The 144,179-nt window shown below is 45.5% G+C and overlaps 1 protein-coding gene across 1 annotated transcript; it reads left to right on the top strand.

Moving 5' to 3' along the window:
* The first annotated feature begins 32,891 nt into the window (after positions 1 to 32,891).
* LOC144797863 (vomeronasal type-2 receptor 26-like) lies at positions 32,892 to 89,483 on the top strand. The gene is made up of 6 exons (XM_078668664.1): positions 32,892 to 33,003; positions 63,822 to 64,077; positions 64,220 to 64,511; positions 82,355 to 82,582; positions 84,385 to 84,508; positions 88,195 to 89,483. Exons 2-6 carry the CDS (start codon positions 63,866 to 63,868, stop codon positions 89,106 to 89,108), a joined length of 1,770 nt encoding a protein of 589 aa, XP_078524790.1. The 5' UTR covers positions 32,892 to 33,003; positions 63,822 to 63,865; the 3' UTR covers positions 89,109 to 89,483.
* Positions 89,484 to 144,179: the final 54,696 nt, after the last annotated feature.

Genomic DNA, 144,179 nt, shown 5'->3' with positions numbered 1-144,179 from the left:
AGCGCAAATAAGGATGGAAAATTGTAATTATGTTTTTTGTGCCATTTATGGATCAAACAAAGATGAGCCACGTATTTTTGACTGGTTAAATATAGAATTACTATCTTGGGAGGGCAAGCTTATTTTGATGGGGGACTTTAATTGTGTTTTAAATTATGAACAAGATGTGACAAAGAGAGGGTTATTTCCATGCATGCGTAAAACCAGAGCTGCAATTTTGGAATTAGCAAAGATACATAATGTGAAAGACATATGGCGCAATCTCCATCCATCCATACCAGGGTATACTTACTATTCATCCCCCCATAAATCATGCTCTCGAATAGACTTGGCGTGGGCCTCAGATGAACTAATTGAATTAGGACATATGGAGATTATTCCAAGGATATCCTCTGATCACAACCCTATCTTATTTACATTTCGCTTAGCTCATAGGCCAACATTGCTACGACCTTTTACGATTCCGAGATACATACTAACAGATCTTGTTTTTGTAGGAATTCTTAAGGATCATATAAAAGAATTTATTGAAAACAACATCAATACGGCCACTCTTTTATCAGTATGGGATGCTTGTAAGGCTTCAATAAGGGGGCTAGCACAACAATATGTATTTAGGCAAAACGCATTGTGGAGGAAAGAAGTTAGGGCATTAACTGCTAATATCTCATTGGTTGAAAATCAATTAGCTGACAATCTCAGGGTTGGTGGGTTGAGTAGCTGTGATGAGGAGCAATTGGAAAAGGAACTTACGATTTTACGCTCAACGACTAAAACTTCACTTAGGGAGAGAAATAGCCGTAAAATACGTAAATATAAACTGTCCCAATACGAGTGTGGGGATAGAGTAGGGAAATTACTGGCCTATAAAGTTGCGGATGATAGAGCAACAACTCTAATCAAATCTATAAAAGGCCCTAATGATACCTTATACTCCCAACCTGCACAAATTATGGGACAGTTCGTTTCTTACTACGAAAAATTATACACTCCTGAGAGTAGGAGTACGGAAGATCAGATTCAAGCTTATATAAATGAGAAACTACCGCCAAAAGAATATTTAGATCGGGAAAGTGTTGATAAGTTGGAAGAAAAATTTACAATAGCTGAATTACGTTTAGCGGTCTTTTCTCTCCCATCTAATAAAGCAGCAGGTGAGGATACACTTCCAATAGAATTATATAAAAGTTGTGCAGATGAATTTCTCTCGTTTCTGTGTTTAGTGATTAATTCAATTGGCGATACAGGAAAGGCCCCGGACTCGTGGAAAACTGCCAAAATCATGTTTTTTTTAATAAAAAAAAAACCACCTACGGACTGTGGGTCTTATAGACCCATTTCTCTGATAAACGCCGACGCCAAGGCTTATTCCAAATTGTTAGCAATGTGAATGGCACCCCTTATGCCATATTTGGTAAATGATCAACAGCATGGCTTTGTAGTAGGAAGGGATACTACTACCCACGTCAATATGGCCATCACAGCTTTTGATGTGGCTGCTACTAATCTCACCCCACTTGGTATGATACTTTTAGACGCAGAAAAGGCGTTCGACCGAGTGGGGTGGGATTATCTGTGGACGGTTTTGAAGCAGTTTGGCATTAAGGGACAATACCTTAGAAGTATACAGGCTTTATATAGGGACCCTAACGCTAAAATTAGCTATGCCGGGTTACTTTCTTCAACTTTTGGGATCTTAAGGGGGACTCGGCAGGGGTGCCCGCTCTCACCCCTGCTCTTTGCTCTCTCCATGGAGCCGTTTATTAATGCCCTGCAAACTCAAGAAAAGATTGTTCCAATGCAGCATAAAGATAAAATCCTTCAAATAACAGCATACGCGGACGATTTAGCTATCTACACTACCAATGTGGTGGATGCATTACTTGGAATAACAGAGGAAGCTAAAAACTTTGGAGTTGTTTCAAGTTATAAATTAAACATTAATAAAACACAAGTCATCATGAACTACCAAGCTAATTCCGTAGTGTCAGGACTTTGCAAATCCGCAGTTTACCTAGGGGTTAAAATCTCTTCTAAGCCTAATGAAATAAATATACTAAACTATGAATCCTTACTAAAAGAGGTGGCCACGCTGCTCAAAAAATGGCATAAGATCCCACTTAATCTACTTGGTCGAATCAATCTGATTAGATGAACATTTTGCCGAAATTTTTATACTTCTTTCGCTCCATTCCTTTTCGGGTTAATAATCTATTCTTTAAAAAATTAGATGGAATTCTAAGTAGTTTTATTTGGGGCTATAAGAAGGCCAGAAGGTCTATGGCTATTTTCAAAACTACCACTTGAAAAAGGGGGTCTGGATTTTCCGGACTTTAAAGCTTATTTTTTTGCATCTTTCTTAGGCCGGCTTCGTAGTCTGTTTGTTAACAATCAATACTTTTTTTATCAGTTCATGCTTGGCACTAACTCAAAGCAGTTCTTGGCAAAAGTGCAAGATCCAAACTATTTTAAACGCGTAAAATTCAAGACGGCGAGAGATGCGGTACGTATCTGGAACTTGATCCTCAGTCAGTGCGATACTTCCTTTTTTCACACTGAGTTAGCACTCTGGGATAACCCGGGGCTTCCTGATATTTTTTGTGATAAAACTGGGCAGGACTGGGCCAAGTTTGAATTTTAGAAGCTAGGAGATTTGTATGGCACAGATGGATTCTTACCATTTACAACATTGCAAACTTTGTATAATTTGCCGGAGGTAATGATATTCAAGTACTTACAAATCAAGGACTATCTGATTCGTAAGATGAATCTGAAGCAAATAACTAGCTCAGCTATTTGGAGCTGTTTTTACTCTACGAAAAAGAAATCACTAATTAGTCTGGGATACAAATGCTTTCGCCTAAACAAATTAGACGACTGCCCTAGATTGGCGTCAAAATGGTCTGACGATTTGGGAACTAAAGTGACATCCCAGAATGTTTCAGATGCACTATATAATATTAATAAAGTAGTCCATTCTTCTAGTTTGAAATTACAACTTTATAGGACGGTTAGCCAACTTTATCATACTCCACAAAAAATATCCAAATGGAAACAAAATGCTACTAGTAGTGTTCGTACAAAATGCCCTAAATGTGGTCTGGTGGCAGCTGACCTCACACATATGATCTACTCATGCCCTTTGTTAACTAAATACTGGTTAGAAATTGAAAATGTCTTACTCCAAAAGCAATTAATCAATACCTCAATTACTGCATCTTTGGTACTACTTTCTATATACCCTACGGGTATCATAAATAGGAGTTGGTTAAGTATAGCTTTGTCTTGCGCCAGATTGGTGGTAGCTAGGGCTTGGATTTCACAGAACCCACCTCATACGATCGAGTGGTGGAATCTTCTACATGAAATTTATACTATGGAAAAGGCACTGGCTAAGGGTAGAAGCTTAAAAGCAACCATCAAATTTGAAAAAATATGGGATAACTTCTCGTAAATCTTACTTGGATTTGTTCAATGGAATTTCTGTGTTTTGGATGACATTTTTGATCTTGTTAAGAATTTAAATTTATATTTATGCTCGACTGCGATTAGTTTTCTTCTTTTTTAGGTACCTTTTTCTGCTGAACGTTGATCTGTCCCGCCAACGATTAAACATTATTATTTTGTGTATGTATATGAAAATTGCTATGCTCCTGGACTTGCTTGTCAAATAAAAATTATTAAAATAAAAAAAAAAAGGAACATGAATGTTTGGATGTTATGGAATACTGTACCAAGCCAAGGCAGGACATTAAAGATGTACCTTTGCCTGAATCAGATTATGTCTACTTTGTAGATGGCTCCTGTTTAAGATCAGAAGGTGGTGTTTTAAAGGCAGCATACTCAGTTTGCACAGTGGCAGATGTTGAAGAAATATCATGTCTTGAAGGAATTCGTTCAGCACAGGTGGCTGAATTAATTGCTTTAATTTGTGCTTGTGAATTGGCAAAAGATATGAGAGTCACTATAATTACTGATAGCCAGTATGGATACGGAGTTGTGCATGATTATGGACAGCACTGGTCTCAGAGAGGCTACATGACATCAGCAGGTTCACCAATTAAAAATGCAGTGTTCATCAAAAGACTAATTGATGGCATACAGTTGCCAAGGGAGATTGCTGTGGTAAAATGTGCAGCACATAGAAAGGGTGAAGATTTTATCACCAAAGGCAATGCTTATGCAGACGAAATTGCAAAGTATTGTGCAAGGAATAATTATTCACTTAATCGGGAGAAAAACAAAGAATTTGATTCAAGTTCACTGATGCTAACATCAATTGTTGAAACATGGCAGGAAATTAGAGACTTACAGAATGAAGCTGATGATGATGGGAAAAACACATGATTAAGAGCAGAATGTAGACAGAGAGATGAGGATGGAGTCTGGACATACAAAGATGGCAGGGTAGTTTTACCAAATTGTATGATTGCTGACATGGCCAGAATGTACCATGGTCCTGGTCATGTTGGAAGAGATTCAATGATTAGGCTTTTTAAAGAAACTTGGTTCAATACCAAATTCAGAACAATTGCAGAGTCTCTCTGTCAAAGGTGTTTGATTTGTCAACAAATGAACCCAAACAGGAAATCAGTCGTGGGAACAGGAATTATAGGTCGGGAGGGTGGTCCTTTCACCAGATTACAAATGGATTTCATTGAGATGCCCAAGCACAACAGACTACAATATGTTCTGGTGATTGTTTGTCTGTTTTCAAGATGGGTAGAAGCATTTCCCACACGACACAGTGATTCAATTACTGTAGCAAAGTTGCTTCTACGTGAGATTATTCCCAGGTACGGATTCCCTGTGACCATAGAGAGTGATAGAGGAGGACATTTTGATAACAAATTGATCTGTGAAGCTTTGCACATTGAGCAGAAGTTGCATTGTGCATATAGACCAGAGGCATCTGGAGTTGTAGAGCAAATTAATGGAACGATTAAAAATAGAATTGGAAAAATGTGTTTAGACACAGGCATAAAATGGACAGATGCTCTTCCACTTGTTTTGATGACTTTGAGAAGTACTCCAGATAAAAAGACAGGTCTGAGTCCTCACGATATTATCATGGGCAGAGTCATGAGACAAGCATTTATACCTGTGGGAAAACTGTTGAGCATTAATGACAGTGCAATTTTGGAGTATTGTAAAAAGCTGTCTGACGTAGTGACTTCTGTGTCTAATCAGGTGGGAACGGAAGTACAGTCAAAAGACGAAGTGCAAACTCATGATCTGAGACCTGGGGATTGGGTCAGAACAAAAGTTCACCGAAGAAGAAACTGTTTGGTTCCGAGGTGGCAGAAACCAAGGCAGGTAATACTTGTAACGACAAATGCAGTGAAGTGTAGGGGAATAAAAAGGTGGATTCATCCAAGTCATACTATTCCAATACCTACACCTGAAAACTCTGATGAAGAGAGTGATACAACAGCTGATTCAGATTCTGAAGAAGAAGCTGAAGAAAATCCAGATTCTGAAGATCGACAGAGACGTCGACATCTGGAAAAACCTTTGGTGAATGAGATCGGATTGAAAAAGATTTGGAAATTATTGAAATTGATTCTGAAAATGAAGAAGATCTGCTAGAAAAAGATTCAGCAGAAGATTTTGTTAAAGAAGTAAAAGAGAAAAACAGACCTAATCAAGATAAAGAAAAAGAAAAAGAAACCGGAAAGTCAGAAAAATTCAATCAAGTTCAAAAACAAGACCAGGAAAGTATCGAAAAGCAGAGAAAAAGGTCTGAATGCAGGAACAAGAAATCCGGAACTGGGAAGTTGAAGGTAATTGATGAAGTGGAGGAAGACGAATTGCCAAGTACCAGTGATGGAATAAAAAGTACAGTTCCTAACGGAGTGAAGCTGCCGATTAGAGAAGATCCTGAGTCAAGAATTGAGATTTCTGACAGTGATTCTGGAGAGAGTGATGAAGATTGTCAAAGGGAAAGTGTGAGGAAAAGATCTTGGAAAGCAGAAACTAACGTATCTGAACCAAAAAGGACATTTTTGAGAAAAGGTGAAACCTGGCCAAGTGAAAACGGAGGGTTGAGAGTCAGGTTATTAAAAATATCAAAGGAGCAGGTAAACGAAATAACTAGTCAAGAGGATCCTGAAAGGAAAGCAGAAAAAGGGAAGAAAATAGAGGTTGTAGCTAGAAAAACAAAGAGAGTTTTAAAACCAAATCAGAAGTATAAGTCTCCTGAATGGGCTTATATTATAATACCACCTGTAATTGAGATAAATAGTAGCAGTCAGGAAGAAGTTGAAGACAATAGTGACAACGATTGAAGTACTAATATGTTAGATTTTAGATTTCTGTTTTTGGCATAAGGCTGAAGAAATTGTGTTAGGTGACATAAGGTCGAAGAAATTGTGTTTAGTTGGAAAATAACTTGTGACGCAAGGTCGAAGAAAAGTTGTTAGAAGGTTAAAAAAAAAAATTAAAAAAGGGGGGTGTTTTAAAATTTTGTTTTTTTTATTAATCATATTTTACATTTTTTTTTTCTTTTTTCTAACTAAAATGCCTTTTGTTTTGAAGCGTAGTACTTCAAAATGTTCCATTCTTAAATATTGTTGTAAGATGACTCTGATATGTATGCTCATATTAATTCTGCTTTGGTTAGTATTGGCTGTCATCTTTCCTTTCGGAATCGATAAGGAGATGTACAAAGTCAATATGACAAGCAGAGCTTCAGTTAGTCAAGACAAACATAGTGCAACAAACAAAGCTAACAAAGTTATTGATCACAGACCAGAGGCTCATCAAGATAGGTCTGTTAGTGATTTTTCTAGCAATACATTTTCGAGGCTTTTTGGGAGAATATGTTAAGGTTATGAGTGTCAAAGATTGCTACATCTGTGTAAAGTTACCTGCTTCTGTTTCTGAGGGAGTAACATACAATATGCTTCCTCTTACTTATGGCATAACCTGCAGTGTGTTAGCTAGCTTATTGTACCAGACTGGTCGTTTGGAATATTATTATTCAAATTATGATGAGATTTTTGCTAACCTGAAAATTGAGAATGCTTTAAATAAACACAAACAAGCTAAACAGATGAGGGAATTCTTTTTAGTTACTAATGAACTCACTTATGAGTATGCTTACAGAAATAATCTAACTTGCGAATTGAGAACAGAGGAAAAGAATTTCCTGAATTTAGTTGAAGAGAGAAGGGCAATCTATAAAAGGAATGAAAAGGTCAAACAGACCAAATCCAAGTTTTGGCAGAAAGAGGATGAGAAGCTAAATGGCAAATCTTTTGACAATGTTGCAATTCACATAAATAAACCAATTAGTGGCAAGCTTTGCATTAGGAGATATAATACTCTTTTTGATAATTACTTTGTAGGTGCTAGCAATTGTGAAGACACATATCAAATCATGGGAGGTTGGGGATTCAAAGGTGGCAAAGATCCAATTTTTCCTGGGATTTATTTTATCTGTGGAGACAAAGCATATTATAATCTCCCGGACCATTGGTACGGAACATGTTATGTTGGTCTTGTTTTTCCTAAAATATTTCATGTTGACAGAAATGCTGAAGGTTCGTTTGAAATCAGTAATCATGTAAATAGGTTCAAAAGAGAAAGTTTCTCAGAACTTTTGGGAGACATTTTTGAGGCAGTGATACCTTTAGTAGGTATAACCTTGAATGCAGGAAGAATCAGAAAATTATCCACAATTGTTGACAGATTGTCTACGGACACAGCAGGTGGTTTCCAATTAGTGGATACCGAGGTCATTGCGGCTAGATCAATGGTGATGCAAAATCGCCTTGCCTTAGATATACTCCTAGCAAAAGAAGGAGGAGTCTGTGGCATTTTACATGTTCAGCACTGCTGTACATACATCCCTGACGAGAGCAAGAATATTGAGATGTACATTAAAAACATCACAGAGATGCATTCTGAAATAGTTCCCTTAGAAGAGGATGACTTTACAGAACGTCTTTCAAAAAGATTTTAAGCTATCAAAACCTGGTTTCAAGAAATTGGTGGTTCAGTTCTTGGCAAGATTCTAACACCTTTGTTTGTTATAATTTTTGTGATAGTTTTAACAAAGATTAGTTGCTTGTTACACAAAAGAAAGAAGCACATGAAGGAAAAGAAAAGAATTTACAAAATCAGAAAGGAACAGGAAAGAGAAATAGAGCTAGAGGAGTTACGCAGAGCTCAATATGATAGTTGCAAAGAATTTGCTGAGACAAGTCTTTAGAACACAGTGAAATCAAATCAAATTCTTTAGATAAAATTTTTTTCTAAATTTTGGGTGTAGTGTGGTGATTTGTAAATCACCAGCTGAGGGAGTTGATGGAGCGAGATTTAGAAATATTTTCATTTCAACTCGTGAAGTCACACATCCATAACAAAAATTAAAATAGGCTAACAATTTGTGCGGTGTATGAGTATTAATTCAATCTAGTTTAAAGTTACACTCACGAATATACACGAGGGTTACTAACATGTGTGCTCATAAATGTACTCTATGTTGCATTCTCATGTACGTGGAAAATAATGAATTAATTTTGTCTATTGTTATGTCATAACTAATAGCAGCTGTTTTTAATAATGGCATGTGCTTATTTTGCTTCCTTGTCTATGTGGTGTCACTTTACTCTTTACAGGTGCATTAAGAATCCTGTTGGTTTAAAAGAAGAATGGTAGATATAAATGCTGCTTTATTTGTGCGCTTCAGCTAGGCAATTTAGACTAATGGGTTAATAATTAGCTATGGTGGGTGGCAACAGAACGAATTTTATTTCTCACATTAATTATTTTCTTGTGTTTGTTTATATAATAGTTCACAAAAAGTGGTTCTGGGCCTAGTGCATTCGTGTTTGCTAAAATTCTGCTCGGAGCAAAAGAAAGTCCATGACAGTGAAATTCCTATGGCTGAAACAATTTATCGTGAAAGTGATGAGCTGACTCTTCCGTAGTCAAGCGAGGCCAAGGCCAGGAAACAGCAAAGGAACGTGAGACAATTTCATATCCGAGGAAGCAAATGACATTACTTCAGTTAAATGTTGCAAACTGGAGGAAGCCTCGTTGTTCGAAAACTAGAGACAATGGACTCTAAGAAAGTGACGGAACTGATGTTCTAAAATGTGGAATGACATGATGGTGTCACTTGTCAACCAATGGGACTCCTATTTCAGCAGAAAAATTATACTTTTGCTTAGATTAGCTAGTGTAGAAAGGTATAAAAACTCTTCCCCATGGAAGAGGAGGGTTGCTTCTCGTTGTCCTTTGAAGAGGGTGTCGTGCGGATGAACTTTCCTTGGAACACGTAAGAGCCCTCAAAGACTTTATTCTTTAAATCTTAAAATAGCTAGTATAGTTAGGAACTCAGGTTTGAAAATTACTAAACTGGTTATTTCTATTTTGCAAATAAATAGCTAATAAAAATCTTACTTTGGGAAACAAGCTGGTCTTGTTATTTCATGAGTTTAGGTTGCCATTAGCAAGATCTTATCGCCACAGTGGCTTAATTAATTAGTAGGGTTTGTAAAGTTTTATGAATTCATTTACAGCGGTTGTATATAAATGTACATAATTTATGAATAGATTAATTAGGTCACATGATTCAGATGGTCAAAATATGTCATGTTAGTTTACGGGCCTTATGACTGATTTATAGTTGTTTGTGTATAAAGTGAAATTGGGTAGCGTTGCTTATGACATATTTCCTATAGGCCGCTGGATCACTTCCACCGCAAGATCGCTGACATACACAACAGCTTCAATGCACAGACCACGCACCCAACCACCGAACCAACGCCCCCCACCACCACCCTCTGCAACTGGACCCCGGTCAACACCGAAGCCACCACCCGCACGATGAACACCATCCACTCCGGATCTCCTACCGACCCCTGCCCCCACCATGTCTTCAACAAGGCCGACTCCATCATCGCACCCCAACTCCGGGACATCATCAACATCTCCTTCACCACCTCCACCTTCCCGGAGAGCTGGAAGCATGCCGAGCTCAGCGCCCTCCTGAAGAAATCGGCAGCGGACCCCACCGACCTCAAGAACTTCCACCCCATCTCGTTCCTCCCTTTTCCTGCCAAAGTCATCGAGAAGACCGTCAGCAAACAGCTCGCCGCCTTCCTTGAGACGAATGGATCCCTCGAACCCTCACAGTCTGGTTTCCGAGCCAACCACAGCACCGAGACCGCCCTTATCGCAGCCACCGACGACATCAGGTCCCTGCTCGACAACGGGGAAACAGCTGCCCTCATCCTCCTGGATCTCTCGGCAGCGTTCGACACAGTTTGCCACCGCACACTAATACAGCGCCTCAGCAACACCGGAATCCAAGAGAAGGCACTGGAGTGGATCATCTCGTTCCTCGCCGGAAGAACCCAGAGAGTCCGCCTCCCCCCGTTCCGATCCGCAGCCACTGAAGTTATCCGCGGCGTACCTCAAGGATCCTCGCTCAGCCCCACCCTCTTCAACGTCTACATGAGCCCCCTCGCGGCCATCGCATGCCAACACAACCTTAACATAATTTCCTACGCCGACGACACCCAGCTGATCCTCTCCCTCACCAACGACCCCGCCACCGCCAGAGCCAGCCTACACGAAGGAATGAAAGACGTCGCCGAGTAGATGAAGAACAGCAGCCTGAAACTGAACTCAGACAAGACGGAAGTCCTCATCCTGGGATCATCCCCCTCCGCCTGGGACGACTCCTGGTGGCCCCCTGCCCTGGGCACCACCCCCAAGCCAACGGACCATGCACGAAACCTGGGCTTCATCCTGGACTCCTCCCTCTCGATGACCAAACAAATCAACGCTGTCTCGTCATCCTGTTTCAACACCCTGCGCATGTTCCGAAAGATCTTTCGATGGATCCCCACCAAAACCAGGAAGACAGTCACCCAGGCACTCGTCACCAGCCGACTGGACTACGGGAACACCCTCTACGCGGGAACCACAGCCAAACTGTTAGACCTGGCACCTTGCCGTGAGTTTCTCTTCCACATTTTGCTGATGTGCCTCAGATGTTTTGCTCGTGTTCGATGCTCAGGGCACTGCGCCACGGCCAATCCGTGCCGCAGTGCAAGTGCTCCCATTGAAAAGCGTATGTGTAATTGATTTCCACGATTGGCTTATTTGGTTTACTGTCAGTCCCCAGTAAAGTGCACGAGGAATGCAGGGGCTTGTGGATACAAATGATGCTAGTGGGCCTGCAGTGCTGGTTGCGCCACCCACAGAAGCGGCGTCGTAAGATGTGTCTCGGGTCCACCATTGCTGACCCCGCGTACAGTCTCGTACTGTCACGCTGACTGCGCAAGTCCCCACACTTGCCAGTCCTGGAACATTCCCTAACCTTCATGTCAGTCACCCCTATGCTAGGCCCACGGGCAGGGTGCATTGTAAGTGTAAGGTAGGACAAGCCTAGAGTGTGGCATGTCCTAGTAGTGAATTACCGCCCTTTTCATTCTTCACTATTGAAGGGCTACCTGTTCTCTTAGGCCAGACGAGCTGTCGGAGCTATCACACGCTATAGTCCCGGCAGGCTCCGGGAACACGGTAGCAGGTCGAGTTTAGTATGCCTGAACTCAGAATAATAAAATACTTCCTTTAGTAAGGTTTATTTTAATATCCTGTGTTTGCAAATGCTACTTTTAGAAAGTTAGCCTTTGCTCGCCTAACTGTTCAACCGCCTCTGCCAGGATGTGTATCTGCTGTCTGGGTTTGCGTGAGTGACAGGGCTGGGAGATTCCCGAAGATAGTCGGGTGTTCCAGGTGGTGAATGGGGTGCTTACACCAGGATGGGTGGGCGGAGTAGTCCTTGACTCTGAATAGGGTTGTGCTCCACCACCACAATGCTGGCTACACCTCCTGCGGAGCGTCTGATGTCCCTGCCCTGCACCCTGAAAGAAGACGGCAGCGTCCTGTCAACAGAGTACTCCAGAACTGGGTTGAACCAGACTCAGGCCCCCTGGCCTGCAAAGACAAAAGAAACGCAGTATAAATATAAGAGCTCCGCTCCTTACAAATCAGATCCAGTTTTGACCACGACGAACCTCTGCCTGACTATAAGGACCAAGAGAAGCTGAAGGACGGAAAGCAGTCTGTATCCTGTTAGACTGGCCTGCAGTGGTGCCTTGCTGAGAACGGAGAGGAAAGGACCAGAAAGGACTTTGTAGACTTGTGCCTGAAACGATCTCCAAGGGATTGATCGAGAGCTTGCCCCCTGAACGGAACCCCAGGACCACTGGATTCTATCTGCTTGTGCCCGTCTGCTGTTGGGCCTTAGTTCTTATTCCCTCGCCAGAGTTGTGACTCGGGTGCCTTCGCCCCCTCCCAGGTCGTGACAGCTTGGAGCCTGGTCGCCCCGCCGTAGAGAGCCCCGCTCATTCCTGAGTCGCTCTCCGCTTCAGTGCCGGGCCGCCCGCTCTCCTGTCACCTCGCCGCTAACCGAGCGCGTTGTGCGCCTCTCATCTTCTCCAGCCGTAATCTGCATGGAGAGCATTCCATAGCCTCGGACGGTCCGTACGTTGCCGCATACCCGACTGTCTCGCTTTGCCCTCCTGCATACCAAGGCTCGTGCCGCACCTCAAGAAAGGCCTCCCCTTACAGTGGAACCGCAAGCCTGGTGCTGCACCCGTCTGCCCGAGAACGCGACGCCCCTCACAGATCCACGAGTACGACCCGGCGTGCTAAGAAGTAGTCCGTCCCGCAGGCCTGAACGGCGCCTCACCCCGTGAGCTGCCTCGACCCCAGATCGCCGCAACCCTCCACAGTCTAGCTCCCCCGCCTCGCTCCTCGAGGGGGACCGAGCCGGAGAGATCCTCTGGAGAACCGTTGGCCTCGTCCAGGGTCCGCCCTCACCAGTAGCCGCGCCTGAAGCACCTCAGACTTCCACAAGCAAGGTACACTTGGACTCCGTCTCGAGTTCATATCGGATCCAGGGTCCGCAATGTTCTTATTTCCCTGTCATCGTACCTTGCCGAACCACGAACACTTAAAGACTAAGTTTGCCTATTGTAATCTGGTGGCCTTCATTCGCTAAACGTTATTTTGGTCTTGTGATAATCCTGCTTGAATATATCTTTTATATAAAGTATACGTATTTTTTATACAACCATTTGACTGGTGTCCATTTGTGGTGGGTCAGTGGGTTTACTGTGTGTGATCATAAATGCTTAACTTACTATCGCCCTGAAGATTAGCCTAGAGGATGAGCAGGGGTTATTCGAAGGAGTAGTTCCCTGGCCCTGACGTGGAGCTGAGGGTCCCTGCTTGTCACAAGTGTATACCTGTGCCAACCAGAGACTTCCGGTTTCAACATTGGTACCAGCGGTGAGGATTTCGAATTTACATTTATGATTCATATACAGTGAATTACTGATCACCACGTAGTGAGAGCAGACCAATAACGAAGCCACAGATTACGTTCTTGCCGAGAGATCTCCAATCTCCAAATCATGACTGGTTCACTTCCCGTAAGAGCACCCTCTGTTGCACTCTCTGTGATCTCTGGAATCAACGATGTTGACTGGGGAGATCTAGAAAATTGCCGAGCCGAGCAATTGAAAGCTCTGTGTGAAAAGTTTCGAGTTTCCCAAGCGGGCTGCAAAACCAGAGCCCAACGCATCACGGCACTGAGAGCCTGGAAAGAGTCGAGAGAGCCGGAAAATCAGGTGGTAGTGGATCCACCCGATAACCTTGTCGAGGTGCAGGGAGGCCCGTCGTCAGAAGAGCTGGCGGACAGGGTCGCAACCAGAGCGCATGAAGTGGAGATGGCCAGATTGAAAGGTCAGATGGCCATGGAGGAGAAAAGGCTCCAGCTGGAGCATGAGATACGCCTAAAAGAATTGGAGCTGAAAGCCAAGAGTTTGGACGCAGCTCCTGGTGGCAGCACAACGCCAGCCCAGGTAGAGTCAAGGGTCTACGTACCGAAAGATGTGGTGCAGGAGTACTTTAAGGGAGATGACATAGGGCAGTGGTCCCGGGCCTACGAGGTAGCCATGTCTTCCCACCGGGTCCCTGAGAAGGATTGGGGAGCGGGGTTGTGGGGACGGTTCCTGACCGAGGGGCGGGATACGCTGTTAGATCTCCCTGCCGAAGAAACCGTCTCCTACCTACACATGAAAGAGGCCCTGATGAATCGGTTTGGTTTAACTCCTAAAATGTACCGACAGCAGTTTAGGAAATGTGTGAAGATTCAAGGGAGTATGTGACCTTTTTCTGCAGAGCGCTGGATGGTTGGGTGAAGGGCAGTAAGGTAAATGATTTTCAAGTGCTGCTTGATTTGATGGCATGGGAGCACTTGTCGGATAATTGTTTTCCTGAGTTACGCCAGCACCTGATCGATAGCAAGCTGTCCAACCCGAGGAAGCTTGCTGAGGAAGCGGACCGCTGGCTCAGCACCAGGGTCCACAAGGGTCCAGTGGGAGACTCAGCCAAAGGTGGGCAGGGTCCCCAGCAGAAGAGTGGGGGGGACAGGGGAAAACAGAAAGGGTTCCACAAAGGCCTCCAAAGTAATCTCCAAGGGAACCAAGGGAAAGGTTCTCAGCCTCCTCCACCCCCGAAATCAACCGGGGCCCCAACAGGTAAACCTGTTCAAAGAGGGCCCATCACCTGCTTTAGGTGTGGCGATCTGGGTCACGTTGCCTCTGACCCTAAGTGTCGCTTGTTCGCAAAACCCGCACCCACTGGTGCTCCCCCCTGGCAACTAGCTAATGTTAACTTTGGGGAGGAAGTAGCCATCCACATGGGTGGGGATCCCGTTCAGATGACCCTGGTCTCGCTAGGAGACAGTGAGATGGTCCCCGAGAACTACCTACCCAGTAACACTAAGAAGTATGGGCAGGTGGTGACCATCAACGGTAAGAAGGCGGAGGCTCTTCGAGATACAGGAGCCAGTGTGACTGCAGTGAGGCAGCACCTGGTGTCTCAAGAGCAGGTAGTACTGCACGCCTACTGTAGGGTTGTCAATGCTGACAATTCTGAAAGCCAGTGTCCGATGGCTCAGGTTCCCTTTGAGTGGGGGGGGTCTCAGGTACTCTGCAAGCCGCTGTGAGGACCTCCATGCCTGTAGATTGTCTGCTAGGGAACGATTTGGAGAACTCCCCTTGGGAAAAGGTGGAGAAAATGACTCATATGCGGATGGTGGGTCTACCCGACTGGGCGTGCGTGACCACACGGTCCATGGCAGCCAGTAGGGGTGTTGAAGAGGTCTTGGAGCCTGAAGGAGAGGCCCAAGAACCGGCCTTAGAGAGAAGGCGAGGGGGCGCGGACAGCCAGCCCCCGATGTTCCCACGACCCAGGAGGAAGCAGACCTCGAGGGGGATGCCCTGGAGCCTACCGGGGAACAGATCGCTGAACTGGGAAACTTGCCTGATCTGACCCATTGGCAGCGAGAAGGAGGTCCCTCCAGGGAGGAATTCTGCGAGGAGCAGAAAACGTGCCCTTCTCTCGTGGGTATGCGGCAGCAGGCTGCAGACCAGGCCAATGGTGTTCGGTCCGGGAAACACTTGGTATACTGGGAGAACGATCATCTGTATTCAGAGCCTAAGGCTGCTGACCCTGGGTCAGCCTGTGTGCTGGTGGTACCCCAGAAGTTCAGAGCCTTCCTACTGGGTTTGGCTCACGATGTGCCGTTAGCAGGACATCTGGGGATGGACAAGACCTATGACAGGCTTGTCACCCACTTTTAGTGGCCCCAGATGCACCGGAGCTCAGACGCTCACTGCAGGACTTGCCAGACTTGCCAGGCAAGTGGTAAGTGCGGCGGGAAGAACAAGGCTCCCCTCCAACCATTCCCCGTCGTCAGTACCCCATTCCAGCGAGTGGGAATTGACATTGTGGGGCCTCTGGACCCCAAGACTGCCATGGGCAACAGGTTCATCCTGGTCTTGGTGGACCATGCCACCCGGTACCCTGAAGCCATCCCTCTGAGGACAGTGACGGCCCCCGTGGTGGGACGAGCACTGATGGGAATTTTCTCACAAGTAGGATTCCCTCTAGAGGTGGTGTCTGACAGGGGCACCAACTTCATATCGAAATATATGAAGTCCCTTTGGCAAGAGTGTGGTGTAACGTACAAGTTCACCACCCCTTACCACCCTCAAGGAAACGGGTTGGTTGAGAGATTCAACCGAACCCTGAAAGGCATGATTATGGGCCTAGAAGGACCAATGAGGCGTAAGTGGGACGTCCTCTTACCATGCCTACTGTTTGCGTACCGAGAGGTGCCACAGAAGTCGCTCGGGTTCAGTCCCTTCGAGCTTCTGTACGGTTACCCAGTCCGAGGACCTCTGAGTCTGGTTAGGGAAGGCTGGGAGCAATCTCCCAGGAAACCTCCCCAGAATGTATATAGCTACATACTGGCCTTCCGAAACCAGACCAGGCGATTCAGGCAACTTGCTGAGGCAAACCTGGAAGCCAGCCAGGAGGAGATGAAGCGGTGGTACGACCAGAATGCCACTCTGGTAGAGCTTCAGCCTGGACAAAAGGTGTGGGTCTTGGCCCCAGTGGAGCCCTGTGCACTTCAGGATAAGTGGACGGGCCCATTTGAGGTTGTGGAGCGCAAGAGTCCTGTCACCTACCTGGTGAACTTGGAAACTCCCAGGAACCCTTTACGGGTCCTACATGTTAACCGCCTTAAGCCCCACTTGGAGAGGTCCGAAGTGGGCATGCTGTTGGCAACCGATGACGGAATGGAGGAGGAGACCGAGCCTCTTCCGGACCTCTTGGTGGTCTCCGAGCGAGACGGGTCAGTGGATGGAGTTAACCTCTCACCCTCCCTGACCCCTGAACAGCAGAATGATTGCCGCCAGCTGCTGGGGCAAATTTCTGACTTGTTCTCCCTGGTCCTGGGTGTCACAGATTGGTGCGTACATGATGTGGACACGGGAGACAGTTTGCCGGTGAAGCACAAGGCTTACCGCATGACTGACAGGGTACGAGCCTGCATCAAGGAGGAAGTCTCGAAGATGTTCGCTCTTGGGGTGATTGAGTCCCCCAGCAGTCCTTGGGCCAGCCCAGTGGTCTTGGTCCCGAAGGCTGCGACGCCGGGAGCCACACCCGAACTCCGGTTCTGTGTGGACTATCGAGGACTCAATTCGGTCATGAAGACTGATGCGCACCCCATCCCCAGAGCTGATGAGCTCATCGATCGGTTGGGAGCTGCCCGGTACCTCAGTACGTTTGACTTAACGCCTGGGTACTGGCAGATCGCCTTAACTGACGGGGCCAAAGAGAGGTCCGCATTTTCTACCCCAGATGGGCACTACCAATTCCGGGTTATGCCCTTCGGGATGAAAAAGGCCCCTGCCACCTTTCAGAGGTTGGTCAACCAGGTGTTGGTTGGACTGGACGCGTTCAGTGCCGCCTACTTGGACGACATCGCAGTGTTCAGCGGAACATGGAAAGAACACTTGCGACACCTTTGGGAAGTGTTGGCGGCTCTGCGCAAGGCAGGCCTCACGATCAAGGCAAGCAAGTGCAAGATCGGGCAGGGTTTGGTGGTGTATTTGGGACACCAAGTCGGGAGCGGCCAGGTGGCGCACTTTCAACCCAAAATTCAGACCATCCTGGCTTGGGAAGCCCCCAAGACCCAAACGGAGGTGAGGGCCTTCCTCTGACTCACCGGGTACTACAGGAGGTTTGTCAAGGGATACGGCACCATCGTTGCCCCCTTGACAGAGCTGACTTCGAAGAAGCAGCCCCGGAAAGTGATCTGGACCGACGCTTGTCAGGTAGCCTTCGACACCCTGAAGAAAGCCCTGTGCACGGCGCCCGTGCTCCTGGCTCCTGATTTCTCCAAAGAGTTCTTAGTGCAGACAGACGCTTCAGAGCATGGGATCGGGGCTGTCCTTTCACAGACGACTGAGGAGGGCTGGGATCACCCTGTGGCCTTCATCAGTCGGAGGTTACTTCCACGGGAACAGAAGTGGAGTGCGATTGAGCAGGAAGCTTTTGCTGTGGTCTGGGCCCTGAAGAAGCTAAGACCCTACTTGTTTGGGTCTCACTTCCGAGTTCAGACAGACCACAGGCCCCTCAGATGGTTGATGCAAGTGAGGGGTGAGAACCCGAAACTGTTGAGGTGGTCCATTTCTCTACAGAGTATGGACTTTACGGTGGAACGCCACCCTGGCATAGCCCACGCCAATGCTGACGGTCTGTCAAGGTTTTTCCACCTTAGTGACGAGGAACTCCCTGGGGTAGGGTAGTTCTCCTCACCTTTCAGCTGGAGGGGACACGTGTTAGACCTGGCACCTTGGCGTGAGTTTCCCTTCCACTTTTTGCTGATGTGCCTCAGATGTTTTGCTGGTGTTCGATGCTCAGGGCACTGCGCCACAGCCAATCCGTGCCGTAGTGCAAGCGGCCTCGTAAGATGTGTCTCGGGTCCGCCATTGCTGACCCCGCGTACAGTCTCGTACTGTCACGCTGACTGCGCAAGTGCCCACACTTGCCAGTCCCGGAACCTTCCCTAACCTTCATGTCAGTCACCCCTATGGTAGGCCCACGGGCAGGGTGCATTGTAAGTGTAAGGTAGGACAAGTCTAGAGTGTGGCATGTCCTAGTAGTGAATTACCGCCCTTTTCGTTCTTCACTATTGAAGGGCTACCTGTTCTCTTAGGCCAGACGAGCTGTCGGAGCTATTACACGCTATAGTCCCGGCAGGCTCCGGGAACACGGTAGCAGGTCGAGTTTAGTATGCCTGAACTCAGAATAATAAAATACTTCCTTTAGTAAGGTTTATTTTAATATCCTGTGTTTGCAAATGCTACTTTTAGAAAGTTAGCCTTTGCTCGCCTAACTGTTCAACCGCCTCTGCCAGCATGTGTATCTGCTGTCTGGGTTTGCGTGAGTGACAGGGCTGGGAGATTCCCGGGGATAGTCGGGTGCTCAGGTGGTGAATGAGGTGCTTACACCAGGATGGGTGGGCGGAGTAGTCCTTGACTCTGAATAGGGTTGTGCTCCACCACCACAATGCTGGCTCCACCTCCTGCGGAGCGTCTGATGTCCCTGCCCTGCACCCTGAAAGAAGACGGCAGCGTCCTGTCAACAGAGTACTCCAGAACTGGGTTGAACCAGGCTCAGGCACCCTGGCCTGCAAAGACAAAAGAAACGCAGTATAAATATAGGAGCTCCGCTCCTTACAAATCAGATCCAGTTTTGACCACGACGAACCTCTGCCTGACTAGAAGGACCAAGAGAAGCTGAAGGACGGAAACCAGTCTGTATCCTGTTAGACTGGCCTGCAGTGGTGCCTTGCTGAGAATGGAGAGGAAAGGACCAGAAAGGACTTTGTAGACTTGTGCCTGAAATGATCTCCAAGGGCTTGATCGAGAGCTTGCCCCCTGAATGGAACCCCAGGACCACTGGGTTCTATCTGCTTGTGCCCATCTGCTGTTGCGCCTTAGTTCTTATTCCCTCGCCAGAGTTGTGACTCGGGTGCCTTCGCCCCCTCCCAGGTCGTGACAGCTCGGAGCCTGGTCGCCCCGCCGTAGAGAGCCTCGCTCATTCCTGAGTCGCTCTCCGCTTCAGTGCCAGGCTGCCCGCTCCCCTGTCACCTCGCTGCTAACGGAGCGCGTTGTGCGCCTCTCATCTTCTCCAGCCGGAATCTGCACGGAGAGCAGTCCATAGCCTCGGACGGTCCGTACGTTGCCGCGTACCCGACTGTCTCGCTTTGCCCTCCTGCATACCAAGGCTCGTGCAGCACCTCAAGAAAGGCCTCCCCGTACAGTGGTACTGGAAGCCTGGTGCTGCACCCGTCTGCCCGAGAACGCGACGCCCCTCACAGATCCACGAGTACGACCCGGCGTGCTAAGAAGTAGTACGTCCCGCAGGCCGGAACGGCGCCTCGCCCCGTGAGCTGCCTCAACCCCAGATCGCCGCAACCCTCCACAGTCTAGCTGCCCCGCCTCGCTCCTCGAGGGGGACCGAGCCGGAGAGATCCTCTGGAGAACCGTCGGCCTCTTCCAGGGTCTGCCCTCACCAGTAGCCGCGCCTGAAACGCCTCGGACTTCCACAAGCAAGGTACACTTGGACTCCGTCTCGAGTTCATATCGGATCCAGGGTCCGCAACGTACTTATTTCCCTGTCATCGTACCTTGCCGAACCACGAACACTTAAAGACTAAGTTTGCCTATTGTAATCTGGTGGCCTTCATTCGCTAAACGTTATTTTGGTCTTGTGATAATCCTGCTTGAATATATCTTTTATATAAAGTATACGTATTTTTGATACAACCATTTGACTGGTGTCCATTTGTGGTGGGTCAGTGGGTTTACTGTGTGTGATCATAAATGCTTAACTTACTATCGCCCTGAGGATTAGCCTTGTCTGCTCGCGCCACACTACCTAGAGGGTGAGCAGGGGTTATTCGAAGGAGTAGTTCCCTTGCCCTGACGTGGAGCTGAGGGTCCCTGCTTGTCACAAGTGTATACCTTTGCCAACCAGAGACTTCCGGTTCCAACACAAACTACAGAAAATACTCCAGCGCATAGAGAACGCCTCCGCACGACTCGTCCTGGACATCCCCTGCCACAACCACATCTCCGCCCACCTGAGAGACCTGCACTGGCTCCCCGTCAGCAAGAGGATCACGTTCAGACTCCTCACCCATGCATACAAGGCTCTCCACGACCTAAGCCCCAAGTACCTCAACAACCGCCTCACTTTCTACACGCCCACCCGCCAGCTGTGATCGACCAGCCTCGCCCTCGCCACCGTACCACGCATTCGCAGAGCCACCGCCGGAGGAAGATCCTTCTCCTACCTGGCGGCCAAGACATGGAACTCCCTCCCCATCCACCTACAGCTGACCCAGGACCATCCCTCCTTCAGGAAGCAACTCAAGACCTGGCTTTTTGAGTAATAACGGACCCCCCCCCCCCCATGCGCCTTCAGACCGTAGCGGGTGAGTAGCGCGCTATATAAATTGAATGATTGATTGATTGATTGAACTGGGCCCAAACTGCCATCTGTTCCTTAGGAAATGCCAATGCAAATCTGTCCTTTGAGAGGCTGACACTTTTACTGCTAAGAATAGACCCTAAGTTGGGTAATATGATGGAGACAGAGGATGGATGTTTGGTACATGGATCTCTGTTTGGGAATGATTACATACAGGAGATTGGTAAATATGTACAGGCTTTTCCTCTCTGAATAAAGCACGTACATCTCTGATAAAGGTGTTTGGATTGGGTTACTCCAAGGGTCAGCAGATTTAGCTGTTGTTTCACAGGCTGACTGACCTACGACAGACCCCTCTAAAAGGTCAGTTTGGGTTTTGCCAGCCTATGTTCTTCCTGCAGAAAAGGAGCAGGGGGTATTTTGGCTCACAAGGAGGACAAACAAGGGGAGGGGGAACCCAAGATAACAGCTCTTACCTTACCCATGGCGAAATTGGGGAAGTTCTCCCTTTTTGAGCAGGAGTGGCAGTCTATTTCTTAATATCCCTGGGTACTAGAGACAGTATGGAGATTTAAAAGAGACTTCTTTTCCACTCTTTTCAGCTCAGGGTTGCTTTCCCAGTTAAGTTCGTCCAAGGAAAAGAGTGGAGATGTTTACTATGGAATTAGGGGATCTCTTTTGCAAAGGGGGAATAGAGACAAGTTGCAGGCATCCAGAGCTGTTTGTCAGCAAAACGTTTTCTTGGTGCAAAAGAAGAACAAGAAATTCAGGCCAGTCATAAATTTAAGAGCACTCAATCAGTTTGTGCTCTATGCACACTTCAAGATGGAGACAATAGTTTGTCTATAGGCATTTTTTTTTTACCAGTGGACTGTGTGAGAAAGCTAGACCTGGAAGATGCATATATTACTAATCCCATTTATCAGATAGGTCAGAAATTATCTCCAGATCTAGTGGCAGGGTCAGATGTACAGGTTCAGGTCCCTGCCCTTTGGACTCTCCTCTGCACCTTGGTGTTTCAACAATGTGCTGAAGCCATTGGCAGCAAACCTCAGATCTCGGGCTATAAGGATGGTGATGTACTTAGACAATAGAATATTCCTGAGACAGGAGAAGCATCTTATGGTAAAACAGGTAGGAAGCAGTGGATTTAATTCAGAAGCTTGGCTTCATAATAAATGTTAAAAACTCTGATTTGTGACATCAACAAAGATTGGCTTCTTGCAGTTTTTGACACACTCAGAAAGGGGGATTTTGGGGCTCCTAGAATCAAAACTACAGGCTCTCAAGAGGGAGTTGAACGATACACTCGCTTGTCCTCAAATGTCCCTCAAACATCTAGCAAGGGTGGAAGAACTACTCTAATCCTCCACTCAGGTGATATAGCCAGGTATGCTCCAGTAGATATTAAATGAAAGATTGAAGATACAACATCTGCATAGGCATCTGACTTATTCTCCCCTGTTCCCTCTGGACGAAGAAGCAAAAGAAGAGATAGAATGGCGGTTTGGCTACATAGAGGTTTGGAACATTTGCCCTATCTTCCTTACATACCCAGATCAGGTATTATAGTAAGATGTCAGTCAATGCTAATGGGGTGCAAGGTGTGACACTGCCTGGACTGTGGCAATATGGTTAGAGAGGGACTCTTCATACTCTTAAATTGGTTGGAGCTTCTTGCATGCTCCTTCTAACAAAAGGAAGAGTGAAGTGTGCATTTCTACTTCCTACGGTCCATCAACAAGCTCGGTGAACAAGATCAGGACACCTAGTGGAGATATCCTAGGCACAATGGGAATGTTGTCTACAGCAAGGGATATTCTAAAGGGTAGAATCTCTTCCTGGGCAGATCTGTGTATTGGCAGATTTGTGTCAGTGTGTGTTTAAAACAGATTAGATTAACATATTTTCAGGGAGTTGCAACAGGTCCAGGGACTCTGCGGTTCACATCTCTTCGCCTCCACCCTGACAACAACACAGTGAGAGATTCCTTATCTGGAGGCCGGATCCGGAAGCACTGACTACAGATGTGTTTCTTCAAGACTGGTCTGGGTGACTTTGTTTTGTTTGCAATGATCTCCAGATGTCAGACACAGATTTGCAGACAGATGGCGAGGGTGGTGTTACACCGCTCTGGAGTAGTTAGCAATGGTATCCAATGTTACTGGAACTGTTAGCAGCTTATCTAATGAAGCCCCCAGCTTTCCCTCAGATTTCCAAGAATCCCCACGGACAGATTACCATGCTGGCCATTCAGGAGAGGCGGGATCTAGTTGCATGGAATCTTTCTGGGCATTTACAGATATACCAGGAATTTCAGAGACGGCTTCAGGATACATCAGGGTCTCTTGGGCCAAGGTTATGCTCAAGGCTTAGAAGTCAGCATGGAGTAACTGGTGTGTGAATAAGGGTGAAAATCCCATTTCTTTGGATGCAGCAGGGGTATTAAATATCCTGGCTTCATTGGCAGCTGCTCAGACATCCTACAGAACCATTAATGGGTACAGATCAGCCAAATCCTCAGGACATGAGAAAGTGAATGTAAGAGCGTAGGGAAGCATCACTTAGTATATAGACTGATGAAAGAGGTAAGGTACATGAATTCACCTAAGCCCAGGAACACAGCTATATTTGGAAGTGAACATGGTTTTGACTTTGTTCGAATTACAGGAATATTGGCAGGTTATCTTGTAAACTCCTATCTGCTAAATTGGCTAGGTTGTAATTTAGGAGAGTGTAGGAGGACAGTGCTTAGGATATCTCTGAGATGAGATATTGTACAGATGGCATACACTTTGATCTTACAAGACAAAAAAAGTGTTCCTGCCTAAGTACACTTTCCATACTTTCCTTTGCATCCAAAGTTGTGTGTGGTGAGATTCCTACATCAATATGTGACTGAAACTAAAGATTTGAGGACAGAAAACCCTTGGTTATTAATAGCTTTACGTCAGACATTTAGTCCTGTGTCTTCCACCACTGTGAGTAGATAGGTGATACGAATAATGGCACTGGTGGGGTGTGTAGCATCGCGCTACAAATAACCACAGACACAACTGGCTACTATTAAGGGAGCTTTATTCTCTACACCCGTCATCAACCCTGTCCCTACTCTAACTGACCCTCATCCTGTCCTGACCGCTCCTCTTCCCCTCAGCCCACCTAGCTCCGCCCCCCCAACTACTAGACTGTTAACTCCATTACATCTCCCCTTTTCTTAATAAACAACCGAACATGGTTTCAGTCCATCTCTTCAATGAGTCTTTTTGGTGGCTGGATATCACGATGTGGTCGCAGAGACATGGTTGCTGTGGACGCCGTCGGCGAAACTCCAGTCTGATGGTTACTGCTGTCTGTATCACAAGAATCACGTTCCTCAGATGCAGGTGGACCAATGGGGCACGTCAGTGGCTCATCCGTGTCTCGAGAATACCTCTTGAAGTGAGAGACATTCCTGGTGATTCGGCGTCAGTCAGCATGGTGCCCTTTTGTCGGGTGACCAGTAGTGGCTCATCATGAAATCGACAATCAGTCTTTTTCTGCTGTTCCTGTTTGACGAGGACATAGTCCCCTTCATGGACGGATGGAGACCTTGCCCTCCTTTTGGCATCGGCGTATGACTTCATTCTGTCTTTATTGTGTTTGTCAGTTGCAGCCATGTCATGATGGTCGTGACTTGGCGACACAGCTTGCAAGGCTCCTTCCCATGTTGGGATGCGATTTCTCATTGGTCGCCCCAGCATGAGGGTTTCAGGGCATTGTCCTGTAGTAGAGTGTGGGGTCGTCCGGTACGATCTGAGGACCTCATTCAAGGCAACCTGCAACTCCTTCTTCTCAGCTGTGGCATGCTGAAATGTCTTTTTGATTGTCGCCATAAATCTTTCGACGGTGCCATTTGCTTGTGGCCAGAGTGGGGTGACCTTCCTGTGCTTGAAGTCCATGTGCTTCGCAAAAGCACTGAATTCGTGCCCATTGAATGGGGGACCATTGTCTGTCTTAACCTCTTTGGGGACACCCCACGTTGCAAATACTTCATCCAGTACTTTGAGAGTGCAGGAAGCACTTGTAGACGACACTATTTGCGCAATGGGAAATCTAGAATATTCGTCGATTATGGCAACTACATATTTTCCGGACGGCAACGGTCCGTAGAAGTCCATGGCGATTTCCTGCCACACTCCGCTTGGCAGGTTGGTCATCTGTAGTGGTGCCGGTGGATTACTCTTGTTAGTCAATTGGCAGAGATGACAATCCTTTAGAGTCGACTCTACCATCTGGTCAAGAAAAGGAAACCAAACGCGTTCCCTTAAGGCTCGTTACGTGGACACTACTCCTCTGTGGCCTTCATGGGCTAGGTTGACAACTCCCTGCCGGAGTTGGCTAGGGATCACGAGCCGTTGACCTCTCAGGATGACTCCGTCATCAGTGACTGACAGTTCGTCACATACATGCCGAAATGCCTGTATCTCTTTCTGAACTGTGGGGTCGGTGTCTTCATCTTGGGGATTGTGCCTCCACCGATTGGTTTAGATCCGGCGGCGTACCATTTGCAGAACATTGTCTTGCGCAGTGACTTCCCGGATGTCGTTCATGGGAATGGCAGGTGGTAATGCCTGGTCAGCCACGAAGTGGATATATTCCTCAGCAATCGATGGTTTAGACCCAGATGACGGTTGAGGGTGACGGGACATGTAGTCAGCCGGGTTCTCCGCCTTCCCCGGTTTGTGAATTATGGTGAAAGTGTACTCCTGTAGTCTGAGACCCCACCTCTCAATTCTCGGGGGCATTTTGGATCTTGGGTTGCCATAGATGGTGACCAGCGCCTGATGATCTGTGATCAAGGTGAAGTGCTTGCCATATACAAAGACATGAAAGTGTTTGCACGCCCAGACCACAGCAAGACTTTCCTTTTCAGGTTGAGAGTACTTCTTCTCAGGATCGGACAGGCTGCGACTGGCATAAGCAACAATCCGTCTCTGGTCAGAGTCATTATCGTACTGTGCCAAGATTGCTCCCAGACCAACGGGGCTTGTGTCCACCGTGATCTCCGTTTTCCTGTGAGGGTTGAAGTACGAGAGGCTATCAGCCGATTCAACGGCGCGCCGAAGAGGGTGGCTGACGGTCGCATAGTCACGAATGTAGCGAGCACAATAACTGGCCATCCCCAAGAAGGATCTCAGGTCGTTGACGTCTTGTGGACTCTTGGTATTGTTCAGAGTTGCAATCTTGTCCGGATCCGGCTTCATACCCTCATTAGAGAAAATGTGACCAAAGAATTTTAGGGTGGCCTGATGAAACTCACATTTTTCTTTGATCAATGTCAGGTTGGCATCCAACAGTGCGTGACAGACGCGATCAAGAGCAATGTCGTGTTCACGAACATCCGACCCATAGACTAAGATGTCGTCGCTATAGTTCAGAGTGTTGGGGATGTGCTGGATTATCTGCCGGATCGCTTCCTGGAAGATCTCAGCAGCCGATGAGACACCAAAGCTCAACCGTTTGTACCTGAATAGACCTAGGTGCGTTGCAAACGTGGTGATGTAACGGGATTTGGTGTCCAATTCCAGCTGGTGATAGCCCTTATTTAAGTCCAATTTTGAAAATACTTTGGCACCATTCAGTGCAGCGATCATGTCACTCAGGTGAGGACCAGGGTGCCGCTCCCTTTAAATCGCAGTGTTGGGTAGGCGCATGTCAACGCACAGTCTCACTTTGTTGGGAGTCCCTTTCTTCGGCACAATGACCACCGGCGACACCCACGGGGTCGGGCCATCTGTGCGCTCAATGATGTCCGCTGCTAGGAGCTCTTGAAGCTCATCCTCGACAGCACTTTGAAGATGGAACGGAACCCGTTGTGGGTGCTGCGCAACGGGTCTGACCTGTTTGTTAATGTGCAGATGGATTCGACAACCTTTAAGCTTGCCTAGGCCTTGGAACAGTTTGGGAAATTTGCTGACACAGTCTTGGTTGTCAGAGACTTTAAATAAAACATTCACCAGACGAAGAAGTTCTGCGGTGGGGAGGCTGAGCAGGCAGTCAGCTTCCAGTCCCTTGATGACGTGAATGACCGCAGGTATGGTGACGTTGTCATAAGTGAGGGTCGTGTGGAATTTGCCCAGACACTGGAGTGGTTTTTTGGACATCCACGTGAAAACACGGACAGGTGCAAAAGTCAATGGGGGCTTCGGGATAATTTTTTCGTGTTCTGTGACTGGGATGTAGTTCAGCGAAGCCCCGCTGTCCATTACGAATTTAGTGACATGGTTTCCCACATTAATGTCTAGGCGCGGGTACCTTTGAGTTGATCAGGATCCGCAATCATGTTTAAATATGCTACGGTGTAGGCAGAGTCCCTTGATGATGACGATCTCGAGTCACGCGACGGGGATCTGCATTCCCACCGCGACCTACGTGATTCTCGGCTGGAATGTGATGAGGTTGGAGACCGCATGGGCTCTTCTTGAACAGCTCGTACGTGATGCTTCTTGGTATCAGAGCGAGATGGTCTTGATGTCTCACTTCGCCTTTCTTTGTGATAATCTCCGCACATTGCTTCGAAATGATTCGAGCGCCCACATTTCCTGCAGCGTTGGCCCATTGCTGGACAAGCATCTATGTGAGGATAGTCATATCCACAACGATAACATCGTCTGTTTCTTTCTGGCCTTCGGTCTCGTCTCCCTGGATCTCTCCTCCTATGTTCCGAGCGTCGTTGGCGAGAGGACGGCCTTGGCGTCCACTGTTTTTCGTGCGAGTATTGGTGTCTGCTGCTGTGTCGTTCCTGAACACGGTGTGCTTGTTCGTGACTGACACTGTGACCGGTTTCAATGGTAGCAGCGTGTTCTTCCGCTTGGTCGTAGACGCGAGTCATTTCCTCTATTTCTTCCAGTCCATGGGGCTTCCTCAGCAGTCGCCTCCTAAGCGTTTCAGAGTGACAGCCGGTTATGATTTGCGATTTGATGGCAGCGTCAGGCGAGAAGGTTTCAAATTCGCAGTGTCTCGACAGCCGTCGTAACCGGGTAATGAATGCACTCATTGGTTCTTCTTTCCCTTGACGCGCCTGGTGAAACGCATGGCGTTCACAGTCCACGTGCCTTTTGTGGAGGAATTTCTTGTTTAACGCCTCACGTACTTTGTCGTATGTTCCCGCATCTGCAGGCGGAAGGTCCTTGATAATTTTGCTTATTTCTCGGCCTGCTAGGTTGCGGAGGGCGATTAACTTCTCTTTGTCTTCCGTCACTTTGGACCCCTCGATATAATATTCAAAGTCTTCTAACCATTCTTGCCACTTGGGGCCCATACTCCCTCCCGTGGTCACAGTCAGAGGTTCCGGAGCTCGCAGGTGTGATCCTCCTGCGACAAGGGGCTTCCGCTGTGGTGAGGTGTTGGGGGTTACCATTGTGTCACTGTCCTTTGTTTATCCTCACCAATGCTTGTTTATTTACTCTTGACAATGCTTGTTTATTTCTACTCGCCAATGCTTGTTTATTTGCTCTTGTCAATGCTTGTTTGTTGCTTCTCGCCAATGCTTGTTTACTTGCTTTTGTCAATGCTTGTTTATTTCTTCTCGCCAATGCTTGTTTATTTGCTCTTGTCAATGCTTGTTTGTTTCTTCTCGCCACCAATGCTTGTTTGTTTCTTCTCGCCAATGCTTGTTTCTATACTCTTGACAATGCTTGTTTCTGTTGCTGTATGCCTGACTTCAAAATGGCCGCTCTATGCTGATCAAGGGGTCTGTCTTGAAAAGTGCCTGACTCCAACATGGCCGCCGTCACTGCATGCACACGAGGCTTTCTCTCCTGGATCACTCGGTCCTCTTTCACTCTGGACTCACCGGTGGACAGCTCCAGAGGGCAGCACACGTCAGGATCTGCTTTTCTCCAACTGCGGCTACTACCAGGTGAGGTTGGGGTGGGCTCCCGCCTTGTCCTGCAGATTCCCGCGTTTCTCCTTGCGACAGCGCGCCAAAGCTCACACATCAGGCGTGAGGTCTTCCGACATCGACGGGCACTCAAGCCCGGACTTCACGACGCTTGACGGTACTCACTAGCGGGCCTCTAGGGACGGAGTCCTCTACGCCGGGGCACTTCTCTTCCGCTCTCGGGTGTGAGGCAGGGTCAGGGTGGGCTCCTGACTTCTGCGTTTACCAGACTCACCCGAGGCACACGCTTCCGGCGTGAGGCGCGCTTCGGCGCGATCAGCTTGATTCTTCTCGAGCGAGTCAGCGCTCGTTCTTGCGGCCTCTCTAGGCGCCCTCACGGTCACTGGGGTCAAGATCCCCTGCTGCTGGCCTCTCCTCTCCAGGCGGCAGCTCGACTTCACTTGGCAGCGTTTTCTTCGACGTTGCCGGGGACAGGGTGTCTTCTTGATGGTCTGTGAATGGTGGGCTTGGTCATCCCACCCTCGTCGCCAGTTGTAGCATCGCGCTACAACTAACCACAGACACAACTGGCTACTATTAAGGGAGCTTTATTCTCTACACCCTTCATCAACCCTGTCCCTACTCTAACTGACCCTCATCCTGTCCTGACCCCTCCTCTTCCCCTCAGCCCACCTAGCTCCGCCCCCCCAACTACTAGACTGTTAACTCCATTACAGGGTGGATACCCTTCACTTTGCTGCCTGTTCAGCTAGAAGAGTGGTGGCTTCTAAGGCATTTTGGGCTTGAGACTAGGTTGGAGAATATCCTGAAAGCAGTAAACTGGTCTAGAGTGTCAAATGTAAAGACTATTTATTGTAAATGGTAGTACACGCTGCAACAACATTGGTAAATATTATTTGAAGATGCAGAACAAGAGCCTCTGTCTTGTAATAAAACTGCAGACTCTCTGAGCCAGTTGTGCAAGAGAGCATTGGTTGTATTAAAGACAATGAGGCAATCATTATCTGACAACTGGAGTTATGTTTAGATTCTTCCTAGGACCAACCAACTCCCAGGATCTGATATGAACATCTGGGTCTTTTGGACTCGTAAGGGTCAGTCCAGAAGGTAGTGGAACATAGAATGGCTGAGTCTGCGTGTCTGTCTTTAGATTGTTTCTGCTGTTTTTTGTTTTGCAGAATCGTGCACAAATTTTGAACTGGGAAATTGGGTGGAGCTAGTTATTAATAGAACTTATATACTGTGGACCTAATTGATCTGTGCTTTTTAATTTCAAGTTAGATAAAAGCCTTATTGGATAGGTAGTGTGTTAAATCTGTGAATAAACAGTAAGAAAAGAGCCTGTATAATAATCTCCTTCTTGTGTTTAATAAAATCAAGGCTCTGCTCCACAGCTGGCTGGGAGACTCTGCCATTGACACTCCCCTTTCTGCAGAAGCAGTCCTTATGTGCAATTATGAAGGGCCTCACCACAGTACAATTTGAAGCGTCTGTTATGCCTTGCCCGGAAAAAAATGCGGCAGTCTTTTGAGTGATTACATCGTTTTTGATGAGATGGCATTTTTTTGCTTGTTTTCTTGTTTTTACTTTGCACTTATCTGTTCACCCTGTTGAGAACTGCAACATCTTCCATTCTTATTGGACTGTTCAGTGATTGGGAAAGGGTCTGCTGTTCTCCATACACGTCAATCAATGCTTGTGGGATCTTGGTATGTCCCCAACAGGTTAATTCCCTAAATCAAAGCCTGCACGCTCTTCATTGTTCCTTTCATTCTAGTGTATGTCGAACTCATAGATTTTGGTTTTACAAACTACAAATAAGCATTACACTTATTTCAAGCCCAGTTGGGATATTTACTCCTTTTTAAGACAAACAGGAATCAGTGTTATCTTGCGTGGAGTTCTCTGGTCGGCGACACCTCTTTAAGGAACTGCAGTCTGTCGAGGTAGCACATACAAAAAAATATGTCCTCGTACACAACCTAGGATTATAAAGCTCTCATTGTGCGAACAGTGCACTTTGTGTTTTGCAAAACATGTTTATGCGTTTGACAACACACGTCAGGGTTGGGAGGGTGCGTTGTAAAAATGGCTTTGCGTCACAAAGAGAAAAGAACCCACCGCTCGGTCATGATGGACACCAGGCGCGCAGCACCCATTGAACTCACCGGGCTTCGTCCCCCCCCCCCCCCCGTCGTGTGTGGCAGCCCGGGCACAGACACAGCCGCACCCGAACGTTTCACAGGTCTTTAAAAGACCATTTGAATGTTCAAGTCAAGTTCAAAAGTGCTTTATTCGGTATGTATAAATACAACCATGTAGCAACAATCAAAATAAAATTGCATGTACATCATTGATTTACATCGACTCTGATTTACCAAATACCGTTAATACTGTATACAATAAACATTTTACGGCACTTGTGCAAGTGAGCAATTTTAAAGTGCATATTAATACATTCGCCTAATAATACATGTGCAAACTAGCAGTAATAAAGTGCAATAAGTGCTAAAAAAATGCTCATTTTCCGGCACATGTACAAATTGGCAATATTAAAGTGCGTATTGGTGCATACGTCTAATAATACGTGTGCAAATTAGCAGTAATAAAGTGCGTATAGGTCAGGGCCATGTTTTGAATTCATACAATGATTGATTTCCGTGCAAAAATACATTTTAAGATATAAGTAGCCACATAAAAACATATATCTGGGCTCTCTAGATTAAACATCAGTTGCATCGCTTTCTTTGTACTGCGCATGTTATATTTTAAAAAGATGGGTTTCAAATAAAATTTTCTATAAGAAATATAAAATTTACAAAACAGCATAAAATGACAGCTACTCTGCTTGGATGCACCATCACAGGGGCATAGACATGTCCCAGGTTTCTTAACCAGTTCGGTGCTGATGACGAGCTCGTCATCAGTTGCGCCGCTCGCACGCTGATGACGAGCTGAGCTCGTCATGTAACGCAGCTTTTTAAAAAAAGCCGCGTAGCGCGAAAAAAGCCGCCGCACGCATGCGGTTAATTATTGGGAATGCCACTAGGTGGTGCACAATCCCTAGGCGTAAGCGAGATAATACAAGGCGGTGAGAGCTTTTGGTAACAACAGTAAGGTATGATTGTAAACCTTCATTAACGTTATATTCTAAATAAGAATGAAATGACCATTTGAATGTTAATTAGGCCTTGCTGTTGTTTCACCCCTTGTTGGAGGGCCTGCAGCTCCACTCTGCCTACGGATTAAAGGTTCAGCCCCCCCCCGAAATTTTTTCTTAGCGCCCCCCCTCCCCCCCCCCCCCCGAAATTTGGCTCTAGTTGCGGCTCTGATGGACACATTGGCCTGCGTCTGCCAATGTCAGTTTGAGTAAAACAGCTTCAGCCTTCCGTTACGTGAACAGCAAAACATTGTGTTGCAGCATGTTTACAACACACTGAGCGCCGAAGCTGTGACGGCCAAGCATGCGCTAAAATTGTGGTTTGCAGAGCGCTAAACACGACTCAGCCGGGCGTTGCTGCGCAAACGAGAGCAGGCGGTGTCTGCGTGAGTGTTTCTTACTCGGAGCACAGCCTGCTGTGCAATGTTTCTGTAATGACAACTGCCCAGATGGTACATCACGTAAGGCGAGCTAATTTTCATCAAAATTATACCTAGTGCATCGGTAGCTAGAAATATCACAGTGTTGTTTTCCAAGCACAGCAGGCCGCTCTACTTCGCCTGGCGTTAGTTGGCCTGGCCGGGCATGGAAGCCTAGGGGTGGTGTGCACTTCTGCGCCACATTATGCCTGCTGTGCATGGGTTATCAGGGGTTACATGTCCTTTTGTATGGTTCGTGTTACCTAACTGCACGCGAACCTCAGGTAGCACTATAGTAAATCTTGGTCATAGAGTTTAAATGCTCATAACAGATCTGCTTAGGCCCCCTGCAGGGGCATGTCAGACCATGCCAAGGACTGGTGTGACGCGCACACCAGTGTGGGAATGCCAGTGTGTGCGGCTGCGCACATCCTCCAGTGGTTGGGGTCCCTCAGGGAGTGATGAGGAAGGGGGGGAGGGGAGGGGGGTCCCAGACACGAGCCCGCACCGCGCACTCAAGTGGGATCATTTTCTAGCGTCACGGGGGACCTCTGATGCGCCTCCGGGAGGGAGTGAGGCGCGAGGGGGACGAATAAAAGCAGAGCAATCAACACCGACGCACAGACTCCATGACACTCCGCAGGCGCTGCCAGGTAAGGTCCAGCCACCCTTGGCGCAAAGATTCGACGTTTGCATCCAATAGCCTGTGAAGAGGATACAGCGTTGAATGTAAAGAAGTGCAATTTTCTCTGGTTGTATTTTTACAGTGCTCAAAACTTAGCCAGCTTCTAATTTTTCTGAATTTGAGAGGGAACGACAACTGTCAGAGCTTGTTGACATAACTCTAACCCCCAGGCATTGTGATGCAGCCTGATAATCTGGGTTTGAGGATGAAGGGTTCCCTGAGAAGACCCGGAAGTAAAAAATGTGCAGTCGATAATAGCACATGCACTGCTGCTCGGTTCTTTCACAAGACTAAATGTGGTCAAGTCTGTGGGTTTGAAGCTTTCAAAGCCACTGATGTGACCAGTAAAAATGCACACAAGATAAAATGACCACCAGAAACTACAACCCGAAAGAATTACAAAAATCATAAACTTGGTGAGGTCTATGCCCATGCATCCATAGACAAGAGACAGTAAGTAGACTGTCCAACCCAATGCGCACCCATAAAAATATCCAGAAATATCGAGTGGCCAATCTGCGTGGGCTGGTCATTAAGGCCACTGAAAAATGCAAACAGTTAAATATTTGCTAATAGGACTCAGCAAGGGATTCTGGTCCTGTCAGATTTTAGGTACAATTCACTGTGTGACCACCCTGGACAGCCCAGCACTAGTGAAATGTAATGAATTATTACAGTGAGTTCTAACACCACAATGCCTGCTGCCAAAGCCAGCAGACAAGGTGAAAGACAGGTCATGGAGCACAATTGCGCGCTGCACTCAAAGCACGGAAAACAGGGACTGAATGTTTCATTCTTCTAATATGTTTTTCTAAAAAAAAAAAGTCATCAGTAGAAAGGAGATATTTATGGCAACAAGTTTATTTTTTCTATGTCATGGGTCATTACCGGAACGAGAGACTCTTTGCATGTTTCTACACAACCCAGAAACCGTTTTTATATGATGTACATGAATAACTTTTTGCAAACATTACTAGTTGCCTTTTGATGTTTTAAATATCACAGTCCAGATGTAGCTTTTTTCTTTGTGTCTGAAATGAACAAGAAAGAACAAGACACCAAGGATTTACGTGGTTTGTGGTAAGGTTGACTATGTGGCTATGCATTATGGGGAGTATTGCACCCTTTGCAGTAGATCAAAATATGATTGCAAGTCACCTCAGAGATCCATGACCTCATTAACGCCTTAACCGCGGCGGCAATTCTGCCGCGGTGCGGGCGTTCTAAAGGGTGGGCGGGGCTCCGACAGCCAACGGTCGTTCGCAGCACAAGGGAGTGCTCCCGAGCACGGAAAGGCTTAAGGAACTCACCCTTCGGCATCATTCCTCTTCCTCTATGTGGTCATGCAACTCCTTGGAGACTTGTAATATCTATATATTGTACAAAAGGGGATACTTCATCCCATATGTAATACATGGGAGCAGGGCACAAGTCGTAAAAAAAGAAGTGGGGGACGCTGTCACCGGAAGTGACGGCACAACAGGAAGTGACGTCACGAAAGGTGCCGAGCTCCTCGTCCCAGAGAGGCCAAAGAGTGAAGTCCAGCTGTTTGCAGGGGGGATGGCGTCCCCGGTAAAATAAGTGGGGGGACGCCGTCCACCCGCGTGGTACCCCGACTCGAGCCCTGCATGGGAGCTTGCAATCTCTGTATACAAGCCTGCCACTAATTTCATTTTTACAGGCGCCTTGTGACAACTCTAGTTTTCTGTAATACAACATTTACGTATATGCTCCACTTTAATCACTTATTACAATTGAGTTCTGATGTCATAACGTCTGCTGCGTGCAGCCAGAGTGATAGGACAGGACACAAAGCATAATTAAAACTTCAGTTTAAACAACAAAAACGGGACGTGGTTTTCCTTCTCTGTTTTTCTAGGTGAAAAGCGATTAGAAGAATAGAGATATTTATGGCAGCCTGTTAATTTTTTGCATGCTTTAGATAATTACATGAATGATAGAATCTCTCTACAGCGTTTTGTTTTAAAAATCTGACTTGTATTAAACTGATTTTAATATCGTTTTGCAACAAATATCGAACTGCTTTTTTAAGTTTTATTTTGCACTACAGATTCTTGTATTCCTCATGACTGCAAACAACCTATTTCCTTCCTATGAAACACAGCAAGCATTTACCTGCGGTTTGTAGGAAGGATAATGGTCATAAGGAATAAAATACCTCCTGCCATATATTATAAGGATAATGCAAGTCACCTCGAAGTTCCATCATCTACTTTTTTCCATGACATCAGTCATTGACAGAAATATACAATCTCTGCATGTTTCCACACAATCTCAGGAGCAGCTTTTTTTAACCCCTTGCATGCCGTCCGACAGCACAGTGGGCATGTGCGGAGGATGGCCGGCGGCCGTCCGAACCCCACCCACTCATTAATTCGCCTGCACAGCAGGGGAATTTGCGCAGCGCACAAGGGTTTAATTTGATATACATTATACTCATTCTAATATCTTTTTATAAAAAATTGCAAACTGCATTTTGGTGTTTTTCATTTTGCAGTTCAGATTCTGCATTTATTTATTATGTCCAAAACAAACATGAAAGAGCAAGACACCAAGGATTTTAGTGGTTTGTGGTAAGGTTGATGGTGTGGCCATGCATTATAATGAATAAAACACCCTGTTCCATGCAATAAATGGATCCTGCAAGTCATCTCAGAGTTCCATGACTCTATAAGGAAATAGGTCTTTGGCCTCGTACTGTGTATGGTCAGGGAACGCCTCAGTGACTTACAATATCTTTATAATGCACATCAAGGGGTACTTCATACCATATATATTATTACTTTTACATCTTCTACCTAACCCAATGTACTATTCTGTTCACCTATAATACAGCCTTATCCTTTCTTGCGTTGTAGAGGAATGGCATTTTATATAATGAGTGCAATGTGGAAGGAGTATGGTTTGGCGATAGGCTTTTTTGCCAAGTAAGATTCAGAGAACCATTAAAATGTGTATATAATTGTGATGTGACCGGTATGAATATATCAGTACCATTTGTCACCAGGCTTTTTAAGATGTGTTTGTATGAGTAGTCAAAATTACCCGTTTTAAAGCAAAATTAATATTGTAAAAAGAGAGTAATGCTCAAATTAAAAAATCTTTTGTCTATTTATAATTAAGGAGTAATTGAGATATACATTCTTATGCTTTCTTTATTGTAGGTAACTGGAAGAGGAAGGGAGTACTTGATTCCAGGAATGCCATATTCTTGATGTATATTAAACCAAAAATGTTTGACTATTTTGATTTACGCATTATGTCTAAACTATTTTAAACATTGGAAATTTTCCACTCATAGTAGTGCGTGCCTGAGACTAGAAGGCAAATTTGCTAGCTAGCCTTGATTTACGTTATAACACAGAGTGTTTGGGTACACTCAATCAGACACAGCACACTGATCATTAGATTCACGATTAACTTGATTACTTCAAATTATACAGGAGTGGATAACCACCCTCTTACAACTTTGGAGTTAGGGCATATATACAGCTTTCTCCACCTCACCATGCCTACCAATATTCCATCCCAAACAATATTTTTTGAGCTGTTTGAGACTTAACAGAATTATAATGTGGTTAACTGACTGTCAGGTTTGAAAGTGGCCATACCATGAGAACACCCATGTCTTTGCCAGTATGATGAGTTCCTCCTTTGTCAAGTGAGCCCCCTGTAGTGATGTCATATCACAACCGATACTTTGGAGGCATTACCATGGCCTCTAGTTCCTCACAGTGGGGTTGTTTGTATTTGTAGTCCATATATCTGTGATGCGTACAGCCACGCACACACTCCATCTGACACAACTGTTTTGTAGGTATCCCACCAACACATAGCTTCTTTAACTTCAAGACCCTTTCAATGGGGACACATTTTAGAGCCCCCCACCCACAGGGTCCATAGCACCTAATAACCCGGCAGTGATGATTTAAGTGCAGTTGGAAATAATGCACTGCTTCTCGGTAAGCCCTCCTTGCAAACAAGTAAACATCAACAGAAACCATAATCAGGATTTTCTTCACCGGAGCCAAAACAAGTGACGGTCAGCCACCGTGCTATGCAGCCACTAAAATTATCGCCTGTGTTGCTGTTTAGCCTGTATTTCATACTCTTCCACATGGAGACATCAGAGGCCAACTTCAGGACTCAATTAACAACATGGTTTTGGATGGGGAGGGAAATAAATGATGCTTGCCTTTGAAATCAAATCAACTCTCAATATTGGAAGGTGGTAGAGGGGTGTGTGGACCTCTGTCCTCCCTCAACCTTTCCTGGAACCTCCGCATATGTCTTGTGGTAAATAAATAAATAATACCCTATTTTTGACTAGACATATATCATAACAGATAGCTCAATAAATAAGAGTCAAGATTCGAGGTAGTAGGAGTTTTGCAGGTTTAATACAGCATAAGGACAGGAACAGGACAACCTGCATAGGAATAGGATGACAGGGCCCAGCAGCTGCTGGGGCTGGGTCTGGGATGAGCGCGCTAACTTTTGATAACAATACACGAGCATATATACATAGCGCGAACACATAGCATTACATTGCAGTAGGCGTAGCAGTGGGTGGAACAGAAGGCGTGACGCGTAGCAGTCGCGAAAGATAAGAGTAAAAAGAGGTGTAACTGGGCGTATACATAGACATGTGGTGCAGACGTAACAGAATATGTCATGAATGGGCGGAAACATAGGAGGGGGCTACTTAAGGAGCCGGGACCTCTAACCTGATAGTGCGCGAAAACTGGCAATGACGTATTACTAGGAGAAACTGGGGGCTATGAACTCTGTGCTAGGAGCAGAGACTAAAGTCTGGAGGGTCGGAGCGACATGTACCTAAACCCTATCTAGTATCTAATGTTTAGGGAACATGTTGATATAAACTAGAAGTCATGAGGGGAAAAGCTAACTGACTCTAAGACTGGACCATGCATTATTCTACATGTAGTGCGTGATGAAGAATATTAAATGACCATTAAATACAGTATTCTCTAACATGGAGCCCTGAAGGCTAGACAATGACGGAAACTATTGATGCAGTTCAGTAGCTTAGGAATGCAGAGAAGGAGGACTGAACTGATAACTGGAACTATAACATACTTTTGGCAGACTCAGAGGCAGAGCCAAGCTGCACCGGGCACTGCGAGGCAGGAAGTAAGTGAAAGGTCGAGGATACAGGTGGGGGCTGGATCGCTCCTCAGCGAGGCTTCAGGAGACAGGAGCTGAATCTGATGTCCGGGCCCTGTTGAGGCCTGGAAACGGGGACTTTATAATGAAATAACGTGCACACTGAGAAACGTGGCAACATTATTTTACATAGGCCTGATATTCGTAGTATTCACGAGGACTGGAAACTGGCATACTAGAGGTGGACACAACTGTAGTTGCGTCATTAATCGGACATGGGGAATAACATATGCATATTGGTCATGCACACATAACATATGATGGATGACACGTAGGGACACAGAACATGGCAAAATTTACTTTTCCACATTCCCTCCTTGTCACTACGTTTCCATCAGGAAACATTAATATTCATGATACCATCTATCATTTCATACAGTACCATTTGTTCATCTCGAATTGTCTTGGAACGAGATTTAGAACGGGGCTTGGGACTAGGAATACAAGAGGTAGCACACATGCCGCAAATCGCAGGGCCACATTGTATACAGAGGCAGCAGCTGAATATGATCGCTACTGCAATACCTAGAAAGGACAGGACTTTCCATCCCCAGGCGGAAATTATATTCCAGAACCAACCGGACCATGTCCAGGTGCCTGGATCTTGGTGTAATAGATGGGCAATTTTATGGAGTCTGGTTATAGCTGAATAAACAGACGGCGCGTTATTTGGAATGAAAATGCAACAACTGGATCCGAGGACTCTACAGGCCCCGCCCCTATCGGCCAGTATGACGTCAAGGACGAGACGATTCTGGAGCACGACAATTCTCATAAAGGATTGCTCTTCAGTTAAGTTACCTAGAGCGGAGGCAGTCTCATCTACTACTGCTTCAAGGGTTCTTGTTAACCTACGAATTAGCTTACTGTTTACAACCGTACCTAAATAAGGGAACACACCTTTATCAATATCAATGAATTGCTCTGCAGCGGTTTCAGTATAATCGACAATCGGGAGGTTTCTCTTGTGTCTAGTATGTACTAGGTAGGAATTCCTATGGTAGTCAGGTGGGGCTAGAAAAACAGGTGGCAGTAGGAAGGCAATGTAACAGGTTCCCTCCCAATCGAGGGGCAGACGAACATATGCAGTTTGACCACAAACAAAATAAGAATGTCGTGAAGCTTTAAAAATAGATTTCCCACTGTCACTATACTTGATAATAGTAGTACAATCACTATGTCCTACGTGTACAGAACCATGATTTCGGACACATAATTCGCCTTTGACTGGTAATACTGAAATAGCAGGTAAGTCTGGAGTAGTATCAGACTGAACATTCAGGACCATAAAATTCGACGAATAATTACCTAAATTATACACTTCATTTTCTAGATCTAAACCTGTTCTGTGGGGGAAACCTTGCTTGTCTGGGAAACATGTGCTGTTAAGAAAAGACATATCTGTTACGGATGACGTTAACGTGGACCATGCTCCACACGAACCATTATGTGAAAACGGATAAGGAAAAAGTGGCAGAACTCCCTTCGGTGTCTGGAAAGGGGGGAGTCGACCACACACCCAACAATTAGTGGCATTGCTGGTCTGGTGTGAATAATGTAACATGCGGATAAATGAGTTATTACGCATAGCGAGGCGGTATGAATATTCGTGAGGAGGCAGATCACTAAACGTGTGCTCTACTGTAGCATTAGCAGACTTATTTACATGAAAAACTGGAAAACACAGGAAAAATGCGTAACTAGTGCAGGAAATCATTATGCTGATGAATAATATGAAACTTAGAAAAACGATACATCGGTTTGAGTTTTGACTAACTCTCTCACTATGGGGGTCTATTTTATACATGTCAGAAACAGTCTAACCGTTTCACCTAGGGGAGGACTTATACAATCAAACTGACTGACTTATTTTACTAGACCGGAGTTTTTGCTTATACTCCTGCTGCGGAGTTTTCTCTACCAAGGGAGGGGTTGTATCAATGTCATTTGCGGGACAGTCCTTAGGAACAATGTTTTGACAAGTCTTGATATCCTGGAAAATGTTTTTAGAGACCGGTTTCAATCCGTAGAATTTCTTGACGTGCGAAAGGTGTACCCAGCCGCGACGTCCTTCCAATTTCACGGCTGTACGGGTGGTGAGGAGGACCTGACGGGGCTCCTTCCAACGTGGCTCCAGCGGACTTGATCTGTCAAAGTTCCGGACCATCACCATGGAACCTGGAACGATTTCATGCGGTGCCACCTCGGTATTGTCTGGAAATGCGGCAGCAACCTGTGAACGACATGAGTTGAGGGCAGACATCAAGGAAGCTAGGTAATCTGTCAGCATATTACATGAAACATCAGTAATACTTCGGGGTCTAGGAGTACCCCACATGTTAGGGGGGCGGCCGAATACGACCTCATACGGGGACAGACCTGATCTGGAATGTGCGACCATGCGCATATAAAACAAAGCGACTGGCAGAGCTACTAGCCAGTCCACACCCTTATCTTTACATATTTTTGCAATTTGAATTTTCAGAGTCTGATTATGTCTCTCGACTAGACCGGCTGCTTCGGGATGGCGTACACAATGGAACTTCCACTGGTACCCTAACAACAGGGAAACGTGCTTCATCAACTCAGATGAGAATGGCTGACCGTTATCAGAATATACGACTCTAGGGAGTCCATATCGAGGGAAGAACTCACGAACCAACTGCTTGGCAGTGGTCGCGGCTGTGTAATCTGGGACTGGATATGCTTCTGTCCATCTGGACAAAGCGCATACAACTACAAGGACATACTTGAAACCTCGACATCGCTCCATCTGAATATAATCCATCTGGAGGACCTCAAAAGGGTGGTCAGGAGGCTGGAAACCACCTTGTTCCACCGGGACACTTTTACCTGGATTAAACTGACAACATATCATACAGGTACGGACTTTCTGCTTGGCTGCAGCTCGTAAATGTTTGTTGAACCAAATGTTCTGGATACTGTCTAACATAGCTTTTTCTCCTAAATGTGCTGGACTATGTGCGGTATTAATGATGACTTGAACCATAGAGTCGGGGAGAAACCATGTGGCTCTACCCTTCGTTAACCATCCTTGATCTGTCTGGACCCCTCCTTGTTCGGACCATTTCTTGATTTCATCGGGAGTAGCATGTAACTGGATATCTATGACATCTTCAGTAGGGTCCTTAACTGTCATACATGTAATCGGATCTGGAGTGTGTGTCAGGTTAACTGGAATGTCTAGAGTCTGTGCTGTAAGCTTGGCTGTGCGATCTGCTAGATCATTACCTTGAGAAATAATGTCAGTGACTTTCGTATGTGCTTTGCATTTCATGATAGCAATAGATGTCGGTAAGTGTATTGCATCTAACAGAGCTTGAATAAGGAAACCATGCTGAATCTTGGTTCCATGAGAAGTCATGAAACCTCTCTCCTGCCAGAGCACTCCGAAGTCGTGTACAACTCCAAATGCGTAACGTGAATCTGTGTAAACATTAACTTTCAGGTTCTTGGCGTGTATGCAGGCTTGTGTCAGAGCAACTAGCTCTGCTGCTTGAGCGGACAGAGTGTCAATACGGTGTGTTTCAATAACTTCGGTGTCAGTAGTCACTGCATACGCGGCGACTAGTTCTCCTGTACTAGTTCTCATACATGAACCATCCACATAAAGTGTCAGGTCGGAGTCTGGTAACGGAATGTCTGTCAGGTCTTGTCTTGGCTTTGTCGTAATGTTGACTACTTCCACACAGTCGTGTGTGGCAGAATTTGAACTAACTGATGGTAACAGTGTAGCAGGATTCAGGATGTTGCAGCGTCTAATATCTATGTGTGGCTGGAACAGTGTCAATTCATAACCTGTTAAACGTGCAATTGTCAAGTGCTGTGTTTGTGTTCGGTTTAAAAGAACTTCCACGGAGTGTGGGACTTGTACTGTCAAAGTATGTCCTAAAACTATAGAATCACTTTGTCTGATAGCTAGTGCTGTGGCTGCAACTGACTTGAGGCACGCAGGCAACGCCTGGGCGACTGGATCTAATGTGCTCGAAAAATAAGCACAGGGCTTGTATTGTCCTGCTTGATCTTGTGTAAGAACAGATAATGCTGTACCTTCACGTTCTGTGACGAAAAGTATAAAAGGCTTACTGTAGTTTGGTGTGGCTAGAACTGGAGCTTGGCATAAAGCTTTCTTTAACTCGTTGAAACTAAGTGTATGTTCAAATGTCCAAGGGAGAACAGTCGATACGGCTGCCTCCTGTGTCGTTAACTGTATCAGTGGCTTGGCTAGAAATGCATACTGGGGAATCCATTGTCTGCAATAAGAAGTGAGGCCGATAAAGGCACGTACCTCCTTCTGGGTCCTGGGCTGGGGAAGACTCGCTATTAACTGGATACGGTCTGGTGTCAACTGCCTACCCCTCTTGGACAGTAAGTGTCCTAAGTAGACCACTTGCTGGACACAGAATTGAAGCTTCGAAGGTGACACCTTGTGCCCCATCTCGGCTAGGAAATACAAAACCGTGAGTGACGCTCGCTCGCAGTCACGTTCAGAACGGGCTGTGATCAGTAGATCATCGACATACTGGAGCAGGGCAGTGTCAGTTGGCATGTGAATGTTGTCTAGTTGTCTCTTGAGTGCTTGACTGTAAATACTAGGGCTTTCTGTGAAACCTTGAGGAGCGCGTGTGAACATATAGCTCCTTCCATTTAAACAAAATCCGAAAAGAAACTGGCTGTCTGGATGAATAGGAACACTAAAAAATGCATTCTTGAGGTCTATTACTGTGAAGAACGTGGCTTCGGAATCAATGGCTGTCAATAGGGAAGAGATGTCTGGGACAACTGGGTACTGCGGAATAATACATTTGTTAAGTTCTCGTAGGTCAATCACTAATCGATATACTGGGGGTGCATTTGGATCAGTACGTTTCATGACTGGAATGATCGGAGAGTTACATACATTGGAGTCAGTTTCTACAACTACTCCTTGAGCCATGAGCTCGTCTATAATTTTGGATAAGGCTGCTACAGCCTCAGGTGGCAATCTGTACTGCCTGATTCGTGGTAACACTACACCTGGTTTCAGGGTCACACGATAGGGTGTGATTTGCATATAACCTACATCAGTTGGACCTTGCGCCCATAAATGCTGCGGAACATTGGACAGTCTGGAATCAAAATCTCGTAATACATAGTGACCCTTAAAGTCACGTAGGAACAGACGTATTCCCTCTGGGGAACAACATATAACGGCACCTAACTCTTTCAGTGTTTTAATGCCTAATAGATTTTCTGGACATGACTTAGTAAGCAACAGATCAGTAGTGCGGGACAATGGACCTACTTCTAGAGTAACTGGCTTTGAGATCTCATTAACGATAGGCTTTCCTGAAAATCCAAGGGAAACATTTCTTGAGCCTGAGAGCGGAGCCCCTGGAACTTCGGCGTGACTAATTGTGGTCCTACTTGCCCCTGTATCAATCAAAAACTTTCTGTCTTTCCCTAATACTTGACTGTGAACATAGGGACCTTCTTGATCTACAGGTATCTCGATGAGAGGCAAGCCTACCTCCCTCTCTAGGCTGTTTCATGAATATGGCTGGTACTCTGGATACTCAGACTGTGCATACTGGTACATCTGCGATGTAACGTGCTGTGTTGCAGCAATAGGCTGCGGTGCTGTAACTGTCTGTGGTGCATTCTGTGGCTGAGGAATCTGTGAAACTTGTTCTTGTCTAGGCGGACGTGGTCTTTCTTTAGTCTTACCAGTAGCTATGTTATGTTTCAGGACTGCACACTCATTTATAAAATGACCTGGCTGTTTACAATAATTGCAGTTCCCTTTAACGGGAGCTGCAGGATGACTGGCTTGATTCGGACCCCTCTTCTGACTGTCTTGAGGAACAGATTGTGCAACTAGTACTTTCATTTTCGTATCTTTCATACGTTTTCTTTCGTGTTCTTGCTCTTCCCTGATTCTATTCTGGTGATACTGGAGCATCTGGAGCATCTGGGACGGAGTATTAGCTTGCCAGGTGCTTTCGACTTTCAGGACTCGGTTTTTAATTGGTGGACTTGAATTCTCGACTAATTTAGTAACAAAAAGGTGAGGGTACGACTCACTACTTGTCTTGAGACCACTGTTGATACTAAAGCACTTTTCAAATCTAGAATAAAAATCACTAATATCTTCATCTTGTTTCTGTTTACAGGCTGAGATTGCATCCCAGTCTTCTTTTCTCGTTGTTAATAATCTGGGTAAAACTTGAATTAATAATTCTGGTAATTCTTTACATTTCTCTCCTAGACCAGTACCTGGTACACGTATCTTATCTTCAGCTTCTAGAACTGCCCAATCGATCTTTTTCTCTCCCACCTCCCATTCTTTTTCTTTTAGCTTTTCATACACCCCTGCGGGTAGCAGAACCTTTAACATTTTAATGATATCCGGGTATGTGTATTCTCCCATACGGAGCATGTCTTTTAATTCTCGATGGAACCCTGCTGGATCTTTGTCATGACAGGGAATTAATTTCTTCATTTCAAGGAGTTCCATCTTTGTGATTGGAGTGTATACAAACACTCGTTGCATTTCGCCACCCGCTCCTTTAACTGGGTGGACTTCTCGTAACGGATTCTGTCTGTCTATGTAGAATGATTTACTTTCTGGGGGTGAGACATGAACAAAATGCGGGTTCAAGAATGTTCTATATTTGTGACGCTGTTCTAGAATGACACTAATTAAATCGGTACCTAGACCTCTCCATTTATACTGGAGTAACTCGTTCAGGATATCATGTAACGGACCTGGATCAGAGTGCTGACCCTCATACAGAGTAATGAGGTACTGAATCATATACATACCCACCAGTCGCTGCTCGGCTGGGGGCAATTTCAGAAACATTTGTGCCACTATTTCGTCTGGAAAAGTGGTAGAATCAGTAATCCATCGGACTGCTGATCGCACTAATTCCTGTTCATGCATAGTACTTAACTCACTGTAACCGATTCGTGATTTCAGAATGTGATCGGTAGCTTGAAATACTTGTTCTAGGGAACCTTGTTCTGGTGCTGGATGATGGAAAGTAGACTTGGGTTCTAGACGTAAATGGCGATCTGGAAATCTAGGTTTCCCTACATACGCTATTCTGGCAGTATTCTCGTCGTCTTCCTCTTCAGGATCGGAGGTACTTTCTTTCTCGCTTACTTGTGCTGCTTTACGCTGTTCGTGTATCTTTATTATTTCTCTACGGATTTTCTTGTACATACTTTCCATGGCACTAATGGTATTGTGCTTTCCTTCGGCTATATTATCACTCCACTTTGTCAGGATTTTCATTTCGGCTGGATCTTTAGACGGGTAATCTTGTTCTCTTATTAGACAGTTAATTAAGAACTTTAATATCATGCGCTGAATCTCGGCTTTCCTTTGAGACATGGCATTACTAATACTTTCTGGATCATCCCCTGTACGGATGAAACGATATATTCTGTCTAGATCTTCTTTCATATTCGGCAAGGTGACTAGATACTCGGTCACCCTCCTTATGCGTACGGAATATAAAACCATATTAAATTCGCCTGGAACTGGGTCATAGACACATTCGTCAAGGGTTTGCCTGATTTCTGCAACAGACATTACTTTTAGGAGTACGCTGTGATGCTTGAGCATGTAATTCGAGTGCTGATAAACGCTTGTATGGCGGCGGGGTTTGAGGAAGACCTCCCCCTGCGGCCCCTAAACTAGAATCATCAACTGATGCTTTTCGTCCTGGCAGGGTGGGTAATTGTAACGTGGGCTGGACTTGTATGGCGGGCTGACCCGGGGGGGCTGTTAAGGGCACCCCGGTGTCTGGAGGAGCAGGAATTACCTGATTTACAGGGACTGGCGGAGCGTGAACAGGATTTGCATATTCGGGGACTGTGTCGTCCAGATAGGACGAAATAAAAATATCAGCTGCGGTCGGTTTGTGACGTAGCTTGGTCGGAACTAATGGTGGCGGGAAATTACTGGATGCCTCTGGGGTCGCTTTTGGCAAGCCCTCAGCAAGAAGAGGATACATACCCTTATTAAGGGCATGCCTCTGTCTGTCTGATTGCTCAGTTCTAACTCGTTCACCTATCTCGATTAATTCTCTTTCTTGGGCTCGTTCTTGGGATTCTCTACTTAGTTCTGACTTTCTGATTTCTTTTTCGGTTCTTTTATGAGCTTCTTTGCGCCATAACTCGATGGCATCTTTCTGTGACTGTCTGGCTTTCTTTTTCCATAATGCTTCTTCTACTCGCATGATGCATTCGGCATCCCATGTACCCGATACGGGCCATCTATACTTTTCTTCTAACTGTTTGGTATAATCTACCCATAAATCTAGATACAATATGGCGCTTATGCCATGTTTCTGATACATAAAGTGACCTGGACTGTCCCTAGGCGGAACAGGAACTGCTTCTTCTAACAAACCCTTTCTAGTTTTTAACTGACGTAATCTCGAAAAGAGAGACATTGTAAACTTGAATCGGAACACAATACAATAGACGAGGAACAATAACAATTGGGAAAACAATTCAGGCATACCACGACATTGGAAATACATTGAACAACATCATAACATTACAGTTCGGACAGAAATATTACCTGGAATACTGAGAACAGAAACACAAGAATTTCTCGAGAACGGAACAGACTAGAGTTACTGGATGCACTGCTGAAACAGTACGGAACATACCGGTCCCATAAAGGGACGCATCAAGACCCGTATCCACCTAGGTGAACACTTCGTTTGTGGGCCTGGGTACCACCAACCCACGGACCAGAGTCAATTTAGATTGTCTAGATACTACCCCAGTAATGGTACTCACCGGGCAGCAAGAACGGAAAGCTTCGGACTGGACTGGACTGCTACGACGACGGACGACGAACTTCGGACTTCGGTTACGGGTGGGCCTCCGGATACCTCGGACCTTGGACTCTTGGCTTGGGCTCTGGTCGGGACTCGCCGCGTTCCTCCACCGTCTCGTTTGGATGCTGGACCGCCTCCTCCGTCTCCTCCGTGGGCCTGAGGGATACTTGAAGCAGAAATATCTGCACGTGGCCGGTATGGTTCCGTCACGGCTGCAGAGGGTCAGGGGGTCGGCGTGGCTTCACCGACGCGTGGGGAAAGGGCAAGTCCCTATTCGGGCGCCATTATGTGGTAAATAAATAAATAATACCCTATTTTTGACTAGACATATATCATAACAGATAGCTCAATAAATAAGAGTCAAGATTCGAGGTAGTAGGAGTTTTGCAGGTTTAATACAGCATAAGGACAGGAACAGGACAACCTGCATAGGAATAGGATGACAGGGCCCAGCAGCTGCTGGGGCTGGGTCTGGGATGAGCGCGCTAACTTTTGATAACAATACACGAGCATATATACATAGCGCGAACACATAGCATTACATTGCAGTAGGCGTAGCAGTGGGTGGAACAGAAGGCGTGACGCGTAGCAGTCGCGAAAGATAAGAGTAAAAAGAGGTGTAACTGGGCGTATACATAGACATGTGGTGCAGACGTAACAGAATATGTCATGAATGGGCGGAAACATAGGAGGGGGCTACTTAAGGAGCCGGGACCTCTAACCTGATAGTGCGCGAAAACTGGCAATGACGTATTACTAGGAGAAACTGGGGGCTATGAACTCTGTGCTAGGAGCAGAGACTAAAGTCTGGAGGGTCGGAGCGACATGTACCTAAACCCTATCTAGTATCTAATGTTTAGGGAACATGTTGATATAAACTAGAAGTCATGAGGGGAAAAGCTAACTGACTCTAAGACTGGACCATGCATTATTCTACATGTAGTGCGTGATGAAGAATATTAAATGACCATTAAATACAGTATTCTCTAACATGGAGCCCTGAAGGCTAGACAATGACGGAAACTATTGATGCAGTTCAGTAGCTTAGGAATGCAGAGAAGGAGGACTGAACTGATAACTGGAACTATAACATACTTTTGGCAGACTCAGAGGCAGAGCCAAGCTGCACCGGGCACTGCGAGGCAGGAAGTAAGTGAAAGGTCGAGGATACAGGTGGGGGCTGGATCGCTCCTCAGCGAGGCTTCAGGAGACAGGAGCTGAATCTGATGTCCGGGCCCTGTTGAGGCCTGGAAACGGGGACTTTATAATGAAATAACGTGCACACTGAGAAACGTGGCAACATTATTTTACATAGGCCTGATATTCGTAGTATTCACGAGGACTGGAAACTGGCATACTAGAGGTGGACACAACTGTAGTTGCGTCATTAATCGGACATGGGGAATAACATATGCATATTGGTCATGCACACATAACATATGATGGATGACACGTAGGGACACAGAACATGGCAAAATTTACTTTTCCACAGTCTGCTTCAGTATCTGTGTCTAGGCGCCGAAGTCAGGGTAGATGTAAAGGTGGTTCACAGTATATAATATTTTTTATGTGCTTCTGATAGCTTCTTGACCTTATCTCCATTGCTCTGCATGTGGATCTTTATGATTCACAAGGCTCCTCCCGTGTGTTGTTTCTTTGTAAAAGTCATGTCTCATATATCATCAAAGATGTTGCTCAAGGGTTCCGGATTTGTGCTCAACAATAATAAAAATGATTCAAGAAAGTGCTTCCTGATACTTTTTCAGTTCCCACTGTGAGACCAATCAGTCTGGTATTGGTTCTGTACGATCTTTCCTCCAAATCACTCAGTTTCACTCCATTTTAGAGATGCCCCTGATATGACAGCACGCATTTTGTTTCTCATCTGCTATTGTTGTCATACTCTTTGGTGTCTTGTCATGAACTTTATGCATGTTTGGACAACTGAGGACTAGCTTTTCTATTTTCTATTATACTTGATGTTCTCTATAATGAACTGTTTCTTGACGAGATAGGATGAGCCTACTGTCTCCACCTCTTTACTCTTGCAGGGACACCTGTCTTGTGATGGTTGTATGTGTTTGGTAAACCTCAGCTCAGTCAATTTAAAGCTCAGCTTACATCCCCTACATGCCATCGGGTGCCTCCCCATCATCTGCCTCCAAATACTGGTCTCACAGTCTCCTGTAGGAGCAATGAGTCAAGCACACTAAAGCCAGAGACATTTCGGGCCAGATTTGCTTTTCTTTCATACAACAGAATGCAGCAAGATATCTTGCTGTGCTGTGTAGTGTGAAAGGGAAAGATCAAAAATACTTATTATTTACAAAAATATGGAACATTTCTGCTCTGTCCTTGTATTGGAAGGAAGAGGTGTGGCACAGCGGCAAGGGTGCCTGACTCTGAACCACGGGGTTCATGGTTCGATCAATGGTGCCAGAAGCAGGTTAGCCCAGGACCATGTGACTCTGGGCAATAGCTCTCGTAATCTTCCCGACGGCCCCCAGTTCTGGGACACCTCTCGGGAGGTAGATGTGTGCTTTACAAATGCTGGTATTTCATTTTGATGCACTATGTGCTGTCTCTTGCTAACACACTCTTCCTTGCACTATTGTGCAAGGGTGCTTGAGTTACATGCAGGATTGATTTCTTCCTACAAAAAAATAATCCTTAGAGGCATATTCCTCTTTCTATGTGTGCTGCAGCACTTTAGGCCCTCTGTTATGGCCGAGGGTGCTGAGGTTGAGGTAGTGACTCCCCAGGCTTCTCCTTGAGCCTGAGACCATCTGACACAGGCTCTTCAGAGGCATGTTCCTTGCCTCCCGTTCAAATTATTTTAATACCATCCTGGGTGTTTGCTGATATACTGGGCACTCCTGCAATGTGTTGCTGTTAGACAGATACTGGATGCAAAGGTTATGCAGGCCTTTTTTTATTGTTTTTTTTTTGTTGCACAAAAGCACTTCACAAACCAGGAAGATATGGTGGCTGTGAAGAGAAAATGAAAAAAAAATGAAAATCCTTCACGAAGAAAAAAGTGAGGTTGAAGTAGTATCAAAACAAGTTAGATTTGTCAAGTAACCTGACTCAAATTAGTTAAATAAGAGGAAAAATAGACAATAACATGACTCTAGCAAACAAACAATAAACTTCCAGTCTATTGCCACTGCTTTGCCAGCTGAACCGGGATGGTAGCCAGGGCTTGAAAAGCCCAGTACAGTATGTAAGTCTACGCTATTTATCTGCCCAAATTATTTTATTGATGAACTTTTAAAAGTAAACATTAGGAAGGTGAAGGATGCGAGGCTTTAAACTTTTCAATTTTAGTGTTTGACAAACCTTTTCATGTTTCATGCTCTGTAGATACTATGATGATAACCACTTCAATCAATCAATCAGGGGGTTTATAAAGCGTGCTTCTCACGCGGGGGTCGGGTGAGTGCAGCTCCGGTTCAGGTGAAGAGCCAGGTCTTGAGGTTCCTGCAGAAGGTGTGCAGGGTGGGTGAGTGTCTGATGTTGACTGGTAGCCCGTTCTAAGCTTTGGCTGCGACGTAGAAGAAAGCTCTTCCTCCTGCTCTGGTTCTGCAGATGCGGGGGGTATCTGCGAGGGCGAGGTAGCTTCCTCTTGGGTACGTGGATGGAGACTCTCTTGTTGAGGTGGTTGGGTCAGATGTTGTGGAGGGTTTGTAGGCATGGGTGAGCAGTTTGAAGGTCACCCTCTTCTCAAAGGGAAGCCATTGGAGGTTTTGTAGGTGTTGGGTCATGTATTCTTGCCGTGGGGTTCCAAGGACAAGTCTAGCTGCTGGCTGTTTGGAGTTGATCCGGCGGATCATGGTGACGTAAGAGTCTAGGATGATGCTGAGGTTCCGTGCATGGTCTGTTGTAGTTGGCGGGCCCCCAAGGGCGGAGGGCCACCAGGTGCTGTCCCAGGCGGAGGCTCCGGGGATGAGGACATCAAATGAAATGAAATGAAATGAAAAGAAATTTCTAAAGCGCACTGCGGCCAAGCGGCTTCCTGGCGCTAAGGAGCACATCAGTATCTGCCAAGAAGAACCCGGGGGAGTTTAGCCAGGGAAAGCCTGAAGAAAGAAAAACGTTTTTAGGGCTTTCCGAAAGTGGGAGAAAATAGGAATGGAGCGAATAGAGAGGGGGAGAGTGTTCCAGATCTGAGGAGCCCGCACCGAGAAACGGGTGCCACCGGTGCGGGATTTGCGGAAGCGGGGGACGTGAAGAAGAGAGAGGGAGGAAGAGCGGAGAGAGCGGCTGGGGACATGAGAAGAGATTAAGGAGTTGATAAAGAGAGGGGCGGAACGGGCATGGGCCCGAAAGGCCAGACAAGCAAGTTTAAACTGGGACCTGAAATGAACGGGGAGCCAGTGAAGGGACTTGAGGGCAGGAGTGATATGGGAGAACTTAGGAAGACGGAGAACAAGACGGGCCGCCTGGTTCTGGATGGCCTGGAGACGGCGAGTTTCGTAGGCGGGAATGCCTACGTACAGGCCGTTTCCATAATCCAGGCGGGATGTGATGAGGGCAGTAATGATAGCTTTGAGGGCATCAACAGAAAAAAAAACGGGAGATTTTGCGAATGAGGCGGAGGGAGAGGAAGCAGGAGGAGACGACGGAACTGATATGTGCATGCATAGAAAGATCATTGCTGATCTTGATGCCCAAGGTCCGGACAGAGGGAACTGGGGAAGGGGGAGGACCAAAAGAGGGGGGCCAGTGAACTGAAGACCAGGGGTTAGAGGGGCCACCAGTGAGAACGAGCTCTGTCTTGTCGGGATTGAGCTTCAAATGATTGAAGCTCATCCACTGGGAGATGAAGACAAGAGTAGAGCTGAGCTTAGGGAGGGAGTGAGCAGGGGAAGATAGATCGAAGACGAGCTGGAGGTCGTCTGCGTAGTTATACACCGAGACCCCCAGCTCAAGAAGCGAAGAAATAAGGGGGCGGATGTAAAGATTAAAGAGATGGGGGGAAAGGGAAGAACCTTGGGGTACCCCACAGGAGACCGGGAGGGGGGGTGCAGAGAAATCAGAGAGGTGGACTGCCTGTGATCTGCCCTGAAGAAAGGATGCGATCCAGGAGAGGGCAGTGCCCTGGATGCCCGCTGCGCTGACACGGTCGAGAAGAATGGCATGATCGACCGTATCAAACGCAGCGGACAAATCCAAAAGGACTAAGGCCTGAGGGAGGTTACTGTCGGCCTTTCCTTTCAATTCATCCAGGACCGCAAGGACCACACCCTCGGTAGAGTGGCCAGGACGAAAGCCAGCCTGGTGAGAGGCCAGGATTTTGTTCTCCTCTATGTAAGTAGAGAGGCAAGATGTCACGTAGCTCTCAAGAATCTTCCCTAGATAGGGAAGGAGGGAGATCGGCCTGAAGTTCGATGGAAGGGAGGGGTCCAGGCCAGCCTTCTTCAGGATAGGAAGCACAATGGCAGTTTTAAAGGAAGAGGGGACAGAACCCAGGGCCAAGCAGGAATTGAGAAGGGTTAGGAGGGGGTAGGACAAGTGGTGTATAGGGTTCTGAGGATCCGTGCAGGTGCACAGTCCGCAGGGGAGCCGGACTTGACCTTAACAAGAAGGTCAAGGAAGAGCTCTGATGAAATGGGTTTGAAGTGGTCCAAAACAGAGGGGGAAGAGAAAGAATGATCCGGCAAGTCAGGGGGAGGCACGATCGGGATGTTGGCCTTGATGGTGATTATTTTATTGATGAAGTAATCATTCAAAGAATGACAAAAAGATTGAGAGGGAGCAGGGGAAAGGCCTGCACGGTCAGAGGTGGCAAGACTGCGAACCAGTGAGAAGATCTCACGAGATTTATTGGCCGAGAGGGCTACGCGCTCCGTGAAGTATTTAGATTTGGCCGCTAAGATGGCCGATTTATAGTTCTTAAGGAGAGCCTTATAATTCAGGCGGAGAGCGGGGCAGTAGTTGCAGCGCCAACGACGCTCGGACCGCCTGAGCTCTAATTTCAGGGATCTGAGGTCGTTGGAGAACCACTTGTGAGCGTCATGAAGGCGGGCCGATCTGATCTTTTTGAGTGGAGCGGCCTGGTCACAAGCCGAGGAAAGCCAGATGTTAATGGCATCCGCCTGATTGTCCACAGAGAGGTCAGTCAGGGTGGGAGCCGATAAGGACAGAGAGGAAGAAAGGTCATTAAGATCACCCTTATTCCAACTCCGAGCCCAGATGTTTTTGGGAAGGGGGGCTTTCTCGGGAAGACCTAGGTGGATGGAAAAGGAGATCAAGAAATGGTCTGACCAAACACAAGGGGAGATCGAGGTGACCGAGGGATTGCAACGTAGAGACCAGATCTGGTCGAGAATGTGACCGTGGGTGTGGGTGGGAGTCGAGACGTGAGGTAAGAAATTAGTCTTCTCAGAGTTGAGCTTCAGGCAGCTATTTTTCATCCAGGCGGCAAAGTCCTTCATTTCTTCCTGGAAACATAGTCTGGTGTTGTCGGGGTTATTCGTGAGCGAGAAGATGAGCTGGGTGTTGTCTGCATAAGAAACTATGCTGAGCCTGTGCTCATTGACTTATTATCAATAGCGCAACAAAGCATCAAGCACAAACTAATGGCCTGATTTATTACGTGGTAGTGGGGATACTCCAATGCAACAGCAATGGAGTTTCCCTACTGCCAAGAATGCGGTAAACCTGCCGCATTTACATGCCGGCGGACTTATGGGTCATGCATGGTGGAGACTACTCTGTCTCCACCATGATTAAACCCTTCTGAAGGGCCTGGGAAGTGAGGGCCGTCGGAGAAATTGCCATCTGTCCGCACGAGCAATATAGATGGGTGGACATGTAGTCCTTTTTTACTATTCCTTACAACCAGGTAAAACCTGGCGATAAGGAACAGTTAACAATTAAAATGCTCCCCCTGCCATGGAAGAAGCCTCCTATGGTGAGGGGAGCATTACTTTTTTCTTTGTAAAAATCAAATTCTGTTACATGATTTTCTTTTTTAAAAGAATACTGTTTGCTTCAGGGTTGAGTCCTTCTGATGCAGCCCTGAAGCAAATCCATAAAATTCATTGACACAAACCATCATGACGGTGATTCCTGCCAATGCCTTTATAAATGACGGCCAGCTGAGAGGTAATTTATAAATCTAATCTCGTATGGTGGACATAAAGTCCTCCACCAAGTCACAGGAGAATTCTCTGTCTGCCAGGAAACAAATCAAGCTCTAAGTATTTTTATTCCTAATAAAAGATGTATCCAGCAATGCTTATGTGACTTAGGAAGTATGTCGATATCTATCTATCTATCTATCTATCTATCTATCTATCTATCTATCTATCTATCTATCTGCATATATATATATATATATATATATATATATATATATATATTACCTACTGGCGGTCGCCAGTAGGTATATATAGTTAGGATTTTTTCTCTATGGGTTTTTTGAAAATTCTATGTCTAATAACTTTGGCGTTTGTGGACGGAATCGGCTGAAATTTTCAGGAAAATGGCACATTTTGTTTCTGAGCAGCCCTTGAAAATTTGGGGGGGGTTCGTCCAGTGGGGGCCGAGAAAAAAGGGGGGTCCCAAAACGTGTTTTTAACATTGAGTTTTCCATAGGGCGGTTGGCCTCACTTTTAGCCCGAACGGCTGAATGGATTTGCACGAAACTTGGCAAAATTGTAGGGACTGGTAGCCCGATGTGCCTTTTGTAGGTCTCAATATATGTGCTCCAGTGGATTTTGAGAAATTAACGTTTAAAAAAAGATATATATCTGTAACAGCGGACCGGTTAGCGCTCTGGTTCGCGGACTTTTCGCGCAACGGAGCTTTGTGAAGCGAAGCTGATTGGTTCTCCGGCGTCTGTCAACATTCCAAACAGTCCGTAGCGGCCGCCATCTTGTCTCTCGGTAGGATCGAGAGACAAGAGGAGGTCAAAACAAAGGGGGAAATAACTATAAGGGGGCATAGTAGATCCTCGCTGACCCCCTAGGTTTGATGTGGAGGTTTTAAAAGGGCCCCGCGGGGCAAAAAAAAAACAAAATAATAATAATCGAACGGCTGAATGGATTTGCACGAAACTTGGCAAAATATTAGGGACTGGTAGCCCGATGTGCCTTTGCTAGGTCTCAATATATGTGCTCCAGTGGATTTTGAGAAATTAACGTTGAAAAAAAGATATATATCTGTAACAGCGCTCCGCTTCGCGTACTTTTCGCGTTACGGAGCTTTGCGAAGCTGATTGGTTCTCCGGCGTCTGTCAACATTCCAAACAGTCCGTAGCGGCCGCCATCTTGTCCCTCGGTAGGATTGAGAGACAAGAGGAGGCCAAAGCGAAGGGGGAAATGACCATAAGGGGGCATAGTAGATCCTTCCTGACCTCTTAGGTTTGATGTACCATTTTGCCAAGTTTGGTGTAATTCCGTTCAGCCATTCAGGCTGTAGACGTATGTAAATGTCCTATGGAAAATTGCATGGGGAAAACACATTTGAAAGTGTTGAAATTTAGAACCAATTAAAATGTTACTTTGGTTTTGTATTTGTGTGTGATGAAAGTTAATTGGTTATGTATATATGTCAAATGAGAGGAAACCACAGCCATTTTGTGATACTACTGTCTGAGGTACATTTGTGAGGAATTTTTGGTGGTGAATTTCTGGTGTTTGATTTACACAGTACTAACACTTCTGCTACTTTTAAAAAGGTGAGTTGTTAATTTGTAAGGGGAACTATGTTGTACACTTGAAGATAATTTGAAAAATGTTTTCTGTTATTTATTTGCAGTCCTTCTGTTATACTAAATACTTGATGAAGTTAGTTTTATATTATGTATTACTAAAAACGATAAATGAAAGTGATTATTTTTTTCTGCAATTTACAGCAAGCAATTTCAAAATAAAATGGCTCACAATGAAGAGACCGTGGCAATTTCTTTTGAATTGTCCACTACATTGATTGAAATTGAGAGCACCAATAATGAAATATTGTCACAAGGAGGACATGACTTGTATGATTCCATTAGATTGATTGAAATGGACAGCACCAAGAATGAAATATTGTCACAAGGAGATGACTTGAATGATTCCACTACATTGATTGAAATTGAGAGCACCAATAATGAAATATTGTCACGAGGAGATGACTTGAATGATTCCACTACATTGATTGAAATGGACAGCACCAATAATGAAATATTGTCAGAAGGAGGAGATGACTTGAATGATTTTTTTGATCAATCTCTTGATGGCGAATTTATCGAGTGTTTGGAGACCATAGAGTTACAAGAATCATCATTGCAGACTTTTAATGAGGAGATTCCAGATGAGATGATTGAAGAGGAAATTACTGATGAGGACATGTTACTAGTTGTTTCAAATTTAGAAAATTCTGAAGAATAAATTTATATTTAGAAATCAAAAATTGTTTGAGACATTATTTATTTTTATTTTTAATTTATGAGGTTGTAGCGAAGTGATTGTAGTATAAAATGAGACTTATAGTATAGAGTGCAACATTTTTATGTTACATGGTAAGTTTACTCATATTTACTTCCCTTCTGCCACTATATTATCTCCAATGTGTATTTGACATGTCTTCTTCATCTCCGGCCTCCTTTCTCTCACTGTGTGTCTCCGATGCATCTTATCGCTGGTATTTTGTGTAATTACAGAAGAGAGTAAAATAAAATAGTTCGGAACGTGAAAAGGGGGCAAAGTAGAGTACTCCTCACCCCCTAGGCCTTTTTAGGCGGTCCCAAAAGGATCAGTTTCTGCTTTCCTGAGAGATTATGGTATGAGTTCCATATACCACAATAACTTGCATTACAACATGCAAGATATCTATCTCCTATTACCAACTTTTGGAGATATTCGCGCTAAGCGCGAATATCTCCAAAAAGTAACACCTGCCCTGAGCAGTTCTTAGCCATGTTATCCAATGGGAGGTGGATAACATGGCTAAGAGTATTAGCTCGGTAATGCATGAATATCGCTGAGTTTTTAGCGATATTCATGCATTGCGGCCGTTTATTATCGCATTTGCGATAAACCTTGATAATAGTAAGGTTTATCTTCGATAATTTCTGACGATGCTTAGTGGTAAAAAATTGGTTGGTAAGCATCGTTAGCGATAAATATCGCTTAACTTTGGTAATATGCCCCAACGTCTGTTAACGTTCGATTCGAAGGAAATGAGGAAGTGTTGAAAAACATTGTCTGCGCCATCTTGCCTTTTTTGAAATGCCACACTTTTGTCGTGCACGGCAGCCATTTTAGATGTCTTGACCAGACCCACTCTCTGCACGCTGTCGATTCGTAGCATGGCTCCTCACCCTCGTAAGCATCTCCCCCAGGCACTGGTCACCACCGCTCTCTGTCTTATGCATGGGCAATAAACCTTCCCCCATCTGCGCTGCTCTTCCCTGAGAATCACACTCTGTGCCCGCCCGACACCTCCCTTTCGCCCTATTCACTACCGCACCCTCTGACACTCCTCTTCCTCTGTGTCCGAATGTCCAGGCCGGTCCTAGGCTATCAGCTAGCCCTGCAGATGTAGTTTATGGCCCCAGCTGTAAAGAATCACCCCTCTTCAAAGGAGTTATAGTAGATCAAGGCCCACACCCGATGTGATCCGTCACAGCACACGCGTTCCTACTATCTGAAAACCATCCTGTATTGTGATTGGGTAGGGGACCGAGCCTGAAGCGGAAGATTCCAGGAATGACTCTTTGTACATCAAAGTTTTTACAATTATGTGTCACATTAAAAATATATAGCACTCCAACAAAGTAGTAGGAATATAAAACTTTAATAACATATAAATATATACAACAAAACAAAAACAGTAAAAACATTTAAACAACGAAGAGACCGTGGCAATTTCTTTTTAATTATCCAATAGATTTATTGAAATTGACAGCACCAATAATGAAATATTCTTGTCAGTAGCGGTCTGTTGTGCGAATAGTTCCAAGGCAGCAGAACGCGCTGAAATCTAGATGGCACGAAAGTGATGTCTAGTAAGTTGCCGCCCAGCAAAAAACGGCGTGGGGCGCCGCGGGGGTGAGTGAGTCCAGTAGGCACCACAGCTATTCTTACCGGCATTGCAGAATTACTGCTGGGGACAATGCCTGTGCTGTAGCAGGGTCACAGCAGAAACAAAAAGGATTCTGTTGAAGATGTTGTTGGTTTTCAATTTGAAAACAGTTCTGGTGTCAACTGCTATGCTAATGTAGTGGTTAATGTTTTGTTTTCTCTAGAAAATGTAAAAGAGGGGGAGGCAGTCCAAAGTTCCGTTAAAAGGGCAAAGGAAAGGATCGGTGGTTTGAACTATCAGTCAAAAAGGGGAGGGGGTGCAATAATTTTTCCTACCGGGTCACACTGTGCTTTCACCGGAAGTAAGGTCTGCAGGATTGTAGTAATTCAAAGTGAGGCTGGCGCCAGCATGGGAGCGCCGACGTCCCGCGGATACAGTTTCGTCACTCCACGGGCGATCATGGCAGTCATTCCCCATCGGGGGTCGGAGACTCCCGCGGCTCCTCTAGAATCTTCAAGGTCGTGGAGGACTACGGTGGTGGAGTCAACCAGTGACCGGGCCATTTCTTTATGTTGGGCCCACTCTTGCCAGGTCGACCGCCATTTTGAGAGTTCGGCAGCTACCGGCGATCGCGGGGTCACATGAGCGGACGGGCTCCACCCTGCCGGGCGAGACGTTGCAGCATGGCCACAGTGGAAGAACCGTTATCTAGGTCGTTCCGAAACTGTGCAGCACTGTAGTTGTTAGGATGCCACCGCCTGGAGCGCTGAGGGTGCAGCTGGGAAGCCTCCACCTGGGGAGGCGGGAGAGGCCTGTTCGCACCGTCTCTCCCTCCCAGTGCACCCCACGGCGTCTCGCTTGAGATTTGTTATGGCCGGACCAGGCGATGAGGACGAGGGGGGGGTCGGAGGCATGTGCAAGACATCCCCCTCCAGTGTTGTCGCAGCCATTATAAAAGAAAGAAGTGTCCCGTCCGTCTTCGGGCCGGGCTTCCGGTGGATGTCGGCCGGACGCCCCTGGCTCTGGCCCCATGAACGGGTTTCTTGGTTTATTGGCTGCAGCCGGATCCCGTCGGCCTCGGCCCCCCGACCGTTGGTGGTCGGACCGGAAGAGCATGTGGCGGGACTACCTGCAACTCTCAAGGGCCACCGCGGCCGGACTGGGAGAGAGAGGGGAGGGTCGAGGAGACATTCCCCCCCCCTGCAACTGTTCAGCGTTGTAAAGGCAATCCCCTGGCCGGGTCCCGCTGGTCTCGGCCTCTCCTCCGGCTACACCCTACGTTAGGATCTCCTGGCCGAGGCGTGGCAGCAGGACCTGCCTTATATGGGCTGCTCCCGGCTGGGCGTAGCCGGAACCCTGCCCCACCTTGGAAGTTTCCAGAGTGGGGGTGGATGTTCTACTGACTTGCATTTTCCCTAGTCTATCGATTTTTTTGGCGTGGCAGGCGGTGGGACAGCGAGGGGTGATTTGGTTTCTCTTACTGTTTTTCTGGTCTCTCACCACTGGCATATTTTAACGTTTTCTTGTTTCTAGGACATTAATAGGTTTTATCATTACGTTATGTTATCGTTTCTTTGTTCGTTGTTTAATAAAAGTTCATGTTCATCAGTGGCCTACTGATTTTCGTTTTCCTATTTTTTTCTTTCCAGGTTGTTTCATGGTAAAGTTTCTGTTAACAGGATACAGTGATCACTTCGTTATTATTGCATATGTCCTTTTCACTAGGGGTGCTCTCTGGTCGGGCCAGATGACGTATCTCTAGTAAATGGTCCGGGTGAAAAAGGTGCATCAATCAGTGGGGAGTAGATAGGCATGACAGATTACAACGGGGGAGAACGGTCCGCATTACGTACCCTTTCACTACTTGCAAAGATTTTCCTACGTTTATTTGCAAACAGGGAATACCTCCAAAAAGAACTAATTCCCAAACAGTCAATGTTCGGACAATCAATCAATCAATGAGGAATGAAATAGGTACGACGTGTTAAAGGCTTGCGTTACCTACCCTTCACTATCTGCAAAGGGAGATAGAATATTCCTATTCTTCCTCGTTTGCAGGTAGAGAAGATCGTTAAGAGAATTAACTTCGAACAATTCAATGCTCGATTGAAACAATCAACAAGGGGTACTGTGAACACAAATGAACGCCGCTTATATACATACGCATTGCTATTTTCAACAGGTTGTTCCTAATGTTTCTATTTTAGCGAGGTCAAAAGAGATCCCATTAGTGGCCTACTGATTTTGCTCGATTCCTTTTGTTTTTTTACACGATTTTTCGCTATCTGCAAAGACTAAACAGAGTATTGCGACTCTGTGCTTGTTTGTAAATAGAGAATGAACCAAAGAGAACAATCAATCAAATGGAGAGAGAAGCAGGCACGACGGATTACAAAGGGGGAAAGGGCTGCGTTAACTACCCTTCACTATCTGCAAAGAGAGAGTACTCCTAATAGAAATGAGGGGTGGGGGGCAGCAATCAAAGCAGATCAGTGTGCATAAACATGAAAAAAAAAATTCTTACCACGTACTTGACATTCGACAGCTTATGATATTTGCTATTAAAAAACCATTGAAATTCACTGAAAAAACCATAGGTTATAGACCATATATAGTTAGGAATTAGCATTTACAAAACCTTGAAAATTCACTGAAAAAACCATAGGTTATAGACCATATATAGTTAGGAATTAGCATTTAAAAAACCTTATTTTACTCACACAAAACCATTGAAATTCCATATATAGTTAGTTGCACTAACTATATATTGCGCACCCGCAATCCACTGCTGATGATGTCACATATTACATCATTCATGACATGGTCAGTGACATCACTGATGACATCACTGATGACATCTCAAATGACATCACTGATGACATCTCACTTGACATCAATGATCACATCACTGATGATATCATTCATGTGACAATACAATGCATCTCCTCACATTTTAATATAACCTCTGTTTCACCCAGTGTTAAAAACAGAGTATAATTTTTGAAACCATTGACACACCAATACTAGTTACTACATACGTACTCACTGATTCCTACGTCTACACACACATTCACTCATTCACCCATACAATCATTCATACATACAATCACTCATGTTTACAACACAATCATATGCACTCATACACCTATACAGACACTCACACTCTGCCACTCATCCATGGAGTTACTCACACACCTAGTCAGTCCTGTAAAGAATCAATCACACTTCCATTTTCTACTCTATACAGTTAAACATAGAGCACCTTACGTTTTCAACCATATACTAACACATACTTACTCTCTTATACAATCATTGATACAAGTACACATTGATCTGTACAGAGTCACACACCTCCCATCCAGCCACACACACACTCAGTCTCCCATGCAAATACTTGGGCAATCAATCAATAACCCATATAGTTACTCATATAGCTACTGATCAACACATGCAGCAGTTTACAGAACAACAGACATAATGATGCACAAATTAAGACAGTTTAGTCACTAACCCATGCACTCAGTGAGACACATTTAATCACTCACTCATACATTCAGTCATGCACCTACTAAATCCTTCGTCCAGACACTTATACATCCACTCATTCTTCAATATGTAAGACATATTTTAACTTTACAGAAACATAGTCACTGGATGTTGTCATCAGTGATGTCATCAGTGATGTCATTTGAGATGTCATCAGTGATGTCATCAGTGATGTCACTGACCATGTCATGAATGATGTAATATGTGACATCATCAGCAGTGGATTGCGGGTGCGCAATATATAGTTAGTGCAACTAACTATATATGGAATTTCAATGGTTTTGTGTGAGTAAAATAAGGTTTTTTAAATGCTAATTCCTAACTATATATGGTCTATAACCTATGGTTTTTTCAGTGAATATATATATATATATATATATATATATATATATATATATATATATATATATATATATACATATATATATATTTGTTGTTTTTCTGCTGCCTAGATATTTGGTTTTAATTTTCATGTGAAGATTTAATGCCCAATTTAGACACTGGCGAATGGAGTACCATCCGTAAGGGTAGCAGTAAACATAAGCGCCGCCACCCTATGGATGGCAGTGCATCCTATTTAGAGATGACCTCCAGTCCTGTGGTCAATTCTGTCCATTGGAAGAAATCACTATAGAGTGGTTTTCATCAAGGTACAAATCATTTGGTGGACGGCCATCAAATACACTTTTAACATTTTATGTTTTTCTAAAACAAACTCCTAAAGTGGGTGTTTGTTATTGAAAAGCAATAAGCTATAGGCCCCCACGCCCTGGAAGATTTCTCACTGGGTGTGGTGGTCATTATTTTTTTACTGTCCCTCACCTCCAGATTTTCCCTGATGGTGACATACAGAAAAAAAACATTAGACCATACGCTTTAACCTCATGCGTGCGGCGCATTTTTCCGACGTACGCTGAGTTTTTTTTAAAAAAACGCGTTACATGACGAGCTCAGCTCGTCATGAGCGTACGAGAGGCATACCTCATGACGAGCTGAGCTCGTCATGAGCGTCGAAGGGGTTAAATAGAGTGGAAGGAGTGGTGACTTTACTGTAGCTCTAGCAGCCCCTACTCAGTCGCACCATTGGAGGTAGCTTTCTTTCGATGGAGCCAATGGGGTCTCTGTCAATGGAAAGCAGAGGTTCTTACCTCCCATCAACAGGGTAAGCAGACTATCAGGTTGGCGGACAGGGTACTCAGTCTTGTTTGCAATGGAGTACCCTATCCACCAAGCTCAAAATCACCCCTTACACTTCAAACCCACTTGACAGTCCATATCAAAGGGCTAGATATGTGGTGAAAGAGGAATTAAGCATGAAATTGCTATCAATTTGTTTAGTTTGTGACTTCTGTACTTTTTAAATGTGTACATGAGACGACCTGTTTTGGGCATTTCCGATCTCATAGGACTGGCATGGCTGGCGAGGTTTCACAAGACCAGTGCCATCTTGGATTTTCCAAATCAGACACCAACTTCTTCTTTTGCGGCATTTGAAGTATACCTTCACTTCAACAGCCCATCTAATACCAAGTAAAAGGAGGCTTGATAGAGTCACTCCGATTTCTAGATGTCAATGTTGGTAGCCTGTGTAGGTCAAGAACCACTGTAAATTGCCCCCATTGGTCTACCAAGCTGCAGCGCTGACGCCGCCATCAAATAAAGTAGGGTTTGTGGGAGGGTCTTCTCTGACAGAGTGTAAGACCTCCCTCTGTTTTTTAGATAAATATTTTTACTCTAGGCAGACTTACTCCTTGACAGGACCGGGAATGTGGAACCCTTTCACCATTAAATGACATTTATTGCCCTGGCTCATCTATCAGGAGAGATCTAAGAACTTTTTAAAGGAAACTTGGATTCCTCTGTGTGTTCAGATGATGGAACATATACTTATTGTATTTTATGTTTGCTGGCTTATAACTTTTTATTTATGTGTTTTGGTGTGCTTGATCATTGTATTGTTTTAAGAAGATATTTTAGAAAGTATTGCATTTTTGGGTATAATGTATAGAGCCAATCTAATTCATATCTCCATATGCAACATGTTGGTAAAAACCTTGTTAAAATCATGCCATCCGGGCTTGCTTACACAGGTGTTTTGGGTGTAGTAGATTTTGCATTGTCTCTTTGTTCAGTGTTTGCTTGGTGTTGTACACAGAGATCTAACCCTACTGGTTCTGCTGCAGCGGATATGCTTGGCACATGGCGTGGTGTTTGCCCAGCCTCTTCCTGCTCCTGCTCCCCATCCCCGCAGCTTTGACATCAATGCGAAGATGCCACCTGGACCAGCTGGGAGTGGGCGGGGCCTTCCAAGATGGAGACGTTATACTCGGAGGGATGTTCCCCATCCACTACAAGACATTGCTCCGCGAGATCTCTTTCACTGAGCCTCCACGAAGACCGACCTGTGAGACGTAAGCAAGATGGTTCCTTGAACAAACTCACTGCAAACACCAGTATAATCTTGTCTGCAGTTTGAATAAGATTTTTATTGAATTTAAAAAAAAAATTCCTATTAAATAATCATTATATGTATTCTCTTTTGACATCCCATAGTTTCAGCTTCCGGGCCTACCGCTGGGTCCTCTCCATGCTCTTCACCATAGACGAACTCAACAGCAACCTCGCTATATTGCCCAACCTCACTCTAGGATTTGGCATCATTGACTCCTGCAATGCAGTGCTAGGGGCACTGGAGGGCATCACACGTCTGACCACAGGGAAAGAGAATGTCATCCCAAACTACTCCTACCAGGAATCTCCTAGGTTACTGGCCATCTTAGGAGATGCTGGCATGATGCAGACAGTTGCTATGGCCCAGCACCTTGGAATCTACAGGATACCTCAGGTAGGATGGATGGTTAGAGGCCACGGATTTAGAACTGTCTACTCACTCGCTGGCCTCTGTATGGGCACAGGCGTCTTCTGAAATGACTTTCACTTGCAATGGCCAAAATTGTTGTACTACTGTCGTGAAAAAGAACTTTGTTTAGGAAGGGATACCTGAAAGAGATGACTGAAGTGAACAGGAGATTCGGTAATTTGGGATATTTTGTAACAGTGAGTAGGTGGCATTCTTGGGCCAAAACAGGGGTGTTTGGCAGGTTCATCTATGCCTTGCTGCCTAAATACATGGGCATTATTCATCAAAAAAGTTGTCAAAGTACAAGCAGAAATTTACATCTATGCCAGACATTACTTTTACAAAGTTTTTGTACTCCCAAACATTAACAAATGTATAGTAGGTATCAGTTGCAAAGCACACTTCTTAGAATGGTGTATAACGTTTTGTAAAGGCTGGTATTGCCCCTGAGTGGTGAAGTACTCCATAGCATAGAACTTCACATTGCAGCCCATTTTTATAAGGAGAAACCCTTTTCCCTGTTTAGAAAACACTTCCCCCTACACCCTAGCAAGTCTTTCATCCTTCAGAGAAAGTAAATCATTGACTATTTCTAGGGGGAAAAGGGTCTGGAGATGAGTTTAGAAATACACAGAAATGTACATGCTTGTGGGCATTCCCAAGCTTCCAAGGCAAACCATTCCTTGGCTGGCCAATCCCTTGAGTCGGATTTACTATTGTGGATTTCTCTACACTAGTAAATCATACACCTTTTGTGAATTCTTGGCAGGTGTAAAAAGGTAACTTACCTTTATGATCAGATTTACCTTTGGGAATAGGGTGCATATGCTTTATTGTCTGAGAAACTCACCGAGGGAAGCAGTCTTTTGCATTCTTGTAGGATGTATCAGTCCTCCTGTCTCCTGCCACAAGGCTGGAAGACCCCCTACCTTCTCATGACCGGACCCAGTTACCGGACTACATTTCCCAGCAGCCCGGGAGGTGGGCCAGATGGGAAACCCTTCTATCGTGCCTCCGGGAGAAGGATATAGTGTGCTTGCGGCTCCCACATCGCATGAAGGCTGACGGCGGCGCCCGGGCCAAGCTCGGTCCAAAGGCAGGCTCCTCCATGCCCATCAGAGCCCAGAGGAGGCTGGGCTCAACCACCCCTCTTTCGCCAGACCACTAGCTTAAGGTACTGTACCCCCCTGTCCCTGCGCTGCCTGCTGTCCCTGTGCTGCCTGCTGTCCCTGCCCTGCCTGATGTCCCTGCACACCTGCTGTCCCTATCCCTGCGCTGTCTGCAGTCCCTGCACTGCCCACTGCCCCTGCGCCGCCTGCACTAGAATCACTACCAGGACCACTAATAGAGGCTGCAGCACGATCTCGCAGTGGGCGCGCACAGCAGGAATGCTGCCAACACCCCACTGGTTTTCCAGCACCCAGCCACAGGACCCCTGGCCCTCATGCCACCCGAAGGTACATCGCCAAGGAACTCCTGGACCTGGACCACGGACGTCAAAACATCTGTGTCTCCTCCTCCTGACAATCCACCAAGGTACCATTCCCCTGACACTGACACTTCTCCTGCGACACAACCTACAAACGATCCTGCCCACAAGACCAAGAACACTCAACAACCGCTCCATTGATCATGCTCAACGCCCGCTCACTGTGCAAACATGCCACGGAAATCTGGGATACCATCACCACCCTCTCCATGGATGTTGCCTTCATCACCGAAACGTGTCTTAAACCCTCCTCAAACCCCCACATCATCATCACCACCACCACACCTAAAGGCTACAAGATGATACACTGTGACCATACAAGCAAGCAAGGCTGAGGTATTGCCATCATATTAAAAAAAAGAAATCAGATGCACCATCAACAATGATGACTCAACACCTTTCATGGAATACCTCAACTTTCTACTACAAACTGATGCTAAGACCATGATAAGAGGCATCCTTGCCTACAAACCTCCAGGAACATCATTCTTATACGCCATCCCCAACCTCTTTGCCCCCCTAGCAATCGACTCACACCACTACGTCTTACTCAGTGACCTCAACTTCCACATAGAAGACCCCAACTCTATCGCCCTCCAGGAGAACCTGAACAAAATTGGCCTCACCGAACTGGTCACCTAACCATGCCAAGTCAGACACACACTTGAACCCATCTCTACGTCAGTGACAGAATCAAATTCAACCACACCACAGAACTCACCTGGGCTGACCATGCCATTGTACACTACACAACACAGACACCCAGCACACCATTACCAGACATCAGACCTCCTCCCACTGCAGCTGGAGCAAGGTCACTGAAATTCAGTGGTTATAGATCCTCACAACCTCCCAACCTGAGGCCTCAACAGACATCAAACAGGCCATCCGGAACTTTGCTACCTAGATCACCAACAGAGTCGCCCCCGCTGAAACCTAAAGAAATTTCTCGAGAAAGCCATCAACCAGCAGCTCACCAAATTCTGAGAACAAAACCATATACTGGACACCTCTCAATAAGAATTTTGTGCCAACCACATCACTGAGATCGCGCTGATTGCTGCAGCAGATTTCATCAGAACACTCCTCGACTGTGGAGAAATGGGGGCCCAGATCCTCCTCGACCTCTTTGCAGCGTTCAACGCAGTCTCCCACAAAATCCTCATCAATAGACTCTACCACATAGACATACAGCCTAACGCACTCAGGTGGATCACCTCCTTCCTTTCCAGGATGCTCACAGAACATCCACCTTCCTCCCTTCACCTCTGCACCCAAAGACATCACATGCAGAGTACCACAGGATCATCCCTCAGCCCCACCCTGTTCAATTTCTACATGACACTCTTGCAGATGTCGTGAGATCCCACGACTCAACATATTCTCCTACACATACGACACTCAACTGATCCTCTCACTCACCAAGGACCCCGCCAACACAAAAAACAACTTTTGCAACGCCATGACCAATATGCCAAATGGATGCAGGACAACTACCTCCAACTCAACTTTGACAAAACTGAAGTACTGATCATCGGGAAGAACACCCCAGCATGGGACCACAGCTTGGGGCCTGCAGAACTCAGACCCACACTGGCCGACCACGCACAGCAACCTCGGCATTATCCTTGACAGCCAACTGACCATGAAATGACAAGTTAACATAGTCGCCTCCTCCTGCTTCCACACTCTTTGCATGCTCCGCACAATCTTCAGATGGATCCGAACGAACGCCAGAAAAACCGTCACTCAGTCCCTTGTCACCAGCCGCCTTGACTACAGCAATGCCCACTACGCCAGTATCTTCATTCAGTTCCTCACAAGACTCCAGACCATACAGAACACTGCAGTCAGACTCATCCTGGACCTCCCCAAAAGAACTCACATCATCCCCCCACCTGAGAGACCACCACTGGCTCCCCATCCAGAAAAGATGTCAGTTCAAGATCCTCATTCACGCCTACAAAGCCTTTTACCTCAACCATTGACTGAACTTCCACCAACCTGCTGGATACCTACACTCCTTTTCACTCGCCCTCACACACACCACCTGCATCTGCCACAGCCACAGCAGCGGACGCCAAGACCTGGAATGACCTCCAACTCCATATGGGCCCCTCACTGGCAGACTTCAGAAAGAGACTCAAGACCTGGCTCTTCGACAGAAACACAGGGCCCAGATACCCTAGGGGTGACAGAGTTGCGCTTTACATATGCTGATTGATTGAAAGAGGCATTTGACTGAAGACGTAAGGTTGGCATTCTCCACCTTCGTTTAGGAAATCACAAAACTTGAAGAAATACCCTTCTTCCACACATGAAGTTCTCCAGTAATGAGGGACAGCTAAAGAGACGAACAGCCATGATACAGAAGAACTAGCAATAAATGAGTACAGCAAATATAACAGATGTCTTCATGAATAGCGTCAATTTAGGCCAAGGATGAGAGAGCACGAGAGTAAACTAGAGAGCAACATGCAGAACCTTGAGGATTGAAGCAAAACAAGATTAATGGTTGAACCTTCCCGATGGAAGCAATAGATATCAAAACCTAAAGAACTTTAAATATAGTAGAACTACAGACCACACACTCAGATATTGTAATTGGGTAACACAAAAACAAAATGCCTAGAACTATTCAGCACATAATAGCACGAAAGGAACATATGCTTTAGTATGTTGAATTGGTGAAAATGGACCATCAGACTGGGAACTTTGAAAAAATAGGACTATCCATGGCACTGTTTGTTTTTAAACAAGCCTAATAAACTAGTCTGTAATTAGTTGTTGATCTAACACATCACTTCTGAAGTCACTCTGCCAACTTTATACTTGTTAGGCAGTATCTTCCACTGGTAGCTAGGTTTGCACCATTTAAAGATCTTTAAATAATTAATATATACATATGCAGTAATAACATTGTACAGACAAAATACAACGTAACCACAAAATCACTTGATTAATGTATTACAAACAAATGATTACTTACTTTAACCCCTTCCACACTCATGACGAGCTGGGCTCATCATGAGGTAGCCCAGCTCGTCATGTAAAGTGCGGTTTGAAAAATCTCAGCATGCGAGCGGAATTCCGCCCGCACGCATGCGATTAAAAAATGTGTTGTATAAACCAAATAATACTAGGAAAAAACCAACATAAAACTCACTGTAATTAATTATGACGCGTGGTGATAACCAAATTTCTATTCTGAAACCTACATGTTTAATAACAAATAGAAAGTGACAGTCATCATGTTTCAACCTGATCTTGTAGTGTTATCTTCTCCTTGAATGATTTAGACTCTATATTGAACGTTCTTGAATTCCAGAATAATTTTTTTTATTTTTATACTTGAGGACTCAATATGTGTTATTCCATTCCTAAATCATCCCAATAGCAACAGATAGTTGTGACTGATCGGATCACTGACAGAATATCGACAGTCACAATATCGAGATGCCAAAATATCGAGGTAAAAATATCGACTTCCTATCTTCAAACAGGTAAGTACAAAAATATCAACTCCGAAATATCGAGTGTAAAAAATATAGACTGTCAAAATATCGAATTTTTAAAATGTCTTAAAAGTAAATTAAAAGTAATATAATAATAAATAAAAACATTTTTTTTTTATTAAGTAATAAAACAAGCACAGTCAGTAAGTTACATTCAGCTTGGGTCAGTTACAGCACCAGGAATACATCCGAAATGTATACATTTTTCACATTTATAGCAACAAGAAAAACATTTTAGTCTATGTCTTCTGAGCTGGTCCGTGTGGCATGAGGAGGCTCACATATGTTGCCCCTAAAGGCATTCCAGCTTGACCATACCTCTCCCCATTTGCGAGGGCATCCTCTTGCTGTAAATACAGTCTTTTCTTGCAGCATGCACCAATCCATGTCACTTTGCCAGTCTGTAAGTTTCGGTGGATTAGGGGCTCCCCACAGTCTAGCAATGTTTCTCTTTGCCACCATCTGCCCAAGTGTCACCCAGATTTTCCCCTTTGGAGGCAGGTCCGTGGGCTCCCAAATGTTCAGGAGACATCTCTTAGCCTCTAAACGGATCTCTACTTCCCATACCTCCTGCATACACTGCAGCACTCGTCTCCAGTATCTTTTCACCTTTGGACAGTCCCACAGTATATGGAAGAAGGTGCCTGTCCCTCCGCATCCCCTCCTGCAGAGCCCTTCTCCTCCCCTCCCCATAGCTCGTAGCCTAGTACATGAGATATACACTCTATGTAAAATTTTCAGTTGGATTAATCGCAATCGGGCCGAAATCGCCACTTCCCTAGGGGAGGCAAGAGCATACATCCATTCTTCCTCGTCTATCTCTAGCCCGTCAGCGACCCATTTCTCTTTTAGGGGAAGGAGCGTGTCGGGGGGGGTTATTGATTAGCTTTTTGTAAGTGAGAGAGATGGCGTGGTCTGGAATGTGTCCATCAAGTAATCTGTCTTCGAGTGGGGAGGTCTGAGGCAGTGTAGTCTCTGCTGGAATGTTCGCCTGCAGGGAATTTCGCACTTGCAAGTACCTAAAGTGTTCGGTCTGGGCTAGGTCGTATGTGTCCTGCAAGTGGGCAAACGTGTGGATTCCTTTAGGGCCCCAAATGTCTCTGATTTGTGAGATTCCTATCAGGTCCCAGTAACGGAACCCCTTTGTGTGCCCCAAGTTGCCAAGTTTTTCAGAGGCCCATAGTGGAGTTGACATAGTAAGGACACCCGACCACCCTCGTTTCCGCTGAGCAGTGTGCCATATCTGTACTGAGTGTTTAGTCGGTCCCGTGAGTTGGTGTTTAGCCGGTTTGGAGTAGAGTGCGATCTCATAATTCCCCCAAGGAAGTAGCCATCTGTCCATCCCGTACCCGGGGTCGTTCCCGTCACTGTATGTACCTTGGTTGATCGCTGAGAGGTGAGCGGCCCAATAATAGTTGCGGATGTCAGGGAGGGCGATTCCACCGTCGTACCACCCCAGTGTGAGTTTGCGCAACGCGATTCTAGGCGTCCCTGCCCATAGGAGGTCACGCTGCGCCGCTTCAACTGCTGCAAAATAAGTGTTGGGTACTAGGTCTGGATAGTTCTGTAATGCGTAGAGAAATCTAGGCAGCGCCATCATTTTAAATAGAGCTGTTCTGCCCAGCAACGACAATGGGAGTTGCCGCCAGGATTTAACGTCACGTTGGAGCAGTTTCAGAGGTGGCAGTAGATTTATTTCGTACAGTAGAGTCTTGTCCGTGGAGACAAAGACTCCTAGATATCTGAAGCCGTCCTCCACCCTTGTTAAGGGACAAGTAGCGGGGAGTCTCGGGGGGGACCCTGTGAAGTACGTATAGGAGGGATTTGCTCCAGTTGATCCGGAAACCGGAGTTTCGTCCGAAGCCCGTGAAGATATCAAGGGCCGCCACGATAGATCTACGCGGTCTGGAGAGGTACAGAAGGATATCGTCGGCGCGTAGCGAGATCTTGTCCTCCCATCCCTCCGTCCATGCTATCCCTTTGAGGTAGACGTCCTGCCTTATCCAGGCCGCGAGCGGCTCGAGGGAAAGCGGGAATAGGAGGGGAGAGAGAGGGCAGCCCTGTCTAGTCCCTCTCTCATTGACCACCACCTGGGCCAGCGGTTCAGTGTAAAGGAGACGGATCCAGGATATAAAATTCGGGCCAAAGCCCAGTTTACGAAGTACCGCGATCATGTAAGGCCACTCTAAGGTGTCAAATGCCATAGTGGCATCAAGAGAGACCACCATTGCATCTGCTGGCAACCTATGGCGTTGCCCGAGTACCCCATTGAGGCGTCAAATGTTTAGTGCGGTGTTGAGGCGGGGCATGAACCCTGATTGATCCGGATGGACCAGGGCAGACAGGACCGGTTGAAGTCGATTGGCCAGTGTTTTGGCCAAAATTTTTGGCTCCGCGTCGAGCAGCGAGATTGGCCTATATGAGTCACAGGACTCTCTGGGATTCCCCTCCTTAGGTATTGCCACTATAGTTGCTAGGCGTTGGTCTCGTGGCAGCAGTCCCGCCTCTCTACTTTCTTCAAACATGTGTTTCAGGTGGTTGCTGAGGGCATCCGGCTTTAGCTTGTAGAGCTCTATTGGGAGGCCGTTGGGTCTCAGGGCTTTTCTCGGGCGGAGGTCGGCTATAGCGCGTTGAAGCTCATCGACCTCGAGTGGGCTCTCAAGGGTTTCTCGGTCTTCCTCCGACAGACAAGGCAGTCGGATATCCGTAAGGAGGGCTACCGAGTCCTCCTCTGGGCGGTCGGACTCCCGGCTGTAAACCCGTTTATAGTGGCGTGCAAATTCGGCCACTATCTCACGGGGTTCAGTTACAACAGTCCCTGAGGCCGTTAGTATTTCCGGCACTACTTTACTGGCCTGTTGTTTTTTATCGAGCCATGCTATAAGTTTCCCAGCTTTGTCGCCCTGGTAATATAGCCTCCCCATCTTATGCATGGCTGCGGTCTTAGCTTCCTGTGTAACTAGGTCCTTATATTCCGTTGCTTTTAGCTGCATTCGATGTTGTACGTCAGTAGCCCCAATTTCACGCGCTTCCCTCTCTAACACCGCCAGATCTGCTTCCACTGCGGCAACCTGCTTTTCTTTATCTTTATGCCTACATGCGATGGCCGACAACGCCTCCCTCCTGATCACGGTTTTAAAGGCCTCCCACAGGGTGACTGGGGAGTCCACCGACCCCACGTTATCGTCAAAGTATTGGGTTATGGACTTAGATAGCTTCCTACTAGTCTCCTCATTCTTCAAGTGCCACCCTCACGTCGAGTCCCGAACGTTATGTGTGTACTAACCGGCGAGTGGTCAGATATGCCACGGGTGAGGTGTGTGGCTTCTCGTATCGTTATGTCGTGTTGCAGTATAGTGAGTATATAGTCAAGGTGGGAGAACGAGCGATGTGGCCCGGAAAAAAAGGTGAAGTGAGTATCCGCTGGGTGTTGTAGCCGCCAAATGTCCGTGAGCCCGAAGGCGTCCAGGAAGTCTGCCAGCCATTTCTGCCCCTGTGGTATGTCTCTTGGGGGGTGTTTGTCTAGTGTCCCTGATACTACAGCGTTATAATCTCCTCCCATTATCAATTGACCATCAGGGAGGGAGAGAAGCAGTGTGCCCAAATCTGTGTAAGCTTGAGTCTGGAGGCCAGGAGGATGTATACAGATAGTAGGTTAAGGTGGTAGCCTTCCCATCTGCCGGACACCACTGCAAAGCGGCCCTACGGGTCTGACTCTGTGTGATCTATGTGGAGGGGCAGTGAGCGACGCAGCAGGATCCCTACACCCCTGGAGCCTGAAGTGAAGCCGGAGTGAACTGCAAGGGTGTATCCCCACCTATTGAGGGCCTGACATGTGTTCCCCATGAGGTGTGTTTCCTGCAGTAGGACTGCGTCCGGCTGATACCTTTTAATGAATCTCAGAACTATGGTGCGTTTGAGCCTGTCCACGAGGCCGTTGACGTTCCAGCTCAGAACTTTGAGGCTTTTTTCCCATCTCCTAGCCATAACCGTTGCTGTGTGACATGACTTGTTCCTGCATTCTGGCGCCCGGATCAATTCTGACAGTGCTAACTACACATGACTGTAAAACTTCCCCAACTCCGCCACCCTCCCAGCTACCTCCCCAACATGCATGGTCAATACAATCATTGATCAGTACAGCGTTTGTGGAGCCCATCGTTACCAAACTGTTCCAGACCCCCCCAGCCCTCCCCACCCACATCCCCAACACCCAGAGTATCATCCCCCCTCCCTGCCGCCCTGCTCTGCGGGTTTAGAACTACCCACATCCCCAATTAGCAGAGTGCCTTTCGCCCCAGAGACACACCCCAAAGAGGAACCTACAACGATGAACAATCCACCCCCCCCTTAGATGGACCTGTCACGGGAAGCGTGCACTGGCCCATCCCCACCCGCCGCCCGCGCCCCCCCGCCTCTAAGTGAGGTAGTACATAAGTCCTGCAACTCAGAATTCCAGTGTCTATAGTTTGTTACGATGTCATATGGGCAGCTAACCCCCTAGGTAGAATCTAAGAGTTAAAGGCAACAGAGCAATACATTAAAGGGACACTTATCAGTTCTGTGAGTCTCGTGAAGGCCGTCTTCTGGCGTCTCTCTATCGTGTCTTTCAGCTCGGACTTGCGGAGCGGGATCTCCAGGAGCGTTGACTTTGGCCGTCTCGATCAGATCTCCCGGCCACTGAGCCCGGAGATGCGGTCTGAGTGTCTCTCCAGTGCTGGGCCTCCGCACCCTCGCCCGTCACGGCCACCTCCTTGTCGATCCATTCCTGCACCTCCGACGGCGACGTGAAGAAAAAGGACTTTCCTCCCAGGAGAACCTTGAGTTTAGCGGGGAAGAACATCATGTATTTGATACCCTTTTCTCGGAGTGCCCCTTTCACACCCGCAAAAGACCTCCTCTCGGGCTGGACCTGGAGGGTGAAGTCTGGAAAGAAACGAATCACGGCGTTCTCGTATAATAGATCCCCAGATTGTCTGGCCGCCTGAAGGACAGCGTCTCTGTCTCTGTAGTTGAGGATTTTAGCTATAATTGTCCTTGGTGGCGCTCCCGGTTTAGGTTTGGGGATAGGTGCCCGGTGCGCGCGCTCGACTGTGAAGATGTTAGACAGACGTTTTGGCTTGAGGTGGTTAAGGATTAAATCCTCAACGAACAGCTCCACACTAGGCCCCTCGAGGTCCTCCGGAACTCCAACCAGGTGTATGTTACTCCTTCTGGCCCTCCCTTCCTGGTCGTCCAGCCGTATCGCCATCGACGGTGTTGATGGACCAAATCATTAACTCTCTGTTCCAGATGCTGCGTGGACGCCCGCAGGTCCGTAACGTTGGTCTCATTAGCCTTTGTCTTTTCCGATGTTTTATTGAGATCAGCCCGGAGGAGATTCCCCTCTATGGCCATCTTGTCGATTTTAGTTTCAAGGGTGGTGCCCAGTGCCTGAATAGCCGTCATGATACCAGCCAGTGATGGTTCCTTTGGACTTTGCTGGCCGCTCGCAGGTGCCTCCGTGCGCGGCGTACCCCTCTGTACCGTGTATTTATCTAGATTGTTCGATTGTGCAAGCTGACCCTGCTTAGGCCTCATGGTGAAGCCGGCGTCGAAGAGCAGGTCCGTGGGCCGGGACGGTGCTCACAACGGGTCGCCGGCGCGCAGTGCTGTAGCTGGCAAAAGGGGAGCACCCTTCGCTCGCCCCCCGAGTTTCCAGCCCCCCACCTGGGCCAGTGGTCAGGAGGGGATCGCCGGGGTAGAGGATAGGTCCTTGGTCTGAGAGAGCACCCCTAAGTTCAGGCAGCGCGAGGCGACCGGCGTGGACACCAGGGCAACACCACCCCACCACACGTGTTCTCATCGGTCCACGGGCATAGGCAAAACCACCCCTGCCACGGCAGAGGCAACACGATCGTCAGGCCGGGGCTCCGCAGGGTCTCAGTACTCCCACAGATCGGCTCGCAACTGCCACAGTATTATTATTATTATTATTATTATGTTTCTTATATAGCGCCTGAATCGACCCCCGAAGGGGTATCTCCGCGCTTGCCTTGGGAACCCGTCCTGGCTTTTCCCTGTGAGATAGCCCCTACAGGGCATCCCCAAGGTGAAAGCCAGGCATCCCGCCACGGGGGGGCCGTTGTGGAGATTAAGCAAGCTTAATGCCCAGAGTTGCAGAGTGTGAACCCATGATTAGGTCAGGCACCGAAGCGAGAATTATCGAGTCCATGGACATTTGAGCTCAAGACCCTGCCGCGTCGGGAATTGAACCCTGGTCCCGGGTCTGACCTCTGCTTCAGGGTCTGCCTGCTCTAACCAGTGAGCCACACTTCTCCACTCAGTATCTCAGGTGCCGCACCAGGCCTGTGCCACCTCCTCAGGTCCACTCGCCTCAGTAGTAGGTCCGCCGGCACTTCACCGGGGGCCCTCGGCCCAAAGTGTCCCGCCCTGTCTGGGCGCCACGTGGTCTTATCGGCTACAGGCCTAAGGTCCGTGGCCCATGCGGCCTCCCCCCAGCGCGCTCTGCGAAGCAGAGGCCGGGCGCCCGTCGCAGGGCAAAGTTCGTCCCACCCGAGCCTAGGCCTCAAGCCGGGGTCTCTCGTTGCGCGGCACGCCGGCCGCGAGTCATGCACGCTCCGGGGCCACTCCCGGCCCGCTCTGGCGAGAGCCGTATCTCGGTGCCGGCAAGACTTGGAGGAGCCGGAGGCAGACCGCTGTGTGCAGCATCGTCAGGGGAACTCGTGGACACTGGTTATCCGCGCGAAGCAGCGGATTATGTGCAGCTGGATCGGGGCTAAGGGCTAGGGTCGGCGGAGCTCCGGGATCAGGCGGCCATTACAGCCGGCGCCAAGCCATGCCAGTAAAATTATTTTTAACTTATTTAAAATACTTAAATAAACGTAACATTAAAAAAATAATTCATATAACTTAAAAAAATTATTTATTTTTAATACATATATATATATATATATATACATATTATTAACAAAACATATACAATATTTTTACCATAGGATAGCAACAGGTTTAAATTTACTGTAACAACTCCAGTGAGTGCAACAGAAGGGAAAGCGTTGGATAGCGTAGGTGTAAATACTACTATTCCCACTCCAGGGAGTGCAACAGTAGGGAAAGCGTTGGATAGCGTAGGGGTAAAAATTACTATTCCCACTCCAGAGAGTGCAACAGTAGGGAAAGCGTTGGATAGCGTAGGGGTAAAAATTACTATTCCAACTCCAGAGAGTGCAACAGTAGGAAAAGCATTGGATAGCGTAGGGGTAAAAATAACTAGTCCCACTCCAGAGAGTGCAACAGTAGGGAAAGCGTTGGATAGCGTAGGGGTAAAAATTACTATTCCCACTCCAGAGAGTGCAACAGTAGGGAAAGCGTTGGATAGCGTAGGGGTTAAAATTACTATTCCAACTCCAGAGAGTGCAACAGTAGGGAAAGAGTTGGATGGCGTAGGGGTAAAAATTACTATTCCCACTCCAAAGAGTGCAACAGTAGGGAAAGCGTTGGATAGCGTATGGGTAAAAATTACTACTCCCACTCCAGAGAGTGCAACAGTAGGGAAAGCGTTGGATAGCGTAGGGATTAAAATTACTATTCCCACTCCAGAAAAGTGCAACAGTAGGGAAAGCATTGGATAGCGTAGGGGTTAAAATTACTATTCCCACTCCAGAGAGTGCCACAGTAGGGAAAGCTTAGGATAGCGTAGGGGTAAAAATTACTATTCCCACTCCAGAGAGTGCAACAGTAGGGAAAGCGTTGGATAGCGTAGGGGTAAAAATTACTATTCCCACTCCAGAGAGTGCAACAGTAGGAAAAGCGTTGGATAGCGTAGGGGTTAAAATTACTATTCCCACTCCAGAGAGTGCAACAGTAGGGAAAGCATTGGATAGCGTAGGGGTTAAAATTACTATTCCAACTCCAGAGAGTGCAACAGTAGGGAAAGAGTTGGATAGCGCAGGGGTTAAAATTTCTATTCCAAATTCAGAGAGTGCAACAGTAGGGAAAGAGTTGGATAGCGTAGGGGTAAAAACGTACTATTCCAACTCCAGTGAGTGCAATAGTAGGGAAAGTAAATACTTCATATATAAATATAAATAACATAAATAGTAATACCAATTACAAATTAAATAAACTATTTTACAATTTTATAAAATATATTAAATAATTATTTATAAATACAAATTAAAATTATTTAATATAAAAATTAACTAATAATACTAATTAATTACCTATTAAAAATAAATTAATTTTAAATTTAAAAATTAATCAATTAATTTTAATTACCAATTATATTTTAATGAATTACCTATTAATAATTCATTAACAATTAATTCTAAATAAATACCAATAAATGAAATGACATATTTAAATAATTATAATTGAATTACTTCCCACCCTATTCCCCTATAAACCCACAACCCGCTACAGAAAATAAATGAATGAAATGAACATATTTATCAATTAATCAATTAAATTTATTTACCAATTATTTTTTTAATTAATTACCAATTAATATTTAATTAACAATTAATTCAAAATAATTAACAATAAATAAATTAACATATTTAATAATTATAATTAAATTACTTCCCACCCTATTCCCCTATAAACCCACAACCCGCTACAGAAAATAATTAATTATAATTAACATATTTATCAATTAATCAATTATAATTAATTACCAATTATATTTTAATTAATTACCAATTAATAATTAATTAACAATTAATTCTAAATAAATATCAATAAATAAATTACCATATTTAATTAATTATAATTAAATTACTTCCCAACCTATTCCCCTATAAACCCACAACCCGCTACAGAATTATATTACACAAAAATAAAAAAAATATTAACTTACCTTAAATTCGATATTTTTGTTGTCTATATTATGTCTAGTCGATATTATGTCCATTCTATATTTATGATTCGATATTATGTCCATTCTATTCGATATTAATTTTTTCTAGTCGATATTTTTGTTGTCTATATTATGTCTAGTCGATTTTATGTCCATTCTATATTTTTTACTCGATATTTTGTCTTCTCGATATTAAAAACTCGATATTTTGACTCTATACCGACTGATCTCAGAGACAATCCCAGCATTAACAACAAGGTCGTTGTTAAATTGTCAGTTTCAGTTTCGTTCGTTGGATTATCTAGATAACAATTATCCAAAAATAGCCCTTGTCATGGGCATAGGGTAAAATCCTTCAGTCTGAGCATTCAGATCTGCTGTGGGTGTATTCATGATGGTAACTATCCTCGTGATTAAGGTTCCAGAAGTCAAGGTCACTTTTAGGCATCTTAAAGGTGTGCATGTGGAACATCAACAACATGCTCAGTAGGGAGGCAGAAGAAATGACAATTGAATGGATGTGAAACACTAACATAAACTTAAAAGAAACAATCAACTTCATTTCCATTGTGAAGAGGCCAGTGCCTAATTTCTCAAAGAGTAAGAGCTGGTGCTCAAAGTTTCACCTAGAAGCTGGCGCACGGCACTATTAAATGATAGGGGAGAGATACACCAAGGCTGCCTAGTCTTGATTCCACCTCATGACTCTTTAATGCACCACCAGACACTCCTTGCCCCTTTTCCTCACTCTTGCAGGTTCCTGTTCATCCCTCCTTTCTTTCTCTGTCACTAGTTTCACTTCTTTCTCTTGCTCATCTTTTGTGTTTTCTCTATCTTGGTCAGGGTCAAAGTCTGTTTAGGAAAGCTAAGTTGTGGTCACCAAACCTAAGCGTCAGATGGCCTCAGCTTCAACCCCCTGCTCAAATTAAGCACTGGAAAGGGCACACAGCATAGAGGGATGAAAAACACTCCACTGGATCTAAGAGGCTGGTGATCTGCAAGGTGCAATGCAGACCCTTTTCCGAGTATGCCCACGCTAACAAATGACCTATCTAGGTATCGTCACGTGAATGCCAAAATATATACCTTGCCAAAATGGGCCCTGAAAAAATCCTGTTACCTGTAGGTGGACACTTCCTGAGAATCTCAAACTAACACCCGAGTTCAGCTGGATATGTTTTGTGGGCACATGCTCCACTTAGGCTAGATCCTTCTCACCCCCATCCCCTTGCAGTAGAGCAGATGCAACACACACTGATATAGAGGGTGGGGAGAAAGCATAGTAGACACAAGGGTCTGATAACTGAAACATTTGTCTGGACTGCAAAAAAGTATTGAAGGAAAATCTAAAAGGACAAAAATAAATGTAACACCATACAAAAACAATGATTCCAATTAAACAAATCTAATTTTCTCCAGGTCAGCTACTTCACAGCAATACCCATCTCAAATGACAAGCATCTCTTCCCATCCTTCTTCAGCATTGCCCCTGCAGACTATCTGCAGGCCTACGGACTGGCACGACTGGTGCCATACTTTGGATGGACCTGGGTAGGAATACTGAGTCAAGAAGGTGACTATGGAAGGCTTAGCACCCAGATCTTCAAAGAGGAGATCATGAAAGCTGGGGCTTGTGTGGCCTTCTCAGAAATTATCCCCACCACCTTCTCCAAGACCAGAACAGATCAAATTCTGAAAGTGGTCAAAATGTCTTCAGCCAAGGTGATCGCGATTTTGTCATTTGATGTCTATGTCAACCCCTTCATGGAAGTTCTCGCCATGCTGGACCTCACAGGGAAGATTTGGATAGCTTTAGAGGCACCAAGTGTTTCCAACAAGAATCTTATAAAAGCCCTGGATGGTACTCTGGGACTAGTGATCCGCAACGGAAAGATGCCGGGATTCAAAGAATTTGTTTTCAGCCTGAAGCCAATGATGCTTCCAAAGGACCCTTTCATAAAACTGTTTTGGGAGGAGGCATTTGCTTGCCAATGGACAGAGCTTCCTGGAGATCAAATATTAGCAAATGGGAGCCTAGAAATGAAACATAAACCATGCTCAGGGATGGAGAACTTGAGTGACACAGGGATCTATTCTGACATTGATGACCTGAGAGTGACCTACAATGTGTACAAGTCTGTGTATGCTGCCGCCCATGCTCTGCAGAACATGCTTTCATGTCATCCAGGGCACGGTCCATTTGCCCATGGGTCATGTGCCGGCTCTGACAAGTATAAGTCATGGCAGGTAGGAAAAGTGTCTTTATACTTATGCCTTCCTTGATACATGCGCAGTAAGAACTGACTGTCACTGTTTCCTGACTGTGTGATCTCAGACAAGTCACCCTGCTCTCTGAGCCTTCAGATAAACTCACAGAAGCATAGGCACCTGCAATCTCTGTAAAATGTCACTCCTCATCTCAAAGACAAATCAAGGTATCAGAAACCACACAAGCATTGTCTCGAACTACAAAGAAAACTGTTGTTGTTTGCTACCAAGGCCTTATCACCTTGGTCAGATTTTAAAGCAGACAGGATATCAAAGTACAAAAATATATTAATTTTATTAGAGTATGAAAAAAAAAAACATATTCACAACAGCATGAATCAACCATAAAGTATTTGACGTTTATGTATATTTCTCCTCTTGAAAGGACTTTTTAATAATTATTTGTCCTATATCTTTATTTATTTTATATGACTACAATTTACATCACTTTCAGGTCAGACCATTAGCCATAAATAAAATTAGTCCATCATACCTTAAGACTGACCTGAGAAATTTGTAACAATTATCACACAAAATAATTAATACTGACTCTAATTAGGACTGCATGTTAAGTTAATGAGCCTCCCTGCCTCATTTTGTTTTTCGTCATTGAATGCATTGTGCCGCTATTGCCAGGATTATAAAGCATTTCTGCTCTGCCTAGCACTACCCACTCTTTCCTATCTTGTCCTGCTCCCGGAACTATGGCCAAGCTCTAATTCTGGTGCCACTTTGATCAGCCTCATTTCCTGCACCCTGCTCATGCCAACCGTGCCTGTGCCACAGCTGTCAGCTGCCATATTTTCCCTTCCCACTCTAGTAGACACTTTGAGGTACTTCTCTCCCCTACTGCTACTTGTGGTTCCATCCACTTCATCATGCAGCCTCTATGTCCACCCTCACTCCCACTTCTGGTATAGTTACATTCTGATTCTATTCCACATGTGGAACATATCTCCCCTTCAATAGTTCTTCTTACATTGTCTAGCACTGGATATATTGCACTGAGAATGAAGGGAACCTGGGCAACATGCCACAGTGGAATTTGATGTTGGTGTTCACTGTGGCATACACTGTGGCATACACTGGCGCCTGACCGATGCACAACTATTTTGCTCTGTGTTGACTGCATAGTTTTGTAAGAGATGTAAAAGAACAGCTGATGTTGGGCAGACCTCCACCCCATCACAATCAATGCTCAAGAAAACCACTATGCACCACACTAATACAAGGCTGGGGCATCTTCCTACAAGCCCCTCTGTGTACTATACACTGGGGCCTTCAAGGAACTCACTGCCTCCTCAGTGTCACCATGGGAAGCAACAGTGGCTCATGAAATTCCTGTAGTGCCCTTTCTTTCTTCCACATCCCACTGTGTGGGTGGGACAGAGACTCACAATCAACCGATCGAGGGCTTTTATGTAATATATGCTGATCGGAGCATTTATAGAATCCAGTCCTGTACTCCATCTACACCATGACACAGTGCTATTTTTGTGGGGATCACAGTTGACGGTTAGCACCTGGGCTTACCTATTCTGATGACTAAATACCTCAATTGATTGCAATAGGAACAACCGTGCATGTGTTCCAATGTATAGCTATGGAAATCTTCACTAGAAAGTATCTGCTCTCAGCCATCAGCCAACAGATGTCTGCAGGTCATAACCAGCTGTTCTTGTTTCTTCCCATCCAGCTTCTTCACTATGTTAGGCTGGTCCGCTTCCAGGCCAACATCCAAGAGGAGATCTTTTTTGATGCCAACGGGTACACGCCACCCATTTATGATGTGATCAACTGGCAGGTGAACACACATGGATTGGTAAATTTCATCAAAGTGGGCTCCTTTGACACCTCAGCACCTCAAGGCCAGGATCTAGTAATCAATGACAGCGCCATCTTGTGGAAGGGTGGCAGCCACCAGGTTAGAAGAATTTCATGAGACATTAACTACACAACACAACATGGTGGTGCATAACTTGCTTCCCTTCAGTTATTTTGAAAAACATTGTATGCTTTAGAAGTGTGCGCTGACCAATTATTATTTGTGATAAGACCCTTGATCTGGGGACAGAATTTTGGTGGACAGCTGTAAATCTGGGTTCCACTTATAACTCCTGCATCTCCTCCCTGGGATGAATCGAGACCCTGAAAGCATGACTGAGTCAACCCTTGGTCGAGGAACTGGTTAGTGGGTTTCTCAGAAGGGTTGGTCCCAGGTACAGAGAAAAGGGAATGGTACTTAACAATAACAGCAGTTTTGAAGCCTCAGTAACCTGACCAGATGCCTATGCTCTCAAATTAATAGCAACAGAGCTTGCTGATCAGGGAGTTCCAGTGCACCAACAATGAAGCATAGCTCCCCAAAACAAGATAGAACCTCAATATGTATTCTACTTCACACACAGGTTTAGTATTAGACACAGGATAAAAATAAGCAGGTACTTAGCTGCGTTCATGAGAAATAGGTCTTCAAAAGTGATGGAAATGTAAATAGTTCAGCTGAGCGTGCTGGTTCTAAACGTTTGCATCTCGTGTTCCAGGGCGCACGACATATGAGGCTCCGAGACAGACACATGCGGTATTGTTAAGACAGCATGAGCATGGCAAAGACAGGTTACATTTATGCTAGATAAGTAAGTGCATTTGAATTCTTCTACATGGCAGGCTGCTCTTCAAGTCTTAGAAGTCCATAGAGAAGTCCATAATGCAGCACACAAATCTTTTTTAATTTTAGATTTTGCATATGTAGTGTAGTCCTGGGTGTAGTTTGCTGAATAGAACTCCACAAAATGAATAACATCCTTGCCATGCGGAGTTCCGCAAGCGGTGGAGTGTGTTAGGTTGCGCCGTTCGCACTGATTTTTAGTGCTGGGGGTTTGTCCCGTATTGGGAAATCAGCACGTATGTCACAATGCGAAGAGCAAGAGAGCGCTGCTTCTTTCTGCTGCTTGAGTAGACGTTCTAATTGAGTGGCAGCTTCCTCAACACGAGCGGAACGTGTCTCAACACTAACGGTCACAACCATCTGTAACTGCCCGTATTGAGAAATCTCACCGGGGGTGGTCTGGAATAAGATTTTCCTCACTCTCGCTCACCAACCTAACGTTGACGAGTGAGGAAACAACTCAGCTTCATGCAGCCTGGAGTGAGAAAAACTCTGCAAACTCTGCAAGTGGAATTTACGGCCCAGGCCTAATGCAGTGTTCCCACCCTTAGGATTTATAATCATGGTGGATATCCATAGATCCTACAATGGATGGGGATTTATCATACTTTTGAGCCGTTATGGCAATCTTTAGTGCTGCTTCTGAATGTCCCCTATTCACTATTCCAGTGCACACAGGGCATAGTGAAGGTCTAAGCTAAAAGCAATCTAATTTTCCTTATTTATGTAGTATTGGCTACTGAATTAGCAATTGCTATGGTGGGTGTGTGAAATTGTGAATATGTCTGCACTTGGATCACTACAATAAAATGAAACAGCCTTAATTCTGAGATAAAATGGTTAATAGATCCTCTTTTACCAAGGATTCCTTTATGAAACACATCCATGGCTCTGAATATGCTGAGCCAAGAAAAAGTATACTGCTGTCCCAACTTTGTTATTGTTACTAACAGTGCTGCCAATGCAGTTTCCTCACACAGGTTGCCAGTCTTCCTCAGTGTACTTGTACAACATGCCAGAAAACCTGATTTTACTCTGCTTTTGGTTTTACCCTACAGCCCACACGCTCAGTGTGCTCTGAAAGCTGCCCTCCTGGATACAGGAAAGTGGAGCGGCAAGGGGAGCCAGCCTGTTGCTTTGAATGCCTCCCATGCTCGGCTGGAAACATTGCCAACCAATCCGGTGAGTTGATTTCTGGAACTTGTTGTGTGATAGACACTCAAACCAAATTAGTTATAAGTCTTTAATGCTCCCAGATAAATGTCCCAATCAACAGGAGGTTTCCACATAAATAATTTTGGCATTCTTTAGTGTGATCCCTGAGTGCCTCCATTTTTTTGAAGCAAGATCTATTGAGTTTTATGGGAGTGAAGTTTATTTTGTTTTGTCCAATTTATATCTCCCAGGTGAGATCATTAGAACAGATTCAACGATCTGGAACAATGCATTGTTTTTCTGTATATATTCTTGTAATGAAAGGAAGATGTCCTCTTCCTAATATGCTTTCTTCAGGCTTGATCCCTGAAATTCCATGAACTGACATCAATGATAAAGTCATGGGGTGGACTATCAACCATCAACAGAAGGTGTTGTTCAAGTTGTCCAGTTATAGGTTCTGGGCTTTCATGGAAAGAGCTTTAGTGGTTTTAGACATTTACATCTGTGGACACCTTGAAGAAGAGACTGCCATATTAAAAGCCCCAGCTTCACTGAGTAGCATCCTTGCTTTTCACTCCTCAAGTCTTTCTCAGGGTAGTTAACGCTCTTGTGCCTGGCTTCAGTCAGCCACTAACTGGGAGCATAAAACCTTGTGGCAGGACTAGAAAATATGTGTAACTTATTTCACGATAGTGTGAGGCCTGTAGACTCACCACATTCGCCTTGTGTATGTTTGGCTGAACCGCTAGCAATCCCTACGCTTTTACACCAATCATGCTTCTGGTTCCCACACCATACTGCTGGCCTGAATCCACATTGTGGACACATACTGGTTCTTGGTCTGTTCACTCCCTGTTTATTATGAGTGAAGAGAATATGGTATACCAACACATGCTGTTGCAATATCTGTGTACATGTTAGACCTGGAATTCTTGGTGTGGTATGCCCTGTCTTTTTGCCTCTACGCCTAGATTTTTGACTTTTTGCTGGACTTCTTTTTTGCTGTTTTTTTTTTTAACTCTGGGCACTTTACCACTGCTGATAAGTGCTAAAGTGCAAGAGCTCCCTGTATCAATTTTGATTATGTTTAGTTAGCCATGATTGGCATATTTGATTTACTGGTACGTCCCTAGTAAAGTGCACTGTGTGTGCCCAGGGTCTGTAAATCAAATGCTGTTAGTGGGCCTGCAGCCCTGATTGTGCCAGTCACATGACTAAACCTGTAAAAATGTCTCAGGCCTGCCACTGCAGTGTCTGCAAGGGCAGCTTTTAATTGCTAGGTCAACCTGGCAAGCACACCCGCTTGCCAGGCCCAAACCTTCCCTTTTATAACATGTCGGATATCCCTAAGATCAGCCCAAGGTAGCCCCATGGGCAGTGTGCAATGAATGTGAAAGGTAGGACATGTTTTGGTGGATTTTACACGTCCTGATAGTGAATTACTGCTAAATTTGTGTTTCACTATTGCAAGGACTATCTCTCCTATAGGATATCATTGGAGCTGACTTGTAACATCTAACAAGTGTAACTTTCAATTGGGAAGAGATGCAGATTTGGAGTATGGGTTGCCTGATCTCAGAATTTAAAAACACATATTTCTGTGAAGGTGGTTTTTAAATTGTGTTTGAAAATGGCACTTTTAGAAAGTGGGCATTTTTTTGCTTTACGATCCTGTGCCTCTGCCTGTGGAATCCATGTCTGGTTTAGACTTACAACTCTAGAAAGTCACACAAGGGGAGCCGAGGTGTGCCTTGCATATCTTGATCGCCCATCATCATGCTGATGGGCCTTCCTGAGCTACATTGATGGGAAGACTTGTCACTGACACCTGAAAAGGGTTGTGCCTGTCCTCTCACAATGCTGTCTCCACCCCCCCTGCAGTGTGTCTGGAGCCGGGACAGGGCAAGGCAGGATCTGTGCATTGCAAAGACTATCCTTTGAAGTATGCCTACTTCAAGGGCAGAAAGGGGTATGAGTATTGGACCTGTAACCCCATATTTTTAGAACACTTCTGGAGCAAGAGGAGAGTCTGCAAAGAAGAAAAGCTGGAGAATATGTAGGAGGAGAAATGCCAATCTGATGTTGCTCTGTTGTGCTAGCCTGCTGCTTGCTGCTTCGGTCTTGTGCAGAGGAAGGACTGGACTGTATTTTCTCATACTGCTTATCAAGGTTTTCCAAGAGCTTGTGTGTGCTTGCCATTAGAATACTTCATCTGTAGTTCCCCTCCATTCCTCTGCTGGGATTTCTGACCTGCCAAGTGGTGCCAATTCCAGTTCTGGGCCCTTGGAGGTGGTTCTTCTACTCCAGGAGCTAAAAATCAACGCATCGTCCTTAAGCCCTGTTTTTCCCACTGCAAACTTGCCGTGCGGTTGAAAAATCAGCACATTGCCGTGGTACGCCCACAAATCGATGCAGTACTGGTTCGTGACTAGTAGAACTTCCGCAGCCTGAGTCCAGAGCACCGTGTCTCCGACATCCGAGGCCCCTGCTCTGACTCCCACGCAGGCCCTGCTGTGCGGCTGAAGGAATTGATGTATCACCTGCTTGTGGCTGGGAGAATCGATGCAACGCCTGTTTCGCCACTGCCGCATTGACCCCAGCGCATCTGGGTTTTCCACGCATTGCACTTGGGTGCCAACTTTCCAGTGCCCCGCCCTGCAGTAAGGAGCCACTTTTGGAATTCAACGCATCACTTCTCCTTGCAGGAAGGAATTGACGAAACACTTCTCCCTGCGTGCAGCAGAAATGATGCCTCCATTCCCCTGGGACTTAAGAATCGACTCATCGCTTGTGTTTTCTGACACTTTCCTCCTTTGCAGCTGTTTTTTTACTCGGATTTTGACACATCAAAGTTACTTTGTGCTAAAATTAATGCATCCGTAGAGTTCTAAGGACTGAATTGCTTAAACCTTTACAAAGTGATATCTTTGCTTATGTATGTTGGATTTTTGTCATTTTGGTCTTGTTTGGTTTAGATAAAGGTTGGTTATTTTTCTAAACTGGTATTGTGTCCTTTTGTAGTGTTTTTACTGTGTTACTGTGTGTTTTATGTACAAATGCTTTACACATTGGCTCTGAGATAGGCCTGATTGAACGTTCCAAGCTGCCAAGGGGGTGAGTAGGGGTTATCTTGGGTGTGTAACTTCCTCACCCTGACTAAAAGGAAGGTTTCCTACTTGGACAGGGAGAATACCACTGCCAACTAGAGAAGCCCATTTCTAACAGTACATTTGTTGCAATAATCCTAGTAGGAAAGTTTTTCAAAATATACTATTTGACTGAGCACTCAGAAGCTGTAATATTGTATGATGTGTGGGTTGTGTTGGAGGTTCTTGAGCACTCATGCAGTAAGCATCTAATCGGCCAGGTGAGGTCACAAAGCAGCAGGTGATTTTGCATGCCCTACTTTCATTTGTGAAGCACAAATGGACATTTGGTAGGCTTCACATAATCCTGCACCATTAATGCTAATGGCCCAAAAGCCAATTCATGTAAAGACCAAAGTAAGGATACAACAGAAAGTCCTAAACGCCAAATACATGCAAAAACCCCTAAACACAAAAAAACTACAATTCAACAATGCCGACCCATGCTCAAATATTTATCTTGACATACTTGCCTGGACTCTTACAACTGTGAAATGAACTAGTCTTCATCAAATTAAAAAGAATGTTGCAATAAAAATGTTCTTTGCATTTTCAATCTTTTAGATTCCACAGACTGTCTGAAATGCCCAGATGACCAATGGTCCAATGATAGCCGAGATAAATGTGTGCCAAAGGAAATCGAATTCCTTGTCTTCTCTGAACCTGTGGGTGCCTTGTTAACAAGTGTGGCTGTTACTGGTTCTCTGTTGCCAGTTACCATCTTGCTGATCTTCATCAAGCACCAGGACACGCCCATCGTCAAAGCCAACCATCAAGCTCTCAGCTATGTCCTTCTGCTGGCTCTCGCTTCCTGCTACCTCTGCTCCCTGATTTTCATTGGACAGCCAAGTATCTGGACCTGCATGCTGCGTCAAGCTGCTTTTGGAATCTTGTTTACATTCAGCCTCTCTTGCATACTAGCCAAAACCACAGTGGTGGTCTTTGCATTCAAAGCCACAAAACCCAACAGTCAACTTAAGAGATGTGTCGGCCCAAAGTTGCCCAACAGTGTGGTCTTCTTCAGCACCCTTCTTCAAGTGATGCTCTGTACATCATGGCTGGCTAGCTGGCCGCCATTCCCAGAAAAGAATATGACATCACAGCTAGGAAAGATCATCATCGAATGCAATGAAGGGTCATCGAAAGCTTTCTGGTGCATGCTGGGATACATGTGCTTGCTCGTGGGAATCAGCTTTGTGATGGCCTTCTTAGCTCGAAAGCTGCCTGACAGTTTTAATGAGGCCAAACATATCACCTTCAGCATGTTGGTGTGTGGAAGCGTATGGGTCTCTTTCATCCCGGCCTACCTAAGCACTCGTGGGAAGCACATGGTTGCAGTAGAGATATTTGCCATCTTGGCATCAAGCACTGGCTTGGTCATGTGTATGTTTCTTCCAAAATGCTACATCATCCTGCTGAAACCAGATATGAACACCAGAGAGTATCTCCTGGGAAGTAAAACCTTCAAGAAGAGATAGAACAATAAAAGAGATGCTCACAGATTGTAAGGAAAAACACAAACCATCATGTGGATGCTGGGTTGATGTTTGGTAAACTGTCGCAGTAGGGTATATTCCTTCCCAAGGATATACCACAATTTGAAGTTGGAATTGATCTGGATGCTGGTTAATGTGAACACCAAAAGATGAGAGGAGAGTGTCAGAGTTTTGAAAATAACAGCACTATTAGATTGACTTCCCCTCTGATAAGAGGTTTAAATAGAACCTGATTAGGGTGACTACACCTTGACAGTCAGCAAATATACAGATTGTGATTCAGCTGCTAGAGTGTTGTCAAATCAAATGGCACAAGGTGACAAAAACATGAAAGCTACTGCATGAAACTGTGTAGGGATGCATTATATTTCTCAATTCAAAAGTAATGGCATGAACAGTGAGAAAAAATAGAGAACGATAAACACAAAGAGAGAATGATATACAAATAGACAGCAGAAGAGAAGGTTAAAAAGAGAGAGAAAGGGATAGAAATGATGAAAGAAACTAGCTGACAAAAATAGAAGAATACAATTAAAGAAGACAGGCTTCATAACAAGAGGTACAAAAATCACAAAAGCAAAATTCAGCAAAGCAGAGATAACAATAATCAGAAAAAAGCAAGTTGTGTATCACGAAATGGGAAGTATGGCTCATATAGCTACCCACCTTGGTCAAAGAGAATCCACATTCACCTTCAGGTTACAATACCTCTGGCGAAGGTCAACTAAGGTCACCTGCACTCAGAAACCCATCCTGGGAGTTCTGAGACCCTCAAGCACCAGAAAACACTTGCGAATTGTAAGGTGGTTGGTTGTTTTGTACAATCTGTATACACAATACAACTTCTTTTACTATTGTCTGAAAAGATAGCAATAGATTATGTGATCAATTTGGTATCTCTGGAACTAGCACCTGATATTAAAAGTCACCCCCTTATTTACTGTTAGCATTACCTTCTTACAGGATTTCTGGTAATGTAGTTACAGGACCCTTTGTTAATGAAATAGCACTGTTCTTTGAATTTTATGGAATGTTCGAGAGACCAATTTGACATACATGTGAGTTATTGGTTATATACATTTATGCTGTTTATACTATCATAAACTATGGAAGCTTGCAATCCCTGTATAAAAACCTGCCTCTAATTTCCTTATTATAGCAAGTTTCGATGTCGCAAGTCATCTGCAATAAAGAAAAGACGTGCTTCTCAAGAGTAATAAGTTAATACCGTTGAGTTCTGACATCACAATGTCTGCTTCCAGAGCATAAATACAACTGCAGTTTGAACAATGAAAACTGGAACTGGCTTTTCCTTCTCCTGATATATTCACCTAAAATGAAATAGTTATCCATTTATAATCTTTATTTCCGCACAATTTGAGCCATAAAAGATGCATAAAACAACAATACATGGTACATATTATAAATACAATACGTGCTTCGTTTTATATATAGAGGAATAAATGATTTTACAGATAATATTTTTGCGGCTGGGAAATCGTTGATAAAATCTTTAATTTAATTAAAAAGGCATTTTATATATTTTTTTTAAATATACTTTCACCTTTTCTAAAAAATACTATTCATTAAAATAGAAAATCATGAATATATACAAGTCAATAAATAAGATCAGAGTACAGCACAATAGGTTCAATTTGATTTTACAGATTTAGTCCCTTCTTATTGCGTACAAAACTTATTGCAAATAAAAATCTGCTAACACCAAATACGATCACTTGTCTGGTATCCGACTTAATAATCCTCAACGCTTCTTTACATGATCGCACTCCTAGGATGTTGTTATCAGAAGAAAGGAGATATCAATAGCAAAATGTTTAATTTTCCACACAGTTTATAGATAAAATCTTTGCAAGTTTACAGAATCAGCACCACATTTAAACTGTTAGTGGCGTGTTCAATTTCTCAGTACAGATTCTGGTTTTATACTTTGTGTCTGCAATGAACATGAAACATCAAGACACTAAGAGGGTTAGTCACAAACTGCATTTTGTGGCATGTTTAGTACTACAAAACATACAACAAAATGCCCTTTAGAAACCTACATATGGAGTTTAAGCCTCTGTTTTCCTACACCTATATGTGCAGTGATCTCCACGTCAATCATTACCAAGGCAAGTTATTTGCCGAAACGCATAGATGTTTAATCATTGGTTGGAGAATTTAAAAAAAATAAGCCAATTCTATCAGAGTGCCTGCTACATCTTGTTCTGCTTTGCAAGATGGATTGTATATGTATATATAAATGTATTTGAATTACACTGTGGCAGTCGCTACTGTATAGGTATAGTTAAGACTGTGTTTCTATCTGAAATAGAATGTTTGGTTTGTATGAGAAATTAAGTTGTTGGTTGAGAGGGGTGAAATCCTACTCAAGCAACACCGCAATCCTTTAAAGAGTGAAGCATGTTCACTAAATTACCCCCCATCTCTGTGCTCAAATTTGTAGTCCCTACAGTGTAAATAAGCTTCATCCAAAGACGTAACCAGTGCTCAAAAGTTGCACACATTCCATGCTCTCACATGGAGCCCTTCACCACTTATAGAAAACAAAAAAACATGCTCATTATGAACCAGCCGTGCTCAAACCATGACTATTTAAGCACGGTTGGTTCATAACAAGCATATTTTTGGGTGGTGTAGGGTTCCAGGCGAGAGCAATGTATGTGTGCACCTTTTGATCACTGATTATGTCTTTGGCTGAAGCTTATTTACACTACAAGGCTGGACACATTTGAGCACAGTTGCAGTATTAGAGACTGCAATAAAATGTTACAATAAGAAGTTAAAGCCGTAGAAATTTTGTAGAATGCGTACATCCATAACACAAGGTTTTACTCTGATTATATTGTAGTAACTCCTGAGGAAGGGCAACAAGTGCCAAACATGCTTTGGGATTAAATTCTACACGTTGGGTTATACAACGTTTGAATCTCAAATGAGTAAAGCATGGCAGGCACTTGCTGAACTGTAATGAAACATGGAATCATGAATATTCAAAATTATGGATTACCTTGGGATAACCGATGAAATAAATTGGATTGAAATACGGATAACGATGTTTGAATCAAATTGAATGATTACCATGTACATGCTGTGCATCCTGGGTTGGGTGCCTGACGAGGCTCCAAGTTTTTCCAGATAGGTTTCCTCGCACACGGACATAGCGCGTTTTAGGATAGTACGCTCTTATTAATTGCTTTGAGCATCAAAGAAATATTGATTAACCTGGTGAGCATCCTACAATTTCAAATATGTTAAGGGTACCTTATCCCCACTTCCAGGACTGAGGTGGCACCATTTTGAGGCGGTGGCGTAACAAAACTTGAAGAAGCCCCCCTGCAGGGTTGGGGTCCCCCGCACCGCGGGGGCTGCGGCGGCCTGTGTTTCGCCTTTGTTTGGAGGTTGGGACTCACAGCAAGTAGAGTCCAGGTGCAGGTTTCAAGGGTTTTGGAGCTTGTTGTGTTCCTGTAGCTAAGAACAGAAGGCCAGCCAACTAGTCATTGGAATCACTGTGGTGGTCCTGGGTTAAAGGTGCAGTTCCAGTCCTTTCTCCTTAGGTAGAAGGGCAGCAGAACAGTCCCTAGTGCAGACAGGGCAACAGAGTTCCTGGGCAGTTCTCCTTGCATCAGAGTAACAGGGCAGTCTTTCTTCTGAGTCTTCAACAGGTCCAGAAGTGATCTGAGGTGTGAGTCTGAGGATCTCCTTTTTATACCTGGTGCCCACTCAAGCAGGAGAAACTTCCAGTTCTCCTACACCACTTACAGTGGTATCTGAAAATTCCTACCTCTCTTGACAATTTTACCATGTTTAAAAGAGACAGTACAAGCATTTTAGCACTGGTTAGCAGTGGTAAGGCGTGCAGAGACCAAGTGCCAACAAAAAATAAATTCAGCAAAACAGGAGGAGAAAAGGCAATACGTTTGGTGGTGACCTTGCAAAGAGAGCTGTGTCCAACAGTTTGCTAGTAGCTTTGGCACCGTTTGACAAATCGTCACAAAACTTTCCAGGGTTCATTCATTTTAATCTCTTCCTGGAAAATTTCATGGTGAACCAGCAAGGAGGGAATGAGAAAAATATGCACATAGGCTGCTTTGATTACTTGAATTAGTTTCACTTATACAGAAAATCTGCTTCTTGTATTAGTGTTACATCTTTATATACCCACTCTCCCTCTGACTTTTCAAATATTTCACATCTCTTTGCTTTCTACTCTGACTCTGTCTCTTTCTCTTTATTTCTTTCTACCTCTTAATCCAAACACCGTGCTCTAAAGTAGGCGTCTTTGCCAATGGACTCCTCCCCCTCTAAATACGACCCTTCCCCAGATTTTCTGACAGATGGTCCCGGTGGTGTTGATTTAGGGGCACTCTCCTGACCCAGGCCGGGTGGGTTGCAGGCTGTCTCCGTGCCTGTGTTTCCTTGCTCTCTCTTGCCTTTAACACGAGGACTTTCCCGCTGGGTTTTCCTGGCGCCACTGACATCTGGCGGCACCTCCCCCATGTGAACTTTCATTCTCTCTTTCACATCCCATTTCCCCCAAGCCTTCACGCCGCACCTCACCACTCACTCACTAAATCATCACTTTTTTTAACTATTGCTGACGAGCCTCAGGCTTAGTTCTCATCAGCTTTTGTAAAGTGACTCAACTAGTCTGCCACCTCTCTTTCTTATCCATGCACTTTGTCTTCTTATATCTTCTTCTTTGTGTCTTCTTCCTGTCCTTGCTTCATATTCATCCCTGTCTAAAATTTCCCTCTTCTGTTCTTTCTGCTTCCGCTCTTACTTTCTCCTTTTCTCTTCTTCCTCCACTTTTCATATCTAATTTTCTCTTCTTTTCCTCTCCCTCAGCCCATGCTCTTCTTCCTTCACCCTTGCTTCCTCTCAAATGTCTCTCTGCCTTCACCCTTCACCCTTCATCTCACACTTTCACTCTCGCCTACTCTTGTTCTCACCTTTTCTTTTTTCCCTCTTGTCTCCCTCTCTTTGTATTGCTCTCCCCCATACTACGTTACTTTTTGTTTGGGTGCTTCCGCCCTCCCCAAGCCCCCACGTTGTGCGTTTTAATTTTTTCTTCTGTTTGCCAAAACATCCATGTTTGTTCTTCCCTCCCACGGGCCCCTGTTGCTGCCTTCTCTTGGCATTGCCTGACACTCGCTTTAGCCTACCTTGCTCTGGTTTATTGCCCGAACCGTTTTTCTTTCCCCAAACCTTTTACCCTATATGGCAACTGTCAAAATCAATATGCCTGCCTACACTCAGGATATAAAACGGAGCGTACCCTTTATACAGTCATGTTACAGCCTCAGTTCTTCATGGAGAAGCAGCCTTCTCACTGCTGTTTCTGCTGCCACTTAGTAACAGTAAAACAATGTTAATTAACACAGATAAAATGCATATTTGCAGTTGTTGCTACTCATAACATAATTAAAATGCACAGATTGATAGAGAAGCACCCCACGCCATTTGTGCTAACTTTGTTTTTATTATTCATTTTCCCATTCAATTTGGATCCAAAAATAGAAAAAAAGGCACCGGTCATTTTTTAGGCGCATGTTTTCTTGGTGTGCGCACCTACAAAATGACATGCAGGTCACTCAAGGTTTTTTTTTTTTAAAGCCATGCTGCACAGTATTGGTGACTGAGCACTCACACATTGCTCATTCACAGTAATGTAGTTCACACACACTGCACCCTCACACCCCGCACCCTCGCACACCTCACACCCTCACACACTCTCATTACACTGTGCCCTCACACACTGCCCCCTCACACACTGCCCCCTCACACAGACCACTCACACACTGCCCCCTCACACACTGCCCCCTCACACACTGCCCCCTCACACACTGCGCACTCACACATTGCTCACTCACAGTAATGTAGTCCACACATACTGCACCCTCATACACACTGCCCCCTCACACATTGTGCACTCACACTACTTCAGGCCACACACACTGCACCCTCACAACCCGCACCCTCGCACACCTCGCACCCTCACATACTCTCAATACATTGTGCCCTCACACACTGCCTCCTCACACACTGCCCCCTCACACACTGCCCACTCACACACTGCCCCCTCACACACTGCCCACTCACACAGACCACTCACACACTGCCCCCTCACACACTGCCCCCTCACACACTGCCCCTCACATACTGCCCACTCACACACTGCCCCCCACACACTACTCCCTCACACACTGCCCCCTCACACACACCCCCACTCCCACACACCCACACACACAACCCCCCACACACACAACCCCACATACACAACCCCACACACACAACCCCACACACACAACCGTCCCCACACACAACCCCACACACACAACCCCACACATGACCCCACACACACAACCCCACACACAACCCCCCACACACACAACCCCCCACACACACAACACACAACCCCACGCACACAACCCCACACACACACACAACCCCCCACACACACACAACCCCACACACAACCCCATACACATACAACCCCACACACACACAAACCCCCACACACAACCCCCCACACACACAACCCCGCACACACACAACCCCACACACACACACACAACCCCACCAACACACACAACCTCCCCACACACACAACCCCACACACATACAACCCCACACACACAATCACCCCACACACACAGCTACACACACACAACCACACACACAAGCACACACGCACAACCACACGCACACAAGCACACACACAACCACACACAACCACACTCAACCACACACACAACGCCACAACCACACACACAACCCCAAACACAACACACACCCACAAACACACACACACAACCCTAAACACAACACACACAGCCACACACACAACCACACACACACAACCACACACAATCACACACACACAACCACACACACACACACACACACACACACACTGCAGTGCTAGAGGCACTTTTATGGTTTGACACCACATGATTGCCTTTGACTACCCTCATTTGAATTGACTTTTGGTGTTTTATTTTACCCTAGCCTGAATGTACATCCTGCATATGCCTTGTTTCGCTTGAAGATGTCTTCTATGAGATCTTGTAGTTATAAAGAGGGAGCTGTCACAGAGTAGAACAGCTTGCCAAGAACAGAGCATGTGGGATGTGCATTTGGAAACATGAGAGAGAGAGAGAGAGAGAGAGAGAGAGAGAGAGAGAGAGAGAGAGAGAGAGAGAGCGAAGGGGTGTGGCTACGCAAGCAATGGAGACGGACATGCTCATGTAGAGCTCCGTCTGTGGCTCCACTATCCAGCTGCAAAACTCCGATTGCAGCAATCCTCTGGGGCCAGACACAACAACAAATGAGTCCGGGACCGTCCTGCAAGCAGCGTGTAAATTTACATCAGAATCGCACTAGGCAATCCGCGCCGGAACCCTCGTGAATCCTGGGACACCTAGTGAGTCGCTGGCACCTGGGGCTGCCTCCCACATTAGACCGTGGCTTGACTCCACCCACCAGGCCCAGGCAGATGGCGCACGTGGATACGGATTCCCTTACACCGCCCGCTGATCTCGGAACCACTTTTGCCAGCATCTGAAAGGTGAGGACGGTGCACCGCACAAGCCACTACTGAAAGGACACCCCCAGCTCCACCGTGAGTGAGTGCTGGTGCATAGCTCCACTACTTGCAGGCAGGCAGCGGTGTAGCGCACTCATCCCGAGTGGTCCCTGAAATGCAGCACATACAGGCTGTGGGTACATGAGCGCTTACTCCTTTTGAAAGTTGCCCAGCTGTGAGGAACGTGGGGAACGGTGCCCGGATACACCATTAACGTGCTGGCCGCGGGCCCCATCACTAGAGCAGGAGCAGATGATGGCACAGGGGATCATAGCTTGAAGCCGCGGGAGCACGACATTTAGACCCCCCCTATTGCACTTCAATGGACATTGCAGCGTGGTAATTTACACCTTTGGCACCCGATACTGGGAACAAACAGCCCTGTGTCTGCATAAAGAGCTCAGCACGGAGCCGCATGGAGACTCCCGGCAATAGGCAAGTATAACTCCTGAACTGCCACCTTGTAGATACTGTAGCCCAGGAGCTTCTCTATGCTGCACCCAGTGCCCGATTGTGATTGAGTGCAAACTTGGGGGTCGCCTGGCTGTTGCCCTGTGCTGCCACGCCCTGTGCGCCTGAGCTAAATGTCTGTCTATGCTGCGGACTAATAACAGTTGCTGATCTACTACTCCACTCACTGCCCTGCTACGAGCCCAGATTTCCAGAGACCTATGTCGGGCGGTGGGCACACCAGAACTGGCGTCGGGGGCACACACACCCCACCCCCGCTGACTCGCACCCAAACTGACAAGTTGGCTGAGGAGGGAGCGACCGACTTAACGTCCAGCAAACTAGATGCTGTACTGGCGGCCGTGGAGAAGATAGGCAAATCTCTGAATCAAACCTGCACTTCTTTGAAGAGCAAAATAGACAATTTGGCCATAGACCGAAATCTACTCCGAGCTGATCACCGTAAACTTGCTGACAGAACGTCCACGGCGGAGACCACCATAGTGGAAATTTCCCCACAAGTGACAACAGCGGAGAGGAATATTCAAGACCTGCTACATCACATGGAATTTCTGGCAGGTAGGGCTGAAGTCGCAGAAGGCCGATCGCAGCACAATAATATTTGTGTGGTGGGCCTACCTGAAGGGACGGAGGATAGAGATCCCGTGGCATACATTGAATCCTGGCTCCGCACGCTGCTGCCCGATGAAATACTCTCCCCCCCACTTTGTTGTTGAGAGAGCGCATAGAGTGCCAGCCAGACCGCCAACCCCAGGCTCCTTTCCAAGACCACTTTTAATTTGTCTGCTAAATTATAGAGACAGAGATGCCATACTGTGGGAAACAAGAAAACTACAAAATGTGCAGGTCGGCAATCACAAAATCATGTTCTTTCTGGACTTCGCATTACTAGTGCAGAAGCAACGCTACTCATACTTACCAGTGAAGTGGCGACTTAGACAACAAGACCTGAAATACTCCCTGATGTTTCCAGCTCGAGAGTGGTTGCAGGCAGTAAAGTTCATTTCTTTAACACTCCAGAAGGGGCGGGGGAATGGGTTTACACTTATGATCCAGTGGGACCCTGCGCCCTGGCTGCTGACATGAGAGACGCTGCTGCCGGCGCCTCCTTTGGTCGTCGACGTCGAGAAAAGAAATGCAAGAAGCTTCAAGCCACTCAAACAATTGGACCAGACCCAGCACAGGGCTCTTCATTCGGTTCCAGACATCCCTGGGACACTGTAAGGAGCAGCCTCGAATTCCAGTCTACAGGAACAAGCCAGCAACGAGGAACTTTTGGACGATTTTCCGAACTCACAGGATTCAAATGAATTGCCACGGGTCACTCCCCAGACTTCAGATGACATTGCCTGAATATATGACCTGGTCTCCCTAACTGGCACAAGCGAAAAAGGACACTATATACGCAAGTATAATATGATTATGTAAATGCCGCGTAATGATACCCCTTGATAGAATGTATAGATGTGCGGAAATGCTATTAGAGTCCTGGAAATAGGTCGGAGCGGGAGCCAAGGACGCAATGTCTCCAAGTGTTTTCACAAGGGGTATCTCCCCCCCCACAGGGTACAGTATAAGTGACTCCCATGGCAATGGCCTGGACTCCACACACTCGCCTGGCAACAGGGGAGCTGCCGAGCCATTGTCTCTCTTGGTTGACACCCGCTTCTTGCTGCGTATAGCAGTCCCCTAGACAATGTTTAAATGTTATTCTCATCTTTTGTTTGGATGAATGCCAGTTGCACACTCGCCCTACTGGTATTTTCAATATCGATTTATATTGGTTATTTCGTCTTTTAAATGCTGGGACACAATGATTTGTATGATGGCTCACAGGGGATACGACAACAGAAGTCTCTCTTTTACAACACATGCCAGACTCAAAAGGCTAGTGATTTGACACAATTCTACATGCTAACATTCACTTTTACTAATGGCACCAATTAAAATAGGTACTTGGAATGTGCGTGGCATTCACAGCCCATCACTACGATACCTCATCTACTCATATCTTAAATGTCACCATATACGAATAGCCCTCCTTCAGGAGACTCACTTGTCGAAGTCAGAGGTGACCCACTTACAGTAGAGTTGGAGGGGACAATTATAGGTAACAGGCTACTTGGCATATGGCAGAGGGGCCTTGATTTGGGTGCAACCGGGGACCCCCTTTTGAATCACAGATATCTTAATAGAGGCTGAAGGTCGATACGTTATGGCGAAGGTAATTATTTAATTGCAGCAACGGCGGACCTTCTATGCCGCACCTCATGCCAGTTCTAACAAATACATTTGCCGCGCAAACAACCCCAATGCCAGCTATTGAATGGCGTTACTGTGCTCCAGATCATTATTTTGTCCAATGGGGATGCGCAGCTCAAGAAGTCCAGAAAACAGTGATTAATGGAAAAATAACTTCTTTATTCCAAATTTCATAAGAGCATCAGATATGGACACTCCAGCCAACTTGTTTTATCCCCATATTAGGTACTTCATCAGAGCAAGAAACATATTAAACGCGACAGTGTCCACAGTACCAGCAAAATTCCCAAAAGGACAGTATATTTCTATATCTGCCTGTTAGAACAATCTGAGATGGGATGATTCTGACTAGCACAAACAAGCCCCGCAACGAAAAACCAAATGCTAAGAGTAATCTCTATGTCCACTGTATATTTGTTGAGATTTCCAATAATTCGAAAAAGTTGAGTGTATTGCACTTGAAACCGCATACGATGAAGGCAGATGTAATTTCCCCTGCGCCCAGTCACCTGCAGCCGCTCGATGCTCTCGGCTGCCTGATTACTCTGCCACCTCCCCGGGGACTCTCAAAATGGCTGCAGGGGACTGGGTGCAGGGGAAATTACATTGGCATGGGGAGACCTCACGACAGAACCAAAAACACACCTTTTACGGCAATGCCTACACATAATGGGGTAAGGATCACATATAGTGCATTGGCTGGTAGTGTAGTGTGTTTATATAGGGACCTGTATCGATACTCCAATTTCTGACCCTTGTCCGGTTATAAATCACTAATATCCATACAACGGCACAGAAACCCGTTTCATAAATCAGTCATAGCGCATGCTGTCACATTAAGCAAGCACTATTCCTCCAGCCCACTAGAAAGCACACCGAGTTCTCTAAACAGACCAAGCCTCCAGCAAACCTGGGAAATCCCCGCTGCTATTGTTTTGATTTCGTTCGAGAACTCCTGCAAAGAATGTAAGAACAACCAGTTCTTAATTGACGTCTTATGTCCATCCTTACGTCAAACCCGGCACCTCTCAGGTATAAATATACCGACACTGCCCTAAGTAAAGACACAGTGGTGATGAGCTTGGAGCAGCGACTACTTGCCGGAGAGCCCAGCTGATGCGAGAGCCCACGGACGCTGCCCCTCCCTTTTTGACGCGCTGAGGAAAGTCGCTGTCTTTTCTCTTGCCGAGAAATCCAGCCTCCAGCGTTTCCAGCCCACCTTCGCGGGTGACTGGGATACCGAGTCCTGAGAAAGAGATACCAGCCCTCTTGCCTTCTAAATCCCAGGTACTGAACTGACTAACCCCTTACAGAGAATTCTTGAGTCAGACTCTTGGCAAACCAAACTTAACTTAAACTGCTACTTACTCCTTCCCATGTATTAGGCTTAGGTCAGGTACACCGGGGTAGGCGTAGTTAGAAGCAACAGTTGAGTACGATTAGTCAATGTATATATGTATGTATATCTTTTATCCATTTTAAAGTAACATATGGCTAAGAAACCATATCGATGCTTTTACAGTATTATTTTATACTCCTGCTTTTACTGTATGCACTTTACTTAACTATACGTATTACAATTGTAGCGATTCATTTCTCTTGTATGAGAAAAGAGACTGATCAATAAATGACACCTTTTATTGAAAACGCCCGTCTCTCCTTTTCTCTGCAAATCTGGTGAAACTAAGTATGCACGCATTGACTGAGTAAAATAGCTGTCTTTTGTTTTCACACGACTCTAGAGATATACTCTTGATCAGGGAGAGCAAAGTTGTCATGTTCTATGGTTGTCAGAAACTAAATCCCTTCTTGTCTATCCAGGGAGGTTAAACTCCTCCTCGCTATTTGAGAAAGTTTCTAGTGAACTCTGAGCTAGCTGGCACACAAAACTTAAGTCTAATATCGTCAGTAGAAGACCTAGTTAACCTCTGTCCTACGTCTATACTATTGAAGATATTATTCCAATGCGCAGAGCCTATTGGGAATATAGGAACTACACTACAGTAGAAGCATTACTCACCCATATGTGAAAGACCATGTCAACTTTTCGGGAACGTTGGGAAGCGGACAGAGGACATACTTGGACGGAGAAAGAATGGGATGAGATTCTAGCCAGCTCCACACACATACAGAGAAGCTCTAAATCCAAACTTATACAAACCTACATAACACAGAGATCATACCTTTCTCTTGACAAAATAAACAGATACTTTAACATTGCCACTTCAGCAGGCCCGCGACGCCAACAGGCGGACGCAGATCTCTTGCATATGTTATGGTCCTGCACTTCTCTCCACACTCATTGGCATACAATCCACGCAGCACTCACAATTTGCACTGAGGAGTCGCTACCTCATACATGGGAAGTCTGCATCCCAGGCTTATATCCTAGAAGGAAAAAAAAAGTCACCTCTAGATTTAGGGACCTGGGGCTGATCGTCACGAAGCGCCTCATTACTAAAAGATGGAAGCACATAACCCCTCCAGTAGTGGACAGTTGGAAAAAGTCCCTCTTGGTGTCGGCACAAGCAGAGAGCACAACACTACACAACACTACACAAGGAAGAAACAGCGGGATGGAAGCACATAACCCCTCCAGTAGTGGACAGTTGGAAAATATCCCTCTTGGTGTGGGCACAAGCAGAGAGCACAACACTACACAAGGAAGAAACAGCAGGGCTACGCAAATACCCAATAGCACAATATTGGGGCACTAACTTGAAACATGGTAATGGGGAAGATAGTGATACTCCCTCCCAGGACGCTCATGAAAGTGATGAGGCCGGTCAGGCATAGAAGCATTACGCCTCCATAGCTAGAACCAGTATTGGGCCCCCTCTGTCCAGGGCCAGACTGGGAACCAAAACCTGGCAAAGTGCTCGGCCGCCCCCCCCCCCTCCGTGGGTTGTGGGTGCCGCCGAGCTCTTTGCCAAGGCCGGTTTTCGGCCGATTTTGTTACAGGGCTGATTTTGCAGTTGTGCTGCAAAAACGGCCCTGTATCAAAACGGCCCCCAGGGGCCCCAAACCGGCCCCCCACCCGTGTGGCGCACCAGGGGATTGCCCGGTGCCCGCTATGGCCAGTCCGACCCTGCCTCTTGCACATTATCTGCACTCATGTAATATATGCAACACCTTAGCCATTTACCTAACACCTGATGTATTATGTCCCTAGCTGCGTGAAAACACCTCCGACTTGTCCCAGCAAGCCAAAAGTCAGCCAGGCCCATGTAACTGATACCCTGACCCAGATGTAATACGTTAAGGACAAAACTTTTTATTAGTTAATTTAAGTTAAAAATATAAACAGACATATCTTGCTTGCATTCCTAACTGTCCACATGATTGAACATGGGAGTGACCTCTCGTGGGCCATATATCTTCTTTTTATATAGGATAAGGAACGCAGTGTTGCATATAACTATCGGGATCACAACAATGCACTGTACTGGTAAGAGCTACTGAGACATATTTGTTCACAACCAACAAAACACTATGAGAAATACTGGTCGCCAAGTACAACTGTGTAACTTATTATGATGTATGATCACTGACCCTGGCATGTTTTGTCCCAATAATTGTACGGGAAAACTATACCTTGTGATCTCTAATATACTATCGGAAAGTGTATATAAATGTGTGATCCCAAATGACCCATGTATCACTGTAATACACTATAATAACCTATGTTATCACAACAATAAATGCAATAAAGATATTTAAAAAAAATAAAAATATATGAGAGAGAGAGGTGTGGAATGTACTGTTTGGTCTCATTGTGTTGTACATTGAGAGATGAAGTGTGTGATGCAATAGGCAGTGGTGCACAAATGTGCATTGTGTTGTACATTGGTAAGTATTAGGAAGTTCTTACATGGCTTTGACATGGCCTCATGTCGTCCTGAATTCTGACTCTGTCTTGCTTGAGCTTTTTGCTTGCACTGGCAGGCCCCCAGAATGCTCCAGGTGTTTGGGTTATTCACGTTCAAGGTTGCTTTGTTATTGGAGAGGATATTGTTGAATGTTCCCTCAGAGGCTTTCATAAGCTTCATTAAGATAAAGGCTGGAACATGTGAGAATGCAGAGGGATCGTGGGAACTCCTTTTGCCTTTGGAATGCTTGCATGGAAAGTGGCCACTTCCAGTAAGTTTCCTTGGCACGGAAGGAAAGACTTTCGAACCTTCTAGTATGTTTTGAGACTATAAAGCTGAGGTTTGTTGACATAGAAACCGGGATTGTTTGAGCCTGAATGGTGGACACATCTTCAGTGCAGCAGTTCCTGGTTTTGCTGGGTCTCTTGTCGCCGGCTGTGAATCCCCCAGTCTGGAGTGGGCCTAGAAGAAGTTTGCAGCCGGGTATGTATCTTGTTTTTGATTAGTGCCATTGTGATGCGAGGCTGTTTGTATGTGCACCTTCAGTTTCCAGAAGCTATGATCACTTGAAGTGTTTACTTTGAGTATTGACTTTGTGATGTGTCAGTGAGTGTGAGTGAGCCCATCCAAAGTAACCATCTGATGTATTTAGTATATGTATCTTTCTGATTTCTTGCATGACGTTGAGCATTATCTGCCGCTTGTTTATTATTATTATTATCCATGCATTTAACTGCTGCATTTGCTAAGTGTGTTATTATTGCTAGTATATATGTATGTATCATTCATGACCATGTCATGAATGATGTAATATGTGACATCATCAGCAGTGCATTGCGGGGGCGCGAGTTATAGTTAGTTCAACTAACCATAACAGGGGGATTTCTATTGTTTTGTATGAGTGAAATGTCCAACTAACTCTAACGTTCCTGAAAACTATGGTTTCTTCAGTGACTTTCTAAGGTTTTTAAATGTTAATTCCTAACTATAACGTCTGTAAAACCTATGGTTTTTTCAGTGAATTTCGAAGGTTTTTAAATGTTAATGTCATATTTTAATATTTATAAAACCTATATTTTTTCTAATTTTTTAAATAATATTTTGGAACTCTATTATCCTTTTTTTTAACTTTAAAAATGATGTAATGTTTTATATCTTCAAAAAAAATATGTATATAATTTTTGGGGGGGAGGGAGAAAACTAGAGTCCAGTACCGCTAGTCTATCAAGCTCCATCAGCACGCGAATCCTATCCGCCATATTGAAATGATGCGCATTGCATATTATTATTATTATTATTATATCCGACGGGTTCGTGGCACCGTGTCCCGCGTAACACATATACGTATGAGGTCGTGCCGGCTGCTGCTTTGGTATGCGACGGGTACGCAGTGCCAAGCCGCGCGTTACGTCATGTACGTATGGGGTCGCGCCCACTGCGCGTTGCGAAAGCGACGAGTGCACGCTGCCAGGCCCTATGTTACATCATAGACGTTTGGTGTCGCACCGGGTACCCCATTCCCTCATTTTTTTTGTCTCAAAACTATATCTAAATAACTTTAAAGTGTATATGAGAGCAAGCGATAATCTAAAATATTTTAAACATTTATATATTTCTAACTGTAATAAAGTTATATTATAGTAAATATATTTTCTCAAAATCGCGTCGGGTGCAGTCTCCATACGCGCTGGGTGCGCGTTGTCATGTGACCTTAAAAAAAAGCATTTGATTAGTTCATAACATTTCCCATTGTAGCAGTTGGAAACCGCCACCCATCTTAGTCATTCTCTCTACAGCATTTGATGAGACGCACCTCTTCTGCTTAGAGAGCTTTTTTGAAAACATGTACACATATCTTACACTACACACAACATGCAATCATCATCTTCATCAATATTCATGGTCTGTAAAGTAGCCTTCCACCTGTGATAGCCATACACCTTAATGTTATATACCCAAAGTTTTCCCCACTACCAGAGGTAACATGGTTGCATAAGCTGTCCACAGCACAATGTAATGTGGTACGGCCCAGAGGCAGTATCATGCATAGATTATGAACACATGGACACTGATAGATAGTGGAAGTGGGTAGGGACACCTGCGCTCGACACCTTTTTATTACCAGGGTCACATATCCAGTGACGTCTGTGCTGGATGCGTGTGGGGTGAGTGTAAACCAGCCCTCAGGGAATGGTTGCTGCTAGCATCAGCTACAACAGTAATCATTGGATCACACACAGAGATTCAATAATAAAAGAGTCAATAGTTTGTGCTGCAGTAAGGTAGGGACAGTAGATGTGAAATAATACAGAAAAAAGTATATCGTAAAAGAACCACAACTTGTGGTATACTGAGACACAAGCAATAGATCTGAAATAATACACAAAAAGATTGTATCATAAAGGGTCCATCAGTTCTAGTGCACTCAGAGAGCCACATCAAAAGCATTTAGCATGTGCACAGCCAGCGATGATGCGTGTTGCGGGCGAGCCCTACTAGGAGCAATGACTATTGCCATCAACACTGCATCATCTGCAATAGCGACTCGATCTGGATTGTGAACACTGCTGTCTGCAGTGTAGGTCAGAGAGAGCGGTCAGCAACGGCCAACAGCTACGTAACGTGGACTTGAGCTGCCCAGTTTGTCATACAAGAAGCAACAAAAAGCGTGTGCAGAGCCTGCAATGATGCGTATGCGTGGTGCGGACAGAGCGCACTGGAGCAATGTCTTTTCCTACAGGACTGCGTAATCTACAATAGCGACTCATTCTGAATTGTGAACACTGCTATCTGCAGTGTAAATTGAAGGCAGTAGTCACACAGACATCCATGAATACTTTTTCCCACTTCCTCTTCACAAAATACAACAACATAAATTACAGAAAACTCTGCAACAAATCAATCAAAACAATTTGAATTGCGATCTCTGCTGTCCACAGTGTAGATTGTTATTCAGTGTTCTTTTCCACTACCAAGAGGAATTTGGTCATTGTGCTAAACCTATAACTCATCTAAAAAAAAGTTTTTCAAGGAAGTATACTAAAAGGATACCGTGTATATTTCAATAGACATTGTAGATACTTGACTACTGGATTCTGTAATTAAACAATCACCACTTGATCTGAATTGTGAGCCCTGCTGACCACAGTGTAGGCCAGAGGCAGTGGTCATTAGCGCCTCATAGCCACGTACCGTTGGATTAGAAAGCACGGAGTTGGTTGCACCTGGTCAGAGGGGGTACACAGAAATCATCACAGACTTTAACTTCTGACATCCTCAATCAAAGAATCAAGACCCTGTTTCACTGTTCTACCTGCTGTACCGCGGTGTACTCCACCGACTGGTGTTAACCAAGCACAATAATCATTTGCAGCAGTTAGCTACGGAAGCACAGAGTCTGATGTACCTCAACGAAGGGAGTTGTTTGAAAACCAAGCAGCAGGTAATATCGGGCATCGTCCATTGTGGGATCAAGACACCGTTCCACTGTTGGTACCTGTTTGACTACTGTGTTAGTAGTATACAGAGCACTCCACGCTGCTGGGCCTCAGGCTGGGCGCTGCGTGCCTGAGTCGCTGTAGCCAGCGTTGGTCTCAGTCGCCTTCCGAGCTCGCAGACCTTGGCCCAGGAGCTTCCGCTGGCCCTCTTTCACATATGGCGGTGTTGAAAGGTGAACTGTGCGGCATATATGCGTCGCAGCGGCCATGACGGTTTCTGAGTACCAGCATGCTGAGAGCATCATTCACGCAGCCACCTTTGCTCATGGGGTCAACCTTGTGGCGGTGTAAGCTGCGCAGACCTGGCAGACACGTTTGCCATTCCTGAACAAAACCACACCCAGAGAAACATGCCTTTTATTCATACCCCTACGCTAGCATTGGGTACGTTGAGCCAGCCCACTACACCAAAGATTTGGGGGTGGGGCACGTACGTGCTATGTTTCCGTAATCTTCCCTACTGACTGTACTATCATGGTTGCGTCCACTGTCTACTCCACTCAACAGACCATCAGTGTATGTTGGTATGTACATATCTGTGCTCTGCATACTCAAGTCTGTCCGGCACACCCCTTTGCATTTCATACTTTTATAATCAAGAATCACTTGCCACCTTCGCACATACTTTGCTCCCATCTCTCCCCGCATTCTGCATTGTGTGACAGAGGTACCATGCCATGTTTAGTTTGTGTACATGGCTAGCCAAGGTTCCCACAGTACGTAGTATCGTTGTGTCTGCTAGGTGTACATGTTGTTTGTCATGTTGTATGTGATTATATAAGGTAGAACTTTATTCACGAGCAGTAGTTTCTTCCATTTACATATCGCTGTCTTAAAGAGAATACAGAACTTTTTCTCACAGGTGAAAAGTGCGACACAATGGCAGTCATTCATTACTATGCAAGAATGTCCAACTACATGACGCTTCTAAGCTAACAGCCCCCAATCTTGCGTGCTTTCTTAAAAGCACGCCAACTCCCACAATCAGACCAACATTCACACAGCTTTCTAACGGCAGTTATCTGCTTCTCAATAACATGCACTCCTACGGAATGTGAGCTCGCATACCGTATGTCCTTACTGTTTCAAACCGAGTAACTTCCTGTGACAATGTCTATTCCCACCCACACCTGCACAAGCAGCCAAAGGATGGAACAAACTCCCAGACAACATCAGGCATGAATCTAACCATCTGGCATTCAGGAAGCGATTGAAAACATTCTTGTTTCAATAATGTTCTTCTAACGTTCTCAGGTCTTACAGCGCTGGGATGCTCGAGGGTAGCCATGCGCTCTACAAGAAAGTACTCACTCACTCACCCACACAAAGTAACGCCCAAACTTCAACTTGGCCTTTTATACCTACTTTGAAACAGATTTCATTAAAACTGAAAGCGCTTTTGTTCAGAGCAGAAGTGTCCCTCGCTTCTGCAAAATAAATTTATCGGCAGCAGATAGCACGAACTTCAAGTAAAATACAGTCCCTTTTAAATACGAACCTCCCATTACACTTTGTGAATTGTTACCCATTTTTCAACACATATCACACTCAAGGTCTGGCACACTTTTTTAACATGGTTTCCTTCGGCCTTGTCAGAGGCTTTCAAACATTTTTTGATATAATACTAGACTTCATTCATTCGATCATCTCTGGAATAACAGGAGCAGTGCCCATAATTCTCGCTCTCTTTGCGGCCATCCTACTACTATTTTTGCTTGTAAAAAAATGGCTGCACTCCCTGTGGTAACTAACTTGTCCAACAGAATACGCCTCTACGCGAAGCTACATCAATACAGTGAAAAAATAGAACAACTTTGTGGCTGCCGGCCTCTATCTATTATTGGAGCCAGCTACAACATGACATTTATTTACACATATGCAATCTGCGTGCATCCATCTTTTTATTGTAAAACTTGCCCATTCGACTGTCGAATGGATGTATGCCTTGCCAACATCCCAACAATCGCTGCCTATATCAAGCAGTTAATAGAGTATCTTGAAAACAATGAACTTGATTGTTCAGGCAGTGGAGCAATGGCGCATGCAGCGCAAAAAGGTATAATGACGGAATGGGATTACTGCGCAGCTGCGAGAGATCTCCTGCAACATGCGACCTTTGACAACATCGCAGATTGCCTGCCAATTCAAATTGCCACTCTAACATTTGAGGAACATTACCGTCCCTTCGAGGATATGAATTGGATTGCTTTGCTTTTCTGACATGATGGCAACAATGACCTCTTGGAACATTACGCATCTCAAGCCGCTGAAGAACTTCCGGATTGCAATCTCCAAAACTTGTAAGAAACTCACGTTATTCTTGGATTGATTTTTCCATCTTTTTGGACTTTTCCTTTACATTTTTTTAATATACTTCAATTGAACTACTTTCATATAATAACTTTCTAAGTATGCTCAGGCATTTGAACTCTATTTTCATTATTGCCCCTTACGTCTCCACTCTAATCAGGGATGGGTGATGTATGGCCTATGCAAATACGCTATTTACTTACTAAATTAGCTTAAACCCAACATCCATTTTGAAACCATGTCTATTCTCTGTGCACACGTATCTCTGCCTGCCTGTTATTCACGAAGCCCTTTCACACAAATTTACTGTTCCTCAGCCTCTGCTCACAAGCTGGCGATCAAGATAAAAAACACTACATTATTTAGGAACTGTTTGGCACAGTGTGGTAATCGTATCCTACCTTTATTTTCATTATAGAATTTAGTCATTGATGTCTAATAGCTATTGTTTATGTCACATGGAACTGTAACATATAATGTGGAGTTCACTGATGCAGGAGTTTTGGTTTGAATACAGCAGAAGCGGTTGGAGTTTGCCTCAGCTTGATGTCTTAGCTCTCTGCACAAGAATGTTTTTTTGAAACAGCTGAAGACAGTAATGTATGGTTTGACCAGAAGGTCAATATTTGTGTTCCTCCTCAAAGTTCCGATGTGGGTAGAACTATTACCAATTATGACACGCACCAGATTTAATCTACTGTACAAAAGATTGCTGACTGTTCTACTGTTGATAATTGTGTGTTACAAAAAAGGAGTACCAGGGTACCCAAGAAGTTTGATGATTACATTTTGCAATTGTTTTTGTTTGTTTTCCTAAAGGATACATGTGGTAAGCGTATCCTACCTTTATTTTCATTATAGAATTTAGAGTCATTCAAGTCTAATAGGTATTGTTTATGTCAGATGGAACTGTAACATGTAATGTGGAATTCACTGATGCAGGAGCTTACGTTTGAATACAGCAGAAGCGGTTGGAGTTTGCCTCAGCTCTTGCACCAGTGGGTCCATTTATGGCACTTAAATAAAGACACCTTTTATATAACTTTCAAACTCCATCGCTTTATTACACACAGCCACTTTCTGAGACACACCTGATTTCATTATTTGTCTTCTGTGCCATTGCAACATTCTGCATTATATTCTTCTCGATTATTTCATTATACCTGCTTGCTAAAACACTGCATTCGAGTCTACAGACCGGTAGGGGTGAGTAGTTCACTTCCCACTCCCTGTATAGTATAAAGGCATACTAACACTAGTTACACAGATATGCTACAGCGGCCAGTATCCTACAGCACCCACAGCACATCACTTTACAGCATTCAGCTCACGGCTTAGGCTCACGGTTTCATCCCCGAGTCTTCAGACCGGTACCAGTGAGTAGTTTGCTTCCCACTCCCGCTATACTCTAAACGCATACTAACACCACCTGCACAGCTATGATACAGCAGCCAGTATGCTACAGCGCCCAGAGCACATCAGTTTACAGCACTCAGCTCGCGGGTTAGTCACACGCTTTCATCCCCGAGTGTACCGGCACCTAACCTCAGCACCATCTCACTGAGGGCAAAACAGTACTTTCACACCGGTAGGGGTAAATACTTTGCTTCAGCCAGTATGCCACTGCGCCAAGAGCACATCGGTTTACAGTACTCAGCTCACAGTTTAGGCGCTCGCTTTCATCCCCGAGTGTACTGGCACCTCACCTCAGCACCATCTCACTGTAGGCAAAACGGCACTTTCACACAGTTGGGGTAAATACTTTGCTTCGGCCAGTACGCTACAGCGCCCAGAGCACATCAGTTTAGAGCACTCAGCTCCCGGTTTAGGCGTACACTTTCATCCCCGAGTGTACCGGCACCTCACCTCAGCACAATCTCACTCTGGGCAAAACAGCACTTTCACACCGGTAGGGGTAAAAACTTTGCTTCGCACTCCCTGTATAGCACTCCTAACTATAATGGTGTTTTGCCCTGACCGGAGGTTCCCACCCCTTCCTTTTCATTACTGAGATGAGGAGATGACACTGGGCTTAATGCAAGGGAGTCTTTTATTGGTGGTATTCAGATTCTCCTGATATCGCACGACAATAGGTCATGTGGTGTTGGGTTCAAATCAGGCCTACATACTCTGTTAAACTCTCGAACGCCTTAGTATAGAAGTTGGCACGGACACTGGAAAAGGTAAAAGACAAGTTTATTAGGACCCCATGGGGTGGTGATACATTCCTACAGCACCCTTCGGCAATGTAAGAAGTAGCACACCGAACATTGGTGCGCGACCTCTTTTATATAGTTTAATAGCAATAAAAAGATAGGCGGTTACAAGTTACACATTTTAGGTACATATAAGGTCATTTTTGGAACACAGCCAGCATGTGGGAGGAGTTCAATAGCACTGGTCAGTTAGTGTGAACATTCCTAAAGAGTGACCAATTGGTGCGTAATGCGCATGTGCGCTTGACCAGTACTAAAAATAGCCTGTTGCCGAGCAGAATAGTGACCATGGGTATCGAGAAAGGACAAAAGGGCACACTGACCACGAGGCAGCGTGTTCATAGGAAACGGAAGTCAAAGGGATTCAAAATGGCCCCCGTTCGTTTGGTCAAGTTAATAGAAAAGACCGTGTAGCTGTGCTAAACGCTAACTCAGGAGCTGCCAAAACACGACAGACGGCCCTTTTAGCGTTTAGCAAAAGCTACCTCATAGTGGACGTAGTCAGAATGTTCATCCTCAATGTTAATAGCCATTATTTTCAATACTTCATCATTGATCAGTTTCTCTTGCTTAACAATAGCTCGTTTGGACGGAATACAGGCTGTGATACATACAGAACATAATGTAGGGCCGCATTGAATACATAGACAAAGAAAAAATAGTACTCCAATAAAAACACAGAGAATCGTTAATAATTTCCAACCCCAAGTACTAAGCAGGGTCCAGAACCAACCAGAAAAGGTCCATGTTCCATTTTCTGGGTGGATCTCAGCAGCAATTTTGTGTAATTTTGTAATCGAATCATATACAGAAGGTGAGTTATCTGGTACGTACACGCAACAACTACTTCCGATGACGCGGCATGCTCCACCTCTATCAGCTAGTATCACATCTAGAACCATTCGATTCTGGAGCGCCACAATTCTGGTAATTTGCAATTCCTCAGTAATATTCCCTAAAGCGGAGGCAGTTTCATTAGCGACGGCTTCCACCACACGTGTAAGCCGCCTTATCTTCCTGCTATTCAGTGCAGCTCCTACGAATGAAAATAACCCTAAATTGAAATCTACATATTGTTGTAATGTGGTATCAGTCTGGTCTATTTCATCAAAATCTATTGTTCGCTTGACCCTGTTCAGTATGAAATCATGGTACAGAACATAATCATTGTGGTACATGGGAGGAGCAATAAATACAGGTGGTAATACAAAAGCTATATAACACGTTCCTAACCATCCCAATGGTAGACGATGGTATCCCTTATTTCCACAAATGAAATATGTGTTACGTGAAGCTACAAATGCAATTCCAGTTGGTGTATCAAAGGTAAGTGTAATATTACATTCACTGCGGCCTACCGGGATTGTACCTTTATTTCTAATACACAAATCTGCTTTTGTATCAATGACTGTTATCATATGCGAGCTCGTCACATTTATAAGTCTTTGATTTGTATATACACGAGGTGTAGAAACATTGTCCGGACGGTATTCTTCCCATTCAAATTTAGTTCCTTCAGCATGTGGATAGCCGTCTTTGTCGTTATAACATATTTTATTCAACCGAAAAAGTAGTCCACCTTTCGTTGGCCATCGCAGAGTAAAAAGAAGAGTGTACCAAGCATGACAAGAACCATTATGAGAAAACGGGAGAGGAATGAGTGGTGTTCCTCCCTTCTTCTGATGTCCGGGCAACATCCCACATACCCAACAATTGGACGTGTTGGTCATGTTATGAGTATGATGCAGAATCTTAATAAAGCTGTTATTCAAATAAGTCTGCCTATGTCTTTCTTCGTGAAAAGGCAGAGTGAAATGAAAATGTTCAGATGGACTTGGAGTGGTGGGCAGCAAATGTTCTCGTGCAGGAAACAACAGTTCTATAGTCCAGGCTAATACTGCGATCACCACTACGGTCAAGACAAACAAAACAGCACCAAGAATTCTCCCTCTTCGTGTCGAAGGAGATGCCATAGTTCACAAAACAATACTCTTCAAAAACAACACTAAGCCGGAAAAATAAAAACGATGGTTCTGAACCGAGGCTGCCGTTGATTTGTTCTCCGGGATTCAAGACGGGTGTCGCTACACTGGGCAGAACTGATCCCCCCCCCTTGATATTCCCGGCTTCCGTTTCACAAACCTCAGAGCGGTTACCAACCAGTTTCAAAAACACAAAACGAATCTTATTTCCTGGGGCGTAGATTGTACTTCACTTTATCAGAAACAACGTGGTCCGGGAAGGCTCCCCCCAATTCATCAGGCGTGACAGCTGGGCTCTTTTCTGTATCCAAAATCTTTCTGTAGTCGGATAGCACCACAGGGCTCACCAGATCCGGAGAGACACGACGGCAGTGCGTTGAATGTATCCACCGCTTCTTGTTGGTGACTCTCACAGCAGTTCGCGTAGCCAGCAGCACTTGCTCAGGGCCATGCCATCTCGGTTCCAAACTGCTGGATCGCTCAAAGACTTTGACCATCACGTGGTCCCCAGGGCGGAGATCGTGAGCCTCACCAGTGGAGTTATCAGGGAGCGCCTCTCGAACCTGTTGATGAATAGAAAGCAAATCGTTTGTTAATCGTGCCAGATAATCGTTCATCATTATACAAGGCATATCATGTATCAAACGAGGTTTTGGAACTCCCCAAATATTCATAGGCCTTCCAAACACCACTTCGTAGGGTGTGAGGCCAGATCGAGAATGTGGCACTGATCGAATGGACAGCAATGCCAAAGGCAAAGCATCCGGCCATTTCAGAGATGTAGATGCCACTATCTTTGCTAGCTTCAGCTTCAGAGTTGCATTGTATCGTTCTACTAAACCTGCTGATTGCGGATGAAAGACAGCATGGAATCGTTGCTTGATTCCCAATCCTTTCAGGACGTATTCCACTACTTTCCCGATGAAATGAGGGCCATTATCACTCCACATAAGTTTACAAACACCGTAGCGCGGGAAGTACTCCTTGAGTAACACCTTAGCTGTTGTCAATGCTGTATTGTCTTTCGTAGGGTAAGCCTCAATCCATTTGCTGAAGGCACACACCACTACTAAGACATACTTGAGATTATTACAGCGTTCCAGCTGGATGTAATCCATTTGTAATACTTCGAATGGTGCAGTAGGTGGAACAAACCCTCCTTTAGGAGTATGAGTCCCTTGTCCAGGATTGTGCTGTAAACATATCAGACAGGTCTGCACTACTCTCTTAGCCGTGCTAGCAATGTCAGCATTTTCCCAAACTCGTGTAAGTAATTTAGTAATTGCGAGAGCTCCAATGTGTGCCAGCCCGTGTGTCATTTGCACCATTGTTTGTAAATAGGCCATGGGTAGTTTCCATCTCTCCATATCTTTACTACGCCAGCAACCCTCATCATCTAATACTCCTTCAGTGGCCCATTTCACAAGTTCTGCCTCTGATGCTGACTTCTGTATATCTAGTATTTCTTCTCTAGCATCATGCCACCGCTCAGCTTGTGACTTTACCACATACATGGGGAAATTATTTTGCAGCATAGCGGTCTCTCTCGCAATGCGGTCTGCGAAAGCATTGCCTTGCCCTATTTTGTCCGTCACCTTTTTGTGTGCACTGCACTTGACTATTGCAACTTTCTCTGGGCATAACAGTGCATTAAGGAGATCGCGTACCAATTCTCCATGCATGATGTGTACTCCGTGTGAAGTCAGGAATCCTCGTTCCTTCCAAAGTAGGCCAAAATCATGCACTACTCCAAAAGCGTAACGACTATCCGTGTAAATGTTCACACATAGTCCAGCACTTAACTCACATGCCTTCGTTAAGGCTATCAACTCAGCCGCTTGAGCCGATTTTTGGGGTATCCGTGCTGCTTCTACCACGGTCTTAAGTGTCGTGATCGCATAAGCTGCGGAAGTCGTACCATCTGGTAACCTCACGCACGATCCATCAACCCACAGTTCCCCATCCACATCTGGAAATGGCGTATCCTGTAAATCGATACGACCCTTTGTCTGTTCCTCAGTCAGAAAAACACAATCATGTTGTTCTTCCTTCTGGGTCTCAGCAACAGGATCCGGCAGTAAAGTAGCAGGATTCAGTGTCGCACATCGTTTTAGTGTGATGTGCGGCGCCAACAACGTTAGCTCATATCCTGTCAAACGGGCACTGGTTAGATGCTGCGTTTTTGTTTGATTCAGTAACGCATCTACCGCATGGGGAACCAGCACCAACAATTTGTGTGACAAAACTATTCCCTCACTTTGTCGTATCGCAACTGCTGTTGCTGCAACTGCTCGAAAACATCCAGGCAACCCTCGAGCCACAGGGTCGAGTACCGCCGAGAAGTATGCACAAGGCCTCTGTTTGTCTCCGTGTGTCTGCACTAACACTGACAATGCACACCCATCCTTCTCGTGTACATATAATGTAAAAATCTTCGTGTAATCAGGTGTACCTAACACTGGTGCAGAACAAAGAGCTTGTCTCAATTGTTCAAAAGCGTTCTGACATTCATCCGTCCATGCAATGGGAATCGATGTGTCTTTAGGCAACAATGCTAACAATGGTTTAACAATATGCGAAAAACCCAATATCCATTGCCTACAAAAAGACGTCAAACCTATAAAGGCGCGAACATCCTTCTGAGTGCGAGGAACTGGAGTATCTAGAATTGCTTGAATTCGATCTGGTGTCAATGCACGGCCCTCCTTAGACAAAAGATGACCGAGGTAGGTCACCTTTGGTCTACAATATTGTAGCTTTTTCTTCGAAACTTTATGATTATGTTTAGCCAGGAAGGAAAGCAAGGAAAAGGTACTCTTCTCACATTGTTCTGGCGTGTCTGCAGCAAGTAAGATATCGTCTACATATTGAATGAGAACCACTCCCTCTTGTAAGTCAAAGGAATCAAGCTGTCTTTTTAATGCCTGACTATAAATGCTAGGACTTTCAGTATAGCCTTGAGGAATTCGACAGAATCTGTACGATTTATTATTTAATGTAAAGCCGAATAGATATCGACCGTCAGGATGTACAGGGATCGAAAAGAAGGCATTCTTCAAATCGATAACTGTAAAAGTAGTTGCCGTCGGTGGAACCAGCGTAAGCAACGTGGTGATGTCAGACACCACCGGGTACTGAGGCACTACTATCTTGTTTATTTCCCTCAAATCAATAATGAAACGGTAAATCTTAGCATCTGTATCTCTTTTAAGGATCGGTAAAATTGGGCTATTGCAAACATTGTAGGGGACTTCCTCAACTACTCCTGCCAAAATCAAATCGTTCACAATGTGCACCAAAGCAAGTTCTCCTTCTCTGGAAATCTTATACTGTGGGACACGTGGTAGAGAGACTCCCTCCTTTACAGTAATACGTACTGGAGGGATTAACATCTGCCCCACATCCGAGTCAGAAGTGGCCCACAACGTGTTTGGTAAGGAGGCCAACACTTCATATTCATGGAGAAAACACACTCGCTCAAAGTCTGGGTAATTCTCATTCAACACAACTCGCACTCCTTCTGGGGCACAGCGAATAGTAGCTCGAAAGTGTTTTAACATATCGAGTCCAATAATATTATCTGGTGTATTTGGAGACAACAAAAAGGGACATGGGGCAGCAAATTTATCAACATGAAATGCAACTGGTTGAGACAATGGGCTAGAAGTAGGTGTTCCATCGAACCCTATCGCTGTAATTACCTCGCCAGACAGGGGAGCCCTTGGAACCAAGTATTTGGACAAAGCGCTACGAGTAGCTCCTGTATCGACCAGAAATTGATCAGTAGAACCCAGAACATGTGCTTCTATGTATGGACCCCTCTGATCAACTGGTACCTCAACCGATTCCACACCCCATCCTACGCAATCCCGAGGTTCAGCAGGACCACCCTCATTTATCTGATATTGATTGCGATTATCAAACGTATTATAATCTGACTGACCACGACCCCTTGCTCCATATCCTCCACGATCATTCGTGCCATAACCTCCTCTTGACCCTCCATAATAATTCCTAGATCTCCCACTTCCTCGTCCCCTCAAATTACGCTGCTCTTGAAACACCGGACAGTCTGCAATCCAATGCCCAAACTGTTTGCAGTATGCACATTGATTCACAGAAATGTCAGAGCGAGGGGGAGGAGCATTACTGTATGATCCTCGCCCTCCTCTGATATTTCCTCTCGTAGCCTGAACCTGGGCTAACATTACCTTCGTCTTCAAATCCTTTGCTTTCTTTTCACTACTTTCTTTCGCCTCTAATTCCTGTCTTTCATAATATTGAGCCATAGTTAATAAAGAAGCAGGGGTTGCTGTGGTCCATGAACTTTCACTCGCTTTCAATCGTTTCGCAATCTCCGGTAGGAGATTAGCCACATACTTATCAACGAATAAATGCCTGCCAGTATCTTCTGTCAATAATTGACCACTGTAATCATGGAATGCTTCCTCGAAGCGAGAGAAAAAATCGGAAACTGATTCATCCGCTTTCTGCTTACAAGAGGCTAATATAGTCCAATCAATCTTTTTAGCGGGAGCAAGAGTCTTTAGTTTTGTTAGTATGGCCCCTGGAAGGTCTAATATTAATTGACACGGCTTACATGCTGGTTCTCTATCTAAATCAGCCTGAACAAGATCTTTCCAAGTGGCCCCGAGAGTCGTGAGGTCATCAAACCTACGAATTACTCTCCACATATCAGGGGGCAATATCAACCCAAAAAATAGATCAATATCAACTAACGTCATGATACACAAAGAAATTGCACTTTCAACATTTTCATAAAAAGCCGCAGGGTTTTTACGGGGATCAGGTAAAGCATTCTTAAGCGCCATGACATCTGCTCTATTCCAAGGCGTATAAACCCAATTATATACAAAATACCCTTTCGCGTCTTTGGATCTTTTATCATCATCTGTGCCATCCCCTTTATGAGGGACATATAAAGGCGCAGCTTCTCGCATAGGTCTAACATTAATCGCAGCGATCTTATCTGTTTCAAAAATAGGGCATTCTTTGGATATCCCCGTCGCTCCGGACGGAGACGAATTCTTCGACTTTTCCAACTCCCGTAGTCGTGTCGCCTCATTACGCAGTTCAATCAAACGCTTGAAGAAGTCGTCCGCATCTGAAAGAACAAAAAGAGCTTTACGAAAATACTCACGACCCTTGGATATCTCCTTTGGTTCTAACTCGAGAGAATATTTTCTATACCGCTCAACAACTTCATCTCCAAACTGATCTAAAAAATACAGTCGTTCCTTATCAGGCCACTGTTCCATTTGTTCAGTAACGTCAGAAACAGTAACAGTATTAATATTTAGTTTTCGTGCAAATGAACGTAATTCCGCAGCTCGTTCCGCATGTAACCTGGTACGCTGTGTTCGATCACTATCCTCGTCTGATTCCTCGCTCGGAGCCGTTGGTGCGACGTACGGGGGCGGACAACGATCTAGTAATGAAAAATCATCCGTTTCATTAGTAAGGACTGGATAGAGAGGACGCCTGATAGGGAATTGACCATTAACCTGTAAATTGCGTTCTCGTCTCTCCCTCTCTTTCTTTTCCTGTAATTCTTTCTCCTGTAGCTGTAAAGCTTTGTCATGTGCAGCCTTCCGCTGTACTTTCTCCGCCAAGGCTTCCTCACGCTTCGCTCGTTCACGCACCTCTTTCTCCCACATACGCACACAATCAAACATATCTTGTCTAGACCTTCGCTGAAACAAACACTGCTCTACATATTGTACTTTTCGAAGGTCAAACGACCCATATAGTGGCCACTGTAATTCATGATCAGTTTTAGTATACTTATGCCATAATGTACTATACATTATAGGTGGAATACCGAATTTGACATACATTTCACGATTTGGAGTCCCCTCTGGGGGAGCCGGCTGTTTTTCACTTAATCGATAATTGGTACCATTTTCAGAACAGCACATCCTACGGAGTGTGCTAAAAACAGGCATGTTTCAAAAAGTACCACGGAAACGCGATACTACAAAAATGCCACCTAACACGGTGCACTGTTCAAGTCAAATAAATCAGAGAAACATCCCTACATGTCTGCCTATGTGAGGTGCACTTCACATATTCAAATTCAAATTCAAAGATTCAAAACGTTAGCTAACAAATTCAAATTCAAAGTTTCAAAAAGCCACAGTAAGTGTCAGTAGACTACCTCACCAATCAAAAGCTTACCAATTTTCTTTTCAAACATCCAAAGTCCAACTGCCAAGTTCTGTGGTCAAATCAGCCAAAACGGCACATCACGACAATCCAAGATCAGAGTCTCAGTCGAAGACCGGCGCCACCTGGAAGGTCAGATCGGAAGGACGGGAAAACACACCGTGGGTGCCGAGACTCGGGTCACTCAGTGGCAGCGTACGCGTCCATGGCGAGTTTCCTGACCTTCGTCACGACCTCTCCTTCGGGCATCCGAGTCGCCGATGAGTCCCTTCGTGGTCGCCAATTGTGGTGTTGGGTTCAAATCAGGCCTACATACTCTGTTAAACTCTCGAACGCCTTAGTATAGAAGTTGGCACGGACACTGGAAAAGGTAAAAGACAAGTTTATTAGGACCCCATGGGGTGGTGATACATTCCTACAGCACCCTTCGGCAATGTAAGAAGTAGCACACCGAACATTGGTGCGCGACCTCTTTTATATAGTTTAATAGCAATAAAAAGATAGGCGGTTACAAGTTACACATTTTAGGTACATATAAGGTCATTTTTGGAACACAGCCAGCATGTGGGAGGAGTTCAATAGCACTGGTCAGTTAGTGTGAACATTCCTAAAGAGTGACCAATTGGTGCGTAATGCGCATGTGCGCTTGACCAGTACTAAAAATAGCCTGTTGCCGAGCAGAATAGTGACCATGGGTATCGAGAAAGGACAAAAGGGCACACTGACCACGAGGCAGCGTGTTCATAGGAAACGGAAGTCAAAGGGATTCAAAATGGCCCCCGTTCGTTTGGTCAAGTTAATAGAAAAGACCGTGTAGCTGTGCTAAACGCTAACTCAGGAGCTGCCAAAACACGACAGTCAGATCCAAAGAAAAACAAGAAAGAAAACAAGGTCCTCCTCTTCTATAAGCCAGACTTCTGGATTTTACTGGAGTTCTTCCTGTCCTCCACCGACGTCTCGGGCTCACTTCCCTGGGCTGTTACGTCTCCAGATGAAAGGACAGGGTAAAGGGAAAAAAAATAAAAGAAACACAAGGGTTTTTAGACCGCTGTACTTTTAGATGTGAGGACGGGGAAGAAAGGACTTGTGCACCATCACCTGTGTCCCTGAGGTGCCATGCCTAAGTGAGGGAGATTCAACGTGATGAGTTTGGTGTGGCCCTTAAACCTGCTCACCAACCCCTAAAAGAAAATGGGGGTGCGGCTGTCGCTTGCCTGAGGCCACGACCCTCCAGGGCCGTGGTACAGGGAGAACACGCCTCTGTGTCTCTTCTTGGAAAGCAGTCCTGTTCACTTTCCTCGTAGGCTCATCTTCTGCTCCCACAGCTGGGTTCGTCTGAAAGTGGTTTTCCGTGGCATCCCTTGTGGTTTTCTTTGTGCTGGAAGTCGCGTCGGTGTCTTCTTCACCTCCCACTCGTCTCATTCGTGTTAGCTTCAGCCTGTCTCTCTCCTTCGTCTCCGCGTTTTGTCCCTCCTCCTGGTTTCCGGTTCTGGCGCTTTGGGGCAAAACAACTAGAACATCACCACTACTTTCTGTTAGTGGAATGTTGGCGGCCATATTGGAGTTCTTGGAACTCCTGACTGGTGGTGAGACCTTGGTGTCTTCATCACACTGCCTTCCCCCCAGGAATGGACGTATGGGCCATTCGGCCATGGGGTATCTCAAGAGGAAGTCCACATTTCCCTGCAGTTTTCCTGGGCCATGGATGGTGTCGAATGAGAAGGGCTGCAGGGCAAGAAACCACAGAAGAACTTTAGGGTTAGTATCCTTATGAAGGGAAAACCAGGTAAGGGGATCATGGTCAGTAAGTAAAATGAAATGACGGCCTAAAAGATAGTACTGAAGGGCCTCTATCGCCCATTTTATGGCCAGGCATTCTTTTTCGATGGTAGCATAGCCTATCTCTCGGGAAAACAATTTACAACTAAGAAATAGGATGGGGTGGAGGTCACCTAGAGCGTCGGGCTGGGACAAGATGGCCCCCAGGCCCCTATCAGATGCATCAGTCTGTAAGACAAAGGTGAAGTTGAAGTTCGGGCAGGCCAGCACTGGTTTGTGACAAAGGGAGTCTTTAAGTAAGCGGTAGCTCTGTTCGTGTGCCTCGGTCCACTGAAACGTGCAGTTGGTTTGAGCCTTAGTGAGGAGGTCTGTGAGGGGACGGGCTTTCTCTGAGAAATCCCGGATGAATCGCCTATAGTACCCAACTAGACCAAGAAAGGACTGTATCTCCTTCCTAGAAGTAGGTCGGGGAACTTGGGTGATGGCTTCTATTTTACTCACTTGAGGTCTTATCTATTCAGTCCTGATGTTATACCCGAGGTACTCAATATGATCTGCCCCAAGGGTTGTCTTTTTGGGATTGATTATGAGACCCGCATTTTGCAATGATTTTAGGATATTTTCAAGATGCCTTAAATGGGTATCACAATCTGGACTGTGGATGACTATGTCATCTAGATATTCCATGGCGTAAGTTTGGTGTAGGGAGAGGACTGTGTCCATGAGCCTCTAAAAAGTGGACGGGCCCCATGGAGATCAAAGGGAAGGACTTTAAACTGAAACAAGCCAAAGGGTATAAAAAAGGCGGTCTTGTCTCTGATGATATGCTTCAATGGTATTTGCCAGTATCCCTTTGTGAAGTCTATGGTGGACATTACCTTGGCATTTCTGAGTTTTTCGATAAGTTTGTCCACCCGGGGCATTGGATACGTATCAAACTTTGACACTGCATTGAGTTTGCGGACGTCAATGCAGAAACGTATGCTTCCATTGGGTTTAGGAACTAAAACAACCGGAGAGGACCAGGTACTATGGGAGGGTTCAATTATGTCGGCATCTAGCATCGCTTTTATCTCCTGTTCTACAGGCTCTCTTCGGGCCGCGGCAATACGATAAGGTCGTTGTTTGTTGGGTTATGAGGTGGTGGTGATGATATCATGCTCCACCAGGGATGTCCTTCCGGGTATACCGGACAGGAGGGATGGATAAGACATACACAAAGTCTTCAATCGTTTTTTTTGTTCCTTTGTGGTTAGGGACCCCCAGTTGGGCTGAGGTTGGTCTGTTGTTCTCTGGGGCATCAGAGATACCTCCAGAGGTTTAGTCAGGGTAACATGGCATACACGGGCACTTGTACATGGAGACACCGGGATCGGTCCCTCCCAAGCCTTTAATCGATTGACATGGTTTATTTGACTTGTTTTATTCCCATGTGGGATGGCTACCCGGTAGGTAAATGGGGTAACCCTGCTTATAACAGGGAAGGGGCCCTGCCAGGTGGCTAACAGCTTCTTTTCTGTGGTGGGGCAGTAAGATTAAAACCCAGTCCCCTACTGCGAATTCCCTTAACTTGGCTTTTCGGTCAAAGTATTGTTTCTGTTGGTTTTAGGATTTTTCCATACTCGTGTGTACTTCGTCCCATAATGAAGACAAAGCGTCCCTAAGATATGCACTATATTGCAGTAGGGGCTTTGCTTCATCCTCCTCTTCAGTCCATTGCTCCACAGCCATGTCCAGGAGTATACGGGGTCTCCGTCCAAACAATAACTCAAACGGTGAGAACCCTGTAGACTTGAGTTCATGGGTACTGATAGCAAAAAGGACTAGGGGTAATTGCCGGTCCCAATCCCTCCCAGCCTGATCAATGCTTTTCCTCAGTATTGTTTTATTGTCTTTCTAGGCATCTTGATGGTTGGTAGGGAGTTTTCTCCCTACCTTTCAAGACTTTTTATGTGGATGTACATTTTGTTTGGGACCATCAGACTGCCCCACTCCAAAGTACCTGCTAGTTCTTTTATTTAAAATATATGTGTCCCAGGGAGGGTGAACTATTCTTCAGAGTAGGCAACAATCTGTTCCTGTTCTTCGCCATCATAGTTCTCCTGCAGCCCCTTTCCTTCCCAAACCGAAGTTGAACTCTCCTGGAGCACCACACCTTATTTTGTAACGTTTGAATCATAAGTTGGGTGATTGATCCTGCCTTCACCACTCTCACATACTGTTACTGTGAGAGGCCAGTCATCTGAATTGTGCCACAGAACAGGCCCTAAAGTTTAATTCCTCTGCCCCAGGAGCCACAACAAATGCACCACAAGACTGTTCCTTAAAGAAATATATGAAGTCTCATCTGCTGCCACCAGCCTAAAACCTTGCTCCGCTGTGAGGGTGATCTTGTCTTATTTGGTTATTGACCAACACTCGGAATATGTACCCCAGCATGCATAGAATTCCAATTATATGCCCCAGTTAAACTCTTTTTTGGGTGCCTAGTTCTGAGTTTGAGGTTTTTATACAGCGTGACTCTTCTCCATTCTGGGTGTTACTGCACGCCACCTGCAGCCATAAAATAGGGCAAAGACAAATAAGTGTTCAATAAACAAATTCCAAAGCAATCCTGTAGTAGACATAAGTTGTTTACAAATACACCACAATGTTTATGAATGTTTTTTTAGGTAGATTGGGACATCTTTACAAGAAGAGGAGGAGAAAGAGTAGGCGAGAAAGTTCAAAAGAAAGATGTAAGCTAAAGAAGATGATTTGCAACTTTTTAAAAATCTTTCTTTACTCCTTGGTTTGACTCATAGAGTTCCTTTGCTAGGGAGGAGCTCCAGGGACATGAACTGTCTGTTGCTAGATGTATTGTTAGCTAATAGTGGGTTTAAAGAGCCCTATTGCCTAACATATCTTGGCTTCATTGTCACTCTCATTTCCTTCCTTCTGATTCATTAGATTACGTGGCCTTTACTTCATCTTCCTGTGTTCACTTCTGCCTTAGAGCATGGACATATTACTTGTCTCCTTTATCTACTTACTTTTCAGGCGCTACTTTTCTCTTTTTGTTTAAACACTTAACGAGAGTGCCTGTGTTTTCTAGCTTTCACCCTTGTGTATTTCTCACCTCCGCTGCTCTCATGTTGCTCTATCTCTCCCTCTATGCTTCTCCCCCCTCTGTTGCTTTCTAGCCTGTGTGCTTCTCCCCACCAGCTTCATGTTGTGCTATCCAGTGCAGGCCTGTAATTCAAGCAAGAGGAAAGGTGGGCAACACATGCCCACACATACACTCACCCCTCTACATGAACACTTGCACCCTCATGCATTCACAAGCAAGCACACATACATCCACCATTCACATGCACACACACCCCCATTCGCAGCACGCACTCACAAATACATACATATAGACATGCTTGCATTAATCAAACTTAAAAAATATAACGTTTCGGGAGGGAAGCTTTGGTGGTTCCAGAAGAGTTAGAACTGCCGCTTCCCCACATTGGCTGACATTAGATACCCAGCTCGTCCTCTCGCTCTCAGCAGACCCCACCACGAAAAATATCGGCTTTCATAATTGTATAAAGAACGTATAAAGAACGTCTCAACCTGGATGAAGAACAACTGCCTGAAGCTCAACACAGTTAAAACTGAAGTTCTGGTCTTCAGCTGACACCCCTCCCTCTGGAATGACTCCCAGTGACCTACGGAACTCGATCCCACCCCCACTCCAAAAGAACATGTCTGTAATCTCGGTATCATCCTGACCAGCAAACTTGCTATGAAATGTCAGGTCAATGCCGTCTCCTCAGCCTGCTTCCAAAATCTCAGCATGCTCTGCAAATCTTCACGTGGCTCCCCATCAGCACCAGGAAAGCGGTGACACAGGACTTCGGAACCAGCCAGCCGGACTAGGGCAATGCACTCTATGCAGGCAATCGCACCAAACTCATGGAAACACTCCAGACGATATAGAACACAGCAGCCAGACTGATCCTCAACCTGCCCAGGAGGACCCACATCACCCAGCACCTGAAAGACCTCCACTGGCTCTCCATCCAGAATTCATGGTTCTGACCCACGTCTACAAAGCCCTCCACGACCTAGGACCTGCCTCCATGAAAAGCTGTCTGATTTTCCACCAACCTCCTAGGAACCATTGTTAACCTTGCCCTCGCACAGATACTATGCATCTGCCGCTGTGGCACCGGAGGTCGCTCCCTGTCCCACCTTGACACCAAGTCTTGGAACTCCCTTCCCCTCTTTCAGGAAGGGACTCAAGACCTGGCTCTTCGACTGATCCCCGCAGCACTGAGCCTGGATACCATCTTGGGTGATTAGCTACGCTTTAAAAGTACGGCTTGATTGACATGATTGTACTCCTACTTTAGAAAAAAATTAAAACAAAAAATACAAAAATACCTTCAAACCTCTTCAATTCACTAAACTGTCTCATCCTATACCAGTATCAATATACCCTCTACCTACATTCTCTGACTTTATCCAAATTTCATTGTACTACTATGGTCTACCTAATAACCCTCTCTAGACTCTTCCCACCTCTATTCATCCTTTGACTCAAACCAAACCTCATTTTAATATTTTTTATTAAAATGTTCTGCAGTACTCCCTCCTGTATCTCTCCTTTGACTCCATTGACTCATTCCAAACCTAATTTTCCTGCTTTGATCTCCCTAATAATGCTTTTGAGACTCTTACCTCCTCTGTCCATCCTTTGATTTATCCCAAACCTCATTTTACTGCTATGATCTCCCAAAAGCACCTCAATGCCTCCTCTGAGGTAGAAAGTGCTATAAAAATACAATTACAAAGACGAGGCCACTTGGTTTTGCCAATGCTTGTTTAGTTGTGGACTCTCTTCAAACCCGATTTCGGTTTTCATCTTCAAGCAGGTTAATTCATTATGGGTATGTGATAAACCTTTTCCTCATTAATATGCTTCACTAGAAATTGCATTTTCGCTTTGTACATCAAAGTAGAACTCACACTCTTCACTGAAATATGTAGGTAAACAAGCTTTTGTATTTGTTTATATGAATTTAGCTACTACCTTTTCACCATTTGTTTGGCCTCCTTTATTTTCAGGGGTCTGGAGTTGCCCTTCCTCGTGGTTCTTGGGGTTCTCATTGGTGGTAGGCCCAATGGTACGGTGCAACAAGTGCAGTGGGGCCATACCTCTGAAGGTCCCATTGAACACAGATCATTGCTGTGATGGAATTCTGACAATGCAAACCTTCTCCCCCAGTCAAAAGATCTGGGTTAAATCAATTGTTCTTTGCCCACTACACCCCAGTTTGGACCCGGCCATATGCAAATCAGTCTTGACCCTGTGCCTAATGGGAACAGTCCAGACCGAACTGCCAGGCCAGGTCCTCCCTGGACAGGAAACAAGAATCCTGGGACCAGTTTCAGGGTATGTCACCCTTCTTCTGCCAGGCTAGCTTAATCCAGTGGCACAGTGAGCAGGGGACTCATGTCTGGGCATACCCATCCCACTTAGGACGAAAAGTGTTACAGCAAAAGAAATGATCGACGGAATGCTGATAATGCAAACATTCTCCCACAGTTAGCTGTGATTCCTAGTGGTTAAAAAGAGTTTACACACTGTGGTCAAAGATGGTGTTGTTATGTTGAGTACCTGCAGCATTGTGACTGAGCCCCACAAACTTGCCAACTGTCTAGTTTTAAGAGGAGAGAAAGTTGTCCATTACCAAGCTGATTGTCCACTGGCTTTCTGCCATTACCACCGGTGTGGTTCAAGTGTTGTGTCAAGTGCAGGTGTAGGGATTTTTTAAATATCTTTTATTGGTTTTATCTAAGTTTTACAAAAATAGAAATATGCAATTATAACAGTCCGCTCTTATTATTGAAAACACGGGCACGTTGTGGGGTTAAACATTGCTTTATTCTTCCCGAGCGCAGGGAAGCGTCTGCCTTTACTTTTCTATTTGCGGCAACTCAAAATGGCCGACTTCCATTTCCAGCGTGACTCGGGCTCAGGCCGAACAACTAGAACACATCACCACATACCTCCCCCTCTTAGACATGGCACAAACATATGTGGAAACAACAAAAGTCTGATAGAGTGGACATAGACTTCCACTAAAAGTTTTATAGTACAAACGCTAAACAGTCTTACTTAGTTTCCATGTAATAGTCCTCAAATTTCTTTGGTACCTTGATCAGCCTGCCCAACCTGGTACGTGTTGGCTTCATTCCACCTTCCGCTCGCGGCTCATGGACCGGTGGGCTTGCTCCTACCTTCGCCTTTATTCGCCGTCCACTATCCACCCCTTCTGTACCCGGACTGCTAGGCGAGGATAGGGTAGTTGATTCCGCACCATCACTGTCCTCTGGAGTGTACCGCTCTTTGTCATTCCGATCAGGGCTGGTGATTCCTTGCCAGGAGTTCCCCAATTCTTGCACTATTTTGGGTTCCTCGCTTCCTTCTGGGACGGGTGAGCTCCACTCTCCTGGGTCTTCCCAATTCATGTCTCTGTTGCATCTTGCCTTCCTATCTTGCGACCATACCTTTCCGTCACTAAGTAGGGCTGACCTAGCATAAGGTTTCACCACTTGCAGAGGAGAGCTACATTTGCTGTCTCCTTTCTTCTTCAACACTGCCTGTTTCACCCTCACCCACTCGCCCTTTTCTAAGGTCACTTCCTAGACACTACGAATTTGTTGTAATATTTAGTGTATAGGGCTTGTGCCTTGTCCATGTTGCGTCGCACGACTGCCAGGGGCCATTTGCTTTGCACAATCAATTGTTTACATGCTAGATTGTCCTTCGTGAAGGGGTCTCTTCCCCTAAGTATTTTGAAAGGGCTATATCCAACGTTGGCTGGGGTGATGCGATATGCCCATAGCATCCTTTGCAGTTCCTTCTCCCAGCCTTGTCCCGCACTTATTGCCGCTTGCACCGAGCCCATAATTACCCTGTTAAACCTCTCTGCTAGTCCGTTTTCCGCGGGATGGTACACAGGACTGTGTTTGACTTCTATTCCATTGCTGTCCATAAAGGCATTCTATTTTGTTGAAATGAACTGCGGTCCATTGTCACAGGTAATTACCTTTGGGATCCCTTCTCTCAGGAATGTGGAGGTGAGGAAGGAAAGCACAGCTTCTGTGTCAGCCACCTCACATACGTCCACTTCAGGCCACTTGGTGTACCTGTCCACCAAGACGATCACGTACTTGGGAACACCATTTGTATCTTGTATCCAGTATGGGACCCAAGAAGTCCACCGAAAGCATTTCCCACGGACTGGATGGGCAGGTGACTTGTGCCTTGTCTGCTCGACTACAACTTTCGCACATCCTGACGTGTTTTTCTATCTGGTTATCCATGGCAGGCCACCAGTACGCTTGTTTTACCCTGGCCTTTGTCTTCATTATCCCAAGATGTCCCTCATGCAGGATGGCCAGGAGATGATCTACCAAGGGTTGTGGAGGTACTAATTTGTCCCCCTGAGTAGAAATACCGGATTGTCTCCGATGGATAATTCTTCCCTGACTTCCCAGAATTTCCTCAACTGGCTGTCTAGGTGCTTCTTGTCTGGCCACCCTTGCGTCACATAGGTCTTCACTGTTTTAAGCGTTTCATCTCTGGAGTACGCTTCCTCCCATTCCTGCATACTGATCACCCCTTCATGGTCTTGCGTGAGTGCCACCATGTAGTCTTTCCACTCTGCGGGCTCCTGATCCGCGGCAGGTTCCATTGCGGCGGCCCGACTCAAGAAATCAGCCACTTTGTTCTTTGCCCAGGAATATACTCCACTTCATAGACATAATCGAGTAGTCATAGGATCATCTTTGCTATACGAGGAGTCGCGTGTGCGTGCCCGCTAGAGGTCAGGACTCTTACCAGCGGTTTGTGGTCCGTGCGGAGTAGGAAATTCGAGCCCCACAAGAACTGCCTGAACCATTCCATGGCCCAGACTGCTGCCAACATCTCTTTTTCTATCACACTAAATTTCTCCTTGGGTGCTAAGGACCTTGAGGCAAAACTGAACGTGGTGACTTCTCCTTCCTGGGATCTCTGCATTAACACCGCTCCTAGCCCCTTGTCACTTGCATCAGTGGTCAGTATGGATAGGGCCGCTTGGTCGAATCCTTTAGGAGGGTTGGCTGCATAGATGTCCTGTTTTAGAAGATCAAACTCTGTTTGCTCCTCCTTTGCCCATTTGAAGGTGTTCTTTTCCTTCAGGAGTTGGCTCAAGTGGTGCGTTTTGGACGCAAAGTGAGGGACAAATTTGCTGTAAAACTCAGCCATGCCCAAGAATGAGCGGACATCTTCCTTCTTCTTTGGTGTAGGTGCTAACTTGATAGCTGCTACATTGGCTCGTTTCGGTTCTATCCCCTTTTCACTAATCTCGTGGCCTAAGTATGTCACGGATCCGACTCCAAAGTTGCACTTCTCCCATTCCGCATTGAGACCATTTTGAGCAAGTATGGTCAAGACCGTATGTAGTTTGGCATCATGGTCCCTTTTCGATTTGCCCATGACTAGAATGTTGTCTTGAAAGTATTGCACACCCTCTACTTTTTGGAATAACTTGTGCATCCTAAGGAGTTTGTAAAAGCCGAATGGTGTGATGAACAACATTAGGTGGCTGCATGAGGGATGCAGGGCGATTTGATGGTATGCTGACGTGAGGTCCACTGTGGAGAACCACTTTACTCCCTTTGTTTTGGTGAGCATTTCCTTTTTCCGGGGTAGCGGGAACTTGTCTACTATGATGTTATTGTTGAGTTCCCTCAAATCCACACACAAACGTACTTTCCCATTGGATTTTTGTGCGACCACTATCGGTGCGAGCCATTCTGCACTTTCAATGGCCTCTATGACTCCGTTTCTTTCCAGGTGTTGGAGTTCTTCCTGCACGGCTTCCCAGCTCCTGAAGGGAATGTTGCGAACCTTGTGGCTCACTGGTTGTGCTCCCGCCTTAAGACATATTTTGTGTGTGAATTTCGTCATCCGCCCAATCATTCCTTTGAAGACCTCAGGGTATTCTTTCTTCGATGCGTCTTCTTCGTATGCCTGTACTGTGTCCATCATCAACACTTGGTCCATCCGGCCTGGGTTGAGTTCGATCCCTAGGGCTCCTTGATCCATCCACCCTAAGACTGAGGGTCCTTTCTCTGCGATGTACAGTTTTCCTTCTGCTGTTCTTCCCTTGAACTCAAACTTGAGTGAACGATAACCCACCATGGGTATGGGTTCACCGGTGTACGTGACTGGGTGTATGTTGGTTGGGAGTAAGTCCGTGCCTACTTTAGGTTTGAAGTCTCTCTCCCATACGGTTCACTTGATTATGGTATACGGGGAGCCCGAATCTGCCACTATAATAAATAATAATATTTCTTTATTTAGATATATAAAAACATATCTTTAAAAGATTCTTCCAACACATTAAGTACAATTTTACAGATTAAAAGAGTAGAACAAGCTAAATAAAATGTGGCCTTTCTTATCAGTGCTTACTGCGACGTATCAATTTAAAAATTAGCTCTCCCGGACAAAGCAGATAAAGTTAAAATACATATCATGTTACACAGTTAACAGCGGAGCCTTAGCCGTTTCCAATTTTTCTAAAATCTGCCACTATGTTGATCTGCACTCCTCCAATTTCCATCTGTAACACCGGCTTCCTGGATCTTGTGCAGTTTATTCCGAGAACTTGGTCGTCTATGCACAGGACTCCGACCACTTCATCTTCCCCTTCTGGTGCTTCTTCATCTCCGTCCCCATCCTGGGTGACGTACTTCACTTCCATCTTCCTGAACTTGCGTCTGCACACCTTTTCATAGTAGCCCGTTATTTCGCAGAAGGAGCATTTTGCCCTGAATGCCGGTCATCCTTTGCCGTTGCCTGCGTGGGATTGGCTGCCGCATCTGTAGCAGTTGTTTCTCCCTTCTCCTTGTGGTCTTTGGGTCCCCGTGGGTCTTTGGGGGTATTTCTTCTGGGGACTCACATTTTGTGGCGTTGGTTGCTGGGTCACTTCGTGTCAGTTCTTGTCTGTTACTTTGCACACTGGGGTTTGATGACGCTCTCCCTTCTAGCGGCTTCGGCGCACCTCTTCAACAGTTCCGCCTTCTTCACGAGTGCCACGACTTCTTTGAGAGGGGCGTCTCCATTTACCCACAGTTTCTCTTGGATCGCTGTGTCGGCGGTGTGCATTATGATCTGATCTCTGATGAGTTCATCATGCTGTATGCCAAATTTGCATGTCACCGCTAACTACTGCAGCGCTGCTATGTATTCATCTATTGATTCTCCACTGCCTTGTTTTCTTTGGAAGAAATTGCACCTGTCTATCGCTATGCACACTACTGGTCGATAGTGGGAGTCCAGGTCCTCCATTGCGTGTTGGACCACTCATCTGTGTCGTTCGGGAGTCTGGTCTTCTTCACTAAGTTGTTGTACACCCTGATGCCCTCTGGACCTAGGTTGTGCAGCAGTATTTTCTTCCTCCTCGAGCTGGAGAATTCCCCTTCTCCCTCTTCCTCTAGGGCGGACAAGTAGTTAAGGAAGTACCGCTTCCAGTCTTCCCACGGCATTCCCGGTTCTCCCCGCTTGGGCAAGAACGGGACTAGGTTGGTGAGGGACGACTACTGCGCACACATTTTCCCTCCTTCGCACTGGACCGGGGCTTGCTGTGTGGCAACTCCTGGTGGGCTTCCTGGGGCTTGCCTCTCTTCTGACCCACTTACCTGCGTGTGTGCAGGGCTCCCGTCCCTGTCGCGGGACGCACCTTGGAGCTCCAGCGCTGTGCTTCTTAAGGGGTATGGATAGACTGCAATGATCCTCCCTGGTGGGCCCCAAGGTCATCGAGTGCCTAGCTGCCACCTGCTTACTCCTGCGTGGGGGGGCTCTGCACCCTCTGTTTAGTAGCACTGTGTGGTTTTCCTGAGGTGAGACTGCACGCAGCTGGACTGTGCCTGGCTCTGGGCTGATCACCTAGCCCTCTTCACCTGTCTACAGGCCTCTGGTTGTCCCTGTGGTGTCTTTGGTAACTGTTGGTTGCAGGTACCACTCTACCCTGCACAGTTGCCGTAGGAGCCCCTATCGAGAAAAGCCTTCACTGCAGCTCCTTACCCGGGGTGTTGGGGAATGCCTCCCTGCCTCGTGGCCTCTCACGCTCCTCTGCCATGCTCGGGTCCGAATTACATGCTGTGGCTCCGTGGGCTCTGTGTGCCCGCCGCTGGAAGCGCGCTCGCGGTGACCCGCAGCCTTGATGCCAATTTATAACAGTCCGCTCTTATTATTGAAAACGGACACGTTGTGGGGTTAAACGTTGCTTTATTCTTCCCGAGCGCCGGGAAGCGTCTGCCTTTACTTTTCTATTTGCGGCAACTCAAGATGGCCGACTTCTGTTTCCGGCGTGCCTCGGGCTCACGCCGAACAACGAGAACGCATCACCACAGCAATCAGCTTAATGCATTGGTGCAGAATTATTAAGCCCATTCGTCCACTCATTGCACTAATGTCATTTTACTGCTTACAAAAATAAACTGTTGATGAAACAATACAACAGGAAGCCTAGAGCTAGCCTAGAGCTCATATTTACAATTGCACCCATCTCTTGACTGTCCTGAGCATTTCAGAATAGGCCTTGTTAGTGAGACATTATAGTGGTGGAACTTATACATAGTGGGCTTACCCATGTCAATATATATCTTTGTAAATATGATTTTAATCTTTATTTTTAAATTAATTTGTCTAATATTCGTCTTGCCCTCAGTGTTGTTTTGTTCTGTCGAAGTTCCGAAATATATATTACACCGACATCTCTTAAGTGCTTATTCTCTCGAAATGATTGCGAATATTCACTGATGTTTGATGTCCATGCCAAAATAGTTATAGTCCTTCTACACTGTCTATGCTTTGCCGCCGCCATTTCTGTTCGGGCTGGCGTCCATTTTACCAGAACCTTCCTTCAGGTGATACTCTTGGGGGCTCGGGTGGGGTGGTGCCAGTTGGTTGCTATTGTCGTTCGCGAGCGACAGTCCTAGATCTATATCAACCTATGTAGCAACCTCTAAGTTTTGGAGCTCTTCATTATCGAGAATAATCGAGTGCTCGGCCTATGCATCACTCCTTTCCAGAATAAATCAATTGAACAGTCCCGGACCAAGTGAAAGAATCCTGTTGTCTCCTGGCCGCATCTGGAGCAGGTGTCTGATATTCCCAGGAACATCAGAATTAGCCGCCATGGTGTCAGGTATGGACAACTTAAATAGTATTGCTTTCCATTACTTCCCATTACTCCCTTTTGTGGGCCTGCTTCCGATTGAGGTTTCAGTTGACGTTCGTTGGTGGGAGTAGTTTCTCTATTATTGCCTAGTGTCAGTGGTATGTACATAACCTGTGGTCCTGTGACTAGCTCGAATCGTGAAAGCAGCACAAGTACAGCAAACAGAAGTCTAGTATGGAAGGGGCGTGGCTTGCGCGCTGGCGGCAGAGTGTAGTGTAGTTCCTATCATCCCAATAGGCTCTGCGCATTGGAATAATACCTACAGCAGTAAAGGCCTAGACCAGACGTTAACTAGGTCTACTACTGTTGATACTAGACTTAAAGTTTTGGGTTTGCCAGCTTAGCTCAGAGTTCACTAGAAACTTTCTCGAATGTTCAAGGAGGACTTAACTTCCCTGATTAGACAAGACGGGATTTAGTTTCTGACAACCATAGAACATGACAACTTTGCTCTCCCCTAATCAAGAGTATATCTCGAGAGTCGTGTGAACAAAAGGCAATTTATTTTACTCAGTCAGTACGTGCATTCTTAGTCTCATCAGAATGTAGAGAAAAGGAAGAGACGGGCGTGTTCAATAAAAAGGTGTTATTTATTGATCAGTCTCTTTTCTCATACAAGAGAAATGGATCGATATTATTGCAATACTTATAGTTAAGTAAAGTGCATACATTAAAAGCAATAGTATAAAATAATACTGTAAAAACATTGATATGGTTTCTAAGCCATAAGATGTTTAAAATGAATAAAATATATTACATACACATATACATTTGACTAAACGTACTCAACTGGTGTTTCTAAATACGCCTACCCCGTGTACCTGACCTAAGTCTAATACGTGGGCGGGAATAGAAAGTTACAGTTTAAGTTAAGTTTGTTTTTGCCAAGTGAATAACTAAAGAATTCTCTGTGAGGGGTTATTCAGTTTGTACCTGGAATCTAGGTTGAATGAGGGATGGTATCTCTCGTCTCTGGTCTCGATATTCCAGGCTGCCTGCGAGGGCTACCCGGAAACGCCGGTGCTGGATTTCTCGGCAGGAGAAAGCAGCTTCTCTCAGCGCGTCAGAAAGGCGGGGCTGCGCCAGCGGGGTCTGCTCTGCTCTTCGCTTCGGCAAGTATGGCTGCTCCGTCTCGTCACCACGCGTGTGTTTGCATAGGGCAATATCGGTAATATTTATACCTTTAAGGTGCCGAGATTGACGTAAGGATGGACATAGATACGTCAATAAGGATGTCATACGACTTGCTCGTTAGCACATTCTTTTACTGAAGTTCTCGGTGAAATCAAAACAATGGCCACAGGGTTTTGCCCAGGTTGTCATAGGTTTGATTTGTTATGAGAACTCCGTATGCCTTATCAGGGGCTGGAGGAATATCGCTTGTCTAATTAGATCGCAAGCGTTATGACTTAATCAGATAACACGTTCCTGTGCCGTAGTGTGACTGCGTCAGATAACGGTATCTGCATCATGGGGGTTTTCTGCCTCATGGGCTGACTACTTAGTTAACTTGTTAGTTTGCTTAACCAGAATAGGATCAGGAATAGGGGGATCAATTCAGAACCTATAGGAATACATCACAAGAGGACAGCTTTCCCGTGAGCTCCGCTCTGGGCTTAATCACGGATGCCGTGAGGACCTTTTCTGCCGTTTTTTGAACGGCGCTTTCAGCACACAACAACGTCGGAAGGTGGGCAGACAATAATGGTGCACTTCTGCGGGTTATTTAAGCAGCGGAACGCCGAAGTTTTAAATCGGTAATTTTAGCTTGTCTCCTCATCACGGATGGCCGCCATTTTGTTTGTTTACATCGTGAATGCCTTCCTACATCGTTTTTTCAGCATTGCTTCTATACTCAGGCGCTAATGACTCAGGAAATAGTGTTATGTCACTTTTTTCAATCTAGACTCGTTTTTAAGTGCTCTGTATGGGTCTAATGCACCGTACCTGTCGAGTCCAGCTTTCATTGCAGTTCCTCTGAGGAATTTTGGCCGCCATTTTAGAACACCTCCATGTGAAGAGCTCTGTTTCTTTTTGTTTACCCTAAAAATGTACACGCTCTGGAGAGGTTACTTGAATGTATTTGCTGGCATGCAGACCCATCGCCTCTTATCTTCTGGTGTTTCCTTCTGACATTTTGTTGCTGTTTTTGCGTATTATATCTGAGGAGACCCTAATGCCTTTTTGAGTCCTGCTGGGTTTTGATCTAAATTTTGCCTCTTTCGACGCTAATACCATCAATGTGACATTGCCTTCGCCTTAACACCTTATTTGTGGACTGGCATTGGTAGACGCACCTTTTTTGTGCAGTGTGGCTTGTATCACCAATATGTCATATGTCTTCTTCTTGCCCTTTCCAATCCAATGAAGACATCAGCACTCAAGGGTAGTGCATGCTTTTGACTGTTCTCTATTTGCCGCCTCATTTCTGCCGCACATGGTTTGCACCTCTTACTAACCAGCGTCTCTAAGCCAGTGGATGTTCATATTTTTATTGTGACCTGCTGTTCAGGGTGGTGCCCTCATACGTTATTCGTACTACTGTGTGGATCCCTGACAGGTGTTCAATATCATGGCAAATGTCTCTACTTCACCAAAAATGTCACAGACTGGAGCTCAACCTAAGAGGCTTAAGAATAACCCGCCTTCCCCCATTAACTCTTCGTCTAATCCTGTCCTGGATTCCATCCTTGAGGAGGTGCGGGGTCTCCAACCTTTTATGACTGCTACTAATGCAAAATTACAGTAAATTGAGGAGCGTTGGGTGGTCATGGAGGGTAAGGTTTTGAGTCTGGAACAGCGTGTGAGCGATATCCAGGATGTATCCACTAAAATTCCATTGTTGGAACAAGAGATCCATAAACTTAAGCTTCATACCGAGGATTTGGAAAATCGTAATCGAAGAAATAATCTACGCGTTTATGGTGTTCCGGAAAATTTGGAGGGTGTGGACATGGTATCCTTTATGCGGAAATTTCTTCAGGAACTTTTGGACCTTCAACCATCGTCACATCCTCTTAATATCCAAAGAGCCCATCGTCTTGGCCGTATGAACTCCAATTCCTCCAAACCACGTGACATCATCATGCTGTTCCTGGAATTCACGGAGTTGATGACTGTCCTGAAGGCCGCCAGGATCAAACGTCGTCTTCAGTGGTCTGGTCATAACATCTTTATTTCACAGGATCTTTCATCGGCTACAAATGCTCGGCGCAAGGAATTCTTGAATCTTCGACCGTTGATGCGACAGCTGAACATTCAATATGGAATTCTGCATCCCTGCTTCTGCAAGATCACGCATGGTGGCCGTACCAGATCTTATGATGGTCCGCAGAAACTTCATGATTATCTCCTGAGTGTCTCTCCTCCCACTATGGACACTTCTAACTAATGTTTTTTCTCCATGTTTTACTCTCTATCGTTGTTTTTATTTTTTCTACTCTTTCTGACCTCTTCTGATCCTTTCCTCTCTTCCTGACCTCCTTTTTGAGGTATTATCCTCACATCCTTGTGTCTTTTCTATCTGTAAAAGTCCTTTTCTTTGGTAGCTCGTGGGTTACGTTCTCTCTCTGGTGTATCCTCACCTCAGATGTTTTGGTTGCTCTCTTTTTCTCCGATCAGGCCTTCGTGCCTTGATCTGTTCATTCTCTCTCTTTCTGTCCTTCTCTATTTTTCCTCTTTTTCTCTTCTCTTTCTCCCTCTCTCTTTTTGGTTTCTTTACTATGTTTCCCAGTCTCAATGCTATTCTAGTCCTAAACGATCTCTACCTCTGTTTTTGTTTTTCGTAATGTCATCTCTCTTATTTATGGGTCTATTTGGTCTAGATATTGTGAGCGTTTTGGCAATCCACTTTCTCACTGGTATTTTTTGTCTTCCCTTTTGTAGTGATCTCCTTGCCATGTGTCTGATCCATTTGTTGCCCATCCTCCCCTCCTTCCAACATGTGTAACTTTGTCTCTTGGAACATTCGAGGTCTTGGTCATCCTGTCAAGCGTCAAAAGGTATTGTCTCACTTATCCAAATTTCATTCGCAGGTTGTATTTCTTCAAGAAACACATTGTTCTGATGTTGAATCTCTTAAGCTCAAAAGACATTGGGTGGGTCAGGTTGTGTTTTCACCTGCTGTTCACAAAAAAGGAGGGGTTGCTATATTGTTTCAAAAAGCCTTAAATGTTCAGATAATTTCTTCTCAAAGTGATAGTGAAGGGCGTTGGGCAATGGCTAAGGTTGTTATTCATAACAAGACAATAGTATTGCTTAATATATATGGTTCAGTCCGTCCGGATTCCAAAATTTTGGAAATATATCAAAGTTCTAATTGCTTCCATAGATTGCCCAGATTTCATCATTGCTGGTGATTTTAATCAATGGATAGACCCTTTTTCAGATCGATTATCCTCCAGTAAGTTTCAACCAGACAAGTCTCATAAGAGTTTTCAATCTGCCATTGCTTCTCGCCCTGATTCATGGAAAGTATGTAATCCTGATTTATTAGAATATACGTTTTTTTCTAATGTTCATCACACACGTTCGAGAATTGATTACATCATGGTTAGTAAGTCTCTTTTGCCCTCCATTAAAAAATCAGATATTGGTTCTATTTTTATTTCTGATCACGCCCCTGTCTATACTACCCTGGATCTTTCTCTTATTTCCTCTAAATTTAGTCGTTGGAAATTTAATTCCTTTCAGCTGCCACGCCTGCAAATTCTCCTGCACCCGGACCTGCCGCACACCTGCACCCGCCAAGTCGAACACCAGCAGCACCCACCTCAAGTGCATCCTGCTCAACACCCGCTCCGTCCACAGACACGCCATCGAACTCTGGAACCTCCTCGACACCACTGCCCCTGACGTCGCCTTCCTCACGGAGACCTGGATGAACGCCTCCTCAGCGCCCGACATCGCCATCGCTATCCCAGAAGGCTACAAGATCGTCCGGAGGGACCGCAACGCCAACCAGATGGGAGGAGGCATCGCCATCATCCACAGGAACACCATCCGGCTCACGACCAGCACCGACAACACCCTGACCACCGCCGAACACCTGCATTTCCAGATCCACACCGACCCGAACACCACCCTCAGAGGCACCCTGATCTACCGACCCCCGGGACCACGCACACAATTCAGCGAGGACATCGCCGACTTCGTCAGCCCGCATGCCCTCCCCTCCGCCGACTACATCCTCCTGGGGGACCTCAACTTCCACCTGGAGAACAACAACGACCGCAACACCAGCTCCCTGCTCGACAACCTCGCCAATCTTGGACTCAAGCAGCTGGTGTCCACCCCCACCCACCTCGCCGGACACACACTCGACGCAGTCTTCTCCTCCAGCCCAGACATCGACTTCAGCCACGCCACAGAGCTTCAATGGACGGACCACAGCTGCGTCCACTTCACCTTCAAGAGAACGACGACCCACCACCACCAGCAACAGACCGCCCGCAGAAGCTGGAACAAGATCACAGCAGACCAGCTCGCCACCTCCCTGAGCCAGCACCCTCCTGCCAGCTCAGCAAACCCCAGCCAGGCTGCCGACAACCTCACGAAGTGGATCAGCATCTGCGCGGACGAGCTCGCCCCGCTAAGGACCCCGCCCAGCAGACCCGGCAGCAAGAAAGCCCCGTGGTTCACCGACGAACTCAAGAGCTCCAAGAAGAACTGCCGAGCCCTCGAGAAAGTCTGGAGAAGGGAACCTACACCGGACAACAGGACCACCTTCAAGCTGGCCACCCGTAAGCACCACCAGCTGATCCGCGCCGCCAAGAAAACTGCATTCAAGGACCGACTGGACAACAACGCACGCAACTGCAAGGAACTCTTCAACATCGTGAAAGAGCTATCCAACCCCAGCGCAGGAAACAACGACATCACCCCATCGCAAGACCTCTGCAACTCCCTCGCTTCGTACTTCCACAACAAGATCGCGGAAATACACAACAGCTTCAGCAACCAACCAACGCACACCAGGACCGAACAACCACCCCCCACCGCCACCCTCCACGCCTGGACCCCGATCAACACCGAAGACACCATCCAAACGATGAGCTCCATCCACTCCGGATCACCGACCGACCCCTGCCCTCACTACGTCTTCAACAAGGCCGACGCTGTCATCGCACCCCACCTGCGAGACATCATCAACACATCCTTCGACACCGCCACCTTCCCTGAGAGCTGGAAGCACGCCGAACTCAGCGCTCTACTCAAGAAACCCACAGCGGACCCCACCGAACTCAAGAATTACCGCCCCATCTCGCTCCTCCCGTTTCCAGCCAAAGTCATCGAGAAGACCGTCAACAAGCAGATGGCCGCCTTCCTCGAGACGAATGGATCCCTCGACCCCTCACAGTCCGGCTTCCGAGCCAATCACAGCACCGAGACCGCCCTCATCGCCGCCACCGATGACATCCGAGCCCTGATGGACAACGGAGAAACAGCGGCCCTCATCCTCCTAGACCTCTCCGCGGCATTCGACACTGTCTGCCACCGCACCCTAGTACAGCGCCTCAGCAACGTCGGAATCCAGGACAAGGCGCTGGAATGGATCATCTCCTTCCTCGACGGAAGAACACAGAGAGTCCGCCTCCCACCGTACAAGTCAGAGGCATCCGAAGTCATCTGCGGCGTCCCTCAAGGATCCTCGCTGAGCCCCACCCTCTTCAACGTCTACATGAGCCCCCTCGCGGCCATCGCACGCCAACACAACCTGAACATCATCTCCTACGCCGATGACACCCAGCTGATCCTCTCACTGACCAACGACCCCGCCGCTTCCAGAGCCAACCTTCACGAAGGGATGAAAGATGTAGCCGAATGGATGACGACCAGCCGCCTGAAACTGAACTCAGACAAGATGGAAGTCCTCATCCTGGGCTCCTCGCCCTCCGCCTGGGACGACTCCTGGTGGCCCCCCGCCCTGGGCACCGCACCCAAACCGACGGACCACGCACGCAACCTGGGCTTCATCCTGGACTCCTCCCTCTCCATGACCAGGCAAGTCAACAACGTCTCCTCGGCGTGCTTCAACATCCTACGCATGCTACGGAAGATCTTCTGGTGGATCCCCACCGAGACCAGGAAGACCGTCACCCAGGCCCTCGTCACTAGCCGACTGGACTACGGCAACGCCCTCTACGCCGGTACCACCGCCAAGCTCCAGAAGAGACTCCAGCGGATCCAGAACGCCTCTGCCAGACTCATCCTCGACATCCCACGAACCAGCCACATCTCCGGACACCTGAGAGACCTTCACTGGCTCCCCGTCAACAAAAGAATCACCTTCCGCCTCCTCACCCACGCACACAAAGCCCTACACGACCAAGGCCCGAGCTACCTCAACAGCCGAATCAACTTCTACGCTCCCAAACGCCACCTCCGATCAGCCAACCACGCCCTCGCCGCCGTCCCCCGCATCCGAAGAGCGACTACAGGAGGAAGGTCCTTCTCCTACCTGGCCGCCAAAACCTGGAACTCCCTCCCGACCGACCTGCGCCTGACCCAAGACCACCTCTCCTTCAGGAAGAAGCTGAAGACCTGGCTGTTCGAGCAGTAGCGGCACCCCCCCTCCCCCAGCGCCTTGAGACCCTACGGGTATGTAGTGCGCTCTATAAATGCCATTGATTGATTGATTGATCTGATACCATTTTTATGAAAAAAAGTGCAGAGTTTTTCAATTAATATTTCTCCTTTAATAATCCCTCGGACACCTCTATTTCCATCCCTTGGGATGCTTTTAAGGCTTCTTTTCGAGCTTTTACTATATCCTATGTCGCTTCCAAAAAGAAGCTTAATAAACAAAAATATGAGGACCAGCTCAAAAAAATTAAAAACCTTGAACACTCATATTTTACTTCTAAATCCTCCTCTGCCCTTCAGGAATTAATTCTTGCCAAAACTGATCTTAATAAAATTATTACCAATGAAGCTTGTCACACCCTTCTCAAAATCAAATCTAAATTCCATGGTGGCCAGAACAAAGCAGGGAAAATGTTGGCAAATTATTTAAAAATAAAATCAGAACGTAAAACTGTTGGTCCCATCTTCAATGACTCTATCAATAAGTTAGTCACTTCTGATGAAGATATTGCTGAAGTATTTCACAATTATTACCAAACCTTATATTCTGATGATACTCATCCCTCGGAATCGAACTTAAAAACATTTTTTGAGGGCCTTCCGTCTCCCCCTTCCCTTCCGGTAGACTTTGCTCTCCTGGAGCGGGAAATTACTCTCCAGGAAATTACTACAGCCATTAACTCTCTTAAAATGTCAAAAGCCCCTGGTCCTGATGGTTTACCTGTTGAGTTTTATTCCTCTTTTCATTCTTTTTTTGCACCTAAACTTCTTCAATTATTTAATTCATTTATTTCAGATGCCAAAGCCTCTGGATCCTTTTTGGATGCTCTCATTGTCATTATCCCCAAACCTGACAAAGACCACTCACAGTGTAAAAACTACCGCCCCATATCTTTAATTAATTATGATTGTAAAATGTTTGCTAAAATACTTGCCTCTCGTCTTGATTCAGTTATCCCCCGCTTAATCAATACAGACCAAGTGGGATTTGTGAAGGGTAGACTTGCTGCTGATAATGCTCGCCTCTTCTCTAATGTCATTGCTCATAGTAAAAATGTTAATGTTCCATTGGCAGCCTTATCTCTAGATGCTGAAAAAGCTTTTGATCGCATTAATTGGCAATATATGTTTCATACCCTCAAGTGGTTTGGTTTTGGCCCATTTTTTATATCCTTGGTTAAACTCCTTTATTCCTCCCCTCGTGCCAGTATATTTGTTAACAACCAATTTTCCAGATTTTTTTCATTAAATAGAGGCACAAGACAGGGTTGTCCCCTTTCCCCTTTGTTATTTATTTTATGTCTTGAACCTTTTTTAGAACGTATTCGTTCCAACCCTGGTATTAATGGAATAAAACTTTCCTCTGTAGAAACTAAGTTATCTGCATATGCTGATGATGTCCTCATTTACATGTCCAACCCAGAATCCTCCCTCCCACATTTTCTCGATGAAGTGCATCTGTATTCCTCCATATCAGGTTATAAGCTTAATCTATCTAAAACATAAGTTCTTCCCCTTAATCCAATTTGTTTTCAATACATGTTTAATAATACTGATTTTGCATGGTGCCCCTCCAAAATCAAATACCTCGGTATTTGGTTTTCCTCCTCTCTAAAAGATACCCTCTTTTTTTTTTTTTTTTTTATAATTTTTTATTGAGCGGAACAGAAACCAGGTACAGGACGGATAAAAACCAATCTTTACAAAAATGGAAAAGAAATTACAAGAAAAATACAGCTTCTTCTAAGAAAAATCACAAACAGTCAGGCATTCAATGTAGCTATTACTTCATAGAAGAAAAAAAAAAAAAAAAAGTGCAAAGTCCATATTTAACTTTTCCAATCTAAAGTGCAAGTATACAAACCATAAATACGTTTTTTCACCTTCTAAAGTGCAAATATAACACAGTACAATACAGTCGAACCAATAGAAGCAAATTGCAGGATGAGTAAAAAGCAGCCTCCTTTTAAAACCAAGAGCAATCAATATAGCTATTAATTCACATACCAAACATATATGCACAACTCATATATTACTTTTCGATTTGAAAGTGCATGTGGAAAAACCATTCATTCATTTTCCATTACTACAGAGCTAACGCAATACAATACAGTACAGGCCGTCAGACTAAACTTAACCTCTGCTATTTAAACCTGCAAATATAATACAGTACTATACTAATTTAACAGTCCTAAAGTGCAAATGCAGAAGAACCCTAAAGTGCTTAATACCCCAAAGTGCTAGTGCATACCCACCCATTATATTCAACTTGCCCCAACCTCGAGACTATTTGATACTCCTGATTTAAGCTCGCAATTGAGACCCCCTTGCCTCCTCCAATATCTCCAAATAGTGCCAGTTCCTTTCAAATCTCCTAATAGCACCTACTCTGCTTGAATATGCTTTCTCAAAATTTCGTGCCATTCTCATTTTGTTAAGCCATTTCAGGTGTGATGGGGCTTCTTCAGATTTCCAATTTTGTAGGATTAATGATCGTGCAACTGTGCAGGAAATAAAAATGAAGGTTTCCTCATCATCCTTGAACCACCCTCTATTATGGCAAATCCAAAAAAGGGCCATTTCGGCTGAGGGCAAAAGTGCTTTCCCCAACGCTGCCTCAATGTCTAAAAAGACCGTCTCCCAGAAACGATTCAAGTGGGGGCAGGTGAAAAAAATATGGAGCCAACCACCCTGACTGTCGGCTAGACATCTAAAACACTTATTCCCTAACTCCGGAAACCTCTTTCCCAACGCCTCCGGAGTCCAATATGCTAGCCAACGAGACAAAAAGGACATTCTCTTAAAATTAGCGGCACGCAATGACCTATTACCCAGCCGACTAATCGTTTCCCAATCTTTACGTGTTAGGTTGCATTGTGTTAGGTCATTAATTTTAACTAAATGGCTATCTATAATTGGGAGTTGTCCTTCACATGAAAGCTTCTTGTACCATTTTCCTATCCCACAACTTTTGGCTTCATACAACAATTTCATCATCCCATTTATTGAATCTAAA

This window comes from Lissotriton helveticus, chromosome 12, assembly GCF_964261635.1.
Source record: "Lissotriton helveticus chromosome 12, aLisHel1.1, whole genome shotgun sequence".
Lineage (NCBI taxonomy): Eukaryota > Metazoa > Chordata > Amphibia > Caudata > Salamandridae > Lissotriton > Lissotriton helveticus.
The sequence above is the reverse complement of the archived record's forward strand: the minus strand, read 5'-3'. Positions and strand labels throughout refer to the sequence as shown.

Coding starts and splice junctions, on each gene's coding strand:
- LOC144797863 (XM_078668664.1), top strand. CDS start 63,866: ATGGCGTGGTGTTTGCCCAGCCTCTTCCTGCTCCTGCTCCCCATCCCC. Junction 64,078..64,219: donor CGAAGACCGACCTGTGAGAC/GTAAGCAAGATG, acceptor GACATCCCATAG/TTTCAGCTTCCGGGCCTACC. Junction 84,509..88,194: donor AAACATTGCCAACCAATCCG/GTGAGTTGATTT, acceptor TCAATCTTTTAG/ATTCCACAGACTGTCTGAAA.